Source organism: Plectropomus leopardus, chromosome 8, assembly GCF_008729295.1.
Source record: "Plectropomus leopardus isolate mb chromosome 8, YSFRI_Pleo_2.0, whole genome shotgun sequence".
Lineage (NCBI taxonomy): Eukaryota > Metazoa > Chordata > Actinopteri > Perciformes > Serranidae > Plectropomus > Plectropomus leopardus.
Window position 1 is genome coordinate 33,534,440 of NC_056470.1, and position 144,179 is coordinate 33,678,618.

General features: G+C 39.4%; 1 protein-coding gene across 1 annotated transcript; it reads right to left on the reverse strand.

The window, feature by feature from the left end:
* Positions 1-11,670: 11,670 nt before the first annotated feature.
* oprl1 (opiate receptor-like 1) lies at positions 11,671-109,163 on the reverse strand. Its single transcript, XM_042491602.1, has 6 exons — positions 108,991-109,163; positions 100,888-101,125; positions 44,345-44,432; positions 43,291-43,473; positions 41,309-41,399; positions 11,671-12,319 (listed from the first exon to the last, which is right to left on the reverse strand). Exons 2-6 carry the CDS (start codon positions 101,094-101,096, stop codon positions 11,775-11,777), a joined length of 1,116 nt encoding a protein of 371 aa, XP_042347536.1. The 5' UTR covers positions 101,097-101,125; positions 108,991-109,163; the 3' UTR covers positions 11,671-11,774.
* Between the last annotated feature and the right edge of the window lie 35,016 nt (positions 109,164-144,179).

Here is a 144,179-nt window from a genome sequence, read left to right on the forward strand (position 1 = left end):
AAGAGCTATCCATGGTGCTGATCACACCGCGGTTACCAGAGAAGACGCTGGTAACATCCGACCTGTTCTCATCCCAAACGTGTCAAATACCGTTGCTTGGTAAGTGATTTTGGTGTGACACACCCAAGCCAAAAGCGACCTTTCTCGGCCGTCTGAAACGCTGGGGAACGACGCCTGTTTACGCGGCAGTATGATACGCCATCAGTTGGCCAGCCTGCTCTCACTCAGAGCTCGTCAAATAGCGTCGCTCTGTCAGTGCTATGAGCGTGACGCCATAAGCCTCCTTCCGCGTCCAACAGGATGGCGTTAGATGAGAAAGCGCTCCAAAAAAAAAAAAATTGGCATTGTTATCATTGATGGCACCAGGCGCGTCCACATGTAATGTGCACGGGCGGCATCAGCTGGGTGAACTGAACCGATAGCGTCTGCATGAAACGCTGAAGGACAGCGCCAGGTTATAAAGCTGGCAGTAACCACGTAACATAAAGGACGCATGTCCCCTTATAGGGCGGGCAGTTAGCGGGTGTCTGACTTAGGCTGACTAATCATCATTGTGACGTCTCGTTGTTTGCCACGTGCTGTTGTGTAAACATTCATCCCACTATGTGCATTTGTTGACGTCGCGTAACGGCACTTTTCAAACGTTGCTGCTGCAGATGCTTCTGCTGCTCTTTAGCAATAATGTACTTCACAATATTGAGCAAAACTGAGGTTAAAAATCCTCATTCAGGGAGCACTGAGTCTGCACTCACACAAATGACCTGGAGCCTCCTCGTGTTAACATTTTTATTAAAAAAGAAAAAAAATATCCAGAAAATCAAAATGTGCCCAGTTGTGTCTGTCTGAGTGAGCAGAGTTTAAGGATTTTGGGGGCAAAAGATGACATGAAATAGCGAGCTTCAAAAACGTACAGTACGGTCTTCTTTCAGAGGAGTTACAATATTCATACAGAATAATTTCAGAGCATGCACTTTGGATGATGAAAGCATGTGCTAAATGCACAGGTGCAGGTGGAGGACGAGGAGATGAGAGAGAACCAGAGTGCACAGGAAGAGTTTTCCATTTGCAAAAAGAGTTTAAAGTGGAAGCAAAAGCTCTCACAGGCGGAGCAGGAAAAGAAAAATGGAAAAAGAAGAAGAAGAGCAGATGAGAGAAGTTTGTGGGAGTTGTGAGGGCAAATTTGGGAGCAGTTTGTGCGTGTGCAGCGGAGGGAGGAGAGAGGTGAAAAAGGACAGAGGAGGTGTTACATAATGAAAAAGGAGGAGAGGAAGCAGAGATGGATGTGAGGGCGATAAATGGGGGGAAGCAGAGTGCATGCTGGGACTTTTCCTTGTAAAGTGAGGAAGCCCTTGTCCTCACAGGACATTTCAGAGAGGTGGTTTGTTTATTTATCATCCAAATTTATTTAAATAAATACAACTGAGGGGAGACGATGGGGGACAAAGAGAGACAAAGGACGGACTGACAAAAGTTTGTATTTTTTTGTTTAAGTACTTCAGTTACTGTTAACATTTTTAATAAAAGGAATGCCTCTGACTTTTAGTCCAATACCTCAGGAGGCAATATGAGAAAATTATAACTTGTCCAGAGAAAAGTGGCACATGTTACTTCTTTAAAAATTAAATGAGACTTTTATTTGTTTTAAAAAACGTGAGAAGAAAAAAAAATAGCAATAAAAGAAAAAAAATGGCCCTTTAAAAATAGCAAGAAATTAATAAAAAAAAGTACATGAAAATGTCATGGAATTTTGTTAATAAATAAATTGATTAAAATAAAGAAATTAAATAATTTAAGGAAATCATGTGAAAAAAGGCTTGAAAAAATGTAAAATCCTTCTGGGTACGAGAATTGCCCATATAATTATGGTAATTATAAATATATTCTATATTTTTTTTATTTTTTCCTTAGATATTTTTCTCTAGCTTATTTTGAAAGCACTTTCTTAATCTACTAATTTCTTGCAGTTCATGGAACATTTTTTACCAAGATGCTCATTGCTTTTTTTCCTGTGTTTTTGGGAGAAATCAAACCTATTCGCTCACAGTTCAAAGGTTTAAGTAGATGTGAGAGGCGAACGAAAGCAGCGCATGAAAACTGACGTCGCTCCATGTTTCAAAGGGTTAAGTAAAGGATCTGAATAAGTAGACTTCTAAATGATAAATAGTAAAAGTTAGGACATCAGTGCAGCAGCATTGAACCCAGAAGCATAAAACCAGATGACAATATTTTTAAATGATTTTTTAGCGCCCTTGATCTGCTCACTCAGTCCTTTAAAATATGCTTGCAGATTCTCGAAGTTGAAATTTGGTTTGTCAAACAGACTGAAGTTGTAATCACTCAAGAAGCAGCCATCAACAAAATCCACCTCTGCAAATACAGGAGGCATCTAAAGGCTTAAAAACAGACGACCTTCAGCACTCGAATCGCTTTGACCTTTTTTCTCTCACAGCTACTTCAAAACGAGTCAGCAGCAGCTCTGAAAAACTATTTGAAAAGGTCAAACGGTTGTTTACGAGAAACTCTTAGTTGATTTTTTTTCAAATTGTTCTTCTGAAGATGTCTCTCTCTTCAGGGAGAGAAGGGAGACCTTCTCCCTTTTTTGTCGCTAACAAATGCAAAAAAAAACTGACAAATGTAAGAATGTGTCATGGTGTGTTTGCTTCACATTAGCAGGTGTGTGTGCCCACTTATCTAACCATGTGCTGCCGTTTTAATTATTGACTCACCTCGGCTGTGAAGATCATGAAACAACTGAAGCTGCGGGGACATTTGGTCCCTGACTTTGTCCTGGAGGCAGCGCTTCTCTGCGGGCGTGGTGCCATTTTGCCCCGGAGGCTTTACCTAGAAGGCAAAAGTCAGGGTATAAAGTCAAACTGTGCACAGTTAACACCACAGATTACGTTAAAGACTCGAACATCATCGCCCGCAGTGTTGTTCTGATGCGCGTCCCTGGCTTTTTTTAGGAAGGTACATGTTCTGCACATTTTATTATCAGCTGCTTTTAGCCTCCTGGAATATTAAAACTTTGGATAATCTCTAAATAAATTGGCTGTAAGTAGTAATCATACTCTAAAATGTCAAGTGTAGCGTCAGGGTGAAAACAGCAATATCTCTCTGTGGAGGATTTTCTATTATTTCCTGCATTTTGTTCTAAAGTCTTTCAGGAGTTTTGACACCTGCAGAGATCAACGTCTTCTCAAGAAGATAAATATATCTGTTGACTTCCCTTCACAGAGAGGCAGCTGCACAGATGCACATGCTCACTGAGATACTGATGCACGTTTAATCCGTCTCTAAAACATTTATAGTCAGAACAGACAAATCTTTACAGACACAAAACTGTAATTATACAAACAGATATCTAAGCCCATTATCCTGCACAGAATATCTGCATTGAACGTTTCTGCAAACCAAAGGTGTGCTACATTTCAAGCGTATCATTTGTTTATTAAATGACGCAGTGTAAGTGCTGACTTTGTCACGAGAGGTGGAGGAGATGATGGATGTCGTGAAATCAGGTGAGACACCTGCTGAGCTGCAGACGACTGTTAGAGGCCAGCATACATCAAAACTGGGTGTTTTTAGTGACTCATCGCTGTGTTTCCACTGGACTTATAGCCACCAAATTTCTGTCAGAAATTGGTGACTCAAAAGTTTTTATTTTGACGACGTCTTTAAGAGCAGAAGGAAGAAAACCCAAATGGAGAATCAATACCAAAATGTTTTTATGCATCACAATTTGATGCCAAAAATAAAGGAAAAACAGTGCAGTCTTGTTAATAATCATATATTCTTGCCATTGTCTGGTGCAATTTAATCTTTTTTTTTTTTGAAAATGAAAACGAATGATGCCAACATTTATTCAGGTGATTAAGCTGCATATTCTTTTCAAATTATGTAAACAGAGATAATGCTGAGATCTGTTGATCCATTTTAATGCAGGATCACATCACAGCACAGAACACCTATTAAACACATCCTGCTCTGTGTGTGTGTGTGTGTGTGTGTGTGTGTGTGTGTGTGTGTGTGTGTGTGTGTGCGTGTGGGTGTGTGTGTGCAGTGTGGGAGACAGCATTTACTGCAAACTGATTATATTAAATCAAAACATACTGAACATTCAGCCCCAAAGGAGGAACAAACACACCCGAACAGCTGGAGAACATTTTCAAAAGTAAAAGTTGTAAATAAAAATTCTATTTACCTGCACAGTTTGTTGTTGTGTGTGCTGGTTCACTCGCTGGGACAGACCGGGACATACCGGGACAGACCGGGACAGACTGGGCGAGCAGAGCCTCGTTAAGGTCATCGGTCACACCTGCGTGAGTCTGCAGCGCTGTGATGAGTCAGCATGTCCTCTGAGACACATTTCTGCCAGGACTTTGGTCCAAATCAAAGACTTTTTCTATTTAATTTTATTAGATGTCTCAACAAAGTATGTTGTATGCAGTACAAGATACAACTACACAGTCAGGATGTACTTCTTCGTCATGACACTGCAACTTGAACTTTTTGTAATTTTTTTTTTCTTTTTCAGAAGAGAAAAAAGGGCAGTGTGCATCTGAGTAAAATTAGTGGATTTAGAATATCAATTTCAAAACGCAATAAAAACAATATCTAGGGGATAAAAGAAAAAGGTAGTAAAAAGTACGTATTTATCTTAACATGTTCAAATTTGTTACACAATTATTACAAAAATAATGATTATTGTTTTTTTCTTTTTTTTTCACTGTGATACATTAACATACTTCAAAACTTATTTTAAAAAATCAAGGTAAATGTCTACAGGAAAAAAGAAAAAGCTAGGGAAAACTACTTTACTATTTATGATAATTACATATTTAAATGAATCTTACAAAATTATCATAATAATAACATATAATTATTATTATTTTTCCTTTATTTTTTTAAAGTAATTTTCTTGTGCTTTTTGCTAATTTCTTGCTATTTTTTGGGGCCACTTCCTCTTTTCTCACTTCTTCTTTCAATGTTTTTAAAGATAAAAGTTTGCCTACGTACACACCTGTCATTTTCATTTTCTCTCTCATTGTTATTGGTAATCTTTGCTATTATTTTGTTTATCTCATTTATTAATATTAATCTTATTTCCGTTGGATTGCTCATCAGTCCCTCAGACGCGCTCTGTCATTACGGTTCCTGACAGCTGTCATCTGTCTACGATATCGACTTTTTTAGGCGGCTAAAGACGTCACGTGTGCTCTCGCTTAGCGCCGTTTCATGTTATGTACGTGACGCTGAGGTTTTCTGCTCTGAACTTATTGTAAACAAACATAGATGATTGAATTTACAGAATAAGCTGATTTTCATTTAAATTCGACCCGACAAACAGTAAAAACAATAAAACAGTGACACACACACGGCCGTCATGTATTTATTCATTTCATATGCAGAGAAAAATATACAATTTAAAATTCAAGCTTCAGCAAAAAAGTCTCTATGCATCGACAACAAGCCAGCTAGCATGGTGGTTCAGTCTGCCATCCGCAGAGCACGAACACGTACGTTTATGAAGCCACAGCCGGAGTCATGTGATACAAACAGCTCCGTCACCCGACCCCGAACAATCACAACCGATGTTCAAATCCCTCCAGTGACGGTATTTCGGGATTAGACAGCATCAGTTCACATCTAAACTGATATAATTTTAGCATTTAGCTGATGCGCTGAATTATTCCACACTCGACCACAACGCGGGACGAGCGTGGAAACGGCGTTTTTGTGATCGCAGCCAAATTGTGAGAGGATTTACAGTTGAAATAAAAGGGGAGGACAGGCGACAACAGCCACGATTTCTATCATTTTTGAGCCCTAAGAACTGTTTCATTTCATAACTCAGGCGGTGAGCAAAATGCAGTCCACAAGAAATACATAGATACATACCAGACAGTCTCCCGCACGGCAAAAAACACGAATGCGACACTGTTTTTTTTTCTCTTTTGATAGCAATAATAGTAATAACGACAACATCAACATGTTTTTTTTTCTTCCTTGATTTTGGATTTTCAACAGGTTTTTCATTTGACATTCATGTGGTCTGTAAAATGTAAACGAATGAATGGAATCTCCCTGCGCTCGGATGCACGGAGGTAACAATACGTACCATTACGGTTGGCGAAAAAGTAGTTCTTATTTATACACCGAGAACAACAAGAGAAAGAGGTCAGACGTTAAATGATGATCAGAACCATGTTTTATACGTCTACGTAAGTGTAATATTCAAACAGAATGTTAATACAGAGCAAACGGACAGTATAATAATGCTCACTCTGCATCAAACACAAGGATTTCGCCCTCTCGGAGTCCTCTTTATGTCGTTTTGTGCTACAAAAAACACCAAACAGTAATACAAAATATCGTTGCGTCTTGAGTTTTAACAGTGACGGTTAAGCACAAAGAGCCTCACAGCTGCGTTTATAGCGCGTCTCCGTACAGGTGAATCATGTCGAAGTCCTTGACGCTCCGGCCATTTTTCCTACACAAAGTCTGCTAGGTTGTACAAACACGATGTGTATTCATAAAACTATCTCAGGACAGAAAGAGGTGAGCATCAAGGTTATCAGGTGTGCCACAAATGTGGAGCTCAAAGGATTTCTGACATTTTACGTGGTTAAGAGAAGCCTCACAAAGTCAGACTGTATGACCTTGATGACATCGTTTTAAAGATTCTTTAATTCACTTCACCTGTTTTCAAAACTTCGACTGTCAGCTGAAAGGAAAATTGGGATTTGCAGGTACAATTTAACATTTTTTAAGTGATTATGTGTGGTGAATCTCTATATAAGACAATTAAAAGGTGAAGTCTTGTCCATTATTTTCTACATCAGAACACCTTGGAGTGTTTATGGTAATGTAATCTACATTAAGTAAAAAGGAGCTGTTTGTTTGTTTCAGTCATTGATTTCTCTGCGCTATTTTTCATTCTCCCACACCCTTTAAATACCAACAGTCCAGTGATTTAGGCCACGTTTAGACACGAATGGCCCTACTAAAAATGGAACAGTCTGTCCTTCGCATTTGGAAAAAAAAAACCTTGTGATTTTGTGATGACACACCATAGAAGAACATCATGTGCACGCTCAAGTTCGGCCGTGGCGTCACCGCTCTCACAGGATCCGTGCAGTGCCAGTTTACACGGTGACAGGAGAAGATACATTTTCAAGCCCCAAAAAATGCCTGTTGTCATGTGAACGAAAGGCCAAAAAGTTTAACGTTTCATGTAAGAAGCGTTGCTGTAAAAACAGCGTGAGAGTGACGATTCAGAATGAACAGCAACTTTTTGTTTTTTAAATGCATGTGTCCCTTTGCATCATTGTGTGCCCCCTCTCTAAATTTGGAGGTTTCTGCAGGTCAGTGAACTCAACACGGGAGGAGCTCTCCATGAGCTCTCTTTTTCCTAAGCAGCAGTTTGTGACTCGCAGATCAGATCGATTGATCGATTCACTTTTGGGTTTCTTTCTCCATCATCTGAATTTTCATTTTTTCATTTTAGACACAAAATGTAAAAATCAAGGACACAATAGCATTTTTATAGTACAAAGTTGTCCACAAAAATGTCCACCTCCCTAAAAATGGTTCATTGGCACTAAATGTAGCTCTGGCATTTTGCAGCCATAAAGTGGTTAAACTCTAATTTTAAGGCCAAAGACAGCTATATTAAGAGAATGAAAATGAATAGTTTTGTGGCCTGAAAGCTCCTGTCCTCAGAGGTTTTATGAATACACGTCTGGACGAGTATAAACTAACAGCGAAGCACCAGTAAAAACTAGAACACGTTTTATCCAGCCAGAGAGCGAGCTTCAGTTAACAGACTTCACTTTATATTTAAGGCAATGTAAGTTCATAGAATTGTTCCTCTCAAAAGAAAATTAAGAAAATGACCAAAAAAAAATAAAAAAAATTATATGTGCTGCAAAGACTAAGTGCAGCAAACAAACTGGTTTGAACTTGAAAACAATAACACTGGCAGCAAACCATGCACAACTCTTCCTGACGGCAAGTGATGTCCCCCTGCTGTCCCGAAAGAACGAAAAATAGTGAAACACTCATATCTTTAGCATTCAAAATGAAGACATCTTAACTAATTAAAAATTACCAAATTATATGTAGAGACACATATAAAACTAAAGAGGACACCAACCCTAAAACAGAATCCACGTTAATTCATGAGGTCTCGACATTTTAACCGTCTACCGAATCTTTAAAACTGCAGCCGAAACTACCAGAGGAGTGTGAATAACTGAGTGTGCAACCTAAAAATGTGGCATGAGACCTTAAGTTTCACAAACACAAACTTATGAATTTTAATTAAGAAAGAAACTGTTTCTGGACAGAAGCTCTGTTGACAGTTCACGAAAAACGACTGATGACATAAAAAATGATTTCTAAATGTTTCGATTGAGCTGTTGATCAGAAAAATCAATCAAAACTTCCATAAAAACTGAATGACCGATTTTGCTTCAAGACTTTTAATAGAAATAAAATTATTAAATTCTGCCTTCTTGCCTACAAGTGAAACTGCAGAAATCTGTATTTCCCTATTTTTTCATCCATTTTTTAAAAAGTCTGAAAAAGTGATTACATTTTGTTATTTTTAAGAAATGTGCACAAATATTTTTCTAAAAATAATTTTGACAAAACTGTTTTTATTTTAATAACAGGTGAATCCAAATATGTTTTATCATTTTATATATTCTTCTTCTTCTTCATTTCATAATTCATTTCGATAAATACATTTTATGTCTTTTATTCTTTTTATTCTTGTCAAAGTGTCCCAGAAGACGTCCAAAACTTGGAAGTGTATCTGGTATAATGCTGTCAGTATGATTTCCAAAACTGTCCAGGAAAATGAGAATACCTGACGTGGTTTCTGTTTCAGCGTTGATTTCCGCTTTAAGACACTAAGAAGAGAGAGAGCCCCTTTGTCCCTTGGAGTGGGGTCAGAGCACTGTGACCCCGTCCTCCTGCTTTGCCACTGTGGTGCTGGGAGTCCAAATGACTCGCTCGATACACCCCTACCCGTCCCCGCCCAGAGTAAATGTCCCCGCGTTAAAATATCTCAAACCCCAACACTCCCAAACCCCAACCCTCGACCCCGAACCCCATCAAATACACCCCGAACCTGACAACAGACCTGGAAAAAACAGCACAACCGGACGCGTCATTTTCAAAACATCTGTGATTATATCACCTCTACGATGTTTACTTAGCTTTTAGCCAAAATAACGATGGTAGATATCATGGGAAATTGAAACACAAGCTGCAAACATGCTTTTAGTTTTTAAACAGGATGTCTAAGATGGTGTTGACTCCAAACAATTGTTTTTTTGTTCACTCCTAAGAGCAAACTTTGGTGTTTTTATGCTGGTAAACATCTAACTCAGCAGCTATGACCACGTCAGCGATAGTGCATGTACTATGGCGGGCCGGAAGTAGTAACAAGCGTTTTGTAAGAAAAAGTTATGACAGAGCAAAATCCAATCACTGCAAGACATTTTATGAAAAGAGGAAAGTGGTATATTTCTGCTGCAGGTACAAGAGTGCACGGCTTTTCAAGGCCTTTGACCACCAAATTCTAATCAGTTCATCTTTGACTAAAAGTGAACATTTGTGCCAAATTTGAAGCAATTCCCTTAAGGTGCTCTTGAGAGGGATAAGATGGATGATAGATCACAGTGACCTCGACATATGACCGCAGAAATCTCATCTGTTCATAAACGAGTCCAAATGGATGTTTGTGCCGAATTTGAAGAAATTCTCTCAAGGCGTTATTGAGATATATAAAAACTAGGATGTAATAAGAGCATCAGTGAGCAGCATCAGAGCAGATCAAATCTAAATGATAGGCAGCCCTCCTCATAATCATTAAATATTGCAACATTCATGTTTTTTCTCCCTTCTTTTCAACATTTTTGAAACGTTGGCTAAACTGCAAAACCGTAGGCAAATTTACAAAACCTAGGAAAGCGAATGAAATGACCCAAACAACTCTCCTTATGATCGTACTCTTTGCCTCCGGTGCCTTACGCCTAATCAGTTTTAAGTTTTAAGTTTAGGAATAAGGAGAGCGAGGTGGGCCATTCCTTCTCTACCGTAGGAAACGCATATTAGCTAACTGTAGTGTGACATTTTGTTACTGTGTATTATCTTACAGATATTCTAACATTTTTAAACTTATTGACCTAAGAAGTTCTACAAGCGATGTCTGGTTCATTCATACAATCACAGATGTGTTGAAAATACTATCCAGTGAGCATGTTTCAAAATTTAAAGATTGTTTTAAAATTCACAACCACTTACAACACAATTACCTCAAAAATTCTCTATTTCAGACGTCTATCTGAATCACTTTTACATACGCCAAATCCTTAATGTGAATTTGATATGGGTGACCCTTCCCTTGGATACAGGCTAACTGATGTTTCAGGCACTGTCGATCATGTTGTGCCCTGAAACTGATTCTCTGTTGAGTTTTTGCTGTTCTTTCTGGTTACAATCTCACGGGCTGTCCCCTGCCCCCTAAATCTAATTTTCGGACACCCCACAGGTGATCATAGAAAGTTTTCAAAAACTCTAAGAAACTTGTTCGAGGACCGGGTCTCTCAGACTGATTTTTCTTCAGTACACATTGAGAAATGTTGCTCCTGCAAGAAATAACATTCATGTGACCACGTTCTGGGTCCGCAGTTTAAGAAATATTGTTCAAGAGTAGCTTGTCGTACATTGTTCTTTTCCTCATACCGGCTATTGTTTGCAGATATTACATCCAACTTCCTGTCTACAGGCTGATATATCACATTGTACTTTGTGTGCCTGTTTAAGTCCTTCTGAGGGCTCAGCAGCATATTACCATCACGTAGCCCCATTCTGAGAGAAACCATCACGATAAAGACAGAGTCTTTATTCAGTCAGGGCGTTTTGTCCACAGATCAAGACATAAAGTTATTTAGTCTGAAACATCAACTGATAAAGATACTATAAACTGTGGTCAAAGTGTTTATTCTCTGTTTCACACTTCCAGAAAGCTTCCTTGGCAAGTCTTCAGTCCGTGGACCGCCACATAGCCAAGGTCCGTGCTTCCAATGTTTATAATCTTTCTACAAGCACCAAAGTAGTGCGTGGTGTTTTTTTCTATTTTGGTATCTGCACTCCTTCTATTAATCCCACGCTGTTTATAAGCTCTCTCCAAATGTCGAGCCCCGATCTCTCTGTCTCTTATACCCAAGACTACAGGCAACTTTCAAGAGATGCAGCGACTTGGTACAAGCCTCAGCTGGCAAGTGCAGTTTCTGTATGGTTGTTTTTTGGAGCTGCAATGTGTCTCTCTTTTGGGTTTATGTCCAACCAAAGATAGTTGGATCCTTGAGTCTTACATTCCAAAATATCTTACCGTCTCAATGGAGTTAGGGTCATTGTCATTCCAACATCAGGATCCACAAAGGTTTGAGTTACTCCCATATCCGGCACCGTCTCCTACCCAGACGTCCACCACCTTTCCCGCTCAAGCTTTCAATTTATCCCATTTCCCTCCACCCGTACACGTTTGTCATCCATCCATATTCCTAAATCCTCTTCCTTTCGATCCCATCCTCCTCATCTCCTTCCCCCCCACCCCAGGCAAGTCTTCTAGTTGGGGGGCGGGGGGGCTCGTGCCGCTAGAGAGCTGTAATCTGCGTCAATTCTGTGTTGGAGTTCCCTGTCCCCTGGTTCTCTCCCCTCTGCTGGGGGTCTACCCCCACCAAGGGGAGCTCCACGCCTAGTCATGCTGGATTAGGCGTCCCTCCTCCAGGCCCCCCACCATCGGCCTTGCAGCTGTAAGCTGCCGCCACCTCCCTGGCGATGCTCCGCATTCGTCCTGACTGCTGGGTGTCGAGACGGAACGGCGACGGGTTGCAGAATTCGCGGAAGCAGCGCTTGAAGTTCTCGTCCAGGAAGGCGTAGAGCACGGGGTTCAAGCTGCTGTTGACGTAGCCCAGCGCAATGCAGAAGTGCATCAGGACTAGAGTAGACAAGCTGCTCAGGTTGAAGCCCAGCGACTGAGCCAGGACCATGATCTGGATGGGGGTCCAGCAGACGACAAATGCTGCCACCACCACCAGGACCATCCTAGTGATGCGTCGAAGGTTGCGGTCCTTCTCCTTAGAGCCGGACAGGATGCGAACGCTGCGCAGGCGCTTGACCATCAGGCTGTAGCAGATGCTGATGATAGCGACAGGGATGAGGAAGGAGAAAAGGAAAACACAGGTGCCAAAGACAGGATCCCAGTGACTCCTCGGTTCGGGTAAAACCACAATGCACTCAACGCCTAGAGGCATTGGAGAGGAGGAAGAGAAGAGGAGAAATAAAAGAATAGAGTTAAATATGTGGTGAGAAAAAGAGAATGATGACTGAAGAATTAGGACACACTAATCTCTGTTAACAGATCCTGCAGATGTATACAGAATCTGTCGGTAATGGTGCAAGATTTTGGTGTTGCAAGATTTCTTTGTAGTCCAAGTAGTGTTGACCAACCATGTTTGAATGGGCGAGAGAGAGCGTTTCAGGCAGGATGAATGAACGAAATGAAATCACGTAACCAACTGGCTATTGTATGTTGACGATGTAGCTTTTCATTTTTTTAATCAAATCTGACAACATGTTGTTTGGACCTGTCTCAAGTTGCTAATCAAACTGTAACCAATGAGCAGCGTTCATTGGCAGCTAGCTTGCTACTTATCTTTACAGCTTTTGTGATGCTGGAAACTCTCACAAAGAGAGGAAATAGGCATAAGTTTACTGATGTGCATTCAAAACAATAACCCTTCATTTACACATGATGCAATTAAACCGGATAAAACATGTGGGAGACATCTAAATAATAATTGCTGATTAAAAATGCAAATTACTACTGTAGATTAAGCAGTGATACTAATAACAGAAGACAGGCACACATAATTGAGGTATGAAAAAACATATTTGCATCTTTAGTGGGATTTGATAATACACAGAGGGCGAAGTGAGGCAGGATAAATGAACTATGATATGAGAGTCAGTTTTCACACGTTTAATCAGTTTGATCACAGTAAAGTCTGCAGCTGTGGGGTGGGAGGGAGAAGACAGGAAGATAAATGTGTCTGGACCTACAGATGGATAAGAAGAGACCAAGTGGGATAACAGAAAGAGGGATGATAATAGAGTTTTGGAAGAAGCAGGTGCATTCAGAGGTCAGAAAATGTTCTTTGACCCTTTAAAACCTGAGAAAATTTGCTTGTTTTCTTTCAAAAACATGGAAAGAAAGTGATATCAACTTAACAAGAAATGACCCAAATATGAGCAAGAAATAAGTAAAAAGTTACAAAAAAATTAACTAGAATTATCCCAAAAAGTAAAAGAAGAAAAACAGGAAATGGCTTGTAAAAATGCCTATCCAGGTTTCAAAGGGTTAAAAATATATCGTAGCAAATATCACACAGTAGTAGCAACAGATATGCGAAGGAGTTAAATTCATAAAATTCATACAATACCCGAAACACCTCACAATCAGGAGTTAAAAGAGGAGAAAATTTGAGAAAAACAAAAATGCGCCTGCATGAGTTACCGACAGTTTCAGTGAATGATAAGGGGAAAATAAATTTGACACTTTTACAAAAACACACCTGCGCTCAGCCTAAATCACAACAGAGCGCAGCATCCCACTCCTCCTGATAACGCTGAATCTAATCACCTCGTTTGCCCAAATGAATCACAGCTGCTGGGTTTGGGCACCGGAGGAAAATCTGTTTATCATGCAGGACGGCGATGAATCACAAACTCCAGAGAAAAGTTGACTCCTAAACGGCCGTGAATGACAGAAAAAAAACAAACAACTGAACCTTTTCACCTCCAGCCTGCAGCAAGAGGTTTGCTGCAGATCTAAGGAGCGCCGGGCTTACTGATTAACTCGTAATATTTCTTGGAAAATGATAAACCTTAAAAAATACACATATACTTCATCTTATGGCAGTATTAGCCAAGTTGACCAAATGATGGCATTAGGTGCAGGGGCTGATTATCAGACAATGGGCCCCAGGGCACAAATATGCAAAAGCCCCCCCTTCTACTACATAGGAGCAACACACACACACACACACACACACACACACACACACACACCACAACACACTTTATAGTTATTTAGCCTTGTTTTGTGTCATTTTTTGGTCAAAACTCGTTTTCAAAATGGATTTCATGTTGGTTGCACCAACCAAACTCAAGCCTAAACTTAGCGATTCACGTTTACTTACGTGTGAGGAACTGAAGGAACTGAGGGTGGACACATAAACTAATAATACTTAGATTCAAATTCTTTTCAGTATGAGGTAAAACACAAACTACAAATAATTTTGTTCGGTTACTGTAATAAAGATTTGAAACATTATTTAATTTCACTTTAAGATGATTAACCTGGTAAGCATATTTCTTATATAGTCTAAATATAAGTTGATTAAAAATGGCAAACATATTATCATTTTGGCAACCAAAAATGCCTAATTGGCAGCCTGCGAGCATTTATTTACTGCTTTGAAAACATGCGGACTCATCCGGTGACATCATTTAATAACACAACATCACATATCAAAAATTTAACATGGAGAAATATAAAAATATTTTTTCCATTTTCCATTTCCAACATTTCAGTCTCATATTATGATTTGACTTGAGAACATCCAGTAAAAACTTTTTCAAAAAGCACGATCCTCAAATTAAACACAGTTATTTTTGCACATCCTGAAAACCTGACATTTTGAACTAAACTGGTAAAAAAGTGTTAAACTGCTTATAGCAGCAGTTTAATACTTTCTTGCTTAGTCAGTGAAAAAACAGCACGCTCTGAGCCTGGCACAAAGAGCAATGGAAAGAAGGAAATAATCTCCCATACATACTTTTTTTTGGCAATCCATTTATCAAAGAAACAACAAATGGCCCAAACAAGCATTGATTATATTTTAGACGTGCTCTGGTTCTGGGATTCCTGCCATTAGATGAATTTCATGTTTTAATCATAGCTTTTGAGTGAGTGGAGATTAAAGATCACATTTCTTTTATTCTAAATCCTGAGACTGTTTGCAAGGCCAAGAAATCTCTCTGACTTCAAATTCAAGCGGCGTCAATAAGCCTGCAGAGCGTAACAGTTAGTTTGAGAACACTTGAGCCGCTCTCTGTGTGCCTCTGATTATAATAATTATCCTGCAATCACAGGTGTGTTTTTAATCAATTAGCGAAATGTTAAAATCCCTCAGGGGCACAACTTCAAATAAATGAGTGTCCCACTTTTCTAAGAGAAGGGGACAACACTTGAACAAAACCTGAAATAAAACCTTATTCCTCTACAATGTATTCATTTAACTGTACAATTTTGTATATTTTTTGAAATATTAAGCCATAAATCAATCGGCATTTTGGTCTGATTTTTCCTCCACCAGAGTACTTATGATGTAGTGGCTCTGGATATAAAAGAAACATAAATGTAGTGTATAGTTTTTGAATTAAATCCTTAAACTGTGTTTGCAGCAGGAAGATAAGGCAGGGTGCGCACACACACACACACACACACACACACACACACACACACACACACACTGCAGTGCAGACTGCATATAGAGTGTAGATAAAGCCAGATCAAACAAACAGGAATAGGAACTGCTGAAAGGGAAAAGTTGATCTGTTATTCCATTAGGTGGATGCTTTTATCCGCTGCATCTCGCAGGGCCACGGGTGTGCGTGATTTATAGTGTGTTGGTGTCCCCGGTAAAAATGGAAGCTGTAACCTCGGCTCCATTACTACCACACTCCAGCCATTGATCAAAAACACAGTAAAAGTCTGTGTGAAAGGACAGGAATAGTAATATCCTGCTTGATGGGGCTGTGAAGTTTATGCGTTTTATAAAAATGGCTGTAAATGGTTCCCTGGTGGAAATGAAGGCCTGAAACGTGAAGGAAAACAACGGCAACAAATGTGACAAAGGTACTGATCCCTGTGGTGAAATGACCCCTTTTCATTGAGGGACTAGGGGCAACTGGAAAACCAGTAGCAGGAATAAATGTCAGCATGGTATGTTTTTGCAAACCAAGGTTATATTACATTTGTACAATCTTATTTTAGGGATATGTTTAAAGGTTACGTGTTGTTGTTTCCAAATGTTTAGTGTGCTGTTAGGTTCAGGCACAAAGCTAAAAAAAAACACAAAAAAACCCACATCTGCTTTCAATGACACTATTCCTGTTGGAAAGACAGCAGCAGTTTGCTAAAAAACTAAACAAAACAATTGTTTACTTTCTTTTCTATAAAAAAATAATAAACGGCTGGTAGAAACCTGTAATTACTGACTGAAAACTCGTTTTTTTGGATTGTTGGTCTCAGCGGTCTGCAGCTTAAAAGGCAGCTTTTGGTGGCACAATCTTTTTTTCTTTGTTTTCTTAAGACTACTTTTTTGGCATGTTTGCCTTTATTAGGTAGGACAGATCAACAGTGTGAAAGGGGGAGAGAGGCGATGACGTGCAGCAAAGGGCCGCGAGCTGGACTTGAACCCACGGCCGCCGCAGCAGGGACAGTGCCATCATTCATGGGGCATCTGCTTTATCCACTCAGCCACCGGACGCCCTGGTGGCACAATCTTGACTAGAAATGCAGCTTTGTTTTAGTAAAAATGAAACGAACCAACACAGCCACAGGTCGAATAAACTGAAATGCTGCAATTACCCATAAACCAGCACTTTTCTTGTGTACAAATGCAAAGTACCTCTGGTTTCCAGAGACGCACAAAGCCAACATTGTCTTCTGGTGACTGAGCTGCAAATGCAGCAGCAACCGTAGCTGCAACGTCTCCATTTAAAGCATGCATCAGTCGAGCACTGTGTACTTGATATAAGTAGAATCTGATAAAAGTAAAGCTGCTGCTGCACTTTCCATCCATGCAACAGTTCTGTGATCTGGTTTGTCATGAGAAGGGGTTCAATAACATCATCTCATCTCTACCTTCATTTCATCTTCACCTTCTCACTCGTCTTCATCATGAGGAAACCGCTTCCTCTCCGTCTCTTTCCCTCCATTCCTCAGACAATGCTGACATTTCTGACAGGAAACCTTGTGGACACTTTGATTTATCATCTATAATTTCGTTCTCATTCTGCCCAGAGACAGGCCGACAGCTCGTCAGTCCACTGATATACACCCAAACATGCACACCTGAATCACCACAGCTTCAAGACGGCTTCGTCATCATCATCAAACACTTTACAAGGAACATTTGATATCAGACGTTTACCTCCAGCAACCTTACTTCTCCGGGGACAACAGACTCTCCACTGATAAAAGAAACGACCAAACTAATCGAAATCACCTTTTATAGTTTACTGCCGCTAACATGAATGTGCGCACATTAAAACACGTCGTTTTTGAAAAATATTTCAATAGATGGGCACCAAATACATCCACTCTTCAGCATTTTGACAGGAGACGTGGAATACCTGAGCTCTTATCCGTCTGAGGAGCTGATGTCTGATAACAGGAAATCTCAGAGATGGGATTTATCGCTGCTCCATTAAAGCTTCTCTGCGGCACCGGACGCTGCGTGCAAAAAGGTCAAGCAGCAATCACTCGATAGCTGTTAGCAGCAGTCACTCAACGGCTGTTTTGAAATATCTCACCTTTGAAAATGCCAATGCATGACTTTTACTTCCCTCCGTTTCTGCACAATCATGTGCTGCCACCTTTTTCAGAGCCTGCAGTGAAATAGTATACGCAATTAGCCCAAACTAACCTTCATTAATTCAAGGCTTAATGTCAAACAAGTTCACATCATCATGTTGGAAGAAGCAAACATTGCTATAATATTTTATTGCTTCGTCAAAGAATGTTTAATTCAGCGCTCCTCATGGTAACCCTCACCATGTTCCTCTGTTTCTGAGATTTTCATCCATTTTTCACAGAAATTAAGAACTAACGCCACAGATGGTTTCTACCGCTGTGACACTTTTTTAACGATCGTGGTGGGACTAAGAAGCTGCAGCTGTAGAGGAATAATACTGAGCATATGGATATAAAAGGACAAACTGTGCATAAAAAGTAACCCGGAAAATAATGGCTAACTGTCGGCCTGCAGAGAATAACGGTGATATTGGAGGACTGTGGAGCGAGATTTGCTATCTAAACTCAGCACTTAAATATGTGAAGAGATCCCCCGAGAGATGCTTGTTTTTTCTAATCTCGATTATTCTTTTTAATCTAAACTTTTCCATATCTACTGTTTTTGTTTTCTTTGTCATTTTTTTCCTCCCATATCTCTGTCATCAGTCCCATCCACACCTTTCTTTTTTACTTTCTTCCTATAACCAGGGATCTGTGTCCCATCCTGGGTTCCATTTCACACTCTGTGATTCTGCACTTTTGCTTTCGTTCCCCTCGTTTATCACGTCTTTCCCCTCTATTGCGTTTTGCCAACCTCTTATATTTTTTTCTTATTCCTCCCGCCTGGATTGTCTGCATTTTTCTCCCACTTTCGCTGCTCTCCTCATCAATTTCTTTTCAATTCCTTGATTTTTCGCTCTCACACGTCTGGTTCAGACCTGTTATTTTCACTTTCAGTTCATTTTACTTAAACCTCTCAATTTATCAGCCATTTTTCTATTTTCTTTCTTCACCTCCCTCTCCTCTTTATCGCTTCTTTTCCCATCACATCTGAACATTTTACTCTTTTTTCTATCTTTTTAACCCATTTTTGCTTTATTTACTTCTCCTCTTTATATGTTCATCGTTCTTTCTTTTCCTTTATTCTCTTGTAACATTTCCTTTTGACAATTCTCTGCTGTCTTGCTTTTTTATGTTGTTTTCTTCTCTGTCTTAGTGCTAATCCCGTCTGCCCTCCCCCCTTTATTTTCAGTTCGAACCAAACGGTATTCTCCTCTTTTTTTTCTACTTTTGACCTTTCCTCACTGTCTCACTCATCATTTCTTCCCTTTTACCCTCTCCTCCCCCAGTATCTCTCATTTTCTGAGGACAGTAGCTGTGATCTCGCAGTGATTGGATCCTGCTGCCCTGAACCTGAACACATGGAAGCGTGTTACCTCGGTGAAGCCGCCGCCTTGGACTGCTGAGTCCAAACATCCTGACGCCACTTTTGATATTTCACCTCAAGAAAATAATAGGGATTTAAAGCCTCAGCTCTCCATCAGGGAACACACTTCTCACAGTGTTTAACCCTTTAAAACCTGGATGATCGTCAGTTTTACTTGTGCTGCATTCGGATGCCTTTCAGCAGCTATTTGACACCTAAAAAACCTGAGCAAATCGGGGAAAAAGGCAAAAAATGTCCCACAAATTGCAAAAACTAAGTAAACTGTAACAAGAAAGAGAAAAACATCCAATAATAATAATAATTGGTTTTAATTTATTTTATAATCTTTTGCTAATTTTGAAGTAATTTTCTGGAAGCTTTTAATTAATTTTTCACTAACTTTTGGGCCATGTCTTGTTTAGTTGTTGCCTTTCCCCTTGTTTTTGATAGAAATCTAACCAATTTGCTCAGGTTTTAAAGGGTTAACAGATGACTTCACATCACCCCAATCCTGGCTTCTCTCCATTGGATTCCTGTTTGTTTTAGAATTGATTTTAAGATTTTGCTGATCACTTTTAAAACTGGTCTGGGTCGGGCCCCTCTGGCTGTTCCAAAGTCGAGACTTCAAAACACACCTATTCAAGCTGGCAGATTCGGTCTGATTTTATAGTAAAACACACCATAAAATTTGCTTGAATGTGTTTCTACTGGATATAATGACGGCTCGTGCGGTGGCTGCAATAAACCTGCTAATGTTTTGAACATCCATCACGATGCTTTTAAATGTTATCGTCGGAGGAGAAGTGACAGAACATCACCATTTCGAAAATATCGCTTATGTTTGCGTAAATCTGTAACGGAAACCCAACTGGTTAAATCTTTTAAATCACTTTTTAAACCAGTGATTAAAGACTTGCTTTTATGTGATTTCTTTTTAACTTATTTTTTCCTTTTTATTTTCTCATTTTATTGCTTTTGTTGTTTTGATCTATTTATTTAGTTTTATTTATATTGTCATTTTGCATTTTTTGATCCTCTTGTTTTAACTCCATGCTAACTCTATCATAGTTTTGAGTGTTTGGCTCGCTGTTGTTGTATTTTGCTTCTGAACATCCAGTTTCTACTTTTGCTTTGCTTGTCAAAGAACCTTGTAAACAGTGTTTTTAAAGGTGCTATATAAATAAAGTTATTACTAATGTGAGAAGTGATAAGAGTATACAGACAGACGAAACACAATCTCACTGCTAAAGACGTCTAATTATCTTCACCACGGTTCATCATTGATATCTTTAACTGCATGGGTTACTAATAAAGCAATGGTACGTGAAATTAACACTTATCAAACTTACAAGTACAAGTTAGCACGTGAATAACATTCAAATCCTTTACATAAGAGAGAGGAAAACTACTGTCAGCACTGAAGTGTGGAAGGAAACCTCAGCTAAAAACACGTCTGATAATAATGACAACATTCGGTAAAACTACTACATGTTAAGCCTTTAAAAATGCTTCTTAAATTAAATGACTGTCAGCAAATACCAAACGTATAAAGACACTCAGCCATGCGTCTTGTTGAGATATTTCTCCCTAAAACAAAAAATTCAACTTCACTGCAGTGCTAAATGAAAAATCGGGGGATCATCGTTTAGTGTTCATCCTCTGGGGATCGTGGATAACTGCGCAAATGTCACGGCAATCCACCCAATAGTTCAGATATTTCAGCGTGCACTAAAATGAAGATATTGCCCTCCTTAGAGCTGCGCCAGCAGAAAATTTCAAAACACCTACTGTATTTGGGCTCTGGGAACATATGATGAGATACCAGTTCTACACTGCTGATGAATATAAGCTGCCCAGTACAACCACCGTACTGCCTTTCTGTGGGCTACAGATCGCTGTGTCTCTTTTCTCTCTTCTCTTTTCTCAGACGTTGAGCTGTCCGTTCTCTTCCTCACTATTTTAGTTTTCTCCTCTTGCTTCTCCCCTGTCCTCTGCTTTTAAGAGACAAGGTCACATTATATTGTCATAATAAGGCTTAGAGCAGCAGTGGCTGTCAGGAGACAAAATTATACTAAAATGAAAGTTTTCTGTTTCAGGTAAAATTAAAAAGACAGAAAAGAAAGTATTTGTATTAGGTTTGTTTATGGGGCGTCAGACACGTACAAGAAGCTTGAAGTCAGTTGTTTACACGTGAACTTATCCACGTATAACGTGTATCTCTGAGCCTCCAGCTGTGTTAGCCTCTTTAGCTCCTGGCTGATAAATGGCTCTGACAGCGGCTGAGCTGGGATTTATACCTGAGCTGTGTTTACCCCTGTTTACCTGCTCTGCCTGCATGAACACCTCGCAGCTTTAGATGGATCTTTACAGGCACTGGCCTGCATGCCGCCCTGCAGATTTTACAGAGACTTTGGAGACATTTTCATGCTACCTGTACTTAAATCCATCTCACAACAGTGGCTCCCTATGAACGCTACTTATAAGCCTGTGAGAAACAGCCTTTTCTGGAAGATATTTTTAATACTTTGATGCTGATCCAGATGAAAATTTCCATTTTTCTGTGATTTAAATGTTGAACATGTAGAGGAGTGCAGCCATGCTGGAAGTCTGAGTGCTCTTTACAGGTTTCTCACACATTTTATGGACAACATTTCCAACTGTACCATTACTTTTCAAGGCCCCAACATAAAATGTCCACAATCATTTACAATGTATAATGGGAACGTTGCTCCATCTATAAAATGCAGCAGAATCTACAGATAGCAGTAAGACAAAGCATAAGTATGGAAACTTCATGATCCTACATGTTAAATCACTTTATTTTTCTCTTATCCAAAGATATATCAAGATCAGATATTCAACATACTTCCAGCTAGTTGGCATTAATGGAGTGAGACAAAACGTTGGGAGACAATAAAAAAAAAGTATGTGACGGTAAACTAATGTTACCACGAGATATTAGTGCCACATTGAGTTCACAGCTACAGAAAATGAGCCTGACGTTATGTTACATTATGCTGAAGGTTCTCCACTGAAGATTACTGTAACCATTTCATTAAAAAACAACAAAATTCCATAACTTTTTCAAAACTTCAAAAGACGTTACTGATTCCATGACTTTTCCAGGCCTAGAAAGTTAGATTCCATGACTTTTCCAGGCCTAGAAAGTTAGATTCCATGACTTTTCCAGGTTTTCTATGAGTGTGGGACCCCTGTCTTAAAGAAGTATTTCGCCGATATAAAGAGAGTCCGCACATAACTAAGCTATTTGTGAAGTAGAAAGAACCAAATACTTTTGAAATTGGTGCTACATGATGCTTTTGCTCATGAGGGAGAAAACCTACAACTACCAGAATGCACTGAGCCACAACAGACCAATAAACGCTCCCGCTGGTGGATGACCTAACGCACCCCCGTCTGTTTGAAACAACAACGGCTGGCTGGCAAAAAATGATCTCGTATTACATTTAAAGAGTGAGCTAAAACTGCTTCTGGAAACATTTGAGGCCAGAAATATGCAACAGAAGAGAATCTTGGTTTATTTTTGATCAGCACTCCTACAATTGAATCAGATTTAATCAGGTCTGTCTCTTGATCTGCGTTTATACTCTTTGTGTCGCATGGCGGCATGAGTGGAGGGCAATACGAAAATGTGGAACTACAGCCTATAAGTTTGAGCAACAGACCCGAGAATGAGCCAAACTCTTGTGTCAGCCACTGGAGTTACGTTTTAAGCCGAAGAAAAGTCTACCACAGTTCATCTACACATACTACTCACGTTGTTCTGATACAAAGCTGGTTGGAAAAACGCAAGCATCCTTTTTTAATGCTTTCTAGTCTTCAATAAATTTTGACAGCTCTGAGATTGACAACCAACGATAATGAACAGCAGTTTACAAAAGCAGAGCCTTGAGCATCGCCATAGTCAGTGAGCCAATTTCAGAATAAAAGCTGATGTGATCCGTCTATCTCAACCTGTTGAGGGTTGGGATCATTTTCTGCTGGTGTTAATGATTTCAGTTTTTGAGCGTTGATGGCCGGCTCCTGTGGATTTAATGATGGATTCAGCCTCAGGGCTGTTTGCCACTAAATGAGAAAAATATTAAAGTCAGTCACACTTGATCTTTCTGTCAGAGAGCTCGTGGGGACGGACTGTCAAAGGTTGAAGGTGATTAGTTTATACTCTAACTCGCCTATCAGACTCGTTCTCCTGCTGCATCTTCAAGCTGACAAACGGACTGTGGCAACTCTGGACTTATATAATCTGTGTGTGTGCAAAAAAGTGACAGTATACAAGAGTGTTTTGTCCTGTATGACATTTGTATGTTTACAGCTCATCTCACACTGCAGCTTCAGGCAAAACACATGGTGCACAATGTGTGTGTGTGTGTGTGTGTGTGTGTGTGTGTGTGTGTGTGTGTGTGTGTGTGTGTCAGTTCAATTCCAGACCTTTCTCTACGCTGGCATGAGTGTGTAGGTTTATTCCGTGTGTGTTTTCTCTGTGCATGTGTGTGTCCATGGGCATGAGTCCATGAGTTAGCGTGTATGTGTGTGTGTGTGTGTGTGTGTGTGTGTGTGTGTGTGTGTGTGTGTGTGTTTATCCTTGGGTAATACAGCACTTGTCAGAAAAGTTTCGTCTGGTTGTGTCAGCAGGGGAGTGGGCACAAAACACACACGCACACTTGGAAAGGAATTTCTCGGTCGCTCTTTTGTTAAAGTTTTCTTCCATCGCACTTTATCGCTTGTTTTTATTTAGACAATTTCTCTGTGATGTCGCATCACTCTGCAGATGATCCACACACAGAACTATGAGACTGTTCACTCTTATAAGTCCTGCTGAACGGAGGATCGGATAAAAGGATAAGATGTGAAGTTGATGCAGAATCTTTAAGCTCCATTCCTATTCTCAGTTCTCTAACAACAGTCTGTATTTTACGATCATATTTTAAAATTGAGAAAGTATTTTGGGACTCTAATACAGTGCTAACACATCCTTGTATGTGCAGGCCTTTAATCAGACTCTTATATCAAGGAATGACCATTTAAAGCAGATGATTCCTGGGAGCTCTTGAATAATTCAAGCAAGGTACAAGGTGCAAGGTGGATTTATTGTCATTTTTTCTTAAATGTGGTTTAACAGGAAATTGGGTTTAAAGTTGATCCTAAATCCTGCTACAGCAACACAAGCTGCATTTACACTGCCTGTTGAAGGCGGGAATATTACACCATTATGCGTCCTCGCTGTTCTGTATAAAACATCCGATCACGGAAAAGGGGGACAGAATGGTCTTGCCTCTGAGTCCAGAACGGAGATAGTAACAGCCCCGAAATGAGGACTTTGTAAAAAATAGAGCCGTAAAGACGTGACCATGGGCGGCATGAGAGTGACGTTTAGGCGACGTGTTGCTTGTGTGTTAACATCACGTCTGTCATGCCTTCTTTGAGCAGGAGATGCTGCAGTGCAGTGTATAATGACACACAGGAGCAGAACAATGCTCCTGTGTGTCATTATGACAATTGCTGAACCGCTATCGTTTGGTTCTGTGCATAACGGCGAAGGCCGTATGAAGGCGGGACTTTAGCGCGATGTCTGTGTAAAAGCAGCTGCAGATTCTGCCGGGAGAACTAATTCCTTCTTAATGCAAATGACCAATGCAGAGCAGAAGTGTTGGGTGCATGGACTGTGTGGGCATCTCCGAGTGCACCTGCTATTTTGGTTCCTGAGTAGATCAGTGTGGTGAAATCAGAATGTGCGGAGTAAGTGTTCGGGCATAATTATCACTGTGCACAGTTGCATGAATATGATTGGATGTTACTAGTCTCCTGGTGCCAAACAGCTCGCGCATTAACCTGCGATTGTGAAGCATAAATAAAACAGCTGATGCCAATCAGCTAAAGCAGGCTGCATGCTCCACTTCTTTGCTTCATGATACTGATAAGACAGCCTCAAAATGACTCAATTCCAAGATCGACAAAATCATAAGCACATTACGTGTGGACATATTATGTCAATTACAAAAGGTGATAATTTCAGTAAAGTAGGACTGCTCTTATTAATTTAACCCATCCTGATACTGCAATCAGCTTCAAATAAACAACAATTCAACGTTTCCCTATGACATGGTGTCGTAATCTACTGGTTTAAAGGTTCAGTGTGTAAGATTTAGGGGGATATATATTGGCAGAAATGGAATCTAATATAACAAGTATGTTTTATTTTGTGTTTAATCCCCTGAAAATAAGAGTAGCTGAGTTTTCATTTCCTTAGAATGAGCTGTTTATATCTACATAGGAAGCGGGTGCTAATCCACAGAGATCGTCATGTTGCACTGCCATGTTTCTACAGTAATCCAGAACGAAACTTAGACTGTATAATTATAGACTGGCCATTTGATGAAGCACAGTATTTTGCAACTGACAAATCAAACACCGGCTCTAGATGAGGCCATTTACATTTTCACGTCGGCAGCTATAGTTCTCAGGCTTTCCACCATGAAAGCATCAAAAACCACTAATTTGTAGTGTGAGGCTGCTTTATTTAGTGTTTGTTTGAATGACTGGGTCTCTTTGTTTTGAAGGGAAAAAGACTTATTTTGTCACACGGCAAAAACCCTCTGAACACCTGGACCTTAAACTGTTAAAGAAAAAAGCTAAGCCACCATGATTGTCCATTTTCCTCTCTTTCTTTCTTTTATTTATTTTATTTTACTGGTATTCTTATTTGTTTCTTAAACTCTGTGTTTGTTTTTTATGATGTAAGGTGACCTTGAGTGTCCAGAAAGGTGCCTATAAATAAAATGCATTGTTATTATTATTATTATTATTGTTAAGCACAGATTGGCGGGTGCTGGGCTGGCGTCCTGTCTCAGATATTCTAAAAAGTGCCAGAGAAACACTGATTTGTAATGTGAAACTGTTTTATATTGTGTTTTTACTGGTTTACATCGCCTGTGCTGTTTGTTTTGGAAAAGAGACATCTGAGGATACTTCAGCTCCCAGTAAAAACCTCCTGAACTATGAAAATGAAGGAATTCTAACCAGGAGAAGTTTCAGCTGATGGCAATCTGCAGTCCTCATCAGTAGACCTCACTAAATCTTATTAAATCTTACACACTGGACATCTAAGTTTCAAATGAGCTGGATTTAAATGCAACATGGGTAAAATGACCCTGAACTTGTAATATGATAAAATGGACAATACAAGTGGAAAGACTGTTATGTACCTGAATATCATATAATATATATAAGTAATGTTTTTTTTATTTTTTTTATTTTATCTGCATTTTCTGGTAACTTTTTAATTAGCACAAATAATTATCCCCCTACCCATAAAAACGAAGAAAGATAAGATTATTTTACTGAAGACGAAATGCAGACACTAAATTCTGAACAAGCACGCTACCCAGGAGGCGGTGCAGTAAAAACGACGGCAGCAGTCCTGATATGAGAACATAAGATTATTATTCACTGCAGAATGACAACATTGTGCCAGGAGAGAAAATACAATAAGAGCTAAATATAGGAGCAGGAGTGATTTATTACATAGCGTGGGTGAAAGTACTGTACGTGCTCTATTGAGACCATCCACTGTAAGCTGACACTGAAACAGGCTGACCTTGGCTTTCTGAAACACGCATTTAATCCCACAGCTACCCCACGAGTCCAGCAGTCCAAGCTGTTGATCCTGAAGCTGATGAGTGCAGGTGGACGTAAATCATAAAGGTGATGAAATATAACATCATACCTTCTTTGCATTGTCTTTTGCTGAAAAAAAACAACACATAAACCAATTAAATCTAAAATGACCGCGTGCCAACTATCATAGTGTAATAAAAGTGTGACACACGACCTCATTAGACCGTATGTGTCACTGCTTTCATAATAACTGGCTCCTATAACATATACCACACCATCATACACGATGAGCCACGGCAGCATTAATTATGCATTGTCACAATAATAACATTATATTAGCATATCTATTTGCTTTTGTAATAACATTCATTAATGTTTGCATACTGGGAATGTAAATACGACAGCAAAAACAACATGAACATTATCATGTGGAATCAAGATGAGAGAGGGTTTGTTTTTCCATTTCTTCATACAGAGCAACATGTTATTATAATCCACAAATAGTGTTTACACAACTGAGCAGTTACCCTCCTTCCTGTGCGGTTGAGACTGTTTGTCAGGGTGCATCTTGTTTGTTTTCCTTCTGCTTATTTTCTCTCCTCCAGTAAGTCTTGGCTCAATCAAAAACCAGCCCGTGCACCTGGCCTGGTGCACCCCGCCTTTGTTTGTGCATTTAAAATACGAAGAGCTGCTCCAAAATCAGTAAGGGCGGAGGAGGAGGACTTTAAAACCATCAAATAGTAAGTCTGCGCAGGTGATGACTTATCAAACAGCACCACCAGTGCTAATTGCATTATTTTCAACTGTGTTAATTATTGGTGAATTTGTTTTTTGCTTTTTTGGTCACTGTTCAGGCTGTTCGTAACTTTTGTCACAAACGGTAATGTACCCAATTTCATACATATTTCATCTCATCATGACGCAGCAATTCGAGTAAAACCACGATTTTCACCAACGTTTGGTGCTCATCAAAAGCTAATCACAATATCTTTACGTGTATGAACCTAACCTTTGTCACTTTACCTTTATCATGTAACTTTATGTAAATGACGTAATGTTATTCACGAGGCCCTCATTTCTACGACATCATACAAACTGTTCTACGAGGATACACTGCACTGTTATGTGTCTTTTTGTATTTAATTTGTTTTGCTTTTTATCCATCTTTTTCAATAATCTTTACTGCAGGTAATCCTGTGTCAAAATATCAACCAATTTAAGTTAAACTTGAGTGAACTTCTACTGTGATGTATTCTGAACGGACTGTATGTATGCGTGCCCTATTTTTAAAATCATTACATTCGCATTTTGTCATGTAGCCTTTACCTTGAAACTTCACGTTTCAACAACGCTGTGTTAACATGTAATTAGATTAAGCACAAAAAAACTTGGTCGTGGTTTGGAAAAGAACATGTTTTGTCTTAAAATACCAGATTTTGGGGATCAATATCCAGTGGAAAGACAGAGATGTCTCCATGCTAAACAACTGATTTCCGTGGCATTTTCCTGGCTGGAAACACAGCTATGACTCGCTAAAAAAACCCACTTTTGTTGGTCTCTAACAGCAGTTTGCAGCTTTGCAGACGTCTCTCCTGTTCACCTCCTGATAACAAAGTCAGCTTATACACTGTAATTTTAGAAACATATGTATGGTATCATGAAAGGTTAAAATGTTACGTTTTCTGCACATAACCATAAATTGCCATGGGTCAATACAAAACACCCACATTTGGTGCCTAAAAAGCAGCTGGAAACACAGCAAGGACTTAATAAATTTAAATTTGTTGGTCTCTAGCAGAGGTCTGTAGTCTGGAAGTCATCTTCATCTGCCATCCACCATCATCTCCACCTCCCAATTACAAAGTCAGCTATGGTAATAAATCATTTTGGAAACGATATGATAGACAAGAAAGGTTTAAACATAATGCCAAAATTTTCTCCTGGCACCTGGGCTTGCTCAAAACTACAAGTCCCCAAACTAAATGCTGAAATAAATGGTCATAAATTGTCTTCGCCTGCCAAGAAGACAAAATTATCTCTATGGTAAAAGATTTGTTAGGTTTAGGCACATAAACCACCTGCTTAAAGATTGCATTTTTAATTTAAAAAAGGAGAAAACGTCATTTTTCTTCCACCATTTTCAGCTGAGTCACGAGACATAAATCATACAGCCACTAAAGGCTACGTACGGAAAACAGGAAAAGATTACAGATGTCATTTTGACAATCTTACTCAAGGCAAGAAAAAGAGAGACATTAAAAAAAAACTGTGTGCACGAGCAGAAAGACAACAGGAGCTTTTTGTAGCTACTCAGACAGCCTGCGCGTGCTTCAAACTGCGGCACCGACAGACATCGCAGCGCTGCCAGGAAACACAATTTGACACATTCCCTACGAGTCTTTTGGATGGATTAGTCAGAGTATCTATTAGTGACAGCGGGGTGGCTGCTGATTATAGCCTCCTTCCTGCCACTGTGTCCTTGGGCAAGGCTTTTGACCCCAATTACCGAGAGCGGCGTGCCGTGACTTTCCCTGCAGCTGTCGGGTTATGAATCCACTCTGTGTTTGTTTAGAGGAGACAGGGAGAGGAAAAGAAGTGGAGAAGGGTGAACCTTTATATTCCTGAATGTCTATTTGTTTTACAGGAACGAAGATGATAAACAGCAACAGGAGAGGGACAACAAAGAGCGTCTCCATAGAAAGCAGAGGAGAGAAGGGAAGAAACAGGAAAAAATGGGGGATTAAAACAAAGACGGAGAGAAGAATGACATGGATGGAGATGAAAGGTTAGAAGAGAAGGAGGAGAAATTATGCAAAGACAGGTGTGACAAAAGAAAAGGATAACTGAGAGACTGAAACAAAGGAGAGGAGAATGAGATGTGAATGGAAATAAGATAAGAACGAAATCGTCAGAAAAAAAGATTGGCATTGTACGTTTCTTCAAACCACAGATTCTTTATATTTGCATGTTATTATGTGGTGGTTACGTTGAAACTTTACGCTCAAACGTGCGTTTACGTGCAGTTAGGTTGAAACAAAAACAAGATGGTTATGGTTCGGAAAAGATCACGTTCTGGCTTAAAATATCTGGTTCTGGGGGCACAATCGCTTGTGGAAAAGCAGCTATGTCTGTAAAAAAAAAGCACTTTTAATGCCACAGTCCTGACAAGAAATGCAACATTTTTTGTGGCAGTATCCTTGATGGAAAAAAACGTAATTCGTCCCTGAAAAAGAAGTTTTATGCCTAAAAATCTACAGGAAACACAGCGTTGACTTCCTAAAAAACAACCTGTTGGCGGGCAGCTCGTCTAAGTGTTAATTTAGCTGATTAAAATGAAAAGACAATGAAAGAAAGAGACATAAGACAAGAGTGACAGAAGAGGAAACTAAGAGAAAAATAATGAAATAGAGATTTAATTAATTAAGATGTAGATGAGAATCTATAATTGTATTGACTTATTCTCAAGGACAATGCTCACTGATCAACATAACTGTAAGTGTGACGTCCTTGTTGTCCCTCGGCCAGATGTTAAATCAGCCGTCAAATCATCAAATAATTCTAATTCATCTAAAAATGTGGAAGAAAGGAGAAAAAAATACAAGGTTCCCACACATTTTCAATAACAAAATTTCAAAACTATTACAAAACTTAAACACTGTGAATAATTCATCTCAAAATGTTAATTATTGTATGAAAATTGAACAGTGTCCTTATCCAGTCTTCAACAGTTGGTTGTGTTCACATTCAGTTTAAATGCTTCATATTACAGGCACAGTCAGTGCATTGTCCTTTCTTTAAAAAGCAGCTTTACATGCACTTACATCAGTCTGGCACCGGCTTTCCAGCATGAGGGGAAACTGAAACGATTGTACTATCAGTTTATGCTTTATGCATTTGATTATAAACTCATTTTTGAATGCAAGCCTGAAAAACAATTTGGCTGAAAACAGTAGAAACCCTGGAAATGAAAGAAGTGTGAATGAAGTAATGAGGATGGAAATAAGATGACACTGGGTCTGTTTACATGCACAAAATAGTCCAGTTTTCGCCCTCGTTCTGAAAAAGACAATATTTCTACTAAGCTGTTCACATGTCTAATGAAAACAAAAAAAACACTAATATTCCCGTTCACATGCGGCCGTGCATACGATTAACATGCCCCATCTTGACGTTATCACGTCAAACTACAGAAAAGTACAGCTGGAGCCGCTAGTCATTTTGTTTCTTTGCATCAAAATAGGATTTTTCTTTTTTTTTTTTACAATTTTTTTCCGGTGGCAGACTTATTAAACGCTCGTTCTTGGAAAGATTGGTGCCACAGAATTTGGATGCATCCAAAAACTTGTTGATCTCACAGTTTTTCATAAAGTTTGAAAGCAGGTGTGTTTCTCCTCCCACCCAGACGTGGGATTTTCTTTTGCATGCATTTCTACCAAAGCTTTGCAAACCGTTGGCGAGTTGGTTTGTGTCCAACGTATCCATGACAACGCACAGAGCTGAATGCAAACAGAGGAGAGGACGGTGTCCCACACTGTAGTAAACGAAACGGTTGAGATGCATTTCCAGAATTGGCTGTATAAATGCCCAAATAATGCTCTTAAAACCCGAATAATACCGGCATATCCCACTTGTCTTAATCAGAAAATGCTAAATTCAGAAAACAGCCTAATTTGGATTACTTAAACAGAATATGCTGTTTATATGACCCACTTTAAATTCAGAATATGATAATATATATTAACATATTGGGAATATTGGGGTGCATGTAACCGTAACCAGTGAGAGTAAATGAGAGTCGTGCCAGAGACCGAGATGAGAATGAAATCAATGAGATTAACATAAGATGGAAGTTAAGCAGAGGGGAAGAGAATGAAGTGAAAGAAAGACTGAGAGACATGAGAGAAGAGAGAGAGGAAGGAGAAAATAAGAGCGGGAAAACAGTGTAGAAAAAGAAATAAATAAGAAAAGAAGCAAACAGGAGGAAAATGGAGGAAGCTTTGGAGCAGAGATGTAGCTCAGCTGTAGAGTAGACTAATAAAAATGATTATAGGATTAGTCTGTAGCTGCAGGCTGAGACTGGATCAATATCTAACCACTAGACCTCCCATTCCCCTGCTAGCTACAACATATTACTCCATTCAACAGCAAAATAGCCCTGATTATAGCTGCTCTGTGTGCGGGCATGTGGAAAATAACTGGCTGTTTCTGCTGTTGATTTCCTCGATGTTTAGCACTAACATAAATATTAAAAGCATAATTGTTGTTTTTTCCCTCTCTGTGGCCAAACAGCCCGTAACAAACTGATTCACACTGAAACTACAGAGAATGAATAAGTATGTGGAGAAGGTCCTCGAGAGAAAATGGCTTTTTAGGATGGTCTGAAAAGAGGTCACTGACAGAGGACAGCAACATTTTTAAGATTCTCGGCCTCGATCAGGCTCAGAGGAGAAATCGGTTCACAGACCCGACCACGCAAAGCTCCAAAACCAGCAGCAAAACTTTAAAACTGACAGGCAGGCGGTGAAAGGCCGAGAGGACTGGAATAACGAGACGTGGCGGCAGCGTTCTGCACAGCTGCTGGAACAAGAGGAAAGCTGGTTGCAGTGATTAAGCTCGGAGGAAATAAAAGGACTGCTGACCTCCTCCAGGTCTGAGGGTGAAAGAAACGGCTGATCTGAGTGAAGTTACTGAGCTGAATTGCACATAATTGATCTCGGGTGAGTTGGGAATCAGATGACAGGTCTGAGGTAAGAACCGCACTAAAGTTACGGGTTTCTAACTTTGCGTGAGTCTCCACCAGCGATATTCAATTTGTTTCGCTCGGGGCCACTTTGACAAAAAGACAAGAGGCCAGGGGCCAGTCACAGCGGCCCCATACACATTCCTAAGATTTTAGGACATCTGTTGGATTTTAGGACATTTCTGGAATTTAAGGAAGTTTATGGGATTTTATTACATTTCCAGGATTTTAGGTCATTTCTGAGATTTTAGTCAGTCTCAAGGATTTTAGGATGTTTCCTAAAATTTGAGGGTGTTTCTGGGATTCTAGGAGGACATTTTTAGGATTTTAGGGCATTTCTATGAATTTAGGACATTTCTCAGATTTAGCACATTTCTATGATTTTAGGATTATCAAGGATTAAAGGATGTGTCTATCATTTTAGGATTTACATTTCTAGGATTTTCAAATGAACAGATGTTGAATATAACAGGGGTAAATTGACACGCCTTGCCTGGACGTCGAAAACTACCGTAGGAGGGGTACCTAGCACATCACATTTTGACTTGAGGGGTCACTGTCTAAGTTGGAAGTGAGAATGTGCTGAAACATAAACTGGTTACAACAGGTTAAGTCCTGTTCATATTGCAGCAACCTTCCACATAATTCTGCAGTCAAAGGTCGGGCCACGAGGACTTTCACCTTCTTCCTCTACAAATGCTTTAATTTGCAATTCATGAGGATTTATGACCTCGCTGCTTCTCACACATAGTGAAGTGCCATTCACAAAAGGCAGCCATTCAAAACATGCAAATCTCTTTTTGCATATTATGAACTTGTGAAGTACATCTGTAATAATTGTTCTGCCAGTTTCACTATGAGCACACCAATTAGATGGAGGTGAAATAAAATAGAAAGATTGTCAAATCCTGGCGGGATATTATTCAGAATTAAAGTGGCCCAACTTAGAGCTAAAAATGTTCCAGTCAATGTGGTGAAATCTATTCACAATGCCATTAAAATAAATCCCGCTCTCTTGCTGTATAACTATTTTTAGAGTGTTAATAAATGTAAAACAGTGCAGAGAAATGACAGACGTGAGCGCAGCCAGGGCAGCAGCGAGCGTGGCTGCGGGCTGACAGGGGACCTGATGTCATGCCAGCTGGCACACCTGGTCTGGTTCAGGTTAACTGACTCGTAGCAGCTTAACGCAGGTCTGTAGGCTGACACACAGGAGAGAGCAGGAGAGGGCAGAGCTCAGCCGAAGACACGGACAAAGACACCGCTTTAAAATGTCTTCAACTGTCTACATCTTCAAGGCCATACTTCTGCATTTTCATATTACTGGCCACCAATACCACTGCCGCTGCCAACACAGCACAGAGCTGCATCAAGAGACGAACCTGCTCATCTGTCACCTTTGTTTTACACAGAGTAATCCGCATTACATCACCCACCAGTGCGAGCCTTTATTGGTCTGAACAGCAGGTGCTTTGTTTGAATTGGTGAAATACAAACAGAGTAAGCAGTAATGCATCAACAAAGTGTCTTCATTTGTCTCTATTTCAACAACGAAAAAGCGTCCTTGTGTCCACAGTGTATGAAAAAAACGGAGAGGACACATGAAGCAGCAGAGCAAAACTGAGACTAAGAGGAAAACAGATGGACGGATTTACAAGGTGAGTTTGGGGATAAATTGAGTCTCCTGTTTAACATTTTGGGAACAATGTTCCAACATGTAGCCCAGTTTCCCAAAGGCATGATTTACTCAGTAATGATTTCTTTTATACTTTACATATATAAACCCTGCGTGAGCGATTAAAGTTAAAATCTCTGCTTGAAATTTCAAAGTTAACATCTGTGAATTCTATTATCGAGAAGCTGTGAAGACAGAAGGAATCCATACTGTTGTCAGTAAGTCTGCGGCACAGTCACATAATTAAGCAAACTGATTTTACAGCATCTCATTCAGAGCATTGATGTATTCAGTGAGAGCTGACTGAGCATTTTCAGCGCCGATAACTTTCATATTTCTGGTTAAATGATGAGGAAAAATTCATCTCCTGTAACTGAATCTTCCTATATTACGTCGCATAAAAAAATGACAGATTCCTCAAAGTGCTGGAAGAAAACCAGTGAAGTCTGTATTAAAGAAAATCTATGAGATTAAACCAGGCTGAAAGGCTCGTGGCCTGTTAAAGGCTGCAGTATTCACAAACATCATTAACAAAACAGCATATTATAGTGTGGCTAGAATTTTTTTGTCTACTTTTTTGTCTACTTTTTTTTTTTTTAAATAGTTTTGTGCTGAAGGTGGTGCTGAAATAAAAAGGTCATATGGTCAACACAATCAAAATAGTTAATTCTCTAGGAACAATGGAAACGCTTTAAATTTTAAGTTTTAAGTAAGTTAAGAAAACCATATTAGGATTGATTTGAGAATGCAAATAAATATATTCTGACATGTAGTTGGAATTTGCTTGATAAACTACATTCACTAAATCAGTGTAGATATTTAACCTATTCGTCTGCGAAAAGCTATTTTCTAAATCTGGACATCTAAACATCTTTTGACCTTCATGTTGGGATTTCGTGCTCTGGCCAGATGTAAATGCCATTTTTGGAACAATAAAGTCAAAACTGAAATACATTTGTATTAATTGTAGACAAAGCATTACCATTGTTAAGTATTACAACAACATTAGTATAAATTAGCACATAAACTCGTCCTCTGCTTTCTAACTTTGGCTAAACATGTCATAAACAGTGAGGTCGCTCTGTCATAACACAAATGATTTAGGGAGGTAAACAGGCAGCGTGTTAAAACTGCAGTGGGAAGGATTTCTTTTGTTCTAAAACAGAATAGAGGCCAGAAGTGTGATTTTATGAGCCATAAATCTCAGCAGCAGCTGAAAAACGATGAGCTTCTAGCATCAATTAACAGCCCTGTTTACCTACAGACGACATGTTTTGGTCATTTTCTGCTCCGGCTTTGTAATCCTCATATATATTACCTCTTTGAGGTCATATGAAAGTCTCTGTGCACCTGTTACCGTAGAAACTGAGCTGGATTCTTCGAATTTTTTAGCCTTTTTAGGAGAGGAGCTGCCATCTGTGAGCTGCAGACTCCAACAGCAAGTGTGTCATGATATCTGAGGCTGCCAGCACGATCAGATCACACACGCACGCATGCACGCACGCACACGACTGCTCATCATCACTCTCACACAACCCTATAAGGCTAACGCACTGCTTTGAAACACACACACACACACACACACACACACACACACACACACACACACACACACACACCTTAGTATGTGTGGGGAAGAAGGACCCAGCTGGATCCACTCAGCAGAAACTGATAAGCAGCTATAAGAAGAGAAATGAAATGAGTCTATTTCAGACTGAGAATGAAGCTGCAGTTATCCATCAGGTGCTATCAAAAATCAAAGATACACAGAGGTGAAAGAGACTGGGATTTAGAATCAAACTTTTCCAAAATTTACTTTAGAAACTTCAGCATTTGGCAAGAATCCAGTTGCAGCAGCTTTGTTTAGGTTTAATTTTTACTGTAGCTCTTTTCAAGTATGAAATATTTCTCTGTACAATTTGTAAGATCTGGACATAAATTTAGTTTAAAACATTCAAAAAATGAACTAATCCTAACAACAGAAGGTGAAGTAACACCTTTGACGTAATGTCCAAAATGCATATGTATTGTATTGCAGAAATATCCACTGCTGTAATAACACATCCTGAGAGGAGACACCGAGTCAATAGGTGGGTTTCCATTAACCCTTAAATTGTGCAAATTGAAATTGCGAATATAAAATATGCCTAATGGAAACACGCCAGTTTCAAAAAAAAATCCATTTACTGCAAAACAGTTTTTACACTCACACGAGGCGGTATTTCAGCCGATTAAAAAAGCCATATCTTGCAAAACTACAATGGAAACACTTTTTAGCTTCCATAGGTCACATGATGCTTTGGCTACGTGCTCGTCAGTAAGAACTGGCTCCCTCATGATGCAGCAGCAGCTACAAGAGTTGTTACTGCATCGCATAACTTCTCAAAGGTTTAGTGGATCATCTGGAAGTTTCTAATCCACAATTCTTCTGTGAAATCGTGGACTATCATCTCCCAGAAGGCTGGACACAGCTCTTGGAGAGTAAAAATATTCGGTTTGATGCTGAACTGAATGTTTCTTTTAGACCAGTAAGTAACATCTAACGTCAGCTATTAACAGAAACATATCAGTTTGTGACAACACAATCTGTGGGCTTACAGGCCGTGATAACTAGACAGGGAGAAACTTGATGACGCCATGACGCCTGTAAAGTAGGTGACGAAGGATGTGCATGCCTGCCTGCTCAGGTGGCATATATGATGAAGTGAAGGTGCAGAGAAGGTTTGCAAAGCGTCATTCCTGAGGAATCTCAGCTGAGACATTGAAAATGGGTTAAAAATAATGCCCCCTATTCGGTTGGACTGAGTGGCTGGTAATTACAAATAAGTCCTTTAAAATAACGGCTCTTTGTCCAAACACACGTGTCCGTTATACAAATGTTTATGTTGCCGTTATTCAGACATGACAGATGTTATCTGACACGTGGTGCATGAGAGGAGAGGACAGAGGGTTGAATGATATTTTGAAGAAGAATAGTCTTTTCACTTCTCTCATATGGTGCATCAGTTTTCAAAACATATATTTCCATTGAATTAATAACCATCATGAATGCCAAGGACACTGGCTTCTGCTCTTACTGCAAATCCCCTAATTCATCTTCCCATCAGCTTCATCAGTTATGAGATAGAGAAGATCTGCTGCCTGTTTCATGATGTATGGCAGCGCAGAAGCATAAAACGACAAGACATTACGTTTGCTCATATTGCTCAATATTCATTAATGGGTTTGGAAAATACGGTAAGAGAGTGCTTTCTGATTATTTAAGAGTGCTACAGGAATTAAGTTTTAGCCCTCCCAGTTCCCTTCATCCCACCTTCCTCACCTCTCACCTGACGTGACAAGACGATGAACCAACAAGACCAGAGAGAGATGAGAAGGCAGACTTCATACAGGCTCCACACAGTCACGGAAAACACCAACAAAGTCCTGTCACGATCAAATACGACCAGCAACGATGACGACAAATGGTGAAGCCTGACAACAGATCTGCTGCACGAGGACTCAAACAGCCACACCAGTGCAAACTTTTAATAAAACAGTGAGATGAGCCGCAGAGAATAAATGAACCTTCTTCTAATCAGATCATCCGTGTTGTAGTGGGAGAGCGGCTCAGACGAGGGTGACCTGCACAGAGAGGTTGAGCACCTGACTGACTGACGTCTCATTAAAGGAAATGGAGTTCAGCCGTGCAGCTGGCGAGGGAGGGCTAAAGCCTCACTAGATTTAATCACTGAACTTCCAGCGGTGCTCTATTAAATTGAGCGTACGGTTGGATTTCTCCACACGGTCGGTACCAGCTCCTTCTACAGGAGAGGGCAATGAAACATGAATGAGCAAAAGCAGCCGTGAGGAAGCCGATATAGTCGTCAAGCATTGTAAGATGGAGCCTCATTTTAAGGGGTTTGATCTTTAAGTCAAGGCAATTTAGTATTCATACAAAGTGGGCAATACATAGAAAGACATAAAGACATAGTCAGGGTGGCTTCTACCTATGGACAGTTGAGAATTATACTGAATTCATGTGATGTCGGAAGGACGTAGTTTCCGTGTTTGGAAGTCGTCCTTAGACTTTGTTGTGTTCATGAGCTTTGAGGCCGTAAAGTGGGAACAACATGAAAGCTACAAATAAGATGAGCTGCGTTTAAATAAGAGGTTGATAGCTGTTTGCAGTTCATATTTATTTTGATATTTTATTGTTTTAAATATATTTTTATATTTAATCTAGGTCACTACATGGACAGCAGTTAAAATTAATACCATATTACACTTTACATGCGATAAGAAATATTATTTATGCATTTATGACGTCAAGTAGGCAACTTATATTATAAAATAATGTCAGTATACTCGGCCGGCATGCTTTATAGTTGAAGCTTTGCCTGCTTGTTACAGCTAATAGATGCTAAAATGTGCAACTAAAGTAAAGTAAAGTTACTAAAAGTAAATGATAGCAACTAGGAACAAAATAATGAAATATCTAAATGCTTTTGTTTTATGTTTTTTTTTCATGCTTTTTGCTTTTTCTGCTGCCCTGAAACTCTGCAACTCAGGAATCATCATCAATTTTCTAATTTCCTACTTGTAATTCCATCTTTAGGGGGCTGTTCATGTGCTTGTAAAACATACATACTGTAAATATGATATTTCCGAGTAACACATGAAGGCAGCATTATCCTGAGCTAAAAGAGCTCCTCTGAAACAGGCTTTACTGGTCATAGTATCCACATCTGCTTGTGGGTCAGCTTTGGTCCGTGTGGAATAAATGTCGTCATCTGCCCAGGTCCACAAGGGTCTGCTCGTCAGGACATCTGCAAGCAACCCATTTTTTAAAAGTTTTTTTTGGGGCCTTTATTATATAGGACAGTTTAAGCATGAAAGAGGGAGAGAGAGAGCGAGCAACAGGCCAAGGTCGAGGGCGAGGACACGCCCTCTGTGCACGGCTGCCTGCTCCACCAGGTGCCCCAGTATCCCTTTTTTGGGACTATGAGGATAGAAAGTGTACTAACTGCACACGCTCAAATCTCTTGTTCCACACTTCAGGCCAGTCCAAAACACTGTTGTTGACAGTCTGCAGCCGCCTCACCAAGGTGAAGTTTGTTTTAAGATGGATATTCAACAAATATTTATTTCAGACCCAGCAGCATCGTTTCATTTCACAAAGTCGGCAGAAGGAGGACAGTAAGCTCAACAACCAGCTATCTCATTTACAGCCGGGGACCATCAGTTGTACTACAAATAGAACCTCGCCAACATCCGCAGCTTCCAGAAACGTGGAAAGTATGTCCAAGACTTAAGGTGTGTTGTTACTACTTGTAAGTATAAGATCAAATGCTGCCTAATTATCTAATAAAATAACCTCATTCCTGGGATCATTTAGGTACAATGTGAGCAGCAGTATTTTTGTAACCAACCTGAAGCTGCATCTGAATTATGATACACCACTTTCCATATTTTAGTTTGGTTTCCATATGATGGTCAAGAAAAATACACTTAGGACCACAGTTTATTAAAGTTTATCCTGCAGCTGCAGCCTGCGCTCAGAGTTCAACAAATTTCAACTTTCATGGGATATATGAGTGCAGGAGAGTCTGCCAAGAAAATTGCACACCACATGCATAATAATATTAGAAGGGGCCTGCACGTCTGAAAACCACTCAAGGCTGAACTCAGTGTGGATTAGAAAGTGGATTGGTCTTTGGATGCACCTGATTGAAAAATCTGATTTCTGGACATGTGGAAACGTATGAAGAGTTACGGGGATCTGACTGACGTCACTGGACATGAGCAATATCCAGGGTTTAGTACAGACAGGGATGAGTCAAATTCAAGGACTTTCAAGTACTTTTTTTAGCACTCAATTTTATTTTCAAGGATGTTATTGTTTTCACCACAACCATCTGTTGCAAAAAATTGTGCAAATTCCTAAATGGAGCAAACACGCTGCCAGGGTGTAAAATAATCTCATTATAAATGAACTGCTACTTGTTCATAAGCTCGTGCTATCAGCTGTTGCTGCTCTGCTGTGATGCCAACTATTTCCTGGTGTTTACCATCTACTGGAGCTCATACAACATTAGTGAATACTTGCAACCGCGTCTGTTCTTTACTTCCTAATCAAAAACAATTATCTCATATTAACTGATAAAATGATTTACCATCCAACTCTCAGTTATACTCAGGTTGTCTTTCCGAAGACCAAGTTTAAAAATGTCTAATTTTCAGGGTATTCCAGGACCAGCACCTCAATCACCTTGTATGAACCATGAATATCACAAGAAGGTTTGAGACTAAATGATGCAGGATTAACAAAAAAAGTTAAGAGTTGAAAGATTGAGTGACAGACAGCAGCAATGCTGTAACGCAACACTGACTTACAGAAGAAGAAGAGGCTGTGCATCATCTTTGACTACTATTGCAATCATGGATCAATAAAAGGTTTTCTTGTGTTGCGTTTAGACGCCTTTCAGAAGCTATTTGATACCTGAGAAAATTGGTTTGATTTCCTTAAGCAACATGAAAAACAACAGGAAAAAAAGGCTGGGCAAGGAATCATTGGTCTATCAACATCACCTCCAACCACCAACCTGCTGTTTGGTTTGATGAAAGACATCAAGTTTGGAAAAGAGTTGGAAATCTCTTTCTATTTTGGAAGCAATAAACGTGCGCCTGCTGCGTGAAAGTCCATAAGCACCATGTGGAGTATCATGTGTCACATCGCAGGCAGCCGCTTTGAAACCTCGGCACTTGTTTGATAGGAAATGAAGAGGAAAAGAGGCAGCGAGCGACAGTGTGTGCTGAGCCTATTAGTCGGATGCTGTGCAACAAAAGCTATAAAAACTGGGACAGCAACAACATTTGTAAATGGGTTCACTCACATCGTGTCTCCCAAAGCAATCTCTTGAAACACAGCTCACATAGATCTCTGAGTTATTACACCACCGTGCATTGTTCTGCATATTAATTAGACATGAAAATTCACACTTCTACAGTCTCAAGTGAAATGCATGTAAGGTGCTATACGCTGAAAGGCTTTATGTTCTAAATGCACATGTGGTGAAGGTGCACGTGTACATGCACAGGTCAGCACGTGCAAACCCGACGTTTGTGTACATGTAAGGAGATGTATTTAAATGTTTGTGTGTGTTCGTGTGCTTGTGTTTGTGAATTTCTTACTGTTATGCTCTTGTTCCTCCTCAACGTTTCCAAGCACCATGGCTGGGACGCCAAAGGCCGACGCCAACACCCACACACAGATATTCACCACCTGAAGACATGATAGCATGATGATGAATTACATATTCATTTTTTTCAGTAACTTACACAGGTAAGTGGTGATGTATTATTTATTAACCCTTATGTCTACAAGGCTAATATAAGTATAGGAAAGACTCTGTGGTTAATATTCAAATTCATATAAAGTAATTACTATGGTGATTTGAATAATTTTGATCACTTGAGTTTAATGATTTGCGCTAACTTAGCACATCACATCAGGGAGCAACTGCATCACTTACTGTCGCAGAGTTAGGGTTAAAAGCTCGTTCATGACTTTAACAGTTTCTCTGTTGATGTTCTAGTAAACCATGACGGTCAGACAGCATACACATTACCAGGACCCTCTAACTGATTAACCTAAATTTAACACAGTTAGTGTTGATTTTTGTTGTTTGTAGGATGGATTAATCAAAATGGCCACCAAGATGAAAAAAAAAAACACACCACGAAATTACATTCAAGGTTCCTACAGCTTAAAGCACGCTCAGTTTAAGCCTTTTAAAGACTTTTTTAATGCCACTTGGAAATTAAGCTTAAGTTCAATTTTCTACTAACAAAAAATACCAAAGTGAAGGAAAATTTTATTTTGCCCAAATGTTTACTGTAACTTAAACCTTGACTTTTTTTGTCCAGTGAAACAGTTAACTTATCTACGTCAAACGTTGGAAAAACAACCATTTTAAGAGTTCACTCATGGAAGACAATGAACATTTTGTATTATATAAAGGTCTCTATTTGGTTCACCGACAGACGTGGGAAATCTGGCCTGTTTTCAGAAAGATTTTGTGTTCTCAATCAGCATGTGAGACTTGAGTTTTAGGAAAGAAATTTATGAAATTGTTCTGGTTTTTTAATAAAAAAAATTGTAGGTGATGGCCTGAATGCAGGTTTTTTTTTAATAAACCCCCCCCCAAAAAAAACAAAAAAGTTATTTAAAATCCTACTTCCCGTTCTTGAGCATTTTTAAGACTTTTCAAAGATTAAATTAAATTTACTTCCTATTAAGACCTTATTTGTAGATGTAAGAATTTTTATGATCCATGGGAACACTGATTTTTGCAAATAGTGAAGACTAAATCTGATTTCAGACTGACTCATCCAAGCAAATATTTCTATCTACTTGACTACAAGCTACTTGACTTAGCTGACAGCAAAAAACAAACAAACAAAAAAAATCCTACTGGCACATCATGTGTCGCATTTTTTTTTTTTACAAAGGCTAAAGTGAAATCAGGCATTTCAGGGCACAACAATCCCAGTGACAACCAATGCATCCCCGAAGGGAATAGAAAATGTTACGTTAACCAACAATAGTAATAGTGTACAAAGTACAGTACATACCAATATATAGATGTATAAAAACACCAAACCTGGTGCTGCACTGCGTTACATGACCGTCAAGTGTGTGTAGTCTTTATTTACCACAATTACAGCGCAGCTGTTTGATGAAACACCAGACGATCAGAGTTATCTGGTTATGTAACCTCATGACTTATTTAGAGTAATGTTCTGGGGAAGTCTGAATGTAAAGACTGGAAATACATTCAATACGAGAACATAAAAAAACAAAGGTGCAGCTTGGCTCGTCCATCATCATTCTCTCGCCCATCTCATTTTAATCACGTCCACTCGTTTCGCTGCAGATTGAGACTTAAGTTACTCTGAGTTCTGCAATATTCCAGTGAGACAATGTTTGTATGTTTTTAAAATTCCCAATGACAATAATACACACAAAGCCAGTTTAACGGATTCATGAGCTGACAGTGAGCCGAGGGGACTGCTGACGTCTGATCTGATGTCAGCGGTGACTTCAGGGACAATGAAGAAAGTGTGAAGGTTTCGAAAAGGTGAATGCTTGACTTTGAAATGAAGCGGTTTACCTTGGCCTTGTGAGGAGTCCTCATGTCCAGCGCCTTGACAGGGTGGCAGACGGCCACATACCTGTCCATACTCATCACTGTCAGGGTGAAGGTGCTGGTGAACATGTTGTAGTAGTCGATCGACACCACCGCCTTGCACAGAGCATTCCCAAACGGCCAGAAGCCCAGGAACACGTCTGTGCCCTGGAAACATCCCGAAACCGAAGAATGAACAGAGAAATACAGCTGGAGGACAGAGAAGTCCATCTGAAATATGACTTTGGACAGTTGGGTGAAAACAAATCAGTGCGGTGAAGCATAAAACCTGATAACCAACCAATGGCTGCTGAAGTCCTTGTAACATCCATTTTTTAAAAATCTTATTTTAAAACAATACATATAAGTTGATTTACAGAGAAATGTAAAACATATTATCCATCTTCCAGTAATCTTCCACAAATCATCCTTAGTAAATCAGCCATTAAAAAAGGCCTCTTACATCCATTTACACTCTGAAACCTCAAGAAATTAGCTTTATTTCTTTCAAAAACATGGCAATGAACAACTTAATCAGGAATGGCCCAAAAAATAGGAAGAATTAATTGAAGAACTACGAGAAAATCACTTAAAAATAAGCACAGAAAAGTAAAAAAAACTACCAAAAACAATAACAATAATAACAACAATAACAAAAACAACAATAAAACAATAATTGTAGAATTAAGAGAATTATAAGTATAGTTTTCTGGACCACAGCGCTGTTAAACTTAGCTCCAGTTCAGATATTAATAGTGTTTGCAAGTCATAGAGGTGCTCTGTCTGTCATAGTCTGGAGCTCTGCAAAAGCCCTGCTTTTTGTGTGTGTGTGTGTCTGTGAGAGGCAGAGAGCTGTAGAGCAGCGAGAGAACCTGAGCCATTGAATTATAAAATTACATAACTAATTATACTCTATGTTGGCTATATAATGATTTTATATATCACACGTGGAACAACCCACAATACCACAAGAATATTCAATATATCGCCCACCCCTTTTTTGTAATCTGTTGCATTATGTGTCATTAGTGAGTCATACCTGGAAAGGTAAAGTAGCCAGAAACAAAGAGTCAGCCAGAGCCAGGTTAAAGATGTAGATGTTGGTGGCCGTTTTCATCTTGGTGTATCTGAGGAGAGAAGAAGCACAGAAAAACAAAAGTTCAGTCAAATAAGAATGCAGCTCATTTTACTGTAGTCCACACACACACACACACACACACACACACTGTGATCAAGCGTCTGCAGCCCATTCTGCAGTCAACATAACAAACTCTGTGGGGCTGCAGGTGCTTCGTAACATCTGAAAGCATAGAGTCTTTCTTTGGTGCTGCTGCTAAAATTGCTGGTTGCCAGTTAGAATTAAATTTAGTGAGAACATTGTTAAGACGCATGATGTCCAGTGGTGTTCATCTTCACCAGCGGTGCTCAGGTGGCGGAGTTTTAAGGCTTTTATTTTCAGGTCTGAATTATATGCTTTTGTCTTTAGTTAGATCAAACAGTTGAAAGTAACATCACATGAGCCAAAGCCTAATCACAAGTGCTACATAGATTGTTGTCTCCAAAGGTTGAAATTGATGTTAATTCTTCTGTTAAACATTTTTTCAGCAAAAATATATCGAAAAACTAAATACAAAAATAGAAACAAAACAAAAATAATAGAATAATAGAAAGAAAGGAACCTTAAATAACCTCCCAGGGTACCTTTAAAAAAAGGTAATTAGTCAAATATTAACAGCTTGAAAGCCCAGTAAAAGCACATATATCACACTTCAGAATACTGAGCTGTTGAAATGATTAAAACACATAAATAGCTATTCATAGATCCTAACCATGGCTTAAAAAGTCTGTCCTAAGGGTAGTAGGATTGAAAGTTTTATGAGGTCATTAAAATCAAGTCTGTAGCATGGCGCCAAAGTCGGTTACATCAAATTTTTTCACATTTAAATTATTGCACAGAGTATAGGCGAAGCTGTCGCTAATTCAGCATGTTCTCAGTTCATGAAAGCTTAACAGTTATATGTTTAAACTGCCTAAAATAATAAATCCTATTTACATGTACGTGTGCCCTTGTTTTACAAATTTTGCCAGTATGGATACTCTAGACGGAAAGTTAACCCTACCCTCCCCACCACGGATGACTTAAATGACCGTGATTTCTTAGTTGTATAATTTAAAAAAAAAAACAACAAACAGAAATAAGTAAGACGAAAAGAGGACTGATTACGAAAAAACATTCGGCTCATCTTACCCAGATAATGATAGTGATACGACTATTACTAACAAATGCAGTGCTTGTACACACATCTAAAGCAGAAACAGATAGTCTTGTCTTGTTCAGCATTTGGTCGTACTAAAAGACTCTTGAAGGTGTCGGATGTTCAGTATCTACAGTAAGCACACTTTGGGAAGTACATTTTTACAGTATAAAGCCTTTTTTTTTTGGCTAGTGAAAAACAGCATTACTATTTTGATAGTGAACTACTGGAGCATCCTCACTAAGATAGCAGCAGGTGTCTGTGGTAAAATATGGTCACTTCTGGCAAGAAAAAAAACAAAACAGAGGGTCACGTCACGGTAGCTACGTCCATTATTTATGCAGTCTACAGCCTGAATCTAACGTCCTATTAAGTCCAGACTGATGCACAGCCATGGCAACATACTGGTTTTTCCAGGATTTGAAGAAAGGAGTGAAGAGATCTGAAGACAATCTGCGATGTCCCTGTGTGGCACTCGTTGCACTCATTGCTATTTTTACCAAGAAACGTCGTTTCTTGTCATTCTGCCACATTAGGCAATCAACTTGGTGGAGTGGGTAGAAATTTTTTAGCAAATTGAAAGGACAAATACGATGTCGCGTGTGCTAGGTTGATATTTTAAGCTCATTTTGACACTGCAGGAAGGTTGAGTTCCCCCTCTACTGCTCTTTGATCCGTCCTCCTCTGAGGTGAGGCGGTTTCGGTCGGGTACGGGCTCAGCAGCAGCCTGATGTTACCCTGTGGTTTGTGTTGCTACTTTGCTTGGTCGTGTTGTTTCTGTGGTTTTGTTTCTGCCAAGTTTAGTTCTGTTATCTGCTGGTTGACTGGAGGGGGTATTCTGGGTCTGACGGTCCAGCGTCTGCTTTGCCCCGAGGGTTCCCCTTATTTTTATTTCATCTCGCTGGCTTGTCTCACTCAAATTACTTTCTTTATGGTTGATACCTTCTGCTTTGATGTTTTTGGTCTCACACACCTGAACACAGATACATAAAAGTGTTTACTTTCTACCTTCAGACTGTGTTTGACTTTTATTATTGACCTCCTGGCAAAAATAAAACTGTATTGAGGTCATAATGGCGAAAAGTATCAGGATTCAGCCTCTGCAGCGATGACTGTCAACAGAAAACTTTGCGTGAGTCTTATATGATGACAGAAATTAAAAAAAAACCCTCTGTAACAACACAATCTACTATCATAAAAAAAAGAAACACTCATTTTCTGAGTGTGTACCTGCTGCTGTAACTGCAGGTTTTTGGCTCTTCCTGTTTCAGCTGCCCTGAATAAAACTTAACAAAAACGCATTGCAGTCAAATGTTTCCGCCTCACCCCTCTCCCCCTCCTCTCTCCCCCCCTTCACTCAGTTTGGCCTCGGGCTCTTTTGCACTTTCTCTTTTTTCCTCGAAACATCCCCTTCTTTCTTTCATCCTTTCTCTCCGTCTCCTCCTCTGCCTCTTTTTTCCTCCTCATGTCCTTTTTCCCTCTCCCCTATTTCTAATTTTAGATCATGTACTCAACACCCCTCTTTTTTTATTTTAGGTCTTTCACTCATCTATTCCCTTGCATCTCAACATCTGTGTCTTTCAGTCTTTTATCCTTTCATCCCTCTCATTACCTTCCTCTAACTTTGAGTTCTCTGTATCTTTCCTCCTCTTCACTTGTTTTCCATCTCGACGCCCTCAGCTCTTTATGATTTCTCTCATCCTTCCTGCTTTTGTCTGCGGTGCATCTGCAGGATGCTGAATTTAAGATATTTTCAATACTTTTATGATACTTAATGCCTGCTACTAAATCTAAGACTTAATGACCTGAAGAATACTCGAGAACAGCTGCAAACTGGAGTTAGAAATGTGAACATAAGGAGAAAGACAAACAGGAATTGATGGCTGAAAAACATACTTTACATAATATTAATTCAGATAAAACCTTATTTACTTTGAAGAAGATAAGCGTCTTTCTGTGATCTACTAAGTAATGTAATGGATTACACGTGTATGTTTGTAAAGGCACTTGTTGCTCTCAAGTTAACTCTGAAAATCAAATTGCAGAGAAAACAGCATAAATAAAGCAGGTTATTTTATTTTAGTGAATAGTCACCTTGAAAGTGTTTTATTCTTTTTGTAGTCCAAATGACATTACACTGATGTGAGCAGCGACTGTTTCGAAAATTGTCCTAGATAATGCTTTCAAGGAACCTTGAAAAGAAAGGAGGATTATTTTAAAATAGTCAAGAAAAAAAATAGCAAAAATTGTTTAGAAAATGATATTTATAAATATGATAATTTTATATTTAAAATTATGTTACAGAAAAATACATTTTAAAAATATATGAAATAAAACACTTTAAAAAAATCTGCACTTTTATTTTGTAGGTCATTTTCATGTTTGTTTTTGCCTGTAACTTGAATTTCTTTTTAAAAAATTTTTTTTACTGTTTTGGGCACTTTTTGGGCCCTGTCTCAGCTTGACACCTTCTCCCAATGTTTTTTAAAAAAAAATCTGAACAATTTGCTCATGTTTCAAAGGCATCCCGTTGTTTCCTCTCTCCTTACTCCCTCCATCTGAACACCATCTTTATTACCTCCTATAACTCGTCCTCCTCCTCCCCCAGCTCTGTCTTACTAGTAGAAAAGTCTTCAGAGAGAATATTTCATGGCAGTTCAGCTTTCCTCTCTTTACATCAGGGACTGAAACCACCCAAAACCACCTTTATCTGTCTTTTTGTCTCCTCCAGAACATCTTGTCTTGTCTCCCGTCTCTCTCGTCTTCTGGCCTTCAGTCTCTCTAGCTCAAAAGCTAATTTTCTTTCACTCTCTGTCTCTATTGACTTTAGCCGTCTCTTGATATTCAGCCCCGTTCCCTGCTCTATCTCATTTTCTCTTTCTCCCATCCTTTCTTTCTTCCTCTTTGTCATTCAGTGAATTATAATTGTATTACAATTATGAGTTCAAGGTTCCTGGCAGCATCAGAGAGGAAGAAAGAGGGTAGGACTGGAGAACGAAGGACAAAGAGCCAGCCCTGAGCAAAGACAGGCTGCAGTCGGTATATACAGTATGTATGTAGAGATACTCTCAGACTGCCCTGCTACAGAGAGACATTTTTCGGGCAGCTCTAAAGCCAAAATCGTCACAGGAGTTGCATCACTGTTGCTCCTTTGATGGAATGTCTTTACATGTATACTGAAAAATCACAGGAAGTAATAACAAGAAATGTTCAAACAAATACGAAAATATATGACAAGATAACGAAGGTGTTTTTGAGGACAAGTCACTTTACAAAGAAGAGAAATACAGAAGAAAAAGACAGAAACAAATCCGGAACAAAGCCGGAAAAACAGTCGACAGAAGAAACTGTCGGCTTTAATAGTTTCTGCAATTCAGATACATTATAGTTTAACTTTTTGTATCTGCAGCCCATTCTCACTCACACGCTGTGATTCAATTAGTAAAATTTCAAAAATTTCATTAGTTCTTTAAAAAACTGTGCTTTGCATAATTTTGCATAAAAAATGTTCAAAGATAAGGAGTAAAATGAAGAAAAAGCTGTAAAAATGCAGTGCAATTTGTGCTGAAAAAGGCCAAAGATGAGGAAAATAATATGCACAGTTTTAATAATAATAAAAACTTCACTGTACACTGTAAACCTCACATTCTGCTGAGGAATAGTATTATGAATTTAATGGTAATATACTGTCGGCAATAATTTACTGTAGTGACACTGTAAAAGGACAGTAGGATGCTGAGAACTACAGCTGCCAGTTTTATCACAGTTTTACAGGAAAACGTGTTAGCGTGTAGGTCTGTGCTGGTTTAGCCACCAACTACCACCCCTCCCTCCATCCTGCTGCTCTTTGTATTACACCGGTTTACTCAGCGTCAAATATTGATTTTTTCATTGGAGTTAGTTAGTTTGCTTTTGAAAGAACAATCGGGGTTATCAAATTTAATCAACAGTTAATCATCTTTGATGATTTTCATATTCATCAATATTTGATGAATTCACTGCTGTCTTCAAGGAGTGATCACACCTGCAATTCCTCAAAAACAGACAAACAAAAAAATAAAACATTAGCTTTTGGTTTTAATTTACCAAGCAGCAACCTCCACGGCTAAGAAATGGAGAAATGCCGAAGTGCCAAATGCTGCAGTTTATCAAATGTCAACTTGAGGTTGGCTCCAAAAAATAGTATACACTCTGGTACAAATAACATTTTCAGTCTTTATAGCTAAGATTCATGACAACTAAACGGGTATAAAGCAGTTTATATTTAATTAAGGCTCAAAGTCATGCACATTTACGGGCGGGCTGCTTGAGTGGCAGGCTGTCTGCAAGGCGTTACTACGGTCTATGACAGAAATCCTCGTCCCTCCACTGCTCCAAATATAGAGTCACTTCCGATTCCAAAAAACCAAGACGATGCCCGAAATGTCCAATTCCAAAAGGCAGTCCAGTAAACAATGGGTGACGTCACATTCATGTCCATTTTTTTCATGTCCACTGAGTTTACTGGTCAGTTCTGGTGACATGTCGGCCTGAAACAAACAGCCTGACTTGCGGTCCAGTTGAAGTAATTCAAGCTTGAAATTAATCATATTTCTCTTTATCATAATTGACCCTTTCAGGTGTTTATTCCTGTCAAGACCACAAAGAAAAAGCTCTTTTCCTCCGGACTTCATTTTGTCGTCTTTCAAAGCAAAAGTGGCTGCGTGTGACTCCTCACACTCATATTAATGTTGTTTTGGCTCATTTCCTGCATTTTGATGAAATTTCTTTTTGTTTTAGCCTATAAGAAAGGACACCGGGAATCTCATTTCCAGGAAAATTGCGTTCTTCTCTGGTGCCACCTGAGACAGATAACATCACTCAGCCAAACAAACTGATGCAAAGAGAGACACACTCGGTTCACTAATTCAGTTTCCAACATGACGGATGTGAGGTGTATTGTTCTGCAGCTCTCATGTACAATAAAAATCACCTCTGTGCCTCCACTCACAAACAGCAACATAGATATGGATATGAAAAGCCTGACAAATCACCTAAATTTTCCACTGACCTCTACTAAATTCTTTTTTTCTGTTTCCTCAGAAGCATCCAGCTCAGCTCTGATCACTGTTATAATATTTCACGTCATATCAGATGAGTGGCACCAAATAACATTTCTCTGTATTTTTGTAACCCTCATTTCTGTTTATTTATCTCTTTGCCCCCTTTGATTGCGTATTTCTCTCTTGCTGTTCATCTTCATCAATTCCTCATCACCTTTAACATTTATTTGCATGCAACTATGATTTTGTAATTAATAAATGCAATCAATGGATTACACCTTTGAACCTTTCAGGGAACACATTTGTGGCAGATAATGATTTGTGCTTAGTATGGTGCTGCTTGGTGTATAATTGGGAGCTACGAGGTCAAGATTTTGTAATTTATCTAACAGTGCTTCCAATTTTTTTTTTTTATCTCAGGAGGGAGATTAACACTGCACATCTACAAGAGGAAGGATCACAAGCTGAGCGGCAAAAACAAATTACGGACGAAAATAATCAGAATTCTGTCATTACTTAGACTGCACCTCGGCTGTACACAAACAGACCTGACTGGAATTTTAGGTCAGTCGGTGGGTTGTGAATATCCGTAAAACCGCAGCACCACCGGATTAAAAGGGGCCCTGTGGAGTTCCCTTGTAAGCAAACATGTTTCGGTTCATTGTGTGTATCCTTGAGGTCTAACAACCCTTTTGAGTATATTTAATTTCTCATTAAGCAATAGCAAAGCTGATTTTCAAGTATTTCAAATACAGCATAGTTTACTCCCATGTTTACCAGCTTGTAGTCCTCTACATTTTTACCTTTGGTGGCACATTGCAGGATATCTTAACATATTACCACCAACTTTTGATCAATGGAAAAGTGCAACGTGCAATGACTTGACCCTTTAGACCTTAAGTGCCAATGCAAAACCTTTTTAGAACAATTTCTATTTCTATTCTATTTAACTCCAGCAGCCATACACAAACTTTGAAAAAATTAAATACCATCTAAAATTATGCCCGACAAAACAATAAGTAAAAGATGCCAGGCTTTAGGCACTCGACAGTGTCAGGTTGTAATTAAGATGTTGGTGAAACGATCCCGTCATGTATGATGGAAAAAAAAAAAATCTAATTTATGATGCATGTTGGTATTTGTGAGACCTCATTCGTCTTTTTCTAGGCAATGCAAATTCATCTGCGTGGCACATTTTATGCAATAAATCAACTGGATGTGTTTTTACATAACACACTGAAAACAAAAAAGAAAGGAGATTCAAAAAATTCAAATTCAAATTAAAAGAACAGAAACTCAAATTCAAAAAGTAAAGAACAGAGGTGACCATGTAGGAAAAGGGGGCGAGATGGCCCACAATGAAAAGTTAAAGTTCAGTGAAGGGTTTTGACCGTGTGATGTTTATAGACTTTCTGACCTAAAAATCAAGAACAATTTATCCTCATGCAACGCTTCATCTGATATCCTACAAATTCAGCCCAACTACTGACGTAAAGATAGGTACTTAACATAAAGTTACTGGGTTAGGTTTAGTGAAAGAAACATGGTGATGACAAACCTTAAAATGACTCAAACTTTACTCAGAATTCACACTGTTCCCAACATCCGTCTCCTGGGGAAAGTTTGTGTTTTGTGGCCCATCCACCAACCCAGCCTCCGACCTACAGGGACCACTTTTCATCAAACGTTCTTTTATGTGAAAAAGTATTAAAAGTAAGTAGCCTCCACACAAAAACACATTGCAGGGTGAGTCATAATGCCTAAAAGAGACATGAAACAGCAGTCTAAATAAAAAATGAGATGGCAGACAAATAAAAGATCACAACAAACATCTAAAATCAACCTCGGCTTCAGCTGAAAGCAGTGACCATCAGACAAAAATGTGTGTATGAAGTAGTTCTCAGATCAAAACAGCAAAAAAAAGGCTTCCCATCTCCCAACAGTCATATAGGGAGTGAGTCTGACACTAAAAATATATATCTCAATGTGAATACAAGTAAAGCTGTGCGCAGCAATGAACGGGTGCTCGGTGCTGGTGGGATGCTGGTAGATGTGCATTTACGTGTCCATCAGGCACTGTGTGCACAACACAGACATCACTTCCTGTGTGTAGTGAACGGTGTTAGTGTGTGTATCACTTTTTGTGTCTACTATTTGGTGGTAGAAAACACAACAATTAAGCCGTGTTGCTGTGTATCGTGTAGACCTCACAATGCAAATTTCATGTAAATTTAAGACCGGCTTCTTGCTGTCAGTAGGTGGCGCTTTGACTCTGAGTCAATATGGCCATGTAGATGTCTTCAGGCCCGGACTCTTACTCAGTATGTGAAATCTGGGGCAGACTGAACAACGCAAAGTGGAGTTACAACAATTTGCTATGTCATGATGAAAAATTGAAATTCGCTGCACCATAGCAGCAGTAACGCCATTTGTTAAGACTCACCATCTGATCACAGCCTTCCCAAATGCATGGGTTACACTTAAATTACTGGGTCACGATTATGTGGAATGTGTATAAATTTTGGTGCTTTACCTTTTGTAGGAAAACATACACACAGTGCATGAGAACATCATGTCCAGAAGACCTTGTTTCATCCAACAATTGACCTTATTTTGGTGTTTCTCTGAAAGGATAATCTATAGAAATCTATGTATAAAGGCTACATAGAACTTGTGTGATTCATTCTTTGCAGATGATGTTGTCCTTCTGACTTCATGAAACCAGTACTATCCGAGGCTCATTCTCACTGTCTTCCATCACTCTCCTCCCTCCTTTCTTCACCTCTTCTCGTGTGCATCTCTGACAGAATTTTCTTTCTCTCCGTTTCTCACTCCGCTTCTTCTCTCCATTAACGGAGGGAGGAAGAAGGAGGATGAAAGGGGTCTATCTGATGACTCTTTCATCCGCTGCGCTGTTCCGTTTCAAATATTAATAATCACTTTGAAATATTCACAAACTGCCGGTCTGCACTGTGTCGGCTTCAACGAGCTGTCACGCGCTGGCACAAGTGTGTGTGTGACTTTAAGCTGTGAAATAGGCATTTGTGTGTGTGTGTGTGTGTGTGTGTGTGTGTGTTATGGGTGTACCTGGTCACATTGAAATTTGAAGGGACCATTTGATAAGACATAACACCTAAATAACTGTGTCAGACTACCACACTACAAAGTACAAAATTGAGGTAATCATCTGTGACATTTTGAGGGAAATAAGTGCTTCATAACTGAATGTATTTTTTCCACAACAGCCTAAATCCAGCATATGAAATACTGTGTGTTTCATATTTGTGATCCAACTGTTTCCTGTTGCACAAGCAGAGATGCTTTTCACATTTTCTGTTTGACTCAAAGGAATGAGGTTGATATCTTGACCTTTTCTCTACAGATAGGTCAGTGTTGGCCCTTCCTAATTTAAGAAGCTGGAAAAGTGAGTATTGCTTATTGCTGGCGCTTGATGATAGGAGCGATAGCATTATAACAGGAAACGACAGGAAATGACAGAAGGACACTCAGTGCTTTCATTCAAAGAAAAAGACTGCATTATCTATTATTACTTGGAGCTTACTTATTTCATATCCTCTGACACTCCACTTTTTTCTTGAGGATCTGAAAGTTGGCTTAAATGAATAGTTCATCATTTTAGGAAAAAAAACTATTTGTGTTCCTGCTGAGTGAGATGTGAAGATTGATACTTCACTCATGCCCGTGTGTTAGGCACAGCACTTGAGGCAGGAGGTAATCTGATTATTTTAGCATCAATGGAAATAGTTGGACTGGCTCTCTTCAATGTTGAAAAAAGTATTCTAACACCCTGTTAAACTTTGCTAATCTAAATATATCTGTACACCGATATGTAAAAACAAGAAAATGACGTTTTATTAGGAATTACACTCCTTGATGACCAGCTGCAGTGATTTTAGTCGTGCGTGACAAAAAGCTTCTAACATGCCTGTTTATGTGTAAATTTAACAAATTAGATCCAACATGTTAATCACTTAACTTTGCTGAATTACATTTTTGGACTTTGGACAAAGCCTGGTCAGATTTTTTTCCCTGTTTCCAGTCTTAATACTAAGCTAAGCTAACTGGCTCTAGCTTCTGACATGAGAGCAGTACAAAATAATGTGTCCTGCAAAAGTTGAGTGATGCTTAAACAAAAAACAAGAACGAGTGGGAAATATAAACGCTGGATTTCTAAACAGGCAGAATGGACATAACTCTGAAGAAAGTTATGTACGCATAACACCTGAGAGGAAGGACAGAATGTGATGACACTATACTGTAAGCAATACTAATAACTTTTGGAGATGTCAGATTATTTCTGCTAGTCAGACAAGAGTTATATTAGACAGATTTTACATTATGTAAGTGTCAGATGCATCATAATTGACTGCAATCTGCAACAGTGCATCCTGAACAATGATAAATTCTGCTAAATCCAAGAGCTTTTCATAGAGTCATATAATCAGCAGCTGAAAAAAGAGTTTGGTGCTTTTTGCATCATGGAAAAAGCGTGGTTTTCCTCGGATCTGAAAGTTTAGCTGGTTGAAGTTTACCAATTTGAAATTTCACTAAAAATGGAGGTGGGTGAGAGTTAGCGCTCCTGTTTTCCATTAAGGCTCATTGAGCAGGGAGCAAACCACTAAAACCCACTGCTTATCAGTGACAGCAATTTTAAAAAATGTTTTTTTGAATCACATTTTTAGCCTTTCATGGATGAAAACAATGTTTCGCCCATTGGGCTGTGAGACTTTGACAAAGGCAAAACCTCTCATCAGGCTTCTCACAAAATGCTTTCAGCCATCTACTTTCAAAGCTCTGCATATCTGTGTCCGTTTGCTGCCAGCACGCCTGTTGATCTGAAAACAAAGGAATAAAAACACACATAGAAAGACAATGAAACATGACCTTCACTGCAGATGAATTCTTCATCACGGCATGAATAACACCATAACCTCTGCTGTGAAATAATCAAAAAACCTCTTTTCAAAATGCAGCTGTAACTTGCAGCACAAAAGCAGACCATGTGACGCAGATCTGACCCAACAAACAGAATGATACAAGGAGGAGTTAAATGTGATCACAGTGAAAGGAGTGTTTGCCCACACTCCTCTTTCAGCCTCATAGATGGAAAAGCTTTTGGTATGACGCCAACACATAGAGCTACCAGCTGTGAATGTCGAGAACTTTTTATTTAAATTTTGAGGGATCTAATCCAGTTTGGTTAGTTGCAGTCCTTGATATGTTAAGTGCTGATTCAAAGATTAAGAATGAACTACCAACATTTGAGACAACGTGGAAAAGTGAAAAATGCTTAGAACAGTTTGAAGTTTAGGCAATGCAACTGAACATGCTCAATCTGCTTACAAATGACCTTTTCTCACGGTCAAAGCTCCAGAAAAATGGTGTGAGACCAAAGATATACAATCTCCATACTCATGCATTTGCATAGGGAACCGGCTGCATCATGAATGCAGTTTTTGCATACTTGCCTGTGTACTGTGCGTGTTGGTGGAGGCTTCAGAGAAAACTCAGACTATAGAAAACTTCCAAATTTGCATGATGTAAACAATAAAAATGGCAACACTCAAGGAGGCTACTATATTGTTAATTCTGAGGTACAAAAAGCAACAGAGATGCTGTTGCAGTCTGGGTGCATCACTGCCCCTGCTGTTCAAGTGCATATTGTATCTTGCACCGTGTAGCATCAACTTCCAAGGGACATGCACAATCCACGCTCAAAACACACGCAGAATACGCAAGGCACGCATTAAGTGCACATAAAAAAGTAGCTGAAAGCAAGTATATCTCTCACTAAAATGGAGATTGTATTGTCAACAATCATGATCACGAGTGAAAGAAGAACTACTTGGCTAAGGTAAGAGAAGGGTTGCGGTCATGATTATAAGAAGCAAACATTTACTGAGAATAAGAAATAGGAAATGAACACCAGTGTAATGTGTCAAAGTAATTTTTTGACAGATCCATACCCTTATTGACACTGCATACATTAAACACAAGATCAAGACTCCCTACAAAGCAATCAAAGTGTATCCAACCAATGGTAACCAGACAGACTCTAACATGAAACAAAAAACGGAAGAGAAAAGAGACCTGAACAGTTGGCAGTAAATAAACACCTGGGAGGAAATGTAGAAAGTTGCCCAAAACCAAGTGTGCTGAAGAAGAATTTTGGATTACCTGTGCTCTACTAGGACAGAAAGGATTTAAGCAACAACAGTTTCATTCCAAAACTGGACTGCCAGCACTTGAAACACTGACAAAAAATGTCGGTTAGCAGTAAAATGAACCCCAACGTTGAACTTCTATGATACATTAAAGGGCAGTTCAAGAGGTATAAGGTGTTACTGTCTCCCAAATGCATCATTAGAGAGCAGAGCCCTTCAGTTCTGCTAAATCTGTTGGATAAATGTGACTTTTACAATAAATCCTTTGTCTCTTACTGTCTCATCCGCTCCCTCCCTCCGTGCTCTAACGGCAGAGATGCACAAGGACCCATTTATCAGTGTCTTTCTACAGTGTAAGCCCTGTGCATCTTCAGAAGGAAGAGCTCTTGAAGGAATGCCTTTCTCAATAGCAATCACACCATCCAATCAATGGCCACCAGCTGCGGCAAAGGTACGAGCATTGTTATTATGTAGCTCTCCTCCTCATGGTGACCCCATCAGCTCTATTCTTCAAGGTCTGTAAGAGTCTCAGAAAGCAATCCAGTGGATGTATGATTATCTTTGCCTTGTTAAAAGGGGATTTGAGCATGCAGCAAGAGGGATTATGGAAACATGTATGCTGATGTTGAGCAGGAGATTCAGACTGTTGGCATGTATTGTGAGGATTACAGTTATTCCAATTTTAACATAAGCACTTTTGGAATTCAATCATGAATGCCTTCGGAGCCGCCTTTTGCTTTTTGGCAACCAAAAGAGGTATTGTACGCATTGTGTTAAGCATAATACCTAACCCTAACCCTGAGTGTGATTTGAATATAGAAACACTTCAAGTATGCAGTTGTGTGCATAATGATGCTGGAAAGCTGTGGCTAACTTTGGTTGGCTTTTTCTGTTTTTCTTTTCACCTCTTTTCAAAAGTTTTTAAGATTTCAAGAGTTTTTACGGTCGGGGGAGGTAGAAGAGTTGGTGTATTGATTAGAGGTAAATGCAGCTAAATGTAGTAGGTCCCTTCAGCAAAAAAAATATAAAAATACAATCAAGACGTACTGTAATATGCCAATGCAATCTCTCTTTGTCATCTCTGGATGGCTTTAAGAAGCTCATACACACAAGGCTGTTACCTGGCTTCTTTTTAGAGCACAGTGCTGTGAAATAAGTTGTTTCAAACTGTACTGCCACTCTTTGGGGTACTCTTCATTATCATTTGTCTTTTGTTTTCATTCCTTTGAGGTCGCAGACTTCTGACTGGAGAATTGGTGCAACCTACTATGTATCTCTACGAACAAATACGTACATAATATTTGCATAACAGTAATGGATAGAAAAGTGCAAAAATTCAATTCCAGAATTTAGTTAAAAATTTCTAAGTGCTTTTGGTGACCTTGACCTTTTGCACCACTCTCAGGCCACACGTCTGCACTAAGTCCATCACACTAAACAGAGAGATCCTCCCATCCTTCCTCTTTCAAATTAGACTCTAAAGCACTCATCATGAGCAGCAATCAAAAGATGCACAACAAGACCTTATCTTAATTTCCTTTCATATCAACATTACAAGTACATAATTGCAGAGGTGATGACAAACTATAAAACCTTGAAAATAGAAATATCCCAGTGACCCTGCAGTTTGTAAGTGCCAGAGTGAGAAACAGTGACAAAGAGCTGCAATCAAAGGAAAGCAAAGACCTGAGAACATGTTTCTTTTTTCATCCTCAGACAGGAGCTCAAGAAAGCCTGTGAAGGAGGTTGATATTGAACAGAAGGGTGTCAAAGAGATGAGGTATCAGGCTTTTCAAGCTCTTCACTCCTGACATCTTACTTACAAGTGCTGATCCAGGAGGGTCATGTAGTTCCCATAAAGCACTTTAAGAATCCAAACAAGAGCTCAGAAGACCTGGTGTGTCGAAAGAGCTTGAAAACGATTACACTCTCTTGTTTGCTACAGCTCTGCATGTTTTGACTCAACGTGGGTCCTTTCATATCCTCACTGATCCAAAATCACATGAAGCAAAGCCAAAATCTCAGTCATGTATTTCAATGCCCATCAGGTCTAGGTTAGGTTGATCAAACATTTTAGAGCTGAATCTAGACAGTTGGGGATATTAGCATGTTTGTGAGCATGTATTGTTACACAGGTTGTACTCATGTACTTGGTACATTTTCCAATGTAAAATAGTGCACCAAACTTCATACACATCCCATGTAATCATGAGACATTCATTTGTGTATAGCCCACATTTTTGGGAAGGCTGCAATCACATTACCAATACGCTCAGGTAGATGGGTCACAAAACACAGGGATTTCTTCCTGAAAAGTAAAAATGAGCCTCTGATTTTACCATTAAGGCAAAAGGACACCACCATCTGCTAAGTATGAATCATGCAGATTATATGCAGCCTTTATAAATAGATTTCTGTAGATTATCCATTCAGAGAAACATAGAAATAAGGTCAACTTGTGGATGAAACAAGGCCATCTTGGCAGTCTGTTCTCGTCATTGCACCGACATTTGTTTATATTCCACATAATTATGAGCTTGTTATTTGTATTTAGCCCAAATATTTGGGAAGGCTACAATTACATGACAGGACTGAAGAAGAAAGTGGAGGTTGGAAAAGTGTAATGGTCACAAAACACAGGACTTTTCCCAGGAGACCGTGAGAACATTTTAAGGCACACTGTCATTGTGTTTCTTTCCCTAAACCTAATGACAGTAACTTCACTTGCTTAAACCTAACCTACATAACTTTACGTTAAGAATGTAACTTTACGGCAAATACTTCACGTCGTCTGTGGGACACTAGCTCGTTAGATATCATATGATCCTTTGTGTGAGCATTTTTGTAGGATATCATACAGCCGCTGTATGACGACCCCTGTCCCTTTCAAATATTGGCCAGTTAGCTGTATTATTATTCTGAGAGCACCAGTATTATTGTGAGTCCCAACACATTGTCCACCTAAGAAACCACCAGCGAATGCAAAGAGTGAGGCTAACCCATCCAGCCATTGTACAACTGCTGCAGACTTAGTCACAACAAGAAATAGAGAGAAGACAAAAAAATATTCAGAGAATTATTTCAAGTACAACTCAGTTTTATGCAATATATTTAGCAGAGTATTTTCAGTCCCTAGCCTGAAAAACATTGATGACCTCTGATCAAACAGACAGGGTGCCATTGATGCTTTAAAGTCACCAAATAGTGAGGCAAGTCACTCATGCTGGGACTAATGATATCCCGAGGTAGCAATCGCAGCTCATGGATCCATCTATCTGTGCAACCACTCCACCGCAGCAGCATCCACTGTCCATACATGTGTGCATTCAGGTGTGAATTAATTACCTACACTAGTCATTATCATTTTATCATCGAAAAAGAGGGGTGAAAACCACACATTCTTACATATTTTACCTTAAATTAAACCCTTTACCCCACCCCCCACAGTGCACATGTTTTAAAAGCTTTGAAAATGACCCTTCTCATGGTTCATACTCTGACAAATAACACATTCATGGCAAGCAAACTCACAGATGATCATACTGTAAACAGGATGCACTTTTCATTGCTAAAACTGTCATACGGTGATGCACAAAGCTCTGAATACTTTGCATTAAGTATTAAGGTGAACTTGTGGCTGCTTTTACGTACAATATGATGGAAAAATACTGCACCACTGAGAACCAAAATAGTCTCTGGCCGGATTAAAGCTCCACTGAGAAATGTTGGCACCATGAGTCAATTAAAACAGGACTGCTGTAAAGCTGCGAGGAGATGGAGGAGAACTAAACTCCAGACTGACTGAGGCAGCGAATTACAACAGAACCATGGAGGTAGCCAGAAAATCCTACCTCTCAAATGTTATTAACAGCCTTGAAAACGATCCAAAGTTCCTCTTCTCAACAAGTTGGTTAATCCTCCAGCCATTTTTTACATACTTATTTTCCAAAAACCAAATAAGTCGGCCAAGTTCTTCAATGGCCAAACTTCATATATCAGAGAGACTCTCCTGATAAGCAAGTCCAATATGCATTATGACTTTAATGCCAGTCGACATGTGCGTACAGTCACTTTTCTCCATAGTGCGCTTAAGTGAACTTACTGATGTAATGAGCCAATTACATCTCCACTCCCTGCAGCCATTTTTGGTAAATGGACTTGCATTTGTATTGCGCCTTTTCAGTCTTCCAACCATTCAGAGCACTCTTTCACTACATGCCACATTAACCCATTTACACACACATTCATATATACATTCATACAATGGTGGCCGAGGCTACGACGCAAGGTACCGCCTGCTACTCAGAGTGTGAATTCACACACTGATGGAAAAACAACTGTGAGAAACCTGAAGTTCAGTATCTTGCCCAAAAATACTTTGTTATGCAGACTTGAGGAATCAGGGATCGAAATTGCCGATCTTCAGATTAGTACACGACCGGCTCCAGCTCCTGAGCCTCCTTATCTGTGATTTTATCATTTTGCAGATAACTTACTCACAGTCTTCTCCACACAGCCATTTTTTCAGATCTTTTTAAGACATCTTTTAAAAGAAAACAATCTAGACCTGATAATACCAAGTCACTATTGACCAATCTCAAGCTTACCATCATCAGTAAAACAATTCAGAAATTGCTTACCACCAATTATTATTAACATAAATGAGAAATACCAGACTGGTTTCTAATCTTACCATTTTACTGAAACAGCTCTTGTTGAAGTTATTAATGATTGATTGATTTTCACTGATGCAAAAAAATCTTTCAGCGCTGGTTCTGCTCCATCCTGGATGAGTGTTTGACCCTGTTGACTGTAACGATCAACGCTACACTTTCACAGTGCCCATTGTGATTGCAATTTGAGTAAATTTGATATGCTGAATGGAGTCCCAAAAGGGTCTATTTTTTACTTTTTGTTATTATTTTTTAATGCATACGCTAAAAAAGTTACATATTTTTGGGTGCATGTTACACTTTTGTATTTGTCTGTTTATTGGCTGTGGAAATGAGCCCAAACAACTCCAACATGGCTTTTATTATTTTTTGTATGTTTTTCAACTTTACACAAGCGGCCAAATGATTGTATCCCACAAAAGACATTATGTGTAGACAAAATCCAAAATCAATCTCCTGGTAATTCTTCATGGAGCAATTTTAGGTGTACAACACTGACTTCTTTTGGATTTCTGTCTTTAAAACACGCACGCCCACCCGCCCGCACGCACACGCACACACACACACACACACACACACACAAACACACACACACACACATCAATATTAACACCCCAACTGGAGTCAGCGAGAGAGACATCTTTTTCTTCGAGTGCATTCTCTAAAAACAGCGGCTGAAAGTAATTTCCCCTGACGCTGTTAGCTACGGCAGTGAAAGAAAATGGGAGGAGAGGGAGAGAGGAGGCTCATCATACCTCCTTAGATGCTCTTTCTACTCCAGGACAATAACCCAGACATTTTAACAAAGGCTGAAACATGCAGTAAATGCTTCCTCTTCATTCCCAGTAAGGACTGTTAATCGCTCTTCATGACTGAGAACAGGGTCACTGGATATTGAACACTGAAGTTGTAACCAACAATAAAAGGTTCATAGAAATAGAAACAGTTATGCTATTGATTCATACAGAAAACTAGAATTACCGCCTCGGGACTGTATCCCTCCACCAAGCCGGTCAAACTGCAGTTAACATCCACGTCTACCATATCCAGCCATGACAGTAACACTGCTTCAAATGTGATGTTGCTGCAAAGAAGCTACAAATTGTAAAACATTGATAATTCACACACATCTCCCCCCAGCAACATAGAAGATCTATACAGTCTGTACAGTTTCAGCATGGACACCGAAGATTCACGTCACCGGATCACAGCTGTGACTCTGCTGCTTTCCCGCTCAAATATCACTGTCTTTTTTAAGGAATTTATGGAATTTTTCAGACTTTTCTGTCCTCTTTCTGATACCAAAACAATGACAGAAATACTTATGTCTTCTCTTATCTTTGTTTGGCAAAAAATTATCTTCTTTTGGGTTAGACGAGAAGACAGCATAGAAGGAAAGGAGAGTTAGTCACTTTCAGCCGATATGATCAAACCTGAGATGTTTAAAAGAATTTGGCTCCAAGAGACGGAAGCACTTTCAAAACAGAGCGACGCTCTCTTCAGAGAGACAACGCTGCTCCATTAATTCTTGGTCTGTAAGTCGAGGCGAGTGGATGAACTGGAGGTGTCAGATGTGGCTTTGTCAAAGGCAGCGACTGTTTTCAGATGACTGGGACATAACAAAAGCATCCATTGTCAAAAAAAATCCTTCAGATTTAGTTCTTAAACCTCTAAAAGCAGAGTGTCTGCAAACAATGATCAGGTTAGCTGAGGATATTGAGTTTCTCAGAGGTAACGACAGAATGTGAGCACAATTTCGTCTATGCGGCCAACAGTTTATCTGAAAACGTTTGAAGCAGGCGTTGGAAGAGGCCATCGAGCAGAAAATACGATTAGCGGTTTAATAATCCGTTTCGAAAGGTCCACTGGTGACAATATAAATCAAACCCTTCACTTCTAATTTCTGGTCTCCACTTTACACTTTGTGAGAAAACACTTTTTTTTCAGTGCAAAGGAAAAAAAAAAACACTGTGGGAAACTGAAAAATCTAAAAAGTAATTTACAGTGATGATATCAGCAGTACGCCAGCAGCCTTGATTTATTCCAAGCACAGACCATATCTCACTGTTTCCTAATGAGGCCCGCTGCTAATTTATAACTGCGGCTAATGACGATATTTTGATTAAGGATGCGTTTAGTTGCTCACAAGCTGAAGGAGGAAAAAGGCAATCAATAAACGTGTCCTCTGCAGCGGGGTCGTCAGTTTGATGTCTCCGCATGTAAAACCGCCTCTGAGCTAATAGATTTGGTTGGTTTTAATCATCAGGTCTCAGGATGACGGAGCGATTGAAGAACTGGTCGCTTGTTTGTTGAGGAGACCACATTAATGCATCATCAGCACCAGTTCTTTTACCTGGTCATACTGTGATGGTGTCTGGTTTACGAGAAGACATTAGCTGCAGAGTATTGCACCTGTCCTAGATGACAGCATCAGGGTTGTCTTCATCTCGCCTGGATCCAGACCTCAGCGTTGTGCATATGTGCACATCACAAGAGCTAAGCCAAAGTTCATTTCACAAGATTAAAATTACCTACTTTGTACATAGTTCACAATTTGAACTTGAAACAAGTTCACTATGAACCTCGGATATTTGTCCAATGACCACAACTTTTCTGTAATTTTAACCAATCATAGTTGCTCTTGAGTTTCATCAATCATAGCTACAATGTCACCAAACTCACCGCCGTGTTTCCTGTTGTTAAAATGCAGAGATCTCTGATACCGATTATTGCGGCTAATGCTTGAAATAGATTTGACCAACGCACTGTATTTTAGTTGTACTCACTGTTTGTTTTATGTTCCAGGTGCCTCGGAGGCTGATTGATTTAAAATAAAGTACGGAAAGTTGCTGGCTGAGGCGAAACTGATTTGTCTGACTGTCGCATTGTTTATTAGCTTCGTAGCTAATAAACAAACACAGCGACTGTAAAATGGCAAAAGTGAATGAGATGTCAATGTCCAGAAATAACTCTGAGTGTTAATTCTGCTGTCAAAGACCACTGCAGCTTCTGTGTCAACAGAAAATAAGGTGAACAGCCCCTTCCATCGAGAAATCAGCTAATATGAATATGATGCCGCATGAATAAAGTGAAACAAAATGGAAATTCTGTCAGATTATCATTCTGGACTTCATCATTTCAGTAAATAAAATATTCATAGGTTCTGTCACCTTCTCTGCATCGTGAATATTCTACAATTTACACATTTTATTTCAGAAAGGAAATTTATTTTTCTTAACAACCGGGGATTTTCATCACAGTCTGACCCTCATTTCTATCAACTGTGACAACATTTTCTCTCAGAGTTATTTACGATCTGGGCTGATTCAACAACAGCAGACTGAGCAAGACAAGAGGTCAGACAATCAGACATTCACAGATCTGATAAAAGATTTTAACATTGCTCATAGATTGAAGCAGTATGATCACACTGACTGGAAAAGTCATCATTTTCAAAGTATTGATGACTCTACCATTACTATCAGCGGTGAATTTAAATGAGTTATTTTGCTCAAGGACATTTAAACAGTGTAAATTTGATTAATTTTAGTCTCACAAAAGGGCTTTCTGTTAAACCTTTGAAAGCTGCTACTGTGAATTAAAGAAAAGCAGTAAATCAAACATGTTCGACCTTCAAAATAAATAACAAAATGTCTTGACTAATCACTGGTTTATTTCATAGTACTGAGTGGACTGAATGGACGTTATTATTGTAGCTGGCAGTCTCACTTTGCCTGAATTACTTCACACTTACTGTTTAACATTTTAAAGCCAATGATGGAGAACAGATGTTTTTCTTACTATAAAAATGAATGCACGCTAGACTGCATGAACCTGCTTTTCTAAATGGTTGTTGATCTGCAATCAGCAAAGTAATTCACCAGAAAATTGGCTGCAGAGGTTTTCAAATCATTGGCTAAAAGGACTTCAGCATCTTTTAATCTTTAAATCCGCCCCTGGCTCAGATAAATGACTTCTTAGTGAATTGTTGTGGTGTAATATGTCAATTTGTTGCTGCTTTTATCCACAGTGCATGCAGAGTTAATGCCAGCCTCCAAACAGCAGATGAAACTTCAAACCTTGGCAGTGTTAAGAGGGGGCCCCTCCTTTATGGAGTACTTAACTTTTGGAGAATACATGATTTGTATAAATGCTGTTATTTTTCACTTTGTATATATACCAATAACCTATCTATTTTGCACTTTATATGTACATCTAGACCTAGTATGTTTCAGTATAATGCATTTTTTTTTTTTTACTGTTATTTAATTATAAATAGCCCTTTTTACGCAGCGATTACGCAAAAGAGCTGCTACAAAGAACCTTTTTTGTGCCTCTTTTGCATTTTTAAACAGAACCAACAACGGTGGCATCATTTCGTTCCAGTGTGTGATTTTAAGGAGCATGCAGACATTGTCGGACCCAAGAGGCACGACCAGTATGATGTTTAACACAGTGGCAGACATATAGCAAACGCATCAGCAGCCCTTTCTAGACAATAATAACGGATTAACATGGGCTTAATAATAATCGGGATATACACTACAGGCATCATGGGTATTTAAGATGGAAACTCTTTGTTTATCTGTAGTCAGAGGAAGAGCTGCTGGCTTGAAACGTTAGACGGCTTCACAATCCTTCTAACACGAGCTACTTTTCGCATGTGGATCCATTTGTATCTAATAGCAGATTGCACTCAAAGTCATTGAAAAATCATATTGAATTATCGCCCCAGCACTCGTTGACTTAGTGAATTAACAGTTCACAGTTTTAAAAACTCTTAAGGGGCGTGAAGGACAGTATGAAATGGACCCGAGGATAATTTTACCCCAGCAGTGAGAGAACTAATAGAGAGAGAACACCAATACTGGCAGCAGTTTGATGTGCCACCAATTAACAAGCAGCTGCTGTCCAAAAGAGCACCAATATACGGTATGTCCTTTCTGCAATTCACAGTCCGCACTCACCATCTCGCCTCAAAAAACACAGTTTCCTTCTGCAATGTTTCTGATGCAACAAGCTGATAGCAACTTCACTCTGATCTACTCCACTATGAGACACATTGACACCCAAACCTGATTATAATTTAGACCTTCAGTTATTAGAAACAAAGGGGGCCTGGGAGGACCTTTACACAGATACAGACTTTCTCTTCTGCACATGCACTCCATCATGCATAAAGGAAGTGCAACGCTGGTCTCATTATCTTGAAAAGAGAATAACGAACTGAGATCTAAGGACGCTGTACCCGCTGTAGGTTCATTAGAGCCCCACCTGCCATTCTGTCACAGTTTCTGCCACTGTCAGCAGCTGTGTGTGTGAATGTGCACACACACACTCACATACACATACAGACACTTAGATTCATGCAACACCTCCCTCCCACACAGCAGTGCAGTATGCGCTCAGCGACGGCCCTCGGTAGCCTGTAAATAATGAATGATTTTTCTATAAATCTGGGTTCAGGGTGTGAGTGCGCTTGGTCATCCGGCATCTCCTCATTTGACAGCCTTTTCATTGCCGCTGCCAGCAGGCCAGCCTCGCTCAAAGCTCTGCCAGAAGCATTAGAAGGCCGGCCTCATGATTGCTGACTGCTGTCTCCTGGCAAATATTGTGCATTATCGCAAAAACCTTTCAACGCCCGCGGACTTTACAGCCGAGGCTTTTGTCAGCCGCGGGGAGGTAAAGGGCCTCATCAAGGTTGTTGATGAAGACCTGGCAGCGGCAGGTGAACAAACCTGTGACCTTTGTGTTATAGGATAGTATCTGGAGCCATTAAAGCACCCTCTCACCTCAGATCTTTGTTCTCAACCACACTCAATTTTCTCTCCACCTCTCCCTCGCTGTCGGCTCTAGCTGCTCACCTCAGACACTGCTGAGCTGAGCAAGCCTGCTTATTTCTTTTCTGCTGTTGAACATGGAACAGAAAATTCCAAATTACAAGTAGCTACACTGCAAATCTGTATAAGCATTTCAGTCGATTAGTACAACAGTGTATTGGGGCCATTGTAAGCATTTAAAAAAAGACATACGGAGGCAGAAGAGGGGGATAATACTTAAAGGAAAAACTACAAGATTAAAGCTGCAAATTTACAAGCAAAAACTCATAAATTCATGAGAACAAGACTTTTTTTTGCAAAAGAACTGCTTTGAATTGCTTCACTTTGCAACTCTACAGAGTTAGATCACCATCACATCACAGATGCCAGTGATAAAAAGAGAATCCCAACAAACATTAACATTAACCAAGCTCTGCTATAGTTTGTCTAACCAGTTTGCATTTAGCAGCTTTATAGTACTAAAAAGTCAATGTGACTAAAATAAGTCAATAATCAGCTAACTTTGAATCACACTGGACACAAACCCCAGTCTCCTGGGTAAAAGTCCTGTGCAAGATGCTTTCATCCATCACAACTTCCTCCTTATGTTAGTTAGTTGCTCTTTAAACTACATCACCTGACTTTCTGGAAGAAAGCCCTGAAGGCATTTTTCTTATAAATTTGTCACATTAATCTCAAAAGAATTTCTGATTTTTTTCTCTTGCAAATTTATGATTTTTTTTTTCGCAGAAAGATATGAGATGAGGATAATATCCAAGTTTTTTTTTTTTTGCATAAATTTATAACCTTAATTTCAGCCCTTACGGGTCACTGTAAATTAGTATATAACTGAGTCATAAGACTAATTTTCTAAGCTTGTTTTATTTTTTTAAAAAAGCTATTGGAAGTGAGGAAATTTTCTTAACCATCTGCTTTCTTCTGGTTTATTAATGTTTCTTCTTGCACAAAAAAAATAATAGAGAAAATATTAAAAACAAGGTAAACTGTTTACAGGTGGAACTTTCTCCCCCATTAAAAGAAGTCTGAAAGTGACTTCAGTTCTCCACACAGCCAGCTGCTGCGGCATCATGTATTTCGTCAGTTGATGTCCTAAGCAAATATTGTACATGTCAAATAGACAGAAGTAGTTAAACTGCAGTTGACAGCCTTTGCCATTCCAGGCAGTACATTTGTGTGTGTGTGTGTGTCTGACAGCGAGTGTGTGCAGTGGAGGGTAAAGTAAGGTTGTTGCACTTTCTTTTTTCAGTGATGTAAAAGTTTGGGGAAAAAGCCAGCAAAGTCTTTTTAAGTTTTTCTTTCGAAACTTTCACCAGAGTTTGAAGAGAGCCATTTTATTTATTTATACACGTATTCATGATGGCACCAGGTAAGAAAAGTGGATGTGATAACTGTCATGCTTGGCTTGATGCATCTAATTTCACACTGTGGGGGTTGATTTCCGAATTGATGCAAGTCAACCAAGTCCAAGCGTTTCTTATTTTTTATACCCAACTGAAGTTTTAGGCTGGAAAATGACACAAAGGTTCATGTATTTTAGAGTGTTGTTATGTAAGACTGCAAAATACGGAAGGAGAGAATTGTTAACCCCGACTGAGAGCTGCAGCAGAAGGTTTTGCATCAGTGACTGACGATCTGGGAGAGGGAGGCGAGAACATTTGCGGCGCTCTTGTAGGCATGACAGCTCATTGCAGGAGTTATTGTTGGAGTGGTACAGAGCGTTTGAGAAAGAGGAGTTAGTAAGATGAAAATGTGGTTCTACAGGCTTTTAATCTATGCAATACTGCAGTTGTTGCAATTTGTTTTAATTCAGTAACTGAACTTTTTGTAACGCTAACAGCATTTCTTAAATGCTTTGTCTTCCTATTTACACTCCTCATTGCAGGAAGATCTTATGATTTAAGATCTGCAATATGTTGCTGGTTTTCTTCAACTAATATTTTAGGTTCAGAAGCACAAAACTTAATTTTTTTAGTTCTTTTTAGACATTCACAAGGTGTGTCTCTGGAACAGTATCAGATGATATATAATAAAATAAAAAATGTGTATTGTTTAACAGTGGTTAAAGTCATTTGCAGATTCTTCTTTTTTTCTTATTTTCCAGGGAACATAACCTGATATATCCCTTTCGTTTTGAAATTGTTATCCACTGCCTCAATTGCTATATATGTGCAACAGGTGGATGATAATATATAAAAAGTAACCAAAAATCAGTTTATCCTGCTGGGATTATTTTGTTGGTTTTTGTGCAACAATCTGAGCCACAGTCTAACTGCAAAAAAAAAATGCAAATATTTCAAGAAGTCAGTCCTGCATTGAGTCCAAACTGTACCATCCTCGACTTATCTCCCGTCTGAATCCACAATCCCTCTAAGCCGCCATCATACCTATCATTACACTATTGTTCTGAGGGAATGGGTGTAATCATGTGTGAAATTAGTTTGGATAGGGTTTGATGGTGCTCCGTGTCTCCATGGATAAATTCAAAGCCCATCTAATTACATACTGGAGCAGGAGAGGGAGAGACCAATGACCTGTGGCCTGTTTATCCGCTGCTAATCAGGATTATCTGAGAGGAGCTAATTGTCAAAACTGTCTAGGTTTTAGTACCAAGTCACTTTGATGGCAAATTATGGAAAGATTTAAACTTTTAAAAGGTACTACAGGCACTATTTTCAACATTTACACAACATAGTTTAGTTTAACTCTACCTTTGTAAAATTTTGGTGAAATGATGAGATGCTAGAGCAGAAATTATTCATAGCAAAGACTTTCATCTTTATCAAAATCACATTTCCTATTACCTGTATGCTGATTGGCTTGTTGACTCATTAGTTTAAAACTGTCATAAAGTCTGTTCTAAACAAAAAGACCGTTTGGTTTTCTAAATATTGGGATCAAAGGTAACCTATGTGGTGCTTCATTGTACATTTAACACTGTCAAAGGCCTTTTTCTTGTCCACAATATTAACATTCAGAGAGACTGTTGTGTGATTATGTTAGGTGGCAGTGAGGTCAGGAAGTTGTCATATTTCAGTGATCAAACAGCTTTCATTTCAGTGACTTCTGAAATGCCTCGTATGAGCATTTTCTGATCTGTCACCTGTGATTCATGTTGGGTGAACTTCAAAGTCTTTTCAGAGAGTAAGCGTCACTCCGCATACTCATCCGCTTGGACTGGCGGGTCTCACTGCACTGCACATGTAGTGCCAAATGTGCCACGCAAGTAAAAACAAGCCGATCTATGCATGGTAACTATGGAAACAAATTCGGTGCACTTCTGCATCCTCGCCGGTACAACTGTTTTTTTCTGTACAGACGTAATTACGGGTCGATTTGTTGACACATCGCGCCAATTCTAGTTTCTGATGACCACAACAGCCAAGCAAAACGTTACCTGATACAACAGGTCTGGCGCTGATGATCTGCCATGCAGAAGGAGGGTGATGATACAGCATACTATCGCAATATTTTGCATGTATTGATAGTTTTTTAAATGATATACATTTTTCAATATTTCAAATGCAAATTAAACTTTTGGTAGTATGAGAAAATCATATGCCTTTTCAGTCTACTAGATACACTTTGCTGCAAAAAAAATGAATGAAGTGAACAGAACAGACTCAAAATGTATTCAATTAAACAGATCTTGACAAATTGCAATTTATCACAATATCTGTTCTTGCAGTTCTCAGCATGTCGTAAGATGTTTAAAATCACAATAATAATAATATCTTCACAGTTTATGTCTCAATAACTGTTTAGGTAACAGTTAAATATTTCAGGGAACTCACAAAGCGAAAGAAGCAGTCTTTCATCCACTGATTCGCACGATGCCTCACGTAGAAAAAGCGGGCTGGCATGTGGACGGACGGGCATGAGCACTACAGTTTGACGGCCCTAGAAGGCCCTAAAAACTGGGGCCAGTCGCAGCAGCACTGTACATGTTTGCAAGCTTTTAAGACATTTCAAGGATTTTAGCACATTCTTAGGATTTTAGGGCATTTACTGGATATTGGGACGTTACTCAGATTTTAAGACATTTCTAGGATTTCAGATCTTTTCTAGGATTTTAGGGCATTTTGAGGATTTTAGAATGTTTCTAGGGTTTTAGGACATTAGGGGCTTAGTGAGGACCTCTGTCAGAGGGTGTGGGGGATCCTTCACTGACATTTTTTTTGATAAACTAGCGCTATTTTTATGCTGCTTTCTGCACTTTATGTACATTAAAAATACAAAAACATTTTCCAGTGTGAATCACTTTATTATTATTTTGAATTTGAAAATGGTTGCGGGGAAAGCGTCTGCTGAACTAACTGGGGCCAGATTTGGCCTGCAGGTGATAAGTTGAGTATCACTGGCGTTCTGCATACATCAGTACATGACCATCACCAGGAAAATAACACAACATAAATCAAAGGAGGAGTCGTGTGCAGTAACCCCAGCCGTGTTAACGCAGATTTTAACATTTTTATGCAGGTAACGTCTACCTTTTCTTAGGTACGTCCAACACTGTTGACAGTCTCAGTCTGGCCTGCGCTGTTTCAGTCCCAAAGAAAGTCTTCCTCTCAATTTCTCAGCCACCTCATCTTTCATCCTCCTCAACAAAATCCTGTTGCAGAGTTTCGCTGCAGGACTGTGAATCATCTCCTCACTGTCCTGAGGGGATCCTCACAGGCTGAGTAGCCTCACTCTTCTCCATTTATCACCTCCCCGTCCCCTCACGTCTTTATCTCTGCTATCCTCCCTCTCTCCCTCGATGCCCCCCCCCCCCCCCGTCTCCTCAAATGTAATCTCTCTCTCTCTCCGCTTCTCGCTCTGTCCCTCTCCGCCTCCACCTCTTGCTTCATTTCTTCTCCTTTTAACCTTTTCATCACTTATTATGTTTTTTCTTCCTCTGCAGACGGCAGAGTTGGAAAACATTAAATTAACCTTTAATGTTTATTTTCCTACTTCACCTCTGGGTTTTTATTTGCTGCCAGCACTTTCTCATCCCTCCTCATTTGTTTCTTCTCCCAATGCTCCCATCACTCTTTTCACCCTCCTACCTTTTCCTGTTTCCCTCCAGTTTTTTGGCTCATTTCTATCAATGCCACTTGTCATCCTCTATCTTTTTTTATAATATTCTCATTTCATTCTTCTCTTTTTTCCTTTGTCGGGCCCTCCGTCCTTCACCTTCACCTCTGAATCCCTCTTTACCACCATGTTTTCTCTCCCCTTCAACTTCCTCTACCTTTACAGTGTTTGCACACACAAGCGTCAGATTCAAAGATTTACAAGAACTTATCAGTAATTTCAATGAAGAAATTATTTTTTTTCCACAGCCATCAACAGTCAGACACACACAGCTGCTAATTTACTGCTGAATTACAGCTCAAAATTTGTGCTGACGCTGCTCTGCTGTGTTTTACAGGCTAGAGAGAACTCCAGGCACCGACTATTTAATAGTGTTCACCAACCCACTTTGAGCTCATACAGCTCATACGGCATTAGCAAAAAATTGCAAGCACGGCTGCTGCAGCAGATCGAATGTGACAAAAACATTATTTTGCCGACACTAGATATTAAGCAAAAGCTAGAGATAGTATTGTATAAGTTACTGTGAGCTTTCAATTCACCACTTCTAAGCAGAGATAAGATAATATCATCTGAGAGCCCCAAGTGCAGAGTTTCTTCCTCGTCTGTGCAGCTGCATCATGCATGCAGCTGCTTGTAACAAAGAGCAGCGTGAAAGTCAAGAGCGCTCACTCTGCAGCAAAAAGTCCAGGGATCAAAACGTCCTCAAAAGAACACCGCACAGGAAACTGACTAAAAAAAAAAGGGGCAGCCCTAATTATTCAAGTACTTTTCTATTAATTTTAATTTAATAATTCAAGTACTTTTTCAAGGACCAAGTGATAAAATGTTTGATCTTCAAAGTGTTCCAGGACTTAAATTTCTGAGTGTAAAACTGAAGTACTTCAAGCATCTCAAGCACTTTGTACGAACCCTGTCTCTTCCATTTCTTTCACCTAAAATGTTCTTACTATCAATCCTTTTACTGATTAATCTGGAAATGCCAAACTTCTCTGCTGCTTACTTAGATTGTTGAAATGTCTTATCACATGCAAATGCAATATTTTAATATTTGAGGAGGCAGCCCAGTTTCGCAAACAGACACTGATACTTTTCTTTTTTTTAACTCAAGAGCAAATTAAAGCCTTGTGAATAGCATTGGAAAAAAGGTCTTGTATTATCTTGCTGTCCCTCCTCCTTTATTCATCTTCCGCCCTTTTTCTCTCTCTTTCCACCAACACTCACCAACAAGTACCCAATTAAGTAGCTTGACCCTTCACACATCAGTCCCCTCGTACTCTCTTCATCTCGTCTTTTTGTTCCCTTCCTCCCTGATCTGTCCTTCCCCACCTCTTCAGTTCTTCCACTTGTCTCCAGTTGCTCTCCTCCTCCTACATCAACATTAACATCCTGCTCTTTCTTCTTTCTGTCTATGCCGTTCCCTTTCAGTCTAATTGGGTTTTATTTGTTTTGCTACTCTCAACCGTTGTGCACGTAACAAGGAGGCTATTCAACCAGTTCAAGCTTTTGAATTACGTTGCATTCATGTGCTTCTTAGATGATCCCATTTGTTGAGGTGCGAAGTCGTTCTGCCAACTTTGATGTGTCCATGAGCTTTAAGTCATATTGTAGAAAGAGCATAGATGCTAAAGAAATGTGTTGTATTTTATTGCTCAGAGCATTCAGCCCCGTGAAACCGCAGCAAATTGGCATTTCTTGCAAAAACAAGGGAAAGAGGCAATGCAACAAAAGAAGAAACGACCCAAAACATGTGCAAGAAATTAGTAAAATGTATAACATAATTGCCTTGAAATTAGAGAATTAGAGAATTAGAAATTAGAAACGACAAAAAAATTAAGTAAGAAAAAGTAAAAACGAAATAACCCTCAAAAATAAATATGTAATTATGATAATTGTATACTTTCCCCAAGTTTTTTTCTTTTTCCCCTAACTTTTTAAAAATAATGTTTCAAATCTTTTCAAACTTGCTCATTGCATTTTTCCCATGTTTTTGAAAAAAAAAAAAAACCCATTTTGCTCACAGTTCAAAGTTCAAAGTTTACTTTACTATACTGTACTTGTGAAAGACATCTGAGAGCAAAACAAGAAAAGTGATGTCGGGTTTCAAAGGGCTAAAGGACACACTGAAAACAGTTTGAAGTTTCATATTACAAAGTGATTTTGTCGTAGGCTTGCTGCACCAGCACATCCTCTTAAACGTATAAAATGTAGCTTTGCTTTACTAATGCTAGTAAATAACTTTTCTAATCTAAGTCACTCTACATGGCCAGCAACTAACGGTTAAAACCTGGTAACTTAATAGAAATTTCATGTGAGCAAAAAAATGTATATACAATACGTGAATTAATAAAACTGTTAATCACCGTGAGCTGAAACATTACTTAAGTCTACCATGTTTCTACATATATGACAACTTAGCAACTACTGTACTTTCCATGTTGATTGTGTTAATATTTTTGTGTTCTCTACGTTAACACGTTGATGACTGATGCTCATACTGTGTTATACTTATGTTTATGCAAATTATGTTTTTGTATCTGTTGTCTTTTAATGTAAAGCACTTTTTTACTTGTAATAAATTGTGCTTTGTAAATAAAATTGCCATTCCCGTTGTGACCTGAGGGGTCTTTCACGTGAGTTTTCCCAGTCAGGAACTTCTTTTTCCAATCATCCCAACGTCACATGAATGCACGGTTGGCTTTTAAAGACATAATTTTCTGAGACTGCAGCTTGTTAACCAGTGCTCTGCAGATGCAAAAGATGTTTGAAAATGAAATGATGCGGCACGAAAATACCAATTTCAAAAGCTAAAGTCAACTAAAGCTGTCTATTACTCATGGACAGATAACTATTTTTATTGCTGTTGAAATAAGAGTCTTCTTGTAAAAAACTTTTGAAAAGGGGAGAATGCCATAAACTGAGGAAAATTAATTACGGCTTATAAAGGGAAAAAAAGAAAACCCACAGCCAGTGATGGAGCAGTGCGGGAGAGGGAGAGCTGAGTGGGATGAAGCGTAATGATACTCACATCTTAGAATCATTTATAATTATTGCTGTTTTAAAAAAAAAATAATTTTTTTTTATAAAATTCAATGTAGCTCACACATTTATTGACTTGTCATTTCTGTACTGTGTTGGTGCATTAATCTTTTTCACCACAATAATGAGGATTATAAAATGCATGTGCAGCACACAGAGCGGCGCTCCTTACTGCTGCTATATATTCTGTCCTTCAAATGATTCAAACTCTGCTTCCGGGCTGTTTCTGTTTTTATAAATATGGCTAATAAATGAGCAGCTAATTAGCTACAGTATGTGGCCTGCAGACCGATGTTAGCAGTGCATTTTTCCCAGGTGAATGTTTGTTTTGCTGCTTGTTCAGCAAGCTGAGGTGCAGGTGACAGGTGACACAAAAAACAGCGGGAAAAACAGCAATGGATCGCTACAAAAAGCACAAATCAGGTGCATTAAGAGCCACTGGAAAAACAGCAACAGATCACTGAAAAACACCCACGTTTGGTGCATAAAAAACCGCTGGAAATAAAAGTCAAGTGGTGTTTCAAAAACACCTATGTTAGCTGTGCAAAATGTTGCTGAAAAAACAGCAACAGGTTGCTACTAAACACCCATGTTTGGTGGAAACACAGCAGTGACTCGTTAAATCGCAGCCTGTTTTGGACTTTGTTGGTCTAGAATAGTGGTCTGCCATGGTCTGCAACTATGATGCGTGCATTATGTAATATTTTTGTAGTTTGCATAAAAATACAACACCAACATTTTCTTTAGGCGACTGGGTTTGTGACTAATAGCTCTTTCCATTTGACAAAAATCCCCTTTCACCATTTATTAACCATTTACTTTGTCCGTATCTTCATCTCTTCTCTTCTTCCTTCTCTAATTAGATCTTTTTTTCACATTCCTCTCTTGTCAAACCACATCCTGTCTCATAAACCTTCTCGTTGCATTAAAATTCACAGCCTTCCTTTCTCTCTTTTTAATTGTCTTCTGTCTAATTCTGTCTTTTGCCTTGATTGGAGACCTCTTCCTGTAACAGTAAAGAACGTGCTGTTGCATGTCAGGCCGCTGTAAAATCCCATTTCCATCCTTAGCGCGCCCGCTTACACCAACAAGTACCCAATTAAGCCACTGGCTCCAAATCCACTCATCTGTCTTTTCCCCTCCCTCGTCTCAGTTCAGCTTTTGGCTCTGAGTCTTTTTTCCTTTATTAACCTTGTTGTCTTTCCGTCCTCATCATGCTTTCATCTTTTTAACCTCACGCTTCTCGCTTCGGTCCTCTTTGTGTCCTTCAGGCGGGCTGCCGTTTGATCTATTTGTTTGTTTGTCCGCCTGTTAATGACATGCAGCAACACAAACACCACTGATGGGATTTTAATGAATTCCAATATTTGTTAAATTGGACTCGCTGAGGGTGTTTGGCACCGTCACTGAAAGCGTCACACAGCAGCATCCCCTGTGTGCACTGCAAGTTAACACAATACTTTCAAAAGGCAGATAGAGAATCAACACGAGGCATATTCAAGTTCCTTTCTTCATAAGTTTGCATTTTAAGATTACATTGTTTGTCCTTGTGTCTTCCCAAATGCGTAGAACGATTACAAAAAAGATAATTGTTTGAGATTGTGGGAATATTGTGGTCATGGTAAAATAATAAAAATTTAAGGTGGTCTGAACATGAAAATGAAGCTACTGCAACACACATGAACAGGTTACATTTAAGTCAGCGCTGATGAAATCAGTATCTGGTACAGCTGAGGTACTTTTTACGATGACAACTATTATCCAAGTAAAATGCATAAACGCATACAAATAAAGGTGTTCTCAATCATCTCTAGTTACTTTCATTCAAACACTGTTCATAAAGCTTAAGTCACAACCGTCCCATAGGCTGTGATGTGAATACATCAATAAATAAAATGCAAATTCAAAACCTTGTTATACAAAATGTATTAGACATCATGACATCAAGTCTTCACTGTTGACCTGAGCAGTTTATTCTCCACCTTGAAAACAATCTTGACTCAAAGTGTCCTAACCTACTTGTTCTGGTGTTTTTAACCTCATCACGTGGTCTTCATCAGCATATTGAGCCCTGCTCATGAAAACTGCATAAATCACCACCATATTTCTCCATTCAATTGCTTCCATTCATCCGCCATCAAACCCCCACACCGCCCCTTACTGTAATGCAAATGAAGCGCTCCCTGGTCACAAATCAGCCTGTCTGTCCATTGTTACAAAATCAAGAGAGAGTCCAGAAGCCTGCCGGTAAAAGGCGTGATCAGCGGTGCCACGTCCGGGCCGGGCAGAGCAGAAATTAGCCATGATGACGGTAAATGGTCTGACTCTGTTTCGCCATGTGCGGCCGTCATTAAGGGAAATGGCTCACAGAGCCCTAGAACAGGGATGATTGCACACACCGTTACCCCCCACAACGGCTGCGTCCTGCGTGTATGTGTGTGAGTGTCTGTGACGAATCAGCCTCCCAGCCGAGTGCGACCTATCGCCAGTATGGGGAAATGATTCGTCTCTGCCGAACCACATGTTGCTCTGTCATATCAACCATTTGTTGCTACCTGCTTGTCAAACACTGACGCTAAGTCAGTGGTCCTCGGCATCTGATACCGATGCACTGGGTTTAGTGTCTGAAGTAACGGGTCACATCATCATCAGACACGACGACCAACTGACCTACTATAAAGAGCGAGAGAGTCTGTGTAGGGAGGTGGTCAGGGGGTGAGCGGGTGGGTAAAACACACAGGACATGAACTTGTATGGCGCTTTTCTTGCAACCACTCAAAAGGCTTTTACATTACAGATCACTCATTCAAACACACATTTACACACGTATTCACACACTGGTAGTCGAGGCAACCGTACAAAGTGATACCTTGTTGTGGAAATATTATACAAGTAAGTATTTTAATGTGGTTATGTATAATAGTAACTGTATGAATGTATGATTCACCCATAGTCGTGGTTTAGGTACTTTTAGAGGCATCAGAGTCCTTCCCCGTCTGCATGCGGGCATGTGAGGAGGCTCCAGGGTGACTGAAGGTTAAAATACTGCAAGATTGAGACCTTGCAGAAGTTTAGACTCTGATGATAAACACAGCTGTTTGATGTGTGAAATACACTTTATAAAGCTGAATAATTGGTCTGTTTCTTTGAGTTCATGGTTTGTCTTTATCCATGTACGTGCTGTACCAACAGCTTCTCTGATCTGATTTGTGTTGTCACTGAACCCATATTTTCTTGTAAGATCAACTGTGGTTTTCTTACACATCACACCTGCTACTCAGTATTTTTTTAGACACACACACTCGGGGATCAGTATGTTGCCCAAGGAAAAACTGACATGCAGGCTGGAGGAGCCGGGGATCAGACTACTGATCTTCCGATTAGGGGACGGCCTGCTCTACCTCCTGAGCCATAGCCACATTGAAAGTCAGTATGTTTTTTTTTTTTTTTTAAGATATCTTTTAGCCGTTTTTGCCTTTAATCAACAGGACAGCACAAGTGTGAAATGGGGAGAGAGCGGGGGAATGACATGCAGCAAAGGGCCGAGGCCTGAGTTGAACCCGCAGCGGGTCTATCCACTGAGCCACCAGGCGCCCCAGAAAGTCAGTATGTTTAAATGCACAGTTTAATAGGCCAACTGTCCTTTTCCCAGTGTACAAGCACCGGAGGAGAACTGATTTATTGACAGTATGTCCGACTTAACCATGGTAGGTGGCGATATGCCCCCTTTCAGCTAGTTACTATTGAATCTTTCCTCTGGTTGACAAACTACATCACATACCAAATAAGCTAGCAAGCTTAATTTTGACTTTTTCTAGCATAATTTAAAAGTACTTGAATATAACATCCAAGTTTAACTTTTTTGTGGTTTATATGACAGTAGAAACACTTTTAAAATAAGTAAAATCACGCCAAATCACTGTTTCCATTATTAGGCAAAAAACAGGGTGCATCCCCTCGATAGTGACTTTATTGCGTCCTTTCAGACTTTAAGACTCGTACCATCCAACATCACTGCATTAACTGCGCAATGAAGCTCAAATGTAAACACATTTTTTAAAGAGAAAGCCCTTGTTTTGTCCTACAGACGTCTCTAGTCCACAGTTCTCGTTAACTTACACCCGCAGTGAGAGAAAAAAGGAGAGAGCAGACAGAAAACTGCAGAGACGGAAAATGGAGATGACAATGAAGATCAAAGCATAAAAATGGATAATGAGGGATCGAAGAACAAAAAAAGGAAAAGATGGCTCCTCCTGTCTCTGCTCATTTTCCTCTCCATCATCTGATCTCTCTTTCCCTCTTTTCTTTATCTTGTCTCTACTCCAATGTGTCACAGCTGCTCTGATCGCGTCTTAACAAGCAATCAGCTGCACATTTCTTTGATAGAGAGCAAGAAGGCACGAGAGAAATACAGACGGACGCAAAGCATATACACCATACGTGAAATATTGCATCTTTTAAAACAAAGTATGCATATTTTTTGTACATATAAAATATATGGAATACCCTCAACTTCAAATACTGTGTGGTATTTTAATCGTAGCCTCATTCTGTCTTAAACCACAGAAATGTATTTAAACTGAATAAAGAAACACTGAGAGTCTGAGTGTTTAAAACCATTCAGCTCAAAAATGCAAAAGCTTTGTACTTAAATTAAATGTGCTTTAAAATGAATACTTAATGTTTGAAATTCATATAATCAAGTCTTTTGATTATTTATGCTCTCGAAGAATTTAGACCAGCCAGTCTTTGCTTTTAGATTTAAACAGACTTCTGCAATTCAATGCAACCTGATGTTATTCAAAATGTGCACATCGCTGATTAAACAGAACAATGCTGCAGAGCCTGACCCAATGTACGGTAACTTTAGAAATATCTGTCACGTTAAAACATTTGATACCTTCAAAAGTTCCTTTCTGACTTTGTAAGTTAGTTTAATATTGTGAAATATGCACCTGCAGCTTGATCAGAGCTGAGTTCTGCACAATATTCAGACTGAATGAAAAAAGGACTTGACATTTGTTTGGGAGCCTGGAGAAAATCCTGGTAAAAAATTCGCCCTCTTACACACGTTGACTTTGTGGAACCACTTGAGTATAATCTACAGCTGAAATCCACTTCAATACAGATTTAGATAATTTACTCAGTCCCTTTATATTACACTGTTAAACCAGCCAGAGATAAACATGAGAGGAGAGGCAGGAATAAAATCAAATAATGAAGAAAAGAAAAAGAAAGAGATTTAACCAATTATGGCCAATTACCACTCCCTTTTACTACAGACATGTAGGAGAGAACACGCTCAAGGAGCAGGCATTAATGTAAGATGTTATCAAAAGAATAATTATTGAACACAAAGAGTTTAAGCTAATGTCTTCACGTTGATTTGAATCAATTCAGCTTGATTTAAGACCATATGTCCATTATAACACTTGAATATTATGCACAAAAGGAAAAGGGAACGGAGAGAAAAAAAATGTCAAGGTGAGATGAACAAAAAAAAGGTTACCGTATTCCTCCTCATTAGTATCAGTTATAGTTTAACTCTCATTGACTGAGAACGAGCAAATGTTTTATTTAATGTGGGCTTTCAGAACAGGAACAAGTCAGTGAGATGACCTTTAAAAACTTAGCAGTTCCCACAGACACTCACATCATCGGGAAAAAAGACACCTACACATTCAGTTTGATATTCTCCTGTGTGAGGGCTGTGACGGTTTGTGTTCGTACGGTACTGTTTGGTGCATGCAGCAGCACCCAGAATGCATTGTATGCAGACATATTGTGGAATCTGCATGGAATGATATTGAAACTTAATGTCATAATTGCTCCTGCCAAAGTTATTGCAATACATTATGTTATTCAGTTTAGCTTAAATGTTGTTAAGAAACAAATATGCTTTTGCCTGACTGTTAGGACACAGCTGTTATAAAAGAAAGTCCTATTTAGTAAAAAACTATTTAAAAAATTATGATCAAAAAATTATTTAAAAGTTTTTAGGGTTAAGGTTTTCAGCTTTTTGAAATGTTGTTGTATCTTTTGATATGAAATATCAAATAACACTTAAGATTTTAAGCATTGCTTTTTCTTCTTTCTTTAGTTTGGAGCCTGTTATTGTAGAGTCTCTCTTAGGGATAACAATAAAGATAATCACAATATTTGTTCTCAATAGAGAAATGAAAAGTGTTTGATAAAACCTCTGTATGACTCACCACCCTAATGCCCGTAGAGGACAGTAAAGCACCTGGATCGCCAGTTGCTGCCGACGTTAATCAGAAGCAGCAGAAAGAAAAGTAGTGAAAGCAAAAGAAGAAGAAGAGACTGGCCACTAATACGTATGGTAACTTTAAACGTTACAAAAACAATCAAAACGCTCATTAAGGTATTTTAGGTATAACTGTTAATTACGTAACACTGCAGTGCTACCCAAGCACTGAATTCGGTAGTTACAGTAGCTGTGAGGTCGACTCCTCGAATGATACGATATTGTGACTTAACGGTAACCTAAATAAAATGTTGATATATTACTTCATCTGTAAACACGTAAGATAGATATTCATATGCAATAAATGACTCCAGGCCACTTCAACAACATTAAAGTTCGTCTTTTGTTATAGTTTTCATTGAGAAATGGCAGAAATAATAAACTGAAGTTGTAAAAACTTTTTGTCTGTTTAGTTTGTTTACATTATTGCTAACATACTTACAAAATGTTTAATACCATCTGCACAAAGAGTTAGACTTTTCTTTGTCTATTTATAATTTTATTTGTTTACATCATTTTGATTGGAGTTGTTTTAAATCTAAGAAAGATTTATGAGATGTTTTACTGTTTGGCAAATGTTGTCATGTTGCAACAATAAATTATCGTTAAAAGCACTGTCAACTGTGATTTTTTAGCAGGTGAAGTTGTAGTTTCAAAGACTCAAAAATAACTTTGAAGAGGTCAAATCCAGCTCTCTCCTCGTGGCCTCAGGGTGTGGTGGAGCAGCACTCTGGCAGGTACTTTCTTCAGGACAAAAGTGTCATGCACTCGGCAGGTTTTAACATGGGGCAGGCACAGACGTTGACAGATTGTCTGTCATCTTCATTGCTCATTAAGTGGAGCTTTTTTCCACAGTTGGTGTCAAAGTCAACCTCATTTTGGAATCTTTAATCATCAAGTGGCAGTTAAGGATAAACGGGACAGCCATTAAGTGGCAGGTGCTTTCTGGAGAGCATCGATACAGTGTGATAAATAACAGCCTCAGTTTGACATCAGTCTTGCATTGAATTAGAAATGTCTTGGTTTGGATAGAGGTCATTCATTTGCATATTTATTCATATTTCATATCAAATGATGTTACCATTTCAATAGCTAAAAAGCCTTTTCACACCAGGTTCAGACTGCACGATATGTTTGTTCATTCTGATAGTCAATGCGTCAGATTAGACAATTATAGAGTCATAAACTCTGGCCATGACGGACTACATGTTGATCCTTGACCAATCATTACTGGTTGTCTTTCACGACATGTGTCATGTCATTGGATTATTTTTGTCCTATTTTCATTGTTATTGCTATTATTATTGTGTGTTATTATGTCCCAGCCCAACTGTTTTTATTTTAACCTAATAGCTAACATAGTATGCAGCACCAGATGGCAGTCACTGAATTTTTCATGCAAATATTTCACAACAAAAGCCATTTTAGAAAATGAAGGGATCCTCTCCACGGAAACAATGAGGGGATTTAAATTTTGAATGGATATAGGAAGTGTTGCGTTTGAAATGACAGCAAGATGCATTCAATTTAACAAGGTAAATGGGACTGGATTAACAATAAAAAGATATAACGCCATGCGTTGCTTGCCTTTGCGCACCATTGGAGTTGCATGTTTAATTTGCATCCATGTCTGTAAAAACGAATGATTCACACAAAAGATCTATAAAATCAGCACAGTTTGACACCCAAGGCTCTTGCATTATAATAATATATATATAATATTATTTTAAATAATATAATATAATATAATATGATAATATTAATATCGCCAAAAACGTATGAGGTCACCGTGACCTTGACCTTCAACCATCAGATTCTAATCGGTTTATTCTTGAGTCCAAGTGGACATTTGGGCCAATTTTAAGGAAACTCCTTGAAGGCCATCTTCAGATATTGCATTCATGAAAATGAGACAGATACAAAGTCACAGTGACCTTTGAAGTCCAAAATCTACTCAGCTCATCGTTTGAGTCCAAGTCAAAGTTTGTGGCAAATTTTAAGAAATTCCCTCAAGGTGTTCTTTAGATATTGCTTTTGCAATAATGAGACAAATGCAAGGTCATTGTGACCTTCAACCACCAAAATCTAATCAGTTCAAGTGACCTTTGCACCAAAGACATTCCTTAAAATAATTCTGATATTGTGATACTGTGTTCACAAGAATGAGATAGATGAGGTCACGGTAACCTATGACCCCTTAAATCTAATCAGCTCCTCCTTGCATCCAAGTGGACATTTGTGCAAAATTTGATAAAAAATCTCTCAATCCCTCGTCCTCGAGATATTGCGTTCCTGCTGGACGGACAACCTGAAAACATCCAAAAATATAGAGGGAATCACAAATAAAGGCCCGCGTCTAATGTAGTCTATTGATAATCCTGGTAAAAATGTTCATTATGTTCATCAATCTGCATGCTGTGTGTTAACCATGGCCTCTGTACCAAATTTGGAAAACTCAAATCAAATGTGCAAATCAAATCTTTGCAAAATACAACAAAAAAAATGTAATATCTGTATGTTTGTGAAATATTCCATCTTCCTAAATGTGCATGTGAGTGCAGTGAACTCTCCGGGGTGCTTAGTCATGCTGCAGCAGTATCCAAAGCACCTGCGAAACAGGGGAGAGACAGGAGACAGACTGAGTCACTGTCCCTCTCATCCCATGTTGTCAGTCCCTTAAGAACCAACTACAGTCAACTCATCGGGTCTCTTTTGACAGGGTGAGGATGTCACACCTGTTCTGAGGGGAGATTTGGCCACATGGCGGCCGTCACCTCTGACAGCGGGACACACTTTGTCACGACTCAACCTTGCAGATGTGAGAGCTGTCCTGAACACTCAGTGCTTTGAAAAGAAGAGCTTGTTCTTTTCGGAAGTACTTAAGACTCTTTCAAGGATTTATTTTAAAAGCCACAAGGATGTATGTAATTTCACTTCGTGGCAGGAAAAGGTTTCTCAGTGAGTAAAGAGTGCATGTTCGACTGTCAGGCGTCACATTTTTTCAGAGCTGAGCTTGCGAGCTTGAGTGCTCTCTGGAAAATACTGAGAGATGTAGGAATAACAACAGTGAGCCTCTTTTTTTCAACAGACATTTCACATATAAAACTGCATATTCACATCTGCACATGCCACACACTCAATCTCATTCCCTTTTGACTTTAGCAATTAGTTTACTTTCCTCACAGTTTCTATTTTCGTTTGCAGAGCTGAACTGCCAGTCAAAGCGATTTCATTGGGAAAGACCACAGCACGAGGATCATGGGTCAGTGACGGCTTGGTGTGTCAGGGCATGAAGGGAAAAGGACAGACTGGAAAAAATTCCTGCAAACAAGAAGCTCGGATTACCATCAAGTTGCACTATGGGAAATGTAGTGTGCAGAACTTTTTTTTTTAAAGCTTGACCTTTACGGGCTTTAAGCAGGATATTATCTGAACTGTTAAAGTGTTCCTTAAAAAAATGTTACCAGTTGAGTGTTGTTATATACTGGGTTTGACGATAACCATAATATTTAAAGATGAAATACTGATTTTGTGATAGTATGCATGAGATAGTGTGAAAAATCCAGCACCTCTTAAATAATTTGTTTACTTCCGTTATCCCTTTGCCTCGCTTCCCCAATGCCATCTGGTTACTTTTTCACAATCCATGAAGTGTAATTTTCTTTACTGAAAGCCTTTGCAGTTACAGACCTTCTCTTCACCTCCCTACACTCGTATTTTAGTGTGATTAACTTGCCAAAACAAACCCAAAAAAAAGCACAGTAAACAAAGTTTAAGATGAATCTGACTTAATGCATTATTTTCTCTCCCAAGTTTTCTTTGGTAATACCATCATATTGTTATCGTGAACTCAACTGTCCAGGATAATTGTGTCATGAAAATCTGGTATCATGTCAGCCCTACTGCAAATACAGCTCATCTGCTTTAAACATGAGCTGTGGCATGTGTTCAACTATTTACCCTGCGCTATGTCATTAAAGCGTCAAAGATGCTCACTGTAATGTATCCATATATTGGCCATATATTGTGCGTAGGCACTTTGATGAGGCTGTTGATTGGAACATTAACTGCAATAAAGTGAACTGTGATTAAAAAAAGATCGAGAGAGACAGAGGGAGGACGGCATAGAGGAGGCAAGACGGAAAAAAGAGCTACAGGGAGGACATAACGAGTCTGCATGTCCTGAAAATATGCAAATGAGACTGTGTGTCTGTGTCATAAAGACAGAGAAGTCATGTGACAAGCAGCTATTTTGGTGTCTCTTACACACACACACACACACACACACACACACACTCTGTTCACTGTGCAAGGGATTCATTTGCAGTGCAGAGTAAATGGCCTCATAACTCATCGTGGTCATTAGGAAGGAGGAAGGCACAGTCATTAGCCTGTGGCGCTCTCACACACACACACACACACACACACACACACACACACACACACACACACACACTAAGGCTCACAGGCACACAACAACAGGTACAGACATAAAAGACTTGCAGACAGAAGAAAATCGTCATTTCACTGTTTTGCTTTTTTGATTTACTGACGTTGGCGATGTGGTGACTGTTTTTCATGCCATAAGCACTTTCAGCGTAATTCAAGAAGAGAACTTAAAATCAGATCATACAGACATACATACATACATCATAATGCACAGAGAATGCACATTGCACATTACACACACACACACACACACACACACACACACACACACACACACACACTAATTGGTAAAAGGTGCTATAGAGATATAAAAATAGGAGGATATCAGATCAGTGTGACATTGGATGCCCTCTCTCACTTTCACTATTTCATTTCATATATATTTCTCTTCGCCATGTGTTTGTCTCTCCTTCCCCGTTAATCGACCTCTCTCTGCTCCCATCTGCTTCAGTCTATTTTCACCAAAAAACTCAGAATAACACCCTCAAGCTCAACAACCACCTCCACACACACACGCACACACACCCATCCCGTGTTTGTAGTCTGAATGAGATTTTCTCCCGGAGATAATGTTGTAAATGAAACCACAGACAAATAAAAGGTGATGCTGACCTTTGAACTCACGCTGAATGACAATGACACACACACACACAATTAATGTAATTGGTTTGAAGTCCTCTGAAGAGCTGACTATTGAGAGGTCCAAATCAACACTGTGTGTGTGTGTTTTTGTTTTTTGTGACTCCAAAGACACACGCTCACACTCAGACCATCTGTGCGTAATTACCTATTCAGTCAGCTTCGTGTCTCTGAGCCAAAGTATGAATGTTTGATGTGTCTGCCTATTCACAGAGACACGTTTGGCTCGCTACAAGTGGCTGACGTCACCACAAAAAGCAGCAGAATGGACTGAGAGCTGTTATCATGTTAACCGCTGCCGGCTGCAGTCACACACCAAGCTGCAGATTTAGGGGGATCCAGGGGACACGCCCCCTTCAATATTTAAAACGTGCATTTGTATCTCCTGTAAAAACATGAAAAAAGCAAAGAAATATTTTTTGACAATGTTATTAACATTTAACCCTTTCACACCTGAGTAAATTGGTTTGATTTTTTCCAAAAACATGGGAACAAAGCAATGAGCAACTTAACATGACACGGCCCAAAAGTTAGCAGGAAATTAGTTTAAAAGAAGAAAAGAAAAAAAATATCTGAAAATAAGTGAAAGAAAAACTGAAAAATAATCAACAAAAAAAAGTATTTACAAATATACATACGTATATACTAATACATACATATTTTTCTGTAGCATAACTTTGAATATGTTTATGTTTTTTTCTGTAACATCATTTCAAATATTTTTCCATAGAATTTGTTAGTTTTCCTCTTTAAAAAAAAGTAATTTTCAGTTAATTCTCTTGTCATCTTTTACTGATTTCTTGCCAAGTTGCTCATTCGATTTTTTGTGATGTTTTTGATAGAAATCAAACAAATTTGCTGAGATTTTACAGGTGACTCAGCTTGTGAAAAGCATCTCACTGCAGCACAAAATAACTGAGGTCAATCCAGGTTTCAAGTCATTAAACCATAATTTGAAGCAGAAAAGGCACAAACTCCTGAATAAAAAAAATCACCAGAATCCAGAAAATGAAGTGTCTGATGCTCAAACATTTCAGGCAGGGGGCTCCCAAACCTGTTTTATACTTTTCAGGTTTTATCTATTATCTAAATATAAAAAAATGAATTAAACTGGTCAAAAATTGAATCTAAATTAAATCAATTCCAAATTTTCTGTGCAAACAGTCCAAGTGTACTTATTCATAGTTTAATGAGCAGCAGCTCATGATTGCAACTCTTGAAGATTAACTTTTTCTTCTCAGAGTGGAACTCTCCAAACCACACGAGCTGTCATCAGGTCTCAGACCAGCAGCCTGTTTGCCATCGGGGACTCAAATAACTGGGCCACTCAGAGCAGCTCAGAGCAGCTCAGAGCACACACACAACCTAATTAGACTCTCTGGTACCAAAAAACTCACTTCAAATGCCAGATTTGCTCCAAAGCAGATGGTCAAAACTGCCACAAACTGACCCTGTAATTGAAAGTCTGGTCAAGTTTAACGAGATCTTAGAACGAGAACGAAAACGTTTAAAGGCTGACTTCTTTTTTAACACCGTAGAAGATCAATACATACACAAAAACAAACACACCAAACCACATGCATGTTAACAATGCATCAACATCAATTAATATTTCTGAGAGTATTTTCTGAAAATGAGCAAACAAGGGAGCAAGATAAAGAAAGCCAAAGTAGGAGGAAGAAAAGAAGAAACATCAGGGTGTTCTCCTGTTCTCCTTAAAAATCCCATCCATCAAGCACTGTAATGAAATTTAAGAGAAAAAAAAAATAGAAAAGAAAACCTCGGTCCAAATGAAAACGCAAACATTATTGAAGCACCGTCAAAAGCATGCCTTCAACAGAGGATTGGGGCCATATTTTTAAAAAAAGATGTAAAAAAAAGTTTGATTCTGAGAATAAAGTCATAATATTATGAGAATAAAGTCGTAATTTTGAGAATAAAGTCATATTATGAGAATAAAGTCAGAATATTTTGGGGGAAAAAGTAGTGATAGTATGAGAATAAACTTGTTATATTCCGAGATTATAGTTGTAGTTTTACGAGAAAAAAAGAGTTGTTATCTTATGAGTATAAACTCAGAATATTATGAGAATGAAGCCATAATTTTACAAGAAGAATGTCGCAACTTTATGTGGATAAAGTCATAATATTACAAGAATAAAGTCAGAATTTTACAAGAAAAAAAGTCTGTATTTTACAAGAAAGGGGATATTAGTCTGTTTTTTTCCTCAAAACTCTGTCATGCAAAACCTTAAGGCAGCAAAGTACTGTAATCCTGAAGCTACACAAAGAAGAAGATGTTGGCCAATCAGAAAACTAACAATGACCTTAATCACAGAAAAACCACAGCCTTGTTGGAACATAAAGTTTTAGTGTAACTGAATGCATTCTGTGCATTTTATCTCTCACACTACAGTTATGTGAAGAGGTCACCAGTATGGACTGGAGGAACAATAACGGCAGCCGATAACTCTCTGGTTACATTTCCTCCATGGATACTTTGTTATGACAGACTCGAAGAAATTCAAACCTATCCATTAAACATTTATCGCTGTTTTGTCAGGGGATTTCAGCTCATCTATGCAGCATCGTCAGCAGCCAGTTTTGAATTTTCTATCCGTTTTTCACTCTCCATCAGTGAAAGTGATACGAGTATTCTGAGCTGTCCTCCTGTAACATCAGATGATCCTGTTTACTGTGAAATGAGCTGAATGCCGTCCTCTGGCAGCAGAAACTTTCTGATGCTTAGTAAGTCCAAATGCTTGCAGGAAACAGTTTAAACAAGGTCAGGAGATTTTTGCAATAAAAATATGAAAGATAGGAACTATTTAGTGCACACAAGTTCACATGTTCTTAGATTTGAGCTTTGATTTGTTCTCACACAATAAATAAATGAAAAATAAATAAATACACGATGAAAGACACGTCATAAAGAAACTCAAGTAAGTCCAGTTACCTACAACATAGCACTTAGAAGAACTATGACCTGAATGACTGAGAATCTTCACCACTATCTTAACTAATCTACATCACTTTACCTTAGATAACACTAACATTACGTTAAGTATGTGATGTGACAACACCTTCAGATATCATATGAATCGTTATAGGAGGATACTCTGCATCATCACACATACACACTGTGTATTTCTGAGTTTTTCTCCAAAACAAAACTCTTCAAAGTTAAGTTGACTTTTTGAGGAAAGGGGAACAGAGAGAAAGTACAGTTTTGTTCTCAGTGGAGCAGCCAGGAATCTTTACATGGCAGAGTTAACGACAGATGGAAAGCAGAAGTGTCAGACAGCAGCTGTCCAACACACCTCTTCCTTGTAAACAAAAACAAGTGATAAAAGCCGCGGAGCAAAAGCCATCAAGCAGCATTAATTGAGGTTGTGTGTCTGTTGAGGAAACTCCTCTCTCAGCGTCTTTTTGCTTTTTGTTTTCTCAGACATGCTTTTAACACTTTTCCTGACAGCGCTGCGAGCTTAGCGTGTCTTCAGCTCTCAGTGCTGTCAGAAAACGGTGGAGAAAAGGAGTTTTAACTCCGGGCAGCAGAGCACTGCAGTGCGGACGTGTTTTTGGCTCATAGCAACAACAAGAGCCAGGAGCGGGGATTTCCACGAGCATCTGTTTAGTGCTACAGGCCCTAAAAAAGAGAGAAGGTGGACCACGGGGAGAAGGAAACATCATGCTGAATTCAGCACACAACAGCGCAGAGACAGTGAGGAGAGAGGACGGCAGGCTGAAGCTGTGTTCACATGGAGCAGGTTTTCTTTTTTTTGTGAGGGAAAAAGTGCTGCCTGCAGGGATTTTTGTCAGGGAAAAGGGTTCTGTTTCCATAACAACAGGCTGATCCACGTTGTACATTTTAGGACATCCTCAAGCCTTCGCATCAGTACTGAAATCTCAAAATACCATCATTCATTCCAGCAAGAACATCAGGCAGGCGGCTTTTCGGACGCTCTCAGCAGCATTGTTTTAAAAAAAATGCAACAGGAGAAACATTTAGCGACGTATTTAGATCATCAGTGAACAAGGAGGAAACATACTGTCCAGGGCGGCCCTTGGCATGGGAGATATAGGAGGTCGCCTAGAGCGCCACACGTTGGTCGCACTAAAAACAAACAAACAAACAAAAGAAAACACCAATAATTTGCTGCGCCCGTTAGCGCCCCTTCTTTATGCTCTGCCTTGAAAATAACAAATGAATGAAAAAAGAGAGAAATAATCATAAACTCAGCGCCCCTGATGTTTCTAATCATTGACCTGCTCCGCTCTTATTGTCCGCCGGTGTCTCTGCCAGTGTCTCCAGCGGTGTCTCCGCCGGTGTCTCAGCCGGTGTCTCTGCTGGTGTCCACTCCGCTCTCATTCTCCGCCATGTGTGTCCACCTGTGTCTCTGGCAGTGGACACTCCACTCTCATTCACAGCCAGTGGCTCCACTTTCATTCTCCACAAGATGTCTCTGCCAGTGTGTCATTCTCTGCCGGTGTCTCTGTCGGTGTCTCTGAATGTCTGCTCTGCTCTCAATATCCGCTGGTGTCTCTGAATATTTTCTATTTTTATGTTTATATTTGCGGCCAGATTGTCCAATATCAGCCTTCCTGTAAACCTGTGGTGTTACGTAGCAATCAATAATGTAGTAATTATGGAAAAAAAACGATACAATTTGAACTTAAACTGAACAAAAATGTTATTAATCCCAATAATGTCAAACTTGCCCACTGATGTCATAAAATGTCCACAAACTAGAAAATCTGTGATTAGGTCTCCCATCATGATCTGTGGTGCAACTGAGTAAAAGTCAAAACGTTTCGACTTTTTAATGTGCTCAGGTATAAGGGCATGTGTAACACTGACCATCTGTCACAGCTTTTGTTTTTCTGATGGTGTCAGATCCCCTCTGGTCTAATGGTGAGCTTGTTTGGATCTTAGTTGAAAACATCTTGACATGATCATAATATTGTGTTTGCCATCTGTTGGAAATTTCAAGTTTTACATGAATCCTAGTGTTTCAGAAATAAAATAAGTGTCAAATATTAATGTTTTTCTGCAAGTTAACATGACACTAACAGCATTATACATGTTTTATACTTGCACACTTTTCAGTTTTGGTCAGGTAAAGAAATTTTTTATTATTATTATTACATTTTTGGGTGCTACAAGTTACAGTAAAAAGTATACCAAATGCAGACACATTTGTTGATGTATGTTAAGAGCCTGCAAGTCCCTGTTTAACCATGTTTCATCTGCTAGTTTTTTAAACATTATTAATTAAATAAAGTAGAGCTCTGGAGGAGTGTTTTGACATACACCTTGTGCTTTCACAATTAAAAACTGACATGTAAAGTGTCCAATGATGACAGCTCTCTGAATGGCTGAGTTGTGTGCAGTCTCTCTCTGAGAGCTTGAGTTTAGTGGGTGTTGTGTTGGAAATCTGGAGAGCTGCTTAACTCGTCACAACTGAAGACTTTTCAGAGACCTGGATATCTCAATGAAGCTCAATCGAGGAGGATAAAGATTAACAATACAAGTAAATCACTGAATGCCATCAAAATACATAAGATTGTTCCTGACAGGGAGCATTTTGCCCTTTGTTAGACAAACAAGGTTCAGTTCATGTCAAAATTAGGTTGTGTAGATTCTATTCATAAACAAGAAATTATGTTTACCAATGTAAACCAAAGTCATGTGTCACTTTTGTCACATGCAGCGCATTTCAAGGGATTCAGTCTGTCAGTCTGCTGTCGAATCTGTCAATTTGCTATGATGACGGCAGCGCATGTAGATGTAACAGTCAGTAGTTCCTAAAATCCTTGACACTTTTTTGCTATATTTTTCCTTTTTCTTTTTTTGGACTCCATGGCCCCTTCTGCTGAAGCACAACTTTTCTACAATAGGGAAGCACTTATCAACATCGGGAAAAGTTGTGCAGGGTTTGGACTGAAAGCAGCAGACTGCAAGAGGATCCCCACCAACAGCATATGCCGAGCGGCCAGTCAGACCAGAGGCGAGAAACAAAATCGAAACCATCGAACAAAGAGAGGGAGGAGAGCCAGCATGAGCCGTCTGAGAGCTTCTCCTCTACCAAGCCTTTTTATGGCTAATGTCCGGTTGAAGGAGAATAAAGCTGATGAGATGTGATTGAGGCTCACTCAGCAATGCATAATCAGAGACTGCTCTGCACACATATTCACAGAGACATGGTTAACCACATTACTGATGAAGCTGTTGCACCGGATGGACGGACCTTGTTCAGAGCCGACAGGACACAAGACACCGATTCAAATTCAAAAAATGCACTGTAGGAATTGAATGATGCCATCAGCAGTGACATGCATAAGCAACACAATGGAAGTTTTATAGTAGCTGGGGATTTTAATCACCTCATCCTTCAACTCAAAAGATGTAGCAGGATCAAGGACAAATTGTGATGACTAATAAATCTACCTTCTGCTGCTTAGTCTGAAACAAAGTTTAGTATATATCCAACCTTGGTCTCCAAGGAGACAAAGCCAGTAAGCCTCTCCCTTATCAGGGAAGCTGCCCGACCAGTCATGCCTCGGAGACAGAGGGTAAACTACTGCTCTGAACGACAGGCCATGCGTCTCTGCTTTTAGGTTTGCAAATGACCTGAACGCAATTATTATTGCATTCATTCGAAAGAAGAAAAAATCTTATGACAAAGTACAAATCAGAGGGACACTTAATGTCAAAGAGTGAGATTTTTTTTCAGCCTTTAAAAGTCTATCATTATTTTTTTATGTAAATAAAGAACATGTATGAAGTGAAAAGACACATATATATGAAGTGTATATACACACACACACACACACACACACACATATATATATATCAACAAACCAGAGTCTATAAGGCAAAAAGAAAAAATCCAGAACAAAAAGTGAGAGGTGTTGTAAATCAGTTGTGCGACATGATAAAAAATTCATGTTGCTTCTTGAATCCTGTGACTTTGGATTTTGAATGTGTTAAAGAAACGAGGGGTGAAAAGGAGAAGAGGTGCGTACGGCAGTGGAGTGAAAAAAATCCACAGAGCGAGAAGGGCAACAGGCACAGAGGAGGGATGTCAAGTAAATCTTTCCCGTCCCTGGAGAGCAGAGTGGAGCACACCTCAGCAATTAAGGGCTGAATACTGATTGGCTAACTTGTCAAAACAAATCTGAATGTTGCTGTTTTTTTCATTAAAATTCCCAGCTGGAAAAAGTGGAATTTGATACTAAGGAAGTAAACATAGCCTCGTGTACTATGTGTTTAGGAAGTAGATGATTTAGGCGTTGTCCACATGTACACAGCTATATTTGGAAATACAGAAAACTGTGTTTTGGGACACTATAAACAGAATTACAGCATACAAGGGTATTCAAAACCACAGAAGGTATGATTTTAAATGCTGTCATAAGTAAAGGTACAGTCTTCTTACTATTTAACTCATTGTATGTAGTGCACAGCACGCACCACCAGAGCTAAAGTCTTTACTGGGGGAACAGGCAGCTAACACCGGGAGGGAATAACGGCATGTAATTAACATGTAACACTGTAAATTAAGGATTTATTTTGACCAAACTGGAGATGTTGATTATTGGAATAGTGGATTTACTAACTAGATTACTAACCAGACTAAACAAAAACGGTTTGGGTGAATTTTATTCTGTTTCAGTCGAGGTTGAATTAAATGTGTTTTATGAGTCACGAGACACTTAAGCCTCATCAGTCTTCCTTGGATGAGAGAAAGTTGAATTCAAAGATGTTTATTAATAATTTCTTTTTTTGTAGGAAAATAGGCGAGAGAATATTGATTTTCTTCACATTTGGTGGATTTCCATTGTGTATTTAGTAGTCTGTAAAGCTTAAAGTTAGCACCACACAATTAAACCTTAGATATGTAAGAAACACATCCGTGGTTTGCAAAAATGAATGGTGAAAATGATGAAACATAGATCAGAAAGCTGTTTTCTGCTGCCTTCGGCACCTTGTATATGTTATACTGATGAATCTTTCTGCTTGCTCTGGTTTTTCCTTTGCATTTTTGGTTTCCTTCATCTATAACTGGGAGGAGTCCAGTTGATATAATTCTTGTGGGCATTTTGATCCATCTTCTTCTTTCATTGTGGCCAATATCCAAGTGAACCACCCACGAGAAAAATCCTCCAGAGTTCCTCTATGTCTCTGTCAATCTTTCTATTGTCTCTTTCTGCTGCTCTTTCACAATGCCAGCCTCCCACTGTGCCTGCCTCCCTCCACCACACCTGGCACGTGAGCAGCTCCAGCCCCGTTTGTCTTTTGTTCTTTCCTAATTCTCCAATGTTGCAATGCCACCAGGGAGGCAATTTACAGTAATTAATAATTACAGAGTGAGTTTGTTTTTGTGGGTTGAATGTCACATCTTTCCATCTGGCTAAGAGAATGACTAAAATGTCTCAGCTGTGACTGTGAAGAACTGCAGAGGCAGTACAGTGTAAAGGACAAAGTAAAGTCTGGGAGATAAAAACTAAGAATTAAACTTCTCAATACTCAATACAAGTACATCAGCCAGATTTCCAAATGTGCTTCTGCTAACTGAGATTTCTGAGCCACACCAGATCTCACACAGAAATCCCAACAGGCACTTTTTAAAAATCGCAGCAACAGAGCTATCACCTCTTTAAATCAACTCACGATTGTTGCTTAAAAACTGGGGCATGCATTATGCACAATCAGGGCCAGGTATCGTTTAAAAAATACAATACTATAGTCAATACTACTGCCCTTAATGTGATACTGATACCAATAGAGAACTCTATTTGATACCTGCTATCTGAATGGAAGCACTCAATTGCTTAAAATGCTGCCTGATGCCACATGTGTGCAGTGTCTGGTGGCATTTAGGTGTGGTGTCGAACACTTTGGTGACATCTCGGTACACTGAACTGCCAACTCTGTGAAATAGGCTACACCGTGCTCGACCTCACCTCGACACAGACTGTATGGGACAGGTTGTAGCTGCTGCAGAACAGGGACAATCGCATTAAATTGCTTGCGGTCACAGTGATTGGCTGCAAGCAAAACCAAACAAATATTATTTTATTTCAAGGGGTACAAAAAGAATCGAATGACGACATCATTTGACTGTATATATTTTAATTCTTCTTGAGTTATTAGGTTATTTCGATCGTTACCTTCCCAGTCTGGGTGTCTCTAAGCTTCATGGGGTCACAAGGTTTTTCATTTATAAGAAGAAAATATAAAAAAATACATATTTTTAAAATCTAGGTTATTATTCGAGATGTAATCTTAAAAAGAAATCTCACCCAAATCACTAGTGTTTCACAAACTTTCTGCAGTTATTGTGTTCACTGTTTGGATTAATGTACAGTTTATCAACTGTCCCTTACTGATATGTACTGAATATCATGAAATATGGATGAATTTCCACATAACACTCATATGGACACATCTGGCTCAAAAAAAGATGTTGATAATAAATATGCCAAACTGGAGACTTCAAAATAGAGGTCTGCAAGCTGACGGCTGATGTCACGGTGGTTACATCCATTAGTTTTTACAGCCTATTCTTTGCTGATGTATCTGAGCATGCTATTTAGGTAGACTACACCTAAAAAGATAAACTCATAGATTAAAGTTGTTTCTTAAGAAGAAATTGCTTTAGAGGGAGTGTAATTGGAGGCACATTTGCTTAATTATTAGTTATCTCAGCCTACTCGAGTAAGCATGTTAGTTTCCCTTTGCTTAACCCTGCTGGCTAAATGAAGATTTAATAACTCTAGTAACTGAAAATTTATAAGAGAGCCTCACCGTGTGAACGCAGTCGTAGTAACACGTGAGTGTGTCTGTGTGTGGGCGTGTGTTTGTGTAGGTTAAATGTCACCTCATCCCATCTGCTTCAAAAGAATGACTATGACGTTTCTTAGCTGTGATTATTTCTAAAAAACTGCATCCGCATGTCACATCTGGTGCACACAGAAAGCAGACTTCATTTACATTTTTCTCATTTTCTTTCTCTCTCTGCAGTCGACGTGAATATGGGAGCTGGTCAGGCAGCCCACTGTTTCCAGACCGGAGCCTCTGAACCTGATGCATCCCTCCTGGACACCAATAACCCACAATGCATCACCTAAATACTGAGTCTGGCAGAGTCATATTCAGTGTGTTTACACGGATGTGTTCACTCGGTTATGAGGAGCATCCTGGTTTTGATCATATTCGGGACATGATGTTTACATAGAACACAGATAAATCTTCCCCATACATATGATAAATACTAGTAATCCAGTTACTGATTACTGTATATTATAAAAAACAGGTGTCGTGATAAAATAGTTAAATGCAGAGTCTCTGCCACACTATCAACTATTTTATTTTTTTTACTTCAGACTATGCCTGATACAAATGATTTCAGACTGCATTTTTTACCTGCCAAAAATGTATCCCCTCTCTGTAACGCACAGTCTCTGCTCGACTTTTATCTTTAATCTTGTAAATACTTTACCGTTGGTCCTACAACCTTGGTGAATAGGGAGAAGTTAGTCTTTGAGTCTGCATCTTCAACCTGCAATCAAACTAATCTTGACGCAATGTCTTTATGTCCTTCTTGTCTTGTCATGTGAAGCACTTGGTGCATGTAATTTCTTTGTTGTAAAGCACACGTGCTGCATTTCTTGTATGAAAGGTGACATACAAATAAATATTATGATTATAATTATTGTGAGGCTCAGATGTTGCCCTGCCCTCTGCAGCTGCACGAGTGAAGGTATACAAAACTAATAACAGAAATCCACCACTGAATCTTTGCAGGCGATCAGAGGCGAATGAGGCCAGCGACCTGCGCTTTGCTCACCCTCATTTAGTGACGGCGAGTGTTGCGGTCGGCCATCTACTGTAATCAGACCTTTCATCCAACCTGACAGTTAAACTACGGAAGCTGCTGCCTTCTGACACCTTCGACGAGGGCAAGTTGTCGAGGGCAGTCGTCTTTTGCTGAGGGCAACGACTGAGAGCTGACGTTGTTAGGCAACTGTGTGAGTGTGTGAAAAAATGTGTGTATGTGTGTGCATGTTGTGTGTGAGTATGTGTGGGTGCAAATTTCAAATACATGGAGACGGATGACATACGTCTCTCTTAAGAGCTGGGGATGTCAGAGTGGGGACAGGTCTAACAAGGATGGACGAGTCTATGTCAGATACGACTGTTCTGTTGTCTGGCTTTAGTCAGTTAAAACGGTGTCGTTTATTTTCTTTCTAGTTTGTTATATACAGGATTCATACTCATATTTACCCATAACTTCCATGACTTTGAGACATCCTTTTCATTATTTAATAATATTTTAAATTCCATATTTTATATATAATATCCTTATATATATATATTTTTCATATATATATAATAGATAGATAGATAGATAGATAGATAGATAGATAGATAGATAGATATATAGATAGATAGATAGATAGATAGATAGATAGATAGATAGATAGAGAGAGAGAGAGAGAGAGAGAGAGAGAATTTTTTTAAAATAATGAATTAATAACAGGAATTGGAACTGAAAACATGTCTTCACAAAATGTTTTTCTCAATAGCTGAGTGAATGGTTGCCACAAAATGACAAATAAACCTGTCAAGTTTGGCACAGAATTGTTGTGGGTCCTGGCTGCACCAATGCCGTGATCCTGCTTGACGCGACCTTCTACTGCCGCTATTATGAGTCACGTCTCCACTTGTCATATACGCATGTCACTCTTATCAACACTCACGTTATTTGCACATAACATAACATGCTATCATAGAGTGCATTTAGTAATTTTACAACTATGATTATCATAATATGACATGCGTTTGTTTCCGTTATTGCTGTGCATCTCTCCCCCTCTCTCTTCCCCTCTCTCTTTCTCTTTCCTTTTTTGTCATTATTGTAATTCAACTGTTATTTAAGACATCTATTGCTCGTCTGTCCGTCATCCTCTGTCGCTCTTCCTGAGGTTTCTTCCATTTTTTTCCTCCGTTTCAGGGGTTCTTTTTTGGAGCTTTTTTTCTCAGGTGACAGTAGGGTCTAAGGGCAGAGGGATGCCGTCTGCTGTAAAGCCCTCTGAGGCAAACCGTGTTTTGTGATAATGGGCTTTTTAAATAAAATTGACTTGACCTGACGTTACCTCCAATGATTTAACTCTGGGTTTTTTTTTTTAATAATTTACAGCATTATATATGGATCATACAGCACAAAAGACATTTTTGACTTATGATGTTTCCATAAACGTACAGGAGTTTCTATTGAAGAGAAAACTGGGCCCAACATGGGCAAAAATGTGACTGGAGCAAAAAATGCCCAGAAACTGCTGGGGGTTCAAAGTTAAGTACAGAGAGAAAGTATCCAAACAACAACAAAGTCTCTCTCTCTCCCTCTCCCTCTCTCTCACACACACACACACACACACACACACACGCAGACAAACAAAGTCTCCTGGTTCAACATGATATACGTGAGCAGACAGCAGCTGCCCACCGGGCCAACCATGACTGCACACATACACTAACTCACACAACACCCAGGTGTTCACCTACGCTTGTTTCAATCGAATCCACAGGGACAAACACACGAACACACACACAGGCAACCGCAAACGTGACCCGTACAGTTGCCTGCCAGCTTTTCCACAAAAATATCGACACGCTCGGGCATGTGTAAGAAACACACATACAGGTGGACACAGTGGCAGCATGTTTTAAATATCACCGTGAGCGGTCGCTGACTGGAGGACCCTGACAACGTCTGGTGCTCCACATAATGATCATTTTTAATTAATTGCATAAGTGGAATATAATAAAATCAGTATGTTTTCCTCAGCGTATAATCACCTGAAAATAATAATCATGTTTTCGTTACCTCAGAATGAGCCGTTAACATCTGTTTAGTGATCTATGTAGCTTTATAGTTATGTATTGCTCTGCTATGTTTCTTCAGTAGCACAGAATGGACAAAATAAACATCGGCTCATATAAACTTTATTCAGTTTTAATTACCAGATCTGCTCGTTTTGGAGAGGAAGAGACCTCTGCGGATAATTTGGCTTCTGGTTAAAATCTCCTGAACATTTGGCTCTTAAGATATCAGAGAAAAATACGGGCACACATAAACATATGCTGGGCTAGTGGCCCGTCTCCAGCATGCCCAACAGCATTGGGCAAAAACTGACTTATAACAGAAAACTGCTTTATTCAGTGGTTTTACTGGTTTAAATCACCTGGCCCATTTGTTTTGCAGAGGAGGAGACATCTGCACACAATTCGGCTTCCGGTCAAAAACCTACTGAAGGAGTTCTAACAGCGTAAAGTTTCTGCTGGCTGCAAATTGCAATCCTCACCGCTAGATACCACCAAATCTCACACTTTGTCCCTTTCAAACAAAGCTATTTCAGGGTTAAGTTATGCAATAATCAACAAGAAAAAAGCAAGGATTAGGACCTACTCGTTTAAAAATGTAAAAAGTAAAAAAGGTTCATAGTGAAACGCAGCAAGTATCTGTGATTCTACTTCATCCTGAATAATTATCTCTCAGTCAATGTATTGATTAATGGACTAATTATTCAGCACCAGAATGGACAGACCACGGTGATGGAGTGAGACAAAACAGAGAAAAATCCTCACCACATCTGAAACAGCTAAAGGATCTGACAGTCTTTGTATTTGTTTAGACTGGATCATGAATACATGTTTAATTTAAAGTATTTCATCTTTCAGGTGTGGATTGCTACACAAACAGTGACTGCAAAGCCCTGGGTTTATAGAGGAACGGCTGAAAATATGCTGAGCTGGAACTCGGAGCTGTAGAGATTTCCCAGCGATTTAAGCATTGACACCATAAGATATCACATAAATCCTTTTCAACAAGAGAGAGCTGAAAGTGAAGTCGAGGCCTACTGCAAAAATATCGCATCAAATCCCCAGATGCAGAAGATAGTGGAATTATTTTAACATATTTCAATCCAAATCAAGTAGTTTCAAGACATTTCTGAAGGCTGGTGTTAGTTTGTCAGCCTGTCCTGGTCTTGGTCCTAAAAACTGCATCAAAACATCAAAAACAGGTTCATTTCAGTGTATTCATGTTCCTCTTACCTTATGATGACATACATGACCAGGAAGTTCCCCACCAGGCCGATGACGCACACAATCATGTAGACGACCACGATGGTGACCCTCACCCCCGTCGGCAGTAAGGCGTCGGTCACGTTGTCGAGGCAGCTGAAGTTGCTCTGGAAGAGCGAGTCGTTGTAGAGCTGCAGGTGACCGAGCTCTTCCAGCAGGAAGTCCTCCGGGTAATCCATCTCAGACCGAGAGCGAGTTTTCCACCCACCTGACGGAGGGAAGAGGTGCGGTTAGACGAGGGAGTCATTGTGTCCTAATTTTAAGATGCAATTTTCTTGGCAGTTTCAGATTTTTTAAAAAGTTTGATGTGCCGATTCTGATTTTTGCCTAATTTTCTTTCTCTGAAAATCATACCTGGCAAACATTTTCTTTAAAGTCTCTGTAAACTTGGCTTGATATAATAACAAAAAATGTTTTAGAAGGCCAAACAGACACAAAAACAGAAAAAATGCTGCACATTCATAAAGTGTTAAGTGGAAAACAAAGAAACCCCCAAAACAAATGCAACGGAAAAACAACACCGGTCCTCCAGGCCTCTGGGGGGAGCGCTAAGTGGAACAGCTCGATTTTCCACCTGAGAGAGATGGACCCGACGAGGGAGAGTGCTTTTGTTTTTGAAGCTGCAAGAAAAGTGGAATTAAGTTGCAACATGAGGTGCATTTTCTTTTTTTACATTTGGTTTTTCACAATATCAAAAAAGCAAAGATTTATGAAGCACGACAATTGAAGCGTTTCCACTCTGAGGTCCATGAAGCTGATACAGACAAAAGCAACATCAGCTGCAGTCAGCCCTCTTTCCCTCTCCCTCTTTATTCATGTGAGCTGCAGCAACAACACATCAAAATGCTGCCATGAACCCGTCCCCCCTCCCTCTCTCTCTCGCTCTCCCTCCCTCCGTCTGATCATGAATATTCATCAAATCAAAACAGCAAAGTAACTCTGCGGTGCTGCTGAATTTCCCCGGGGTTTCTGCCAGGCTCGATACACTCGGGTTATGTATGTTTTAATTTCTCTCTGTCTTCTCTCAACCGTTCCTCAACTCCACCTCCCTCTCTGTTGACTCATCTTTTCTTCCATTCCTCTTCTCACATCCACATCTAAGACAAACAGTGTTTTGTTTGACAGGTTCGATCTCGGCTGCAGTGTGTGTGTGTGTGTGTGTTGCTGTGTGTGTGTTTTGGCTGCCTAACCGTTGATGAATGAGCAGTTAAACTTACAGCCTGAAGTGTGTGTCCATGTAAGGCTGCAGAGGCGCTCTGGGTGGGCCACTGTACCAATTCCAGTACGTGTGAGAGGATAAAGCAGCACTAATGAGACTGATGTTATTTTATTGTTACTAAATCAGTGATGGATGAAGTACTTCAAAGTCATACTTGAGTAAAAGTACAAATATCTTAACAGAAAATGACTTTGGGAAATGTTAAAGTCAGCTATTGGATTATCACTTGAGTAGAAGTACAGTTAAACGTTAAATAAACCTGCAGACGCCTTGTCCCTTTAACTAACCCACTGTGGCGACACATTTTGACGAATAAAGCCCCGTCTCAATTAGAGGCTCGGTCTGGTTACCACGCAGTTCATTTTTATAGAAGTTAACAATCGGTTTGTTGGCTCCCTGCTGAAGATAACCTTAATTAGCTTTTTAGATCATGCACAAAATATGTTTATATGTTTAAACTTTCGTCAATATGAACATGTTACAAACATAGTTAGCTTGGTAAGATTCTCACAATTCAGTCATTTAGTTAATTTTACCGAAACCACGAGCACCAAAGAAGATGGTATTACTGGCATAGTACACAAAAAAGATGGAAAAAAAACAAAACAAAAGAGATCAGTAGATCTAGAAAACTTTTTTAAACTAGGGAAAGATGTCCAAAGATGTCCTATAGATTATCATAATTATGTATGTAGAATTATTTTACAGAATTATTAGAATTATAGCTTTTTTTCCAAGTTCATTTCTTGCTTTGTATTCTTTCTTACTTTCTCTTTATAATTATTTTATTATTTTTAAGTTGTTTTTCATTTTTTAGGTAATTTTTCTGTACTTTTCGTTGATTTCATGATAACCTCTTGGTCATTTCTTTTTTTGCTGCTCATTACCTTCTTCCCATGTTTTTGAATAAGGCAAAGCCAATATAACCAGGTCTAAAAGGTTAAATAAATACTTTGTATTTCCATCTTTGCTGAGCAAGTTTTGTGTGAAAGGAATTAAACGCCCGTCCTTTACAGATGCCTGTCTCAAATATAAGCCTGTTGAGTTAGCCCAGGATATTAGATTTCATTAAGTTTCACAGTATCATTATATTAAATGTTATTAAGTATTGAAAGTAAAAGGAAAAGCTGGTAATGAAAAAGCAAGTGGTCAGACTTTTAGGGATTATTTAGCAAACCTGAAGGCCACAAGCCAAAATACTAAAGTTTTACAATGAATTTGTTCTACAGACTGCAGCTGTTGCTGGAGCTTATTGTGGCATTTCATTACTGTTTCTGATGGCATTTGTGTTATTTTTAATTAATGAATGTGTCTTCTCTGATTCACGTTCGTCCTGTGACGTTTCTATTGGCTGCTCAGGAGAGACAGAGTGGAGGTGACCTGGACTCAAATTGGGGACGTTCAGGTCAGCCATCCCTGTCCTTTTTATTGTCAGTCAGGGGTCTTTCTGCTGAGTCATGTCACACAGCAGGACAGCTCTGTGACATATGAGTGAAAGCTCTTCAGAACAGTTCGACTTTGAGGAGATAGCAGGATGACTTTGTTTCAATATTTTGTTAAGTGCTTTTTACCATTTAAATGCTGCTGAAACAAAGTTTTATGTTGCTAAGACATTTATAAATTTGTTAAAGTGAGATTTTGACAAGTTCAGGTGAGAGGTTGGAAATTAGCACCAGCCAAATGATGGTAAAATGTGCAAGAGGCTGTTAGATTTGCTTCCCTCACATGCAGAGTCGGCCCTGATCTCCCTGGGGCCCTCACCAAAATTCTGATAAGGGACCCTGCTGTAGATTAAACCCATCAGTATATAAAGTAGGCGAGTTAAAATGAGCTCAACCTCAAACATCTGTGAAATGCAGCGCATAAATTAGCAATAATATTAACCCAAAAACCTTAGATACAGTAATAGAACACTGACATGGGTCACATTAATGCACAAAGACTACTTTGCCTTGGGTACTTCAAGTACATTCTGCTTATAATTCATACTTTTACTTGGGGAAATGTTTTGAATGCTGCACTTTAATTTGCAGTATTTTTCCAGTGTTGATTTAGTTGGCCACTTTAACTTAAGTAGTTTAATGATGTGAATATTTTTCCACCTGAATAAACCCTGACTCACACACTTAGTTGGGTAATCAGTGTCTTGTTTGAATATTATGTGCACTGAGGAGGAAAAGGTCCACATTGTCTGAACTGAGTCCATAATTGTTACTGCCATGTTAAGCCATTGTTACCTTTTATAAAGCGCTGGTGACACGTATGTTTTAGTCACACTAGAGGCCAGCGCTATTGTGTTTATTTTCACGCTCATCATGTCTTTTTTGCATCCAGGATGCCGGCATGTTGTCAAAACTCACAGGCTGGGGCGGCGTGATGCTGCCTTTGTTTGGTTCTGTGTAAAAACGCATAGGCCGATGTACAGAGGGGACTTTGAGGCGTCCGTATAGCGCAAGAATTCCCACAATGTGGTCGTTCTGAACATAAAACCATAAATACTTTGACTGTTACAAGTCAACAAGAAAGCGTTAAATATTGCCAGCTAAATGTACACAAAAGATCAGCATGTTGCAGAAGGATTCTTTTGTGCTGGAGACCTGCAGGTTCCCACACCGCCTCAGAGGAAACATGTAACACTAACAGCTGTTAATAAGCCCATACAGTTAACTGTAAACCTTGGAGAGAGAAGTAGTCTCTGCTTATTTTCTGCCTTTCAGCTTGTGCACGGTACTCTAAATAGTTCCAGTTACATAAAAAGACAGTGCTGGTCTCTGTGATACAGTCCCTTTTGCAGAGAATGGTTGAACAACACTGCCTCCGTTTCTACTGATGTAAACAGCAGCTTGTTGTGCATCGACATAATAGTGTATGCTGCACAGATGTGCATCTTGCCAGACTGCTGATTCAATCCTCTGAATGCTAAAAACGTACTCTAGCGTGCTTGAGTTGAAAATAACAACATACCATAAAGCACGCCTGGCTGAGACATGTAACAATGTTATTTTAGGTCTAGAAAGAAAGGAGTGAAAGAAAAGGAAATCGGCTGTGAGGTACAAAACGCCTGGATGGCTTTGCTTTGGTGGATAATCACTTCTGGTTCCCATGCAGGTAAAATACACAGAAACATTTCGTCTTTCTCACCGGGACACACGTCACATACAGCACGACAGCCGCCTCTACATTCCCCACATCCTGGACCACTGACATCCAACTTACAGCTAGTGGGCTGATTAGAGCTGGACGATAAAATGATGACAATAATTATCTCAAAATTTCCCTTGATAGAGATAGAAAATAAACAGTCTGCGGAAATGCACCTTAAACATCAGTTGTTACTGTTTTGATTGAGAAATGGTTGAAATGACAGACTGTGGGTGTAAAACTTTGTACACATGCTTTAAAAAATTTTGTAAGTGTTTTAGCTGAAAGTTTTTGCGGAGTAAATCGACAAAACAAAGTCTCAACTGTGGTCAGTTTTTTTTCTCTATAAAAAGTTTGACATCTTCTTAACCAGAAGTTTCCTTTGTCTATTATTATCTATTATTATTTATTGACATCATTTTGATTATAAAAATGTTCTGAAACAAATTCAGATTTGTGTGTTTGTCATGTTCTGATAAATAATAGCCTTTGAACTACAATTAACAGTTTGGTTTCTTCAACTTTTACTGTGCATCAAAAAACAGCCTTTAAACTTTATATTAGTGTGATAATTGTTGATGTTGACGGATATGAAGTTTTTATTGTGATCATTTTAAGCATCCATCAACCAGCTCTAGGGCCAATTACTCTGTACTTTTAATGTAAACAGGGTGCCAGATAAGGTGCAGAAAGCATCAAAAAAAGACAAGGGGAGGACCTCCTGACAGAGGTCTCATGCTGATGCCCAAATCCCATCAAATCCCCCCCAAAAAAGCTGTCCTCAGGATAAGTGCGGACAGGCTGTGACCCCAGAACTGGGAGAACAGCCCCAGCAAATTCCAGGTACAAAATCTGGGCTCTCTATCTGGAAGAGTGCGGTCCTATGAACAGCTAAGATACGGCACGCAACTTCAAAACCCCAAATTTGGTTCATTGTTTCAACTCATTTAACTGTTTGATGTTACTGCTGTGCAGCATTTAGTTAAAAATCCAAAAATCTATTCAGAAAGATAAAACATTTACACATATTTATCCATTTTTGTATGTTTTGTGTTTAGTGTTCGTTCAGCTCAGCAAATACAGAGAGAGGCGTTTTTGATAAAATACACAGGTGTGATACCTGAGTCCAGCCCCCCTGGAGAAATATGCACCAGCTGCCTCTGCAGGAAAAAAAGGTCAGTTTGATTATTCAGCTATATGAGCAAACTTTCTGCTCCTAAATGAAGCAGCAGGTTTCTTAGCTGGAAAGCTCTGCAACATACTGAAGACACACCTTCATGACAGATATACAGCAGCGCACCACGCTTTTTATCGACTTTTACTCAATGAGGATGTGATGGCTTCACCGGTTTCTCTAATGTCACAAATTGTTCTTTATTTTCCGTTTTAATAGCTGCTGCAGCAAGTTCATCAAGTTTCTCCACATACAGTAAATAACTTGCATGTTTGCTCTCTTAGCTGATCAGCTGACTTCTCCATTAGGGACTTTGTCTACAATAACTCTGTACCTGCGCAGTTACTGTGTTTACAGTCTTTTTATGTGGGATTAGTTACAACTCAGTGGTTATTTCTGGGAAATGTCACATCTCTGGCATCACGGCGCTCCTCACAAACATGCTTTCATCTTTAATAAGCAGCGAGAGATTATTCTGCATGACTACATTCATCTGCAGAGAGACGACATGACTGGAGAGTTTGTCCTAAGAGTAGAAGACATTTCGTTTTTGTTAAAAGACCGACTTTTAAGCCAACATGGACAATAAGTCTAAGAGGTGCTCAGAATAATGGAAAGTGTGAATATGTACAAGTTCATGACAAATGAAGGAAAATTGTGACATATAATTAAAACCTAAAATCAAGTACTGTAAGTTGACTTTTAGTTGGGATTGTTTGGTCAGATATAGTTAAGCTAGCTGCTTTTTTATTAACCTTTTGAAACCTGAGCAAATGGCTTGAGTCCTTTCAAAAACAAGGGAAGATGGCAACAAGCAACTTAAGAAATGGACCAAAACTTCACAAGAAATTAGTAAAAAGTTTCAAGGATATTACCTGAAAGTAAAAAAAGTAAAAAGCAAACAAAAAAAAAGAAAATGACCTCAAGAAAGTGCTAAAATAATACTTTTTTTTCTCTGTAATTATATAACTAAGAGAATTTTAAATATTATTTTCTAGACAATTTCCTATGTTTCAAGGTTTAATTGCTATTAAAAGGCATCTGAATGAAGCACGTGAAAACGGATGTCGGTCCAGGTGTTAAAGGGTTAAACAAGGACAGGCCCACTGCATTTCTACAGTTGCTTCTAATAAAACTAAAACAGACTGCAGATCAGAGGAATAATAAGCACGAATACAGTCTAACAGTCATGATTTTAAGAACCGTAAGGACAGATTCCACATATATGGAGCTGCATACACTGAGGCTCTTTTGTCAAAATCCATATGTAGGCAGGAGGAGACAATAAGAACACGATCTGTGAACACAGCCATTTTCACTAATGTACTTGGCATAGGAAGGAGAAAATGAGCATCTTAAGAAAAAAAGATCAAACAACTAAAAAAAATAGCACTAAATTAGTTAAAAGTAATTAAATATAGCACAAAAAGTAAAGCTAAAAACAAAAACAAACAATTAAATAATCTGTGTTTTCTAAAGTAATCAAACTAATTTGCTCGCTGTCCACAGGTTTAGATACTTGTGAAATATATCTGAACACAGCACAAGAAAAGTGATGTTGATCCAGGTCAAGTACACGCAAGTACACACATAAATATGCTGGAAGTAGGCCAAGAATGGCTTTGTAAATAAGAGAATTCAGATGAAAAGTCTACCAAGAGTCCAGTGCATGCAAACACTGGGAGGGTGCATTCAAATATATTACACATTATCAAGCATGGTCAAAAATGGAGCAAATTTCAGTCTTGTTTGGCCAACAAAGAGAAGCAGTTCCTACTTCTAAGATAAATACCCAGTTTCAGCTTGAGCCTTTTCACAAGTTGCTCAATGTTTGGCTTACAAGAAAGACAACTGTCTGACACAATGTCCAGGTATTTACAAGATAAAACACACTCTATAATGTTGTTCTGATGTGCAACAATAGTTTGGGAGACTTTAAAGTTTCACCTTGGTTTTTGTAAACATTGTGCACTTTTGTCACTAACAAATTTCCATACAGATCTGCTGTAAAGTATCCCAGTAGTAACACCAGAGTCACTCACTCAAACTACACACACAGCCACAATGACAAAGTGATGCTACAAAACACATAAACAAAGTCTCTACTGCAAAACCCGACTCAACATTAGACCCACACACCTTCTCACAATCAGCACGCCTGCCAATCACAGCAGCTGTTTGAAGTAAACACACTAAAATGCACCAAACTTCCACACGTCTCCACCATGCAACCTGTCACTACAACACCACAAGATTAAGCGTGTGTCACAAATAAGCACACCACGCGCACAGTAACACGACGTATGCACCATAAATGCGCAGATATCGCACTTTAAAAAACATGTACGTCACGCACGCGCCGCGCCACGCGCCATCAGTATCTATACAGTGTGTTATCGCAACCTTTCAGCAAGAGGCAGCTCAACATAAACACAGTGACGGACTGCAGACGGTCAGAGGCGCGTTTTCTCACGCAGAGCGCACTGTCTACATGCGTGCATGTACCTTCATTGCTGCAGCAGGCTGTGTTAAATCTTACCTTTCTGCCGGCAACAGCTCCAGAGCTCCCCGCAGACCGCCCCGAGGAAGTTGTTGTGTTTCCCCCCCTGCGCTACTGTGCACTGCCTTTTCTACGCCCTCACGGTTCTGATTTCTTAAAATTTCTCCTCGCTGTCATCGCCGAGAAGTAGCCGGTGTCACAATCCGAAACGTCCGTCCAGGTTTTCCCCGGGATGACGAGGGGAGAGAAAACCGCTTCACCTCCAGTCAGCATCAGATGGCAGAGAGAGAGAGAGAGAGAGAGAGAGAGAGAGAGAGAGAGAGAGAGAGAGGAGGGGTCTGCTGGAATAAAGATGCAGGCACGCGCTGCACTTTTCTCTCTCTCTCTCTCGGACAGATAGACGTAGCTTGCACCCCCTCCCCTCTCCCTCCTCCTCCTCCTCCTCCTCTTCTTCTATCTCCGCACTACTAACCCATCTTGTATGCGCATTTGGATGGAGAAGGAACCGCTCTTTGTGCGTTTTGGTGAATCATGACAATTTCATACATACAGCACGTGCAGCCATTTGGATAGAAAGTATGTGTGTTCATACTCTGTTAAATCCTGAGGGGTAGAAACACATGGCATGCACACACAATCAGAGAAAAAACAACCTGTTACTGTAATCACATTAGCTTTCACTGCAATAAAACGCTTGCACCGAGGAAGGTGATGTCATGGTTCCATGTGGGTAATAAAGAATTAGGCCTTCCTGGCACAGTGAGCAACCTGATAACAGTGTGCTGCAGTTTCCAGTCATGTGACTCTGGGCGGGTTCCCATCACACACTGGTCCAAAACTTGAGTAAAATTTTCGAAAAGCACAATTGCCAGATGACTGCATTTTCATTCAGTAATGTTATGCGACTTCTTTTGCTAAAACATTCCAAGAAGCATGGCGATGGATGTTCAAAACATTAGCAGGTTTATTTCGTTTGCAGCCACCGCGCGTGTTAGGCGAGCGATAACGGAAAGACAAACACCTGAACAACTTTGATCACAAAAAGTAATGGTTACCTTTCCTGAGTTATCTCTCCTACGCTGAAATAGACATGAGGCAGCAAAAATAGACACGATCTGCAAACCAAAAGATGCTTATACTGAGGACACTTAAGTCCTGCATTTTCCACAATGCCAAAAGCAGAAAATGTGCGGACTTGTTGCATCCTACTGTACATTTGAAAAGGTGATAACAGCAAGAGAAGGAAAACTTATCTAGAAAAAAAATGCATTTCTTCTCACTTCAAACACAGAAAGGGCGATTAATTTCAGTACACAATAAACATTTTACTCCCTTTTGTAAATCAATTCTAAGTCACAAGACAAAGAAAAATAACCAAACATTAAAATGAACCTGGGATGAGGTCAGCAGTCCTTTAACGCTGTCACGGTCATTAAAAGTGGACGTCTCCTTTGCTAAGTCATATGTTGTTTTTGTGACCTGAGCTGACCCGATCAGCCAAATTGCTGCTAATGAACTATTGTGTGTTTGTGTGTGTGTGTGTGTGTGTGTGTGTCTTAAATGAGTGTTTTTCTGGCTGTAAGTGTCAGTTTGATGTGTAGCAGAGCAGTAATCTGAGGGCTCCTCAGGGATCTGTGCTGGGTTCACTGTCTGGGATGAGATTAACTCATTTGAGTCTTTCAGCTCAAAAAAAAAAATAAAAAAAAATAAAAAAAAACAGGTTTGATGGAGACAAATTAGCTGCAACAAAACACCAGTGATGTCACACACTGTGAACTTACTGTGTTCTGCTGCACCGACCATTTGCCTGTTTGATTCAGGTCATTTAACACGGTGAAAAAGCCACTGACTGAACCCTGCGGTGGATTTAAAGGCCCAAAGCAGTGGATTAACCAAAGACTGTATAAAAGAAGCGGATATAGACATTGTGACGTCACCCATTGGTTTGTGGACTGCCTTTTTGAAGCCTCGATTTCAGCATTTCGGCCTTCGCCATCTATTTTTTTGGAGCCAGAAGTGACCATATTTGGATGAGCGAGTGGATCTGAATCGTCAATCTCAAGGTAGCCACGCCCTAAAGCAAAATCTGCTTTATTATTTATATAACTCTAAAATGGCTAATTATTATTATAAGACTTGAAACTAGGGATTGAGACCATAAACTCATTATGAAAATGAAAACTGAGGTAATAAATCAAGTGAGAAGTAGAATCTCTTTCAAATTTTCTAACCAGTAAAGTCGCCCCCTGCTGACCATTAGAAAGAATGCAGGTTTAAGACTCCCTCAAATTAGCTTGACTTTTAAAACCTGCTGGTTGCTGCTTCAGTTTTACACATTTAAGCCACATAACCACTGGCTTACCCTTCAGTTAGTCCCAGTCTTTTCCCAAGCATGCTGCCATATTTTAGCTTTTGTAATATCGCGTAAAATGTTTAAAAGTTTCTAAATGAAATAGTAAGGTAATGCACCTTTCTTAAAATTCAGTGCCTAGTCCACCAAAATGCAATGGTCGACTTTGTCTCTCTTTCTGCAGACGCAGTTTAAACAGAGTTCCTTCAGCTTACGGCATGTTATATTTAAGGCTTTTTAAGATTAACTTCACAACTAATGAGTGAAATTTAAGACCGATTTTACAATAACCACAATTAAAAAAAAAAAAAAGTGAACTCACACCACTTTCCCCATCATGCAAAGTTTGAAAAAACTGTTTGCGTTAAATATTCTGAGCCTTGTATGTTTTGCCTTGTACCAGCCATTTTTATTTTTTATGGCTTGTTTCAACCATAAAACCTTGATTAAACAGCAAGAGGAATTTGGTAAATTATATATATTTTATAAAACCGGTTTGATGACTTTTGAAAGACTGATTCACGACATGTTTACACCAATTAAGACCTTATTTTTAGATTTAAGAGTTAAATACCTTTTAAGACTTTTTTTTTTTAAGATCTGCGAGAAACTTGTTAGAACACTTCTCAACTGTTTGTTAGATGAACATGATGAAACCAGGCTGCAGTTCAGTTGGAGAACTGATTACAGTGCACAAAGATCTAAACCTGCTCACTGAACTGAACTCTTCTAAGGTGGCGTGAGCTGCAGAGAGATGTTTTGACAGCACAGATTTGAACAAACAGAAATAGAGCAGAATGTAGCAGCCACAGAGGGAAGCACCTAAACACTTTTCTGTACGATTATGAAATAAGTGGCTGGAAAAGAGCACGCACACTCAGCAGACCGTCTCCAGATAAAGATGATACAGAAGTAACAGAAAAGCCGGTGGGAATTGATTTTGTGCACCTAGTGTCATTTATTTATCGGTGCTGTCTAAAGGCTCCAAAGGCTTAAGGACCCACAGAGGACTCATTAAATACACTTCTTCTGTCGCAGATGGACCTCTGCTGACCTGAGCTCAAACCTGATCCCGCCTACTCCCACAAGAATCTCTTATATGGTTGGCCCAAAAATGAATAATGTATTAACAGATCCCTACTGGCTGAAGAGGGTGACCATACATCGTGGAAATCAAATGACAAAGTCAGATCCCTCGATGTCAGTGAATCTGATCAATGTTGCAGTGTCGGTTTAAATTGCAATCTATGAATTAAACTGCAGACATGCAAAGGAAATACTATGAACAGAAAACAGCCAACTCTCAGTGCCAGACTGAGCTCAGCTGTGGCTCGCACAAGCTTCCCCTGGCACCCCCCACCCAGCCCTTCGTATATTTATTGTATTCATTACAAATAAGTACTAGAGCTAATCAATACAAATCACAAATAAACAACTTTAGCTCACAAATAATAAAGACAATAAATAATAAAAGAAGAAAGATTAGCAGATTTTGTCTTCTTTTTTTCCAACAGCTGGAACTATCATTAAAAATGTGTCTTGGAAATGAATTTCAAATTGTGATTTTGCAAAAACAATTATTACATCAGCCCTAAATGTAACTATTATAAATTACAGCATATGAAAGTGTGCACAGGCCAAGCAGCAAGCTCTGTGGCTGAAAAATGAAGCCATCAGACAATAACTGCAGCTCGTCTAACGGCCACTTGAGGTTGGCACCAGAACAGAGTTAATCCCCATAGACCCCCGTATTTAAACCCAACTTACTTACTTATTTTTGAAGTTTTAAATGCCAATTTCAAGGCTTTAAAACAAAAGTTGTCAAACCAGTAAGTGAGTTCATGATACAACTCCATTATTTTTAATGTATGGTACATGTTCTGACCTTATATTTCAGCTTACAGGACATTTCAGCATAGATATTAATGTAATTGTTGGTTGAGTGTCCTTCTAGTCGATTCTGTTATGAAACACAAGGACACATGATGTCATCCTGATAATAGGAGCCTCAGATCAGAATCTGTTTTTATGTGAAGTTTTAGAGGGCAAGGACTCATGATATATATTGTTGCTTAATTTGCAGGACTCGATTTGAACTCAGCACTTTCATATTTGGAGAGATTCAAGCTACGTTTCAGCTACTTCTGCTTGAAAGGTCATCCGAAAACATTTAACCATAAAAAATAAAAAAAAATTGAATTTCTTTCAAAAGAGTTACTATAACAAAATTAAATCTTATATCTTACCTTTGGTTATTGATGTTTTTCGATTTTCTTGTTGTTACAATTCATTTTGTTTTGATTTTAAGCTTTCATTGTCCATCTTTCCACATGTAGAAATATTTCACCTACTGTCTTGAGTTTTTATGTCTGGCTTGTTTTGTTGATCAATGTGATTTAAAAGTGTTTATTTTGTTACTGTTTTTGCAAAAGCCAATAAAGAGAAAAACAGCTCAAAAACAGGTTGTTTGTCAGCGATGCTGCCTGTTTGGCCACAATTGTCTTGAAAACACACTTTTTTCTTCTTCTATAAGAAATGCTCTTGTGTTTGCCCTCAGATTACTGTGTAGCCTCGAGGACTTTTACTTTATCCTCTGAACAAAATAAATCACATTTTCCATAAACCCCTATTTAGGACAGGAGTGTGGACGGCAGGGGGTTCGATATAATGGTCGTATTATCTTGCTCGGTTTATTTTGTTGAATTCAGATTACATTAAAGATTCATGTGGCCTCTTAGGTTACATGAATGTTAAAAAAAAAGCATTAAAATTGGCTCCAATCTCCCCACATTTGCCACTGATACTTGTTTTTGTGCCTTTCTTTTGTATCACATATCATTTTAAAAAGCCAGAATAAAAATGTTTTCCCTTTTTATTTTAGTGACTAACTCTATAAATAAGCAGTGTTCAGCTGCAGTCTTGCACAGTCTTGACAGTCTTTTGTTTTTTGCAGAATTGATCGCTCTGGCTTTGAATTACAGAGCAGTTTCTACTCCACGAGGCTTTAGTTAGCAGTCTGCTGCATTTTCATTTCAAGGGTGTATTTCTGGCCATTTTCTGACAGAGTGACACTTAATACTGATGACATTCACTTCTTCATCTAAATGACAAAATGGATTTAGCACACTGGTGTTAACTCCTGAAAGCCTCTTGTGCTGTAAGAATATAATGATACCCTTTATTTGTATAGCACTTTTCAAAAACCGGCATATTAAGTGCTTGACAGAACTCAGATAAAATCTCTTTTATTAAGAGAGGAAGTTCAGGGCACATTGAAGACTGATGGCAGATTCAAGCAACAGCACTGTGGCTGTAGTCATGTTGTTTTGGGGTAGCATGGAGGACGAGGGGGCAGAGGACGTGCACCGAGCCTGCTGGTGTTTTCCTGTTGCGGCCATAGGGGGCACTAACACTCAGCCTTGGTGGAGGTGGAGAATGAGAGGGTCAAGCAGAGTTGTTTATGTGTTTACATGTGTTGTTGGTGGCTTTGGTGAATTATTTAGCGCTAACTGGACGACAGGGATAGAGGAGGGAGAGGCAGGTGTGATATAGAGGGAGAGAAGGAGGTGAGGCCGTTTGTGTTTAAGCGGCCCGAGTCGACTGTCGCATGCACCGTGCACACAGATGGTTTAACAGCAAGACATGAAGATGAGATTGCAAAGTCAGAGATGCAGTAAGAAAGAGCAGGAACCTGCTGCTCGGGGTTTTATGTGTTTGTCAGTCACGAGGGATAATTACAGAATGTCTCAGGAAATAAATGCATGTGAGGACAGCATGCTCCATGTAGACAAACATAAGTTCATAAGGCATAACTGTGTGAAATCACTTGTTTTCCTTTAACCCTTCGCAATCTAAGCAAACTGGTTTCATATATTTTTAACAGTATGAGAAAAATGGCAAGAGCAACTTAAGAAATGGAAAATGCAAAAAATTGCATCATATTTGTAAAAAGATACAAGAAGTAACTTAAGAAATTACCCAAAATTAAGCCAAAAAAGGAAAAAAAAAAAAAAAAAAAAAAAAAGAAAAAAAACTGAAAATAAATAAAAAAAAAAAAAAAAAAAAAATAGAAAGATAGATAAGAAAGACAGATAGAAAAGTAAAACCAGCAACAACAACAAGAAAATTACCTGGAAGTTGCTAAGCCTAACCCTAACCCAAAATTTATAATTAGATAATTAGAACTCTACATTTCCATAACTGCTTGAGAATTTTACCAGCGACAGAGTCATTAGTTGTCACACTTGTGTTCTGCGATGCTATAAAGCTTTGTTCAAGATCCACTCAAGTTTTTCTCACAAAATAAAAAAAAACAATGTATGGACTCTAGCAATCCTCATTTATAACCCACTGGAAGTATTGGAGGAGTATTAATCTGCAGAATCTCTGCCCTCTGCCTGTATTATCCTATTTTCTTCTAATTTCGGGACAATCCAGCACAAAGCTTACATCAGGACTTTATACAAAGTTATCAACCACTTGCCATAAGCAGCTGCATTCAAGAGGAGGCTGTGAAAATCCCAGAACCACCACAGAAAGAAAGCAAATAGCAAGATGAAATGTGAAAAGCTTTCACTTTCCCCACTAATACTGTTACAAACAATAGCTGCATTTACAAGGCTGGAATATCACGCCGTTACGCTGCCGTCGTCGTTCTGTATATAACAACTGATTGCTGAAAAGGGGGACAGAATGGTTTCGCCTCTGAGCCAGGAACGGAGGGAAAAGCGCTGTAACGAGCTCTATGTAAAACGTAAAGCCAGAAAGACGTGACCATGGACGGTACGTGGGAAAACAATAAGATTCCCCCCGAGCAGAGCACGAGACCAGCTGCCAAATAACAGAGACGGTAAATGATTGTGATTCTCATGTTCTGCCTTTGTTATTGTTCAGAAAGTGCTGCCAACGTATATATTATTTGTCACACTAGAGGCGGACGCTCGTGTGTTAAATATTATGCCCGTCATGCCTCATTTGATGCCGCCATCATTTGGTTCTTGTGTAAAAATGGAGGGCGGTATGATACTGATGGTGTTGACGAGGATGATGATGACGAGGTGACAGTAACAGTACATATTGTACTTGTAGTATTGATGATGTTGTTGATGACGTTGCCTGGGTGACAGCAGTCATACATATTGAAAATGTAGTATTGATGATGATGTTGTTGATGGGAGAGTGACAGTAACAGTACATACTGTATTTGTGAGCTATACTGCAGCATCGGCCTTTATGGTGCTGGTCCTGACGCTGCATTACTGTGACTGTCATGACCTGGTGATAGTGCTGAGTACTACACTGGAAATTGTTTATGTTGTTAGGAGTTTTTAAGGTGCACTGAATTATTACAGGCCCTGTAGAGTTATGGTGGACACTCATTAATCTGCTCCTGTGGAGCTTGAATGTTCACAGGCACAAGTCACCCTGTGTACAGATTAATGTCAACTGCTGTATGTTTCTGTGTCATATTGTTTGTGCTTTATGTGTTTTTATTATGTTTTTATACTCCCTGCAACACAAATTGCTCTCTGGGACAAAAAAGGAATTGAATTTCATTGGATTGGTATTCCCTGAAATAGGGAACTGTCTATGGCGTACCCCGCCTTTTGCCCATGTTTTAACAAAGTGTCTGTTACCACACAGTTAGCAACCATCATTCTGTGGTAAACGAGCATCTCAGAAAGTGCTGGCTAATAAAATCGGAGCATCCGGTCATTGCGACATACAACACCAAAAACAGCTTTGAACTGCTGTGAAAACAAGCTTTTACCTCTTGACCCGAGATGACAGGTCCAATCAATTAAAGCCCTGCTCTGCTTCCCAGTCGTATAAACATGGTAAATATGTACATCTGTATGAGTAATATATGCATACCAAATACAAAGCGCAATTAGGCTCTGATGCACGTTTCTAGTGCAATTATAGGTCACTGTTCAGTGCTAAACACGGTCCTTTCGCAGGCGGCGGAGGCTGCACCATTTCATGGGCAAATTAAGTAAACTAATTGCAGTGGGGAAGAATGAATTCCTGCTTCTTAATACTCTCGAGCAAAGGCAGCGTGAAGTGACGCCCGCAGGGACGGAGCCGAGATGTGGAATTTAAATTGAGGTGAATAACAAAGTGAGAGAGAGAAAGACGGCGCCTTAAAGGACCCTGACCCGCTGCTTTGTATTTTCTGCATGCTTGATATTAGATCTGCTGTATAATGCTCCGGCTCTCTTTTATCAGGCCTCTGGGTCTGTAAAACACGAGTAAGAAGGCGGGTCGTGATCCATAGTGTAAAACCAGAAATGCTGCAGCTTTTAATTCACTGTGTTACGTCAGACTCATACACCAGTGTCTCTTTGTGGAGCTGTCTGTCTGTCTGTAGTCTAAGCTGAGTCACTGCATGACAGATAATCATCAGTGAGTTGTGTGGTTGGATGCTCAGTCATTTGTACTAGATGATTACTCTGTATTAAGAGAGACACTTCTATAATTGAATGCGTAAAGTTTAGTATTGTGTATTAATATTTATGATGTAAGGTACTAATGTTAGAGAAAAGAGTAGTGAGGAGAAATTACTTAATTAATTGACTGTGATTCCTCAAAAAAAGAAAAGAAAAAAGTTAGGTCTCTCTATTCTTCAAGTATCCTGTAAAATAATAATGATAATAATAATTACTGATAAAAGTATGGGAATTCTCTCTACCTGTTATTTTTTGTGGGGTTTTTATTCAACTATTGCCACTTGGTTTTCCACCTCTCCCTCCACTGCATATTCTTTGTCATTTTTGTCACTTTGTGTAATTTCAGTTGTACAAAAGAGAATGAACACACAAATCAATCACAAAATTTAAAAAAAAAAATCTAAATGTAAAAATGGAGACACTCCATAAGGTATTAAGTTGTGTAGATTTTTTCGTTTCGAGATATGCTAATTTTTATGAGCAGAATGCAAAGGCCTTGTGATGGATTTGCACCACACGTAACGTAGCGTCATCAGCTGCAGGGAGATACCAGCGTAGTTATAGTGATATACCATGTTTGGTCCTTTTAGATCTATTTAACACAAACATGCAGAGAACAAGCTGCAGCATTTATGGGAAAGTATGTGTGTAATTATGACAGAATACCACGTTTGCACCGCACATTAAGGTAGGGCAAAGAAATGACGGGGAAGACAGAGCCTTAGTTTTCTTTCTGCAAAAGGGATTGATGCTCCGGTTTTAGAGGTTCCTATTTTAAATTTTAAAAGAAGAAGCCAAGAAAAACAAAAGAAGAGGACGAAAAAAAGCACAATAAGACAAAGGTACCAAGTAAAGAGTAGAGTATAAAATGTGAAGCCTGTGTAATGATCGCCTCTCTGTGTACTGTTTCTTTAAATGCTTTTGGTAACCATGGTAACGTGTGAGGATGTAACCTGGACACATCAGGGTCAGACAGGAGTCACCGCCTGGATCAACACGCTGCTTTTGCTACAAGCTGGGACTCTAAACTTTATATTTGTTTCTGCTTTTACAAAAGTATGACCTGTGAAGAATGTCTGAGTCTCCCTGCAAACATTAAACATGTTGTGACGGTAACGAGCTGTTTCGAGTCATATTTGTAACTCTTCTGACCCGTGGAGACGCCCCGGATCTCCACACCTGACAAGTTACCCATCTTGTCACCATTCGACATGCTATCCATTTGCCGCTTGCTAACTTGTTTATGTTACGTTACAGGTGAAGTGGAAGAAGGTCTAATAGCAGCCAGCTGAAGGGGGGCAGGTCTGGGACATACTCCTGTCAATAGATGGATTCTCCCCCAGTGCTTGTATACTGGGACAAGAACAACAGTCCAATTAAATGGCCTAATCGAGCTGTAACTGCAGCTCCACTTTATTGTGCATGTAAATGTACCGAGTGACAGAACAGAATCCACTTCACTACACACTTCACTGTGCTTTTCTCCTCCCTGCCAGACACAACTGCACTCTGCTCCACTGTTGTCTTCTGAGAGAGAAAGATGAAACCTCTGTTACGTCAAAATTACAGTGAGCACACCATGAAATCTGTGTTTGGGCTGTGCTCTCACTCATGTCACGACACATCAGTTCAGCTGGTTTTGGCCTGATAAGTCTGAACGCCTTTCCAAAACAAACCACAAAGGAGCGTCACACAGCCGGCCCTTGTGAGCTGAACAACAGGAAAGGCTGCCCGTCCCTCCTGCTTCTGCCTCATTACGCCACTTGAAGAGCTGTTTGTGCGGGTCAGCCATCGGGCTGCTCAGAGGGGAAACGCCTCATCGCCTCAGCTGTCACTCAGCTGGACTCAACAGGCTCTAACAGTCCAGCAACAGGTGAGGGGGACGCACAGAGGGGACGTGAGCCGGGATTGTTTTTTTCTTGAGTTTGTAGAGTCTTTTTTTCTGCTGCTCCAAAAATCACACAGCTCTCCCCTGCTAATTACATTTACTTAAGTATTGAACTTAACTGCAATTTTTACATTCTTGGCCTTTACTTGAGTACTGAATTTCGCAGTACTTTACACTTTTACTTCACTACATCTTAAAAGCTATTTGTTACTTTGCAGATTCTGTTTTTGCATATATGAGCTGTGTATAAAACTGATGCAGATGAAACGAGCCAACAGTATGAAAAGTAGATAAAATAACTCAACAAGACATAATATTTAGAATATTGCTTTTCTGTTCACATTCTGTAATAATAAAATGTAAACATACTTTACAACTAGAGGAAGGGACTACTCTGCATTACAGATACATTTAAATACTTATGCAAGTTCATGTTTATTGTTTTTAAAGTCAGACCTGCTGTTGGTCAACAGGTTTGGTTAGAGAATGTATGTTTGTGCGCTAATTAAGGTTAATATATATATATATACACATATATAAACTATAAAACCACTGTTGGCCCACAGCAGGTCTGACTTCAGCCCTTAACTATTTAACTTAACTCAGCTGAATTACAACACAACCAAAATCTATCAATTTCCAGTTGCAGCACATAAAGTATTTAGATGTCATATATTGAAATATTCATAGTGCAGAGTTAAGAGTTAAACTAAACAACAAACAATAAATTAGAGATTAAAAAACAACAATTTTCTTGCCGGTGTCCTCCTATAAAGAAGGGTAAGATTTCATTGTGCATATTTAGCTGCAGAATAGAGCAGGTTTACATGGCACGCTGAGGAAATACAAATTAGCAGATTTGTTAAATGTTAAAGCTTTCAGTGTTTTTCTGGCTCTTCCTCTTCTGCTTATGCTGCTCCTTTGAAAACCGCGTGGGCCGGTCTAATTCAAAGAACAAGTGATGAACAATGAAATGACTGTTCATGATTTGCTTTGTAATTTTTCACAACCAGACATGAAAGACGCGCTCTATTATTAATCCAGCTGCAGCTGCATCAACAGCCCTCCTTTAGCATTCATAGTTTTATCCATTCATTGAAATTAGCCTTCTATATATATCCTAGTCTCACCCGGCCAAATGCCAGGCTTGAGGTTTGGTCTGTGCAGCCTGTTCACAGTTCAACACCTCCAGCTTCTCCAGACTCCTCTCCCACTGACTGTTTGCCATCACAAAAGTGTCAACGCACATCGAAATGATGCCAGTGGATTTTATTAGTCTGCCAGGAAACAGACTACATGCAGCAAAACCCGAGCAGCAGCTGCAACAATCAACTTCTAAAGTTAATGTCTGGTTTTGAGAAGGTTTGAAGTTCAGTTCTGATCGTGATTTTGTAAGTACACAAGTAAAGCCTCATTTATTTAGCACTTTTGTAAACATGAAATTACAAAACCCTTCACACATTCACAAAGTTAAAATAAATGAGTGAATGAATGAATGAATCAAGTTTCAATAAATGACAATATAGAACACAGTACAATGACGGACAATCAAGACCAAAACATTATTTACAGCATATATTAACATACTGTTTTAGTATTTGTTTTGTGTACTTTTTGTGTTTTACATTTTTGCTTTAGAGTTGTATGTTATGATCATACTGACTTATACTATATTATAATGATTATATATACGATGACATTAAACAAAGGGCCAAGGCCGGTATCGAACCCATGGCTGCTACAGCGAGGCCTCTGTACAAGGGGTGCCAACTGAGCTAGTGGGCATTTTTAAGTGTTGTGCTACGAAATGCAGGTGTTTTTTTGAGCTACTCAGCGCCTTAACCATCAGTTTCTTGATACTGGACTACAGATTTCACTGGGTACAGCTGTAGGGAACATCTGGCAGTGAGACTGAATGCAGCCTCACAGCGCATGAAAAAATCATCAAAAGGATCTTCAATGTATAAAATATAAGGAGGGTGCCGAGATATACATATGATATGCATTAGTTGCAAACACTCCACCACAGTATACTCGTAGTAATGACAGTTTGTTGTATTTCTTTACATTTTTCTCAAAATGAAGATTCTCCAAACAAGAAGTTTGGACCACTGAGGGGATATTTTAAGAAAAGAAATCACATCATAAGGCTGAGTGTTGTGTGTAAAATGGATCACGGTTGGCAGAACAACACAGCCTGTCTGATCTGTTTCCGCTCCATTACTCCGTCTGAGAAAGTGTGAGGCAGCCACAGGGCCGCTCAGAGGAAGGAGATCTCATCAGTCAGTTTGTCGGTCTTTGGACTCAACAGGCCCAAGTGACGCTGTGACAAGACCAAGGAAAGGCTTTTCTGACTCCTACCGGTCACTGATAGAGATCGTGGATCCTCACTACAGATGACGACTGCAATAAAACGTCTTGAAGGTTGTATTTTTCTAGCTGTGTTGGTTGAAACACAAGTACTGGCAAGAACGCAGTGAAATTTGCTGCAAACATTCTTGGTGCCCACAGGATCATGTAGCTTTTGCTCCATCAGGGCAGAGGGGACCACGCAAAGACCTCCAGCAATGGCGAAATAGTTGACCAGGCTCAACTTTTGCTGCAATGCAGAATGACATCATCAGGCCCTGCGCTGGCCAATCGCATTTCTGCTGGATGGCTTTATAACGTGAATGGCTTATTATTACTGTTTGCAACATGACTGCTGTGACAAAACATAAACTAGTTTCCATTAAATGTGCTGTTCAGAGTTGTGAAATCCTGTCTGTGAGTATTGTAAACCACTGCCTTTAAGGGCATTTATCTGTTCATACAACTGGACTTCTCCGGCTGTTTATTCTGCAACGGTTCTTACAGTGTTAAACTTTTGTTGCAGTTTGACCTTTTGTTCACATGACGACAGCGTTTTGGGGCCTGATGACGCAAACTTTTGAGAGTATAATTTTTATAACGCCACCCCTTCTGTCCTGTAAATGCGTGGATACTGTAAGAATGGTGATGTCATGGCTGCGCTTTGAGTAGGCGGGTGGTGGCCTCCTATGGTGTGCCATTACAAAGTTACACCGCCAACTACTGGCCTGGCATGCATACTCCATTTTTAGTAGGGCCGTTCTTGTCTACACATAGATTATATCTAGGGTTTTGCCAGTATCATATCAACATTTCTGAAGTACCAAGCCACTGCAGACCACCGTATCAGACCAACAACAACAAACGGGTTGGTCTTTTACAAGACATTGCCGGCAATTCTAGCTGCAGCTGTGCCACCAAAAGTAGTAAGACATGGGTGGACAGCTTTATTGAAAGATATGTAAAGAAATGTAATTTTTCAACACATAAAACCATACAAATATTAGATATCTATGGGTTGCAAAATATACAGAAAAGCAAACATCTACTGTATTCTGGTGATTATGATGCTATCCTCCAGTCCCACAGACAAAATTTCAAAATTTTCACACAGTGATGTCCCTCAGAGAGAGAACATTTCAACCTTTACTCCAGTGTCATTTCCACAGGACAAACATTATATCCATGCAATGCTGTGAAATCAGTAAAATAATCAGCATGTTGTTTATTCTGTCCAAAATCTCTCTGCAATGTTGGTTAGAGGCCATTAGCGTGTTTTTAGACCTGTTACTGTGTTTTTAACTACTAATTTTACATCACTGGAGCGATAATTTATTTAAAAATATGCATTTCTTTGCATATGAGAGGCATATTTAAATGAAGAGGGGGTGTCAAGCAGAGATGCAATGTCTTGCTCACTGACAAGAAGGTTCTCTTATCTAATAAATCTGTGTCAGTCTAATACTCCCAACTCCCAGAAAGGATCTTCTCATTTTTTATAGGGATGTGGAGGCAGAAGCGATCAAGCTGGCACCAGCAGCTAAAGTCAACAAGAACAGGAATCACAGGGCGAAGTAAAACATTCAAAACCACAGTAAACATCTTGAAACCTTCATTTACTGGAGATCAGCTGCTCCCTGAACATCCGTAGAGATTTTCCAGTTATCTCCGTGTGAGGCTGGCTGACAGCTCATCAACATGACTGACAAGTGTCGGGGTGAGAACCGAGCCGAGGGGACGGAGGAAGGAGAGAATACATTTTCTACCACAGGTTGACAAGATGCAAAGTGTCAAGAGAATTTACTTCATGAACGCCACATTTCATAACAGTTACACCACGAGTGTGATGTGTTTATCTGTTTGTTACCAGAGCAAAATATAATGATCAAGTTGGCAACACAAATACAGAGCCGTGTTTAAAACAAACCACGCAGGCTGCAGCAGCGTGATGCAGTGGACTGCTTTTACTGCTGTCCTCCTATCAGCTTAAAGTAAACTGACTTGGATAGCAGAGTAACAATTTATAGCCCCTCAGCTGCCAGCACACCGCTGGTAAGAAACCACTGTAGACCAGGACTTAATTTTTCATGTATTGCAGTGATTTATGCTGGATTCTATGTGTAAATTATCCATTAGAGAGAAAACATTAGCTAAGGAGAGAGAGAGGTGAAGAGATACTGTGCTGACTTTTAAACCTGCTCGTTGTGGTCGTAGTGATGCCGTGTTAATGCGTGGTCATTACAGGGCAACAGGTAGCTTCACTGTATCTTTTCTTCTGTCGGGATTCAGACCAGGAAGTCTGAACACTACATAGTTTTAGGATTTTATAAAGTGGTTTTAATTAGGGTTGCCCCCAGAAAGTTGGAGACTTAAATCATCAGTTGGAGGTTCCTCAGTGGTCTAGTCAATTTGCTGTGAGACGTCTCCATTAGCCTTATATTATACTCGAGATTTCAATTTGCACAATTTGAGGCTTAAAAGAAACCCACCTAGTGACACCACCTAGTGTTTATATATTAAATAAATGTTGCTGTCAAACTGAATGTTCTGCTGAAACTTGTTCAAGCTAAAAAAGTCTGTATGGTGAAAAAAAAGAATCGGCATATTTAATGACGGAATCTGATTTGACTCATAATTTTGAATCGGGTACAGCCCTAGTTTAAAAAAAACAGGCTAAACTTATGCACTTGTATGGCAGCAGTTTGTATTCATGAGACACAATACCAAAAAAAAACTTTGAATACATGCATGTGCCGATATTACTGTGCAACCCTTTCAGAACTTGCTGATGCTCAACTAGAAAAGCAAGAAATTAAAATGTAGTTCTCTGAGCCTTAAAGCCTTAAAGCCACTGCGTTCGGCTCATGCAATTATATAAACAACAGCTATTAATACATTCGATCAGATGTATTCAGATGGTTCGTATGGCAGTGAAGGCCAATTCAGATCACATAAAAACAAGTATTTGATTCAGTTACACTGATATTTTACTGCTGCGCATTACACAAAACCTCAACATCTTTCTTTCACCACTCAGTTTTCTCTGGTTTTCTAAAGAGGTCAAAACAAGAAACTCTGCTGGTTCTGTTTACACGTATGTACCATCAAACAATCCAACATATTTCCCACCTGGTGGCTCATCGTGTCGAACGCAGCGATGCTGATGAACAGTCCTGTTGTCTTTTTGAACAATGATCTTGTTTGCTTACGCTGACTGTCCTAAAATCAGGCATTAAGACAGACAAATGAAGAAAGAGATTGAAGATTATACTTTCTGCGGGTTGCAAACACGCCCCAGGAAAAGGCACTGAAACAGATGAAATGGGAGCAAAAGACGAGGGAGGTGGAGAAAGGAACAGAGGGAAAAGACGAGAGATCAGAGTGGAGAGAAGACAGTAATTGTCAGAAGGCCTGCAGCCTGGAGACGCAGCTTGTTTCTACTGCGTCAGTGCTAAATTTGTCTGGGATGTCTCGACATTCACACTGATTACCATATTAGAGCACACACACGCACTGCAAATGGCATCACAATTGCATCGAGAACCATGGAAAGGACTAGATAAGGTTTAAAATTTCTCTCCAAAACATTTGAAGGAGAAGTTTGTTTGAAGGATTCAGATCCTGAACTGGGACTCAGAACGTTCTTTTGAGTTTCCACTCAAAAGTTGGTTAGTTGGTTCCCACGTGGTCCAAACTCAATGTAACTAGACTATATTTCAGTGAGAACAAGAGAGAGGAGACACAATGCGGTCTCATTTCATCTGCGAGACCTGCTGCTACCCAGGCAGGTGCAGAAATGATGGAGGAAATGACAAAGATGAGGAGAAATATCAGAGGGATGTTATTGTCCTCAGAGCTCAGTGGGAAGTCAGAAGAAGAGGATATTCATTGAGAGGAAAAAGACTCTTAATAGCTGTTGTGACTTCAACAACAACAACAGTCGACGAGAACAAGAAACAACGGCAGAGAACAAGAGGTGTTTTCTTATTGTGTGCTCGTGTAGAACAGTGTACTCTGTTGACAAAGAAAGAACAGCTTCTCCCAGAAGTGCTGTTGACAGGAAAATAGATATTTAAGATAAAGGACATTTTTACTGTAGTCAAGGACACAGGAAATAAGCTTTTTTTGTTGCCTGAGGAACACAATGCTGCAGTGAAAGATGGGTCGAGAAAGCATTTGTCAAAGACAGAGGGAGAGAGTGAACTAGGGGACCGTTTTATTACTGCTGCAATTCAGGCAGAATGGATGATGAGGAGGGAATCAGAGAGCAGGAGTGTTTTACTGAAAGAGGACAGCAGAAAGAGTGGACAATAGGAGAGCGTTTTATTTTTATTGCAACTCGAATGGGATTATTTTGAAGAGAGAGAGAAAGAGAGAGAGAGAGAGAGAGAGCGAGAGCGAGAGAGAGAGAGAGAGAGAAGCTGGTGTTGCTCCCAGGCGTCAGTGCATTAAAGAAATGAAATGCAATGTACACAAGGAAAGAAAAATCTATACGCAAAATGGTTTCATGCTGCGAAACCCAGAAAGGACTCTGCTGCAGAGAGAAGAATAGCAACGAAAGAGAGAGAATGAAAAGAAAGGGTGGTGTTGATAATGGCTGCTGTTATCACAGTAAGACCCCATCTACACTTTGTCACTTCACACGTCTCGGGCAGACTGGGTAGCAATCCAATCCCCTGAGTACTGAACGTGGATGTTGAAAAGGTGTAAACCCATACATTATCTTTATTCCTCCCCTCCTTTTACTACGTCAGTCACCAATCTGCTGAAATAAGCACTCAGAGGGTCTGCCCCCTGTGATAAAGGTAGTAAAGTTACAGTGAGACGGACACGAGGCTCACAGAGCTGCTGAACGGTTTAACTGGTCCATGATTAGTGCAGCTACTACATGATTTCTGTTGCCGAAACAACGTGTAAGCATACTTGGGCAATAAAGCTGTTTCTGATTCATATCGTAGAGCTTTGTATAAAAAATTTGGGAAAATTTAATTTATGTAGAGTGTGAATGTATAAATAGTGGTAGGATTAAATAAGTGTGTACTTCTACCTACTCCCTTCTGAACACGTGATATTTAAGTTTAAGTGGTTTTAGTATTTGTAATTGAGATAGATGTGTAAGTTTTAGATAGGCCTTTTATCTTTTTATTTCTTTTTATATCTTTTTGTTTTTGTTCATTGGACTTGCTGTAAGGCCCGTTTGCTTTTATTTTTGTGTTTTGTTCTTACATGTTCAAAATAAAGATTCATTCAGTCATTCACTCATATATGGCGGAAATGCTAAAACACAAAAGTTACTTGGTTATGGTTAGGAAAAAAGATCATGTCTGAGCTTACAATATCCGCTTTTGGTCACAATCAGGGCTGAAAATGCTGCCAGTGTCTCTCTGAAAAACACCCACTGTTTGTGGTGTAATCCCTGTTAGAAATGCTGCAGATGTCATGACAAAAACACCCACTTTTGGTGGTGCAAATTAGGGCTCAAAATGCATCCAGTGTCTACAAAAACCCCTGCATCTGGTTGCATAAATGCAGCTGATGAGGCGCCCAGCAGCTCAGTTGGTAGAGCAGGCGCCACATATATAGAGGCTTCATCCTTGCCACAGCGACCACAGGTTCGATTCCAACCTCGGCCCTTTGCTGCGTGTAATTCCCTGTCTCTCCCCCTTTCGTGCTTAAATTGCCCTCTCAAACAAAGTCAAAAAGCCCCAAAACTAATCATAAAAAAATAAAGAAATGCAGCTGATTTCTCATCAAAAAACACCTGCTTATAGTGGAATAATCCACCTGGAAATGCTTCCAATCTCTCTAAAAAACACCATTACAGTTTGAAGTGTTGCAATATCTCGCTAAAAAAAAAAAAGCTTCATTTTGGTGCTCAATCACCGCTGGAAATGCTTCAATGCATCTCTGCAAACCACTAGCTTCCGGATTTTGGATTTTGATATACTACCAATGTCTCGCTACAAAACACCCGTTTTTGGTGGCACAGTAACAGCTGGAAAAGCCACTAATGTCTTGTTAAAAACACACATTCTGGTGGCAAAATCACAGCTGGAAAGGCAGGAAATGTCTATCTATAATTTCTTTTAAAAAAGACTGCTCAACTTGAAGCATTCTCAGTCGACTCAGAGGCTTTGACTGATGATTCAAATTTCCGACTTTCAGGGGCCCTAGAGTCTATGGTTTACTGCCAATTTTATTAGCTCAGGTGCTCAGGTAGTATGTGGTTGAGCTAAGCATTACTGTCAGTTACAGTGAGAGATATGTTTTGCTTTTGGCAGATATTGAATTGGGTCTCTTTACAAGATAAGGTAGTCGATATCGTTTGCTCCATTTCTAGGGTGGGTTTATTTTTTAAGAAAAACAACAAAAACATCAGATCTGCTCCATTAGCTTTCACCTTTAGCACATGTGAGAAGAAAAGCTGAAACTGGGTCAGAAAATATTTGCCAAAAATGACAATGAGGAACAGGAGCATTCATACAGAGAGATGGAGAAAGAAACATCTGACGGGGAGAAGGAGACGTAATGAGGTGAAAGCTGACCCGGGACAGTTTAGCGGGTTGTTTTGGACAGGTCCAGGACAGCCGTAAACAAGCTCTTTGGTTGTCTCCGTCTCCCTGCCGCTTTTCATTCGGTCTGATGAGATTTGGATTGATTCTGACAAGCAGGGTTATTAAAACACAACGCAGACATGTCCTCGAATGTCTGTAACACTCCTGAAAAAAGTCACCACCGACTGTTCACCGGTGGTTGGTGGCGGCGTACCTCGCAGAGGAGGAAGAGAGAGAAGACAAATAAGAAAGTCCACGCTCCCTTTAAACTGTATTTTCTTTCCATTCTCGCTGTTGTATTCCAGTTTCACAGCAGCTGTGACTGCTGAATTACCTGGATTCAGGAGACATTAGGGGAGGAGAAGTGAGAAAATGGAGAAGATTAGGACGCACGAAGCGCAGAGTGATAGTGTCAGTGTCGTAGGTTTTTGCCCCTTAAGTGAGCGATTCAAATTGAGTTGAGAACGAGCCCGCTGAATTGGAATGAGCACCGAAGCAGGCTTGTGAAAAAAAGAGCACAAACAAAAGCATTCAGAGAATAAAGAAAGAAATGAGCAGCGTCTCTATCTGAAGGTTTTGTGGTAGATAATGTGATTTAATAATAGAGATAAAAGAGTAAAGAAAGAAGATTTGATACACACAGACAGAGAATGACAAAAAAGTCCAGCAGTCTGCAAGAACCTTCTTCTATTTATAACAACAAAGAGGCCTTCAGTTCAAGGGTCAGACAGATATCTACAGATAATCACTTGTTGTTTTTATACATAGGAATTTGGAAAAAAATTAAAACACTGTTTATATTTAATAAAAACCGATGTCCAAAGGTGACAGAGACATAGTTTTTATTACACCTGAGCTTTACATTCTGTTTTATGTCAATAAAATATGTTTGGTTTATGTTTTGCGAAGCATATTTAGTTTAGGTTTTTTTGTTTTGTGGTGAATTGGGAAATATGGGGCACCCGTGTTTGTAAAGACAGGTAGGAAGGTACGACCAGCATGCACCTGGGTGGGCTTTTTTTTTTTTTTGTTTGTTTTTTATGAGAGGCAGCCTGAGCCATGATTTCTTTGTTCCTGTGTTTGCTTGTTTCTTGGATTAATAAATCAAGAATAACCAATCCAGTCTCTTACAGTTCTAATATTCATTTTCATAATTTGTAATGTATTTATCTAAGAAAGGACAATGTACATTAATCCACTTTTAAACAAACTTAAATGCACCTAAACTAGCTCGGGAGCTGACTATCATCAGTAGTCCCTTGCCTGATGTTAACAGGTAACCTAAAACAATACATTTTTTAAAAAGAGTAGCTTAGCAAATTACTAAGAAAATTTCAAAAGTAATATTACAATTATCCCAGAAACAAATAACTCATCATAACCTTTAGGATGAGTTATTCATTTTGAAAAGCTCTTATGTGTTCATTGCATACATGTTGTGTCGACTTTTTGAAGCCTTTTGTTCAGAAACCGTCACAGTACAGTGGCTGTGGAGAGTCACATATATCTGCAATGAGATTATTTTTATACAGTCTATGAATGAGACCCACATTTTGAATCTGTTGTTGCCGACTGTGCTGATTCTGTCACTCAACCCCAAATTTATGAAGCAACTTTTTTAGACTGCCGCTAAATATTTATGACAACTGACCTCAAACTAGAGAACCAAAACTCCTCAAAGACTGAACATTTACACCCTCTAATACTGCAGCATTCATAATGGCTATTTCAAAAACAGAGCGTTACTTTATGAAACACACAGCTGCAAAGGAGTATAGTCAAAGTATTTAGTCTCTTTTTTGGGAATATATTGAATCACTCAAGGGTTAAGTAAGTAAAGAAGTAAACACTTACACGCATACATTCATACATGGCACAGGATATTATCTGCAGAGCTTGTAACACTTAAATCAAATAGAGTCAATCACCTCCAGCGTGAATGAAGTCAAGGGGATTTTCACAACAAGAGCAATCAGCTTCCCAAAGCGTGATTCCGCCTCCTCATACTGTCGAGTACTGTGCACGTCATTTAGAAAATTACATCCGGAGTAACCGTGTGCAACTATACCGTCACATTAAAGCTCTCTGAAATGTTCTTCAAATCCACACACACTGGTTTCATTTAACAAACGATTCAATGGTCGGTGTTTTAAATGTGCAAGTTGCTCTCATCTTTCATTTTTCCGGCATTGTATGCTCTCTCCATGAATACTCCAAATCACACGCCGCCTCCATAAAGTATTTACAGGAGACAGCAAGGTTACTAATTACATTTTACTTTTAGATTTGGGTGTTTGTTTGTCTGATTAATCTGTTTTGCTCTTTACTTTTTCATTCTTGCGGCTGTCAAACTGTCAGTTAGGTCTTGCTTCTGTACCTCTGTGTGTGCAGCGGCCTCATTATAATCCACTCTGAAGGGGCCGACCTTTCAGTGTTATTCACACATTCAAAGTAGAAATAGAAATCTGACTAAAAGAGCAGTGCAGTGAAACAGTAACACTTTAACTCCATTCAGGGTCACTATATATGTATATATATATTTTTATAGCCTTAAATATGGAGCAGTTGAGACGCTAAATAGCCTACATACAAACATATTCCTGAACCATTTAGCTTTTCCGTTTCCAAGATGGGAAGTTATTCCTCCTAATACATTTGAAATAATATATCTGCAAAGACAGCAGTTAACATTGAGACCATATTACACTTAACATGATCAACAAATGTTATTTAATACATGAATGAATAAAGGTTTTTCTACCACTGACAAAACAAAAATTGCTGGCTGTTTTTATGCGTTTATGACATCAAGTCGGCAACTTGTGACACACTTGCCTGGCATGCTTTACAGTTCAAAGTTTGCTCGCTTGCTAAAGCTAATAGATGCAAATGAATAAAAATGTTCAACTACTAAAAGTAAATAAGATCTACTAGGACCAAATAACGAAATATATATTTTTTTTACCATCAGTTGTTTACATTGTTTCCTGCCGTCATTTGTGTGAGAAAATTCTGTATTTAAAGCAATAAGCTTACTTTGGTTGATATCGGGCCAGCGGGTATATTAGTTGTATATGTTATGAGATCTGACTTTGATTACACCTCTATTATATTTTATTTTATTTTAACACCTTGCATTTTGTTTCCCAGGAGAGAAATGTAACTTTTATGTGGGGATGCACAATAATTATCTGCCAATTATGGGACTTATGACGTCATACCGATAATTCCGATAAATAAAATTTTTGGCCCATAAATAACATATAACAAGCATAAATTGCTTTGATTTGGCCTGTGTTGCCATGGTTTCATTCCACCAGTACTACACACACTGCATTATGCTGCGTGTCAAACTGCTGCGCTGCTCGATCAGTCCACAACATGTCATCAGTCAGCAGCAGGGTTTAACTCACTGTTTCTTTTTCTTTTTTAACTCTTCCCCCGCCATTGACGAGATTTTCCGTCTAACAGTGTTTTCACTGTAGTGTAGGGGACACTGTTACGGATGTTATGCAGTAAAACATTTCCAAATTCAAAAACAGACGATCTAAGATCTAAGGTCCCAGGGAGACGGAGAAGAGGACTACCAACGTGCCCGCTCTGCTCTCATTTTCCGCCGGTGTCCCTGAATGTCCGCTCCGCTCTCATTCTCAGTTCATTTGGAAAAAAGCGGCGTTAACACAAGGGCTCAAGCTCAAACTCTCTGCAGCCTCCAGCCTCTGCTCGCCGCTCTAACTAGGCTTAATTTGGGACATGCATATGCAAACAATAGGCGATGACGTAGGCAAGCGTTCAGTGCATTAAAATAATTTGCTAAATTGTGATGTCACCAAATTACAGTAACAGAAACTCAAACAAGCTTTTTCAGGAAGCTTAGGAGCAGCGTCTTCTATGGGAGAGAGAGCTCCCTTTGGCCTGGACTTTGTTACTTAGGAGACTTTTTACAAGCACAAAAATGCTTTACAACACAATAAAAAAAAACCCAAAAGCATAAAAGGTCCTCTTCACCATTACCACAATGTGTGGTGGAGTATTTACTGATGAAAAAGCAATTTATGAGCAAAGTCCATTTTGAGTGCCGGAGGCTCACCTCAATGCACAGCACTGAGACTCGTTTGCAGAAAAAGCAAAAGTCAGAAGTGAAACCTCTTAAGGTGCTGAGATGGATAACATGTGATAATGTGTGGCAGAATAACCCACATTTACCAGTAAAAAAGAGGTTAAGTTCACAATGACTGTGTGCATCATATCTGGCAGATAATGTCAGTAATTAGTGCAAATTAGTCTTCGGACACAGTCACAGACTTTAGTGTACAGACTTTAGAGAGAAAAGTATGGAAGTATGCTGACTTTGAAATAAAATCACTCTAATAAAAAACTGTTCCCGGACCAAATATAAAAAAACAAAAAGTCCAAATGAGTTGTGCAGAACCATGCTGCATCTAAAAAAGTTTCACCGCACTGAATCAGCATTCATGAGAGCGCCTGTCATCTGCAGCCAGTGATGTGAAGTGACAGCCTCCCAGGCAAAGAGCCCGTCACTCTAACCTCCTGACTGCAGCCACCCCACTTTAATCTTGTTTGTTTGATCTGAAAAAGACCCAGAATGGGCGATAAACACTCTGCCAAACAGACTCTTTAGGAAGGTCAAAAAGTATTCATGAATCTTCTTTGTTGTTCCTTTATTTCACCGCTATTGTTATTGAGACTGACAGCAGCAACATCTGAGCCAATCTGGGGAGAAACGGGACAGAAATTCAAGTTCGACCCTCTGCCAGCCCGGCAACATTTGGGCGGGTGGGTGGTGAGGGAGCTACGCTTCATCAATTGAATAACCAATTTTAATCTTCCAATAAGAGGCCTTGAGTTCTGGAACTCGCCTTTGAAAAATATTGCAATAATCCCTCCAGTACACCCATGTGACTTCATCGTCCTCTCTTTCTCTATTAGATTCCTTCTCCATTTCAAACACTTTGAGGACAGTGGGAAGATTGCAAAGTCTCATGGGACTTCCCTCTCCTCGCGTATATTGCATTGTCAACCTCTGCGGCAGTCCACTGAACAGTTGGACAAATAAAACAAAATGTCCAAAGGAAACGTTTCTGGGACCACCTCTGTCTTTGACTCAATCTCATCTGATTTGTTGAATCTGCAGACGGAAAAGAATTCAAAGTATCTGAAGAATTTCCAGAATTGTACAAACTCAGTAACAAGATCGGATTAGTTTGAAACCTAAGCTAATAGGTTTGATTCCTTTCAAAACCTTGGGGAAAAGGCAAAAAGCAATTTAACAAGACATGACTAGAAAATACGCAAAAAAAGTGTAAAAAAGTTTCAAGAAAATTAGCTAAAAAATAAGAAGTAACAAGTAAAAAAAAAGGAAATTACTTTTAAAAATCGCTGAAAATAAAATAAAACAGCAGACTAGACATTTTTCCCTGTTTTTTGTTATTCTTTTATAGTCCTCATTTTCAAAGGGTCAAAAAGCTTGTGAAAGGCACCTGAACGCAGCACAAGAAAATTGATGTCAATCTCGGTTTCAAAGGATTAAACAGTGAAAGGTGCTTATATTGTTTGGTTTACTTTGAGAGTTACTCAAAAGGTACTTATGGCAATGTTTTGCTCCAGACCATTTTCCGAACTGAAACCTCTCCAATGAATGAGCAGCAGGTCTCGGAAGACAAGTCCCTGTCCAAGTTTAATATGTTTCAAAGCCTGCGGGAAGTACAGATGGGTAATTACAGGAAATGCCACTAAAAGCCTCAGCAGGAAATCTTCTCTTTCGAGATTTTATTCTCAACTCTTAAACATTTCCTCTGCCTCCATCTGACAGCACACAGCCCGTAGCAGCCGTGCTGTAAGCCCTTACATCTTTGTCACCAGTGGTTGTTAACAGCTAATCGCGATCCTGAAGGTACAACTTCAGCGTTTGAATAAACCGCCTCCAGTGGGGAGACGAGTGTTTCCCAGCAGAGACATCAGAGTGATTTCGTGTTTGTACTCTGGGCTGGCCTGAGACGTTTTGGGGGCCGCACGAAGCGTTGTTTATTTTATGGTTTGGATCATGTTGTGTATTAAACACTGAATGAGGTATCCACCCAGCTTCCCAATCAGTTTAATGAAAGACACTTAGCCAGCACAGATGGTGAAAATGTTTACTTTGTATCCGTTTTCCTGCAGCATTGTTTCATTGAAAATGACGAGAGTCAGACTTAAAATGTCGGATGCAGCTGATGTTGTCATCTGAACTCGGAGGAGAGGAGCGTATCACACATTCTGAAAGCTAAACGTACCCAGACAGAAAAATTAAAAAATAAGATCTCTTCTTAGTCTAGTCTGTTTCCTCCATATATAACTGAGCTCAATACATCATTAATGACATTTTTTCATATTTCTTAAATTTAAATCCTGAGAAGTAGCCTTACTCTTTTCTCAACCCGATCGCAAGTTAAGATCTTAAAATGTTTTTTACCCTTTCTTACTGCATGACCTTTACTTATCTGCAATAATTAGCTCTTGATATAACACTAAGACCCCAAAGAAAACTTATTTCATCTGTTTTCAGTCACCCTTTTCCCACCAAAATTAGTACGTGCTACTCGAAGTTTTGTGAAGAAGTCTTAAGCATCCTCTTAAAAGAACTTTTGGTGCCATTAAGGAGAACTGTTCGTGGTGAGATAAGATACGGCCCACATCTCATTACTGTCTGTGTGGGAGCTGATGCAGCTCAGGCTGTGCTGATAGCTCCGCTGGTAAAGTTCTGTAACACAGAGGTTGAGTCAACAAATTGTTTTTGGATGTTTGAATGTAGTTCTGTGCTTCTTTTTTCTTTCTTTCTTTTTTTTTAAAATAAAACATGTTTTCATTTTAACTTTAATGTTAAATCAAGAAACAAAAAGCCTTCACGTCAGGGTGCCGTGTTAGGATATAAATCTAGATTTAGAAACACCCCCATCCACGACCATACTCGTGTTTTTGTGTTTTTTTAACAAGGTTGTAGTTGTTTCTTTTCATCTCTTTAAAAGTTTTTGCCCTTCAAAAGTAAAATTTATATTTCATATTGTCTCTGGCTGAAGAAAAGCCAAAGTTAGAGCTGTGATTTCAATGTAATACAACAAACTCTCACAGTTAAATTTGATAGATATGCAATCCTTCTTTTTCTGTTTTCCATGTATGAGTCTGTTTGTGTGTAATATTTCTCTCATTTTCCTTTATGACTTCTCAGTGTAAGTACGTGTTTTGCAGCTGCCGACATTGCACCGTATTTAATCACAGCGGGAGTCTGACAACCTCCAAATCTGTTTTTGAAGAACTGATGAAATGTGTGCGACATCACATTTGTATCTGGATATGTGACTTGATGTGCCCTGGTGTGATGATAAAAGTGGAATCTGAGCTTCTGTTGGAGCAAAGCGTGTTTTCATTTGCTGGCGCAGCACTAAAAGCCGACGTTGGAGATTAAGTTAGAGCAAACATTTTGATGTTGATGCGACAGCTTGCACCAGTGTTGAAAACTACATGATGACCAAATATGGAACCGAAATGAAAGATGACATTACATCAAAGATCTTCACTTGGTGCCGGTTGTATAATTTTGTAGAATCACAATCGAAATTTGCTTCTGATGTCAACTCAAAACAGCTTTCAAAGCTGTGATAATGAAAATTGCAACCACAACCAGGAGACCATTTGAGTATGCTCGCCGCATGTTGCCATCTGTCTGATGCACGACTACAAAGCTCCAAACATCAAGACAAACGTCAGATTCAGGAAAACTGCCGGCAATAAAAATAACTGCCTCTGCCAGCTCCTTTTTTGTCAGAGTTTCTTCCATCATAACCACACGGTGTGATTATGTGTGATGTTTCTGGAGGCTACTGAAGAGAGAGAAGAAGGGAGCGCTCCCAAACACACCTCTGGATACAAATACAAACAAACCTGCTGCAGTAATGACACTTTCTTATAACTTAAAGAGAAACTCTGAACTGTATAGTTGAGAGTCATTTCTGTTGATATATTACAGGTGATTAAAATAAATTAATAAATAAACACAGCTTTTTCTGCTGAAAATTAGCTTTTATGATTAGAAATATCAGTTAAAGCGATTTTCTCCGTTAAACTACCCTTTATCTTGCCATATGCCAATTTGTCACTTTTCCCTAATGTTTTATGGGCAAGAGGGCGGCTGTGGCTCAGGAGACAGAGCGGGTGATGCACTAATCGTAAGTTCAGCAGTTTGATCCCTGGCTCCCCCTGCCCGCATGTCAAACTATCCTTGGGCGAGATACTGAACACCAAATTGTTTCCTATTGACCATGAGACACACGCAAATGACACTTTTCACACACTCTCACACCAAAAGTGCATTTTCTTGCAGTGAAAAATAAGCAACGAAAAAACTTATATCAGCAGCACCGGCTCTCCTCCTCTCCTCTCACGCATCACTTGGCAGGAGGCAGTGAGTTACTATGGTTACAGAGAGCTGAAGTCAAAGTTACAGCTAAAATGGATAGTTATCGTCTGTTCAGGGCAGTATTTACTGTTGTTTTGATGCTCTTAATTAAGCTACAGCGTGATACTATCGTACTTCTACGGGAGGCAACGAAGACAAGAAGATGGCGAACGGTTTATCAAAAGGTTTAAACTATCCCTCTGCAACAGATTGAAATTTGAATTTGGGCCGGTTTAAGCTGACTGAGGGTGAATTTAACATGTTAGTAAAACCACATTGAGTGGTGGGAAGACGAGAAAGGCGCCGTACAAGTGCAGATCCATTTACCATTTACCAAAAGAATTCATCAGACAATAGAAAAAAACTCAAAGGGGATAAATCAATAATCAACAATAGCGGTGTCTCCCAGCATACCACTGCTCTGGGCAGTATGTTGTGTAGGAAAAGCAATGTTTAAGTTCATTGTTATGGGATTTTACACATGATCAATACTCTATGGCCAACTGTTTACTGCAATATATTGCTCCATTGATCCAAGGGTGGGTAATGACTCTAGAGAACACTTCACTCGTCACATCACAAACATATCCTGGAAAATTATTTCTTGAAATAAAGATTCTTTAATGGCCTCAAAACACACAAGCTCCCTGCCTCGGTCCACAAAGCGCTCACAGCAGTCAGAGCACACATCATAGAGAAAGCAGCAGCAGCGACATGTTGCAGAGCTGCACGGGCACCTCATCTGATCTGATTAGCTGTCAGTCTTTGGCAGGTCTGACAGACAAACCGTCAGCTGATCAGGTGGTGACCTGGTGAGATTTCTGCAACCACACAAGCCTCATCAGAGAAACGGCCCGGTGTGCAGAAACGAGAGTTAGAGCTGCAGCGTGCAGGCTGGAGCTCATGTTGTTGTTGTTGTTGTTGTTGTGTTGGCGGTTTCCAGGGGAAGCAGCATGACTCCCTTGAGACAAAACACCAGTCGAAGACGGATGCAATTAAACACACAAACACACACATCATTTGCATGCACACAGCCACAAACACACTGCAGAGGAGGAGATGGAAACAAACAGCGCTCACTCTCTTGTCTATGAGGTCAAACCAGAGGAGATGAAAGAGCTACTTAAGAGGGACGCGGGGTGACAGGTGAAGGATTTGAAGTGTAAAGGAGAATACAGGGACGTTAAGGCGGCGAGAATACGAGAGAAAGAAAGGTATGGAGAAAAGAAGAGAAGTGAAGGAATGAAAGGAAAAGCAGAGGCTTTCCAGGAATCTCTGCCACATAGTTTAAGGTCATCCGGGTTAATTTGTTGAGGAAATCCAGAGCAGGTGTGAGTGTATTTAAGGGAAGGTGTGAGTGTGCATGCATGTCTGCTTTTCTGTGCATGTGAGCTGTAATTAAAGGTGACCCTTTGTGCAGTTTCAGTGTACTCTGTGTGGATGTGGGTGTGTGTTTGCATTCTAATTAAAAGTAGCTGTGTATCTTACTGTAATTATCAGAGGTTGAATGTGCTTCCTGAGGAATTAGCTAACAGACTTTTCGGCTTTGTATCCCACCAGAAGGGAACAAGCTTTTACCGCATCAGTCGAATCACAACCTTTTAGTTTTTCTGACATTAACTTTGTGTCGGTGACTCATGCACTCAAGCGCACCACATCCCGTGAAATAATAAATCTGCAAGGTCACTGTCCCATACAGAGCGGGGACAGATGAAAGCGTTCCGAGGACAGAGGCATTAGTGAGGGACACAAACAGATATTTATTATTCCCAAAGATGCTTATTATTATTCAAGAGAGGAAAAAAAGCCACAATTGACATGTCTCCTACTTCAAAATGATTCATACTGTGACATGAAACATGAAATGAGAGACAGAAAGTAGCTCTCAGCAATGTCAAGCCTATAATGACACTCCACAGAAACACAAAACCTCTAAAACCAGAGGTAGCGTCCCAAAATGCAACAGCTGCCTTACTATGGCTAAACTGTCATGTTCTGAAGAGACATGTTAGAAAAAGTAAAATTTCAAGTATTGTTATAAATACGTTAATCAAAGAAGGAACCATAGTGCTTTTATTTTGAAGGACCTGGCTTGTCTCCAGAAATGTTGATGTTTTTAGTGTGGACTTGAAGTTTCTGGTCAGCAGTTGGTTGTTAGCGTTAGCAGAGAGTTCAACAGATACCACGGCGCCTTTAAATGGGAGGATTCATTCACTGTGAGCGGACAACAGACAGCTCTCCAGTTCATATATTACTGATATTTGCAGGTCGCACTGGTGCTCCGTGGTCACAAAATGTGACTAAATAGTCACGATTGGAGCTCTGCAAAAGCCCTGCTTTGTGTGTGTCTGTGACAGGCAGAGAGCTGCAGGAGAGAGCGTGAGAACCAAAATGCTGTTGGCTTACAAAAACAACGTTACAACTTATATTGGATGTTCACAATACTGTCATCGAGTATATTAGATTTATCGCCCACCCCAATTTCCGTCTTGGAAAATAAAACGACAAATTTGACAAAGTACTCTTGTAGCTAACTGTTGATGACCACAGGATATAAATGCCCATTCTGTTTGACTAACTAATCATTTAATTTCCTGCACACTGAAAAGAAATTGCTATATTCTGACCCCAATGAGTCAGTGCACAGCAGGCAGCTACTGAGAGCCGACCGTTTCTCATAAAGTAAAAAACCTTTTAGTCAAAGGCAGCAGTGAACAGGTGAGTCTTTAACCTTGACTTAAAAGAACTCAGACTCTCAGCAGACCTGATATTTTCTGGTAGTTTGTTCCAGATATACGGAGCATAGAAACTGAATGCTGATTCTCCATGTTTAGTTCTGACTTTTGGAACACAGAGCAGACCTGCACCAGATGACCTGAGTGGTCTTGATGGTTCATACTGGACTAGAAGGTCTTTGATGTATTTTGGGCCTAAACCATTCAGTGCTTTATATGCTAGCAAGAGAATTTTAAAGTCTATTCTCTGAGAGACAGGGAGCCAGTGTAGAGACCTCAGAACTGGAGTGATGTGGTCCGCTCTCTTGGTCTTAGTAAGGAGCAGCAGCGTTCTGGATCAGCTGCAATTGTCTGATTGACTTTTTAGGCAGACCAGAGAAGATACTGTTACAGTAGTCAACTCGACTAAAGATAAATGCATGGACAAGTTTTTCAAGGTCCTGCTGCGACATCAGACCTTTAATCCTAGAAATATTCTTGAGGTGATAGTAAGCTGGCTTTGTAATTGTTTGTATGTGTTTTTTAAAATCCAGGTCTGAATCCATGACAACACCCAGATTCCTGGCCTGGTCTGAGGTTTTTAACTGAAGTGACTGGAGCTGCATGCTGATTTTAAGACGTTCCTCCTTGGGTCCAAAAACAACTACCTCAGTTTTTCCTCTGTTTAACTGAAGAAAATTATGGCACATCCATTCAGACATTTGCTCCATGCATTTACCCAGTGCTTGTATGGGGCTATGGTCACCTGGGGACATTGAAATGTAGAGCTGGGTGTCATCAGCATAGTTATGGTAATCTATTTTGTTTTTTTCTATGATCTGAGCAAGTGGAAGCATGTAGATGTTGAACAGAAGAGGCCCCAGGATGGAGCCTTGGGGGACTCCACATGTAATTTTGGTCTGCTCAGATCTAAAGTTACCTATTGACACAAAATAATCCCTGCCCTTTAAGTAGGATGCACACCAATCAAGAACTGTGCCAGATAGTCCCACCCAATTTTCTAGTCGATCAAGTAATATATCATGGTCGACTGTGTCGAATGCAGCACTGAGGTCCAATAACACTAAAACTGAAGATCTGCCATGATCTGTGTTAAAGCGAATGTCATTAAATACTTTGACCAGAGCTGTCTCTGTGCTGTGATGTGGTCTAAAACCTGACTGAAAGACGTTAAAGCAGCTGTTGACTGTTAAGAAGTAATTTAGCTGTTGGAACACAGCCTTTTCAATGATTTTACCTAAAAAAGGAAGATTTGATATCGGCCTGTAGTTGTTCATTGAGGTCTTTTCTAGATTGTTCTTTTTTAAGAGGGGCTTAATAACAGCTGTTTTCAGGGTCTGTGGGAAGACTCCTGAACTTAGAGACATGTTTACAATCTGTAACAGATCAGATACCATGACGTGTGAAACTTTTTTGAAAAAATCTGTGGGTGAGACATCCAGACAGCAGTAGGAAGAGCTCAGTTGGTGTAGAATGTCCTCCAGATTTTTGTCATTGATTGGATTAAACTGCGTCATGGTGTTTAAATGGTTTTTAGACAGACACAACACAGATCCTGAACCTGGTGTTGAAGAATTCACAGCCTGTCTAATATTCTGAATTTTCTCTCTAAAGAAAAAAGCAAAGTCATTGCAGGCCCTGGCAGAGTGAAGTTCAGGTGCTATTGACACAGGGGGGTTTGTTAGTCTCTCAACAGTAGAAAACAGTGCTCGAGCATTATTTTTGTTTCTGGTGATAATGTTTGAGAAGAAAGACTGCCTTGCATTCCTCAGCTGTAGATTATAAGTGTGAAGTTTCTCTTTATAGATGTCAAAATGAATCTGTAGATTTGATTTTCGCCACCTGCGTTCAGCTTTCCGACACTCTCTTTTTTCATTTTTCACTGCCATGGCATTTCTCCATGGAGATCTTTTCTTGCTAGAGACAACCTTCAACTTAGTTGGAGCGATGGCATCTATCACATTTAACATTTTAGAATTAAAGTTGTACACTAGCTCATTGACTGAACCACAAGGCAGGGTTGCTGTAGAAGAAAAAAGTACATTAAACATTTCACTGGTGTTTTCGGTAATGCATCGCTTCTTGATAACGTCTTTCTGATTACTCCTGTGCACAGAGATAGAGCTCTCAAAGAAAACACAACAATGATCAGACAGGGCCACATCACTCACAACAACCTTGTGTATGTTTAGACCCTTGGAGATAAGCAGGTCCAGAGTGTGCTACCACTAAAAACACAGCGGAGTAAACTTCCAACCTGCTGTGTTTTCAAGAGACGGTGCTCTTAAATTCCTCGTCACGGTGAAAGGAGGCACACTACGGTGCCAAACTCACTTAGCAGTGACATGAGTTGTTTTACATCCGGACTAATAGCTGGATATGGAGACACGGGCAGACAAATGAGATCACTGAGCTCTCCTGAGTCTTCAAAGGTTGGTCCCATTTCAAAGTGAGCACGACTGAGAGGAAAGAGGAGTGAAAATGAAAGAGATAATGAGACAGAAACAAACAGAGATTGATGAGGGGAAAAATAAGCAAGATAAAATAAGAAGGCAGTAAATAAGGGTGACAGCTAAGAACTATTTGCCTTTGAATTCAGCCACTCCACTGAGTTGACTGATTTTTACGGCAAGATTCAAAGAGCACCTCAGGGGGATTAACACCGCTGTCAGGCCGTGTGCAGGTGCCAGCAGCCCTTTTTACACAGAGGATATGCTAAAGGTTTACTACTAAGTCTCTTCTTTATGTCTCCTTTGCATTTTTACACAGAAACAAACGACGGCGGCATCATGCCACTCCAGTGTGTGATTACAGACTGCATGCAGCCTCGCAGCATTAAAGGAGGTGTGATTGGCGTAATGTTTGACACAACAGCGTCAGCCTCTAGTGTGACATAAAACATACATTGGGAGCGCTTTCAAACAACAACAAAGGCATAACAAGATTAAAACAATTACCTTCTCTGTTATATGGCAGCTGATTTTATCCTCTGCCCTGAGTGTAAGGAACTCCTGAAACTTAATGTTTTCCCAATTTTCATCTGTTCTTCTTTCTTGAGTTAGCCACCAACTGCTACTTTTCAAATCTCCTACGGTAGGTTATACATATAACACGTCCTAAAAACGTCACACCCTGCCACCCATGATAACGTCCGGCTGGCTGTCTAAAGACCATTTCAGTGCTGTTACGTTGTGGCTCAAAGGCGACACCACTCAGTCCTCCCATTCTGAATCACCTTATTTACAAAACAGTGAGTTGCCTTAATGGCGCAATATTCCTGCTTCGGACAGGCAGTTTAAAAGTCCTCTCAATGTTCCAGAATTTATAGTTTTCTTTAGTTAACTATTCTTAAAACCCCAACAAGACAAGTATGTTGGCATGGCCACACATCAGTGTGGACTTACACTGTTGGAATTAGGTGGAAATGTTGGTTTCTAGTGAGCGTTTAGAGAAAATCAAATCCCCCCGCCCCTCGGAAATCAGTTAGAGTGGATGCAATGTGAGACTGAAGATGAAAACCGAGCGTAACAAGTTGACAACTCGGGCTGATATCAGGTACAAGAACAACAGGGTTCTCACAAATTTTTGTGGACAAAATTTGTCCATAACATAAAAATGTTTCCATAACCTTTCATGGATTAATGTTAAATAAAAAAAGGGATTCTGGCCCTACTTGCCCCACATTTTTTAAACATATCAGATCCAAACTCTATTCAAACATAATTCCAGCTGGCTGGCATACATGGATGGAGATACGGAGCACCGAGAGAAGATAAAGAAATGTGCGTGATGGTACACAAAACATTGTCACACATCAATACATATTAGAGATATGTTACATTGACAGCTTCAGTTAATAATTTGCCATTATTTTTTCATTTTGTGACAAAGTTCTGCACAAAAGATTACCAACAATTTCATTATACACAACAAAGCCCCATGATTTTCCCAAACCTTTAGTGATTTTTTGTAATTCAATGTATTTTCAAGGCCCGGAAATTGTGATTGTGAAATTCCTTAATCTTCCCAGGACTGTGCAGACCCTGGGATTACATGAGTTACAATAGAAATGGGAAAGCTTTGAGTTTATCAAAGTAATATTGTGCACTATTATTTGTCAATAGATAATGTAATAAAGACAAATGTGAGACACTTGAGTTGAATAAATGATCTGCCATGATCACCGCAGTACAGCTCTAAAACAGATGCTACTAATGCAATCTGTATCCTCCTCAGGAGGACGTGAAGTGATTTCAGTTACTGCATGAACTATATGCTTGTTCCTGCTCTGGTAACTGAAGCCCTATTCAGACAAACCTCTTGAATCTTATGAGTATTTATGTGTGAAGAGCTGTGTCCCACTATTTCATTAAATCAGTCCTGTTCCCGTGTGGTGAGATGAAATAACTTGAATGGCTTTTTTTTGCTGGTGAGAAAGCTACAAACCTATT

Bases quoted from the DNA above. Each gene is read 5' to 3' on its own strand.
- oprl1 (XM_042491602.1), bottom strand. From the start codon at position 101,096: ATGGATTACCCGGAGGACTTCCTGCTGGAAGAGCTCGGTCACCTGCAG. The intron at 44,433-100,887 runs GTAAGAGGAACA...TTCTCTCCTCAG, and splicing joins GTCATGTATGTCATCATAAG to ATACACCAAGATGAAAACGG. The intron at 12,320-41,308 runs GTAAGAAATTCA...CAATGCCTCTAG, and splicing joins GGAGGAACAAGAGCATAACA to GCGTTGAGTGCATTGTGGTT.